This window comes from Phasianus colchicus, chromosome 4, assembly GCF_987193195.1.
Source record: "Phasianus colchicus chromosome 4, bPhaCol1.hap1.1, whole genome shotgun sequence".
Lineage (NCBI taxonomy): Eukaryota > Metazoa > Chordata > Aves > Galliformes > Phasianidae > Phasianus > Phasianus colchicus.
In genome coordinates this window covers 37,688,066-37,825,659 of record NC_143439.1, presented here as the reverse complement: position 1 = coordinate 37,825,659, position 137,594 = coordinate 37,688,066, and the positions used below count along the sequence as shown (strand labels likewise).

At 38.1% G+C, this 137,594-nt stretch overlaps 1 protein-coding gene and 1 long non-coding RNA gene across 3 annotated transcripts; one reads left to right on the top strand and one right to left on the bottom strand.

Annotated features, from left to right (window-relative positions):
• Positions 1-44,440: 44,440 nt before the first annotated feature.
• Positions 44,441-88,083, bottom strand: LOC149918193 (uncharacterized). Of its 2 annotated transcripts, none has more exons than XR_016466092.1 (5): positions 87,997-88,083; positions 86,444-86,585; positions 81,732-81,793; positions 45,545-45,579; positions 44,441-44,605 (listed from the first exon to the last, which is right to left on the bottom strand). It is a non-coding gene; the product is annotated as an uncharacterized LOC149918193 (long non-coding RNA). The 2 variants fall into 2 exon arrangements; XR_016466093.1 differs by having other exon boundaries at positions 44,441-44,602.
• On the top strand, positions 87,762-134,633 carry UGT8 (UDP glycosyltransferase 8). Its single transcript, XM_031596913.2, has 6 exons — positions 87,762-88,202; positions 105,817-106,640; positions 125,979-126,121; positions 128,335-128,411; positions 130,550-130,769; positions 132,335-134,633. The coding sequence occupies exons 1-6, from the start codon at positions 87,977-87,979 to the stop codon at positions 132,684-132,686; spliced, it is 1,842 nt and encodes a 613-aa protein (XP_031452773.1). The 5' UTR covers positions 87,762-87,976; the 3' UTR covers positions 132,687-134,633.
• Positions 134,634-137,594: the final 2,961 nt, after the last annotated feature.

The window sequence follows — 137,594 nt, the reverse complement described above, 5'->3', positions numbered from 1 at the left end:
TTCAGCTGCAATGAATAAGTGCTTGAAAATTCCTGGTCAGTTAAGATTAAGTCAATAATGGTTAGAGGAGAGCAGCCCCTGTGGCATCACCAGAGTTGGTGGTGACGTTCCCACACACATCATTGTCTACACGAATTCCCTGTACAGTACAGGCAAAGATCTGGAGGCACACATCTAGCCATACTAAAACAAGAAGAGATAGATTAATAATTGAAAGTTCAGAACACCTTTGTGAATACTGACTGTTCAGAGGTACACACTGCTTTCTTCACTGTCTGTAAATTTCTAACACAAAGACAAACTCAGTCCTTTCTATATTAGTGATGTTGATTTCTGTTTACTTGGAGATACAATTGTGTGTTCTATTTTCAAAAAGATTTTTTAAATCTTTTCTTATTAGTGAAAAAGAACACAAGCTACACTATCAATAAAGTCAGCTACAGCAATAACCAGTGACAAATGGTAAAGAACTAGCTCCTTACTAATTACATTTTAGCCCTGGAGCTCATTAACATAAAGCTGATAATCATAAAGCTCTTTCTCTTTTTGATTTGCCTTTACCATTAGCTGAACACACTCTAATGTAGATCAAAAATAAAAGTGCTAATAATGTTTTCTAATTAACATAAAGTGGTAATGTACCCAAAGAGTTTTTGATGACGCCTTGAAATAAAACCAAATATATTTGTGATCTCAAATAAGTTGAGCAATGATAGAATGTCAACAGTATTATTTAAATAACTCCATTATTCCATTACTTGTAGTGCTCCATTAGCCTGTCCAGTTCTTTCTTTTAGTTATAAGCTGCTGGAAAGAACCCAATGTTTCTGCAGTTCTAATTAGACAGGCACGTACCTATGAGATAATTGTTGCAGTGCCATCCCTAGATCAAACACTCATCCCTATGTTTCTGCATAGAGATTCTGTAGCAGTGGTTCTCTTGCAGTTAATTTTTTTGATGCATTGGTATGAAGGGTGAAAAAAAAGAGAAAGCATACTCCTGGAGAGTTCCTTCCTCTGTCAGTTTAACAGATCCTTCGCATTATTGCTGTTTCTCTTGCATTCAGTAAGAACTGCCACATGCAAACAGTAGGATAATGACTGAATCACTATTTTACCTGTGAAAAGTGATGGCAGGCATTCAGCTAAGCCTCATAAAACTTAATTGCTTAAGGCAAAGTTAGAAATAACAACTTGGCTTACTGAGTCTTAAAATCTCTAGCAGAGTCTGTGGCCACTTTGAGAGTTCAGGAAATATCAGTGTAAGCAAAACTGGAACACATTACCACTCGTGTCTGAGCAAAATCAGAAATCAAGCAGGGAATAAGAAGGATGTGATTTCCTCAGAAGTTGTCATAATTTGGAAGTTGTATAATCAATGAAAATAATGATGTTATAATTATGAAATAAACCAGAGAGTTTGGCTAAGCAGATTATAATAACAAAAAGAGAACAGACAGAATGCTCACCTGTGTCCTGGGCTCTCTGCAAAACTCCAGAAGAGGGAGCTCCAGAAGAGATCTTTCCCCACTGGTAGTCAGCTCTTAAATGGGTCTAGGAGAGATGCAGCCAGGCTCCACCCCTTCCTGCAGCACAGGTGAATTGCCTTCACCTGCGCTCCCAGGGCTGACTCATTGCTCGACTCAGGTGATCAATCAGAGGTTCAGGCCATGATTCAGCAGTTCCCATACAGAAGTCAAAATACAGATTCTCAGCACAAGTAGAATTCGCATTGGATCAAATTATTTCTTCGGTTTGAATGGAGTTTCATTGATGTGTAACATGAGGTTATTTGTACCATTGATATTAGGCCCTCATAAGTTTCTTAATTACTCATATCTAAGTAATACTCATAACCAAGTCAACCAGTTTGGTTATAACACGTCCATTTTGGAACCTTTCAATGAGACTTATTCTCCTGAAAACAAAACCATACAAGCAGCAACTACATGCAGTGGAATTTTCTTGCAAAGAAATGACACAAGGCTAGAGACGGAGTTTACTGAAAATATACTTTCCAGCTATAAAATCTTGCATTACAGCTGAAAATGAGTGTTTCTCAAAGACATAACTTCAGCATACTCAATAAACAAAAATAGTTGCCATGCTTGTAACGGTACCAAAACATTAACTCTACTAGTATTGCACTGTAACACAAAGGAAAGCACAGCCATGACAGCAGGGCAGAAACGTCCTAGGCTGCAGCAAGTGAGGGTTTGCTCAAACATAGCAACCATGGGCACAGAAATAAAAGAAAGAAGCTGCTTATCTTCAGAAGATATCAGATAGGCAAGGATCTCCAACAAGACATCCTTCCCTCCACTGGCGACTCTTAAATGAGGTCTGGGAAGCGGTGGATCCTGACTCCATCCCTTCTGGTCACTCAGCATGCATGCAGCTGAGTTCCCCTGGGTTGGCCCTGCCTTCCCCCCAACCAGGTGCTCAATCATTGGTTCAGGGCCCTGACTTAGCATTTCTGCTACACACTTATCCTTTCTTACAGACTGGAAGAAAAACATTCTGCATTTAAACTGACAGCATTTAGAATATGTTCAATCCAGAAACATTATAATGCGCATTCAAATCATTATTGAAATTATACACAGATAGGAATACATTTTGTATACATGCAATAATTATGTATGATTCAGCTCCAACTAAAAAGCAAAGGAATACTGTATGTATGATAATATTTCATGCTGAAGCTGAGGCTTGTTGGTATATTTACCCACAGACTACCAGGTTACTGCTGCTTGATTACATCAGCAACTCAGGGTCACACAGAACAAGTTCACTCACGTGTAATTTTTTAAAACTTTTTTTTTTTTTCCCCCCCAGAAAGATACAAGTGAAAAATGTCATCAATGTGAGAATTTTAGATGTAATCATGCCAAGTCAGCATGACTGGACATAGATGAGGGAAAGATATATCTCCACAACAGCACAAGAACTAAACATATGAGTTGGAGATCAGTGTAAAAAATAGATTGGGATTATGTGTTAAAACTAACAAGATTCTAACATACAATTGCTTCAGAGATGTGCTTCTCTATCCAAAAATGTGCCAGAAATTGTTCTTCCATATACTGTGCACTACAGCTGAAAAGTGATTTTTTTTTTTTTTTCAGATAGCAACTGCTGTATATACAGCTGTGCTAAAAAATTACCTAGAGTAATGTTTTCAAAAGCAGATCTCATCCACCTTTTACTGAAGTATTTTCACACGCAGCAGGCTGGGCAGTGACTTTTTGAATTGTGATTTCATAGAAGATTGCTTAACCTTCAATTACTCTAGATAGTTGTCTCTTGAAATAATCTTCATAGACTGGCAAACAAGCCTCACTTAAGCAACAGTGCCACTGATACTATCATCTTTGCTTTGGGAATAGCCTTTGCTAGTGTAACTATTGTTGCAGATCCATAAAATCACTCAGAAAACACACAAATACTGAACAAGACTCATCTTTGAAAACTTAGCAAGTTGGAATGAATCACAGTACATAGTAAGCCATGAAGTGCAGTAACAACACAGGGCTTACTGCAGACTGATTTGGATAGCTTGTTAAAACTGACTGGTAAGTGTGTCAAGTATTTTTTCCAGCATTTGACAGGCAGATAAGGTACACATTTCTTTATACATATATTGAGTTTTTCTCATCAAACAGGACATTCTGCTCTGAGTGTAGGCAATTGCCTTGTGTAAATCATAGATAGTTCTTAAGACCTAATGACAGTGTCTTAAATATGCAGGCTGGAGCTGAAAACACTTTCTCTTAGTTCATCTGCTATGGAGAGATTAAAGGAGCTGACATTTGTGAGCACAAAGATAAAGCTGAAAGTCTTTCAGACAGAAACAGATCAAAACATGCATCAGCAAATCATACAATGATAAATATATTTTCTTCATGCGTACTGCTTTATTCTTTGTCCAGAACTGCAGATTTGTATGAGATATCGGGGTAATTTTTATAGCAAAACTGAGTTGGGAGGAATATGGCACTAGCAATCAGATACTAGTCTGTAAGTGCACAAAACCAAACTTTATCTCCTTAATAAAATCAGCACTGTTATACACCCAACCATTAGGACACAAAGTGCCAAGCTAAATATACAAAAAAAGAAGGTTAGCTAATAAACTATCCATAAATAAACTTGCTGCACCACTGACAGCCAGTGAAAAAGCTCTCCCATAGACAGCCCAGGGAGGTTTGAAGCCAAGCATGAAAACAGAGAGGAGAGCATGTAGTTATCTGAATCTTCCTAAACAATTGGCATTGGCTCACTAAAAATATTTCAAACTATTTTGAAACATATATATATATATAAATATATATATTTAATATGACAAAATGTTCTCTATCTGTTATCATTTCAAAGACTGATTTATTTGCCTTAGTAAAACATTTTTAACTAATAGCATCTTTACTTTGAAATGGATTTTTGCAGTCTGCTTTGGTGGCTGATAGGCTCTTAGGTGTGTCTATTTGTTTTCTGTTTGCTTCCTACTTGCTCACACTAAAAGTTTCCCTTCCATTTATATACTTTTTATTAAACCAGCAGTTTCAAAGCACTGAGAGGTTAAGGATTACAAAAGAGAGGCAAAACGTGTGTGTTGTGGAAAGGGTTCTGGTCAAATACAAAAATGTTCCATTTCAGGACATTTTCTTCCATTTCAGCTGTGTTTCTCTTACAAATTTGTATGCTACAGAATGCTGAATTACTTTAAAAAACTGTAGGTTTCAAGATGCTGTCCATATTCTTAGTCAAAGAAGTTCAACAGAACTGTGTTGATCTGTTATTTCCTTATTTTCCTTGCTTCTAAGGTACCAGCTTTATTTCTCTTTGCATAACTACTGACATTATTTTCTGACTCGTGGAGTTTAATGCTAATTTTTGTGGGAGGTCCTGTGGTTTTGTACTCAGCTGAGAACTCTTTAAAGAAAAGCAGATCTTTGGTTTTCATGTCGTCAGTCAGGAGACATGCTTTGCAATCATCTGCTTTTAGAAAATGCTAAGCTTATAACAAGCAAGCATTATGGGGACATGATCAAATGCAAGTGGTTTAATGATGATTAAACGTAGTGAGGAGAGGTAGGCACAAAAAAAAAAAAAAAGAGAGAAACTAACTGAAGTGTGGTATTTATTTGAATAAAGTCAATGTATGGAAACAGTTTAACATTTAATACCGTTCTAATCCTAGTTTTACCACAGACTTGCCATGAATTCTGGACACATCACAGTTTTGGGCGGTGGAATATCCATCTTTGAAAAGTATTCAGAAGTCTCTGGAAAGTAGTTAAGAAACTGTTATAATAATTTATGGACAGGCTAAATATTTTATCACCTATGAAACACATGATAAACAAAACCAAGAGACTGCACAAGCCAGCTACTAAAATGTCACTTGAGACACTAATGCAGAAAGTGACTGTAGAGATGGATGAAGCCTCATGAAATCTGCATTCCACCTATAAACTCATAGAAGGAAGACCTCTACCAAATCCTAAACATTTTTTGTATTTGGAGTTGGGACTGACAACTGTAAGTAGCCTGTAACAATAACCATCAATTAACAGAAAAGATTGAAGTCCAAGTTTAGAAGGAAATGCAAATGTTGTTTCTACCTTGAATATATTTTGAAGTGTTTCCACTTGTTAATGAAAACTAGCGTAAAGTGGAATGCTTTCTGGTGAATAAAACACAGAAGTCATGATCTCTGATATTGAGTGTACAACTTAAAAGCCAGATCTTTAAGCAGAATCCAAGTATTTTTATGTAGGCTAAATATAAAACTGGTCTTGAGTTCAGTTATGCTGTTCACATGTACAGAGCTGGCATGCTATAAATGCTTTTAGAATGAAAACCCACTGAAGGCAGCATCAATATTACCACTGAATGCAGTGAGGTTAGGTTAAAATTTCCCTGAAAAATACACATCTGCTTTTCTTTTGCCATCTTGTAGTACTCTGATTAAATATTACTGCACTTAACAGAACACAGCAGAATTTTAAGTTGGTATCCTTGAGTGGTAAAATTTATGTTTATAAAATTGCTGAACTGACAGATGTTCTAAAAACGTGATAAATAATAAATTAGTTCTATCTTGTTAACAGATTAGATGAATTAATTAAAATGCCCTAGGCTTTTAGAAATTCATATATATTTTGCATAATCTCTTTGGATGTGTTTTAGCAAATTAATAAATGAATGTTCACGGTGTCTTTTCTCCTGTGTCTCAAAAATTACTTGCTTATCTGTAAGACACAGTAGTGGGAGAGAAAAGTATTATTATCCTCAATAGTATTATATGGAGAACAAGATGTATAGAGAAGTTAAATGTCTGCTTAAAAGCTCTACTGCAGATGAATTTGAGTTCACTCTTTTTAAGCTACAAACCAACCAGCCAGAAACCACTTGTAACTGAAATCTATATAGCTCTCCAGAATTCTAGAGATCACTAGAGAGTATGTAGTATCTTGACCAGAACATTAGGTTAATAAGACACTTATGGTAGTTACAGCACGGCCCAAAGTCCTGAAGTGAGTAAACACAGCTTCAGCAGAAGATCACAGAAATGTACCCTAGGCTTACAGCAAGTCTGAGCAAACAGCAGGTCTGGGTCTCACAGATCCTACACTCATCACAGAATTCCTACATCAGCCTAACTGACCTATTTATTTCTTAGAGAATTTAAAGACTTGCATCTCATTTAATTTTGAGTAAATACGGATGGTACTTAATTGCACTTGGAACTTTCATTTAGTGCCACTTACGAAAGTGCCATTGTAGCCATGCAATTAAAAACCATGATTCAACAGGGAATACTTTGATCTTGATATATGTCCTTAAAATGTCATTTATTTTTAATTGATGGCATTTAAACTTTACAACAACCCATTAAAAATACCTTTCATATTTTAATACACTTCATAAAAACATAAACTACTGCAGCTGTATCTCAAAATTTCTTGAGAAATCTGACCTTGTGCACAGAGCAGTTAAGAACAAATTATCTGGCTTAATGAGATCTCTACTGAGGAATAAGCTGAGAAGCTCCCAGTGTACCATTTTAATAAATGTGTTTTTTTAATACTGCAAGAAAAAAACAATTCATTTCCCTATTTCCTCTGGGAAGCTTTGAGTATTTACTCTTTCATCATTTTCTTCTTGAACTCTTTCTAACTCTCTTTTGCTGTTGTGTAATGAAAACCTTTTACAGTCCCAGAACTGTACAGTATCAGACATCATATAATTCATACCACCAGAAAAAGAATCTAGTAAGTACTGCAGTGCCATGTAAGAAGTAAAAGAGTGTCCATTCTTTTGTACAGCATTGCAAAAAAGATTCTGAAAAGGCGTAATTCCAACTTGTGAAACGTATCTCCACATTCATTTTTCTCTTACATGGCTTTCTCATATAGCCATTTGCACTAGATGCATATATTTCTCCTCATTTTCTAACTTTCTCTGTAACAATTTCTACAGAAAAATTTCATATTGATTGTGAAGCCTATTTTTGGACTCTGGCAATAACAATCTGTGGTTTAAGGAGAAAAAAGACACGTATACACTGTGTTGAGATATATGTCAAGACCATACATTTATCTGCACACCTCCTGGGCAATATCATGTCACTAGATTTCTATGGCTCCTAAATATGATATCCAGAGGTTAGCTAAAACTCTCCTATCTGACTGTTCTAATTCTGCTTGCATTGTCATTCTTGCTTAAGATGGAGAAAATCCTTGCTATCTAAAGAAGGATTTCAGTACAGGAATTGTGATTTTAACTTTAAATATATAAATACAAATAAAAGCTGAGTAATATGGGATTTGACTGAGGTCTTCTTTTTAATAGAAATTTTATTCTAGACATAGGCAGTTCACAAATAAAGGGATAAATCCCTTAAAACAGTATTAATAATCTGTCCATTAAAATAGGTCCTTCTCTACTTTTCAAACTTAATTATCAGACATTCCCTACTAGTTAAATGACATTCTCATAGATGATAAATCTCCCCATTACCTGATATACTGGCTAAGCAGATATATGTTACTTTCTCATTTCAGACTTCAAACTAACTGTTTTCTACTAGATAGGTCATCCAAAATCTGTTCAGAGCTCCTCACAGTTCAGTATGTCAATAACATAATGCATCTAACATAAACTGTTCCTTCATTTTGTCTAACATACTTAGAATTTGATCTGTGAAATGCATGCATGTGCTGCTTTCTTCTCTATGGCAGAGAATTCAACTGGATGAAACCAGTAGGACATGCAGCCATTTCAGCCAGAACTCTGATTCAGTCTTCAATTTTTTCTCTTTGCAAAATAGATGTCTAAACTCCATGGAGAAAAGATATATTATGCATATTTTTCCTGTTATAAAATGAATTTAAAAATCCAAACTCTCTGTGCATGTGCACAATCTGAGTGAGATGAATCTCCTGTTAGGTTAAAACTCCACAGTTCTTCATGCTTTTTAAATACAGCAAAAAGAAACTGACTTGAGGTTTAAATAATTCTAATCTTCAGTTAGTAACAGAAATCAGTGATTAGGTTCAGGAGATGAATATTTTGGGGAACTCAGAAAGCCCAGAAAGCTCTAAACTATTGTTTGTGAAATATCATATCTACACAGGCAGACAAATTTCCAATGGTGATATTAGAAGGTGAATTTCAGACATAGATTGAAATATTACATATTCTGAGTGCACTTATTCTAAGAATTTAATAGGAAAATTTCTACATTATGAATCTAGTCACTTTCCTCTTTAATTAGAATAATTAAGATTGTGAGCTAGTGGGCGTGGTGAGGATGGGCTGACAGTTGAACTAGGTGATCTTTGATGTCTTTTCTGACCTTACTGATTCTATGACCACTACTCCAAATACCGATTATTATTGTTCCTGATGAGGCTCTGAAAAGTTGAAACACTACAAGCTTATCTGTGAAAAGAATCTGATGCTCAGAATGGCTATTTTCTAACATCAGATCTAGTGGCTTACCATTTTCTTAGTAAAAGCCATTAACATTTGTGCATGTCTTTGTATATGCATAGGGTTATTGTGACCATTTCTGTTGTTTAACTGGAACATCCTCTACAATTTGCTGTAAAATGTTACACCTTAGGCATGAAAAGTTCTGCAGCACTTCACACATTATCAGAAACCACTTTAAAGCATGAATGTTCAGTTCATTTCATGAGGCACAAATTTAGTTCAGTCAGTACCAGCACAGAATTTATCTCACACAGATGTTTTATATCGTCTAGTATTGAAAAATACATCCAGGACTACAGCTTGATGTTTGTGAAAACTGCTTGATGTAATGTCAGCAGAGTCTTGGCAGTGACCAGTACCCCTGCCCATAAGTAGTATGAACTAACACTTCCATAGCCAAAGAAAATATAAACTGTTTAGAAAGGTGTAATCCACCCCTCCCCCCCAAAAAAAAGGCATCACACACTCCCACGAAAATCCAATAATAAAAAAATTAAGAAATCATAAGGTTTGACTTTATTTATTTATTTTTAACAGTGAAAACACAATGATTTGTTAAAGCACTTTACCTGTGACTGACAGATCACAGCATTACCATCAGACAACAGCAGCTCGCTGATGCCAAGAAATCCCATAGGAATCACTGTCATTCTCCAGAGAATGACAGCATTAATAGCTCGAAAAGAGATTAGGCAAAAGAGCTGACACAAAGAATTGAAGATCCAACAATTAATTGAAAACTATCTATTTCTTGTAAGTCTGACAGAGGTTGAATTTGTTCCACTTTATCTTGCGGCTACCATACTAATTTGGAGAGTTTAAGAGGCAAAGCTGAAAAATACTTTGCTTGCAGAATAATGGTATAAAAAGTCATAGACTGGGAAAACCAAACTCTAGAGAAATGCAACAAAGCATGTTGTCAGCACACTCCCACAAAAAAAGAAAGAACAAGTCAAGCTTTAATTTTTTGTTTTTAAATTAGATTTTAAAGAAGCATCAATATTTTATGGGAATTTAGTTTTTGGAAACAGTCTAGAAAACTGCAAATATTGGATTGATCCCATTTGTTCAGAGTGGAAGAGAAGGCATTTTTCTTCGTAACTCACTTCCTAGGATGTGCTTTTCCTTCTTTCCCACTATCTCCCTGCCACACTCTCCCTCCCATCATCTCCTCCTCCTATTTTTTTTTTTTTTTTGGCACTGCACTGTCTTAGCAAAACCGATGAGGACATTAAAATCTCTTTTATGGCTTTATATCTCAGCAGCATAGCATGTATAACTTTGTGGCTATAATTTAAAAGATGATAGAAAAGATTGTGTTTCAAGATTATGTAAGATAAAAGATTGCTAGAAATGCAGATCATAGAATCATAGAATGGCTTGGGTTGGAAGGGAACCCAAGGATCATCAAGCTCCAAACTGCCTGCCTCAGGCAGAGCTGCCAACTTTCACATTTAATACTAGACCAGGCTGCCCAAGGCCCCATCCAACCTGGCCTTGAACACACACAGATGGGGCATCCAAAACCTCTCTGGGCAGCCTGTTCCAGCACCTCACCACTCTCTCTGTAAAGAACTTCCCCCTGACATCCAACCTAAATCTTCCCACCTTCAACTTAAAACCATTTCCCCTTGTCCTGCAGTTATCTACCCTTACAAAGAGTTGATTCTCCTCCTGTTTGTAGGCTCCCTTAAGGTACTGAAGGCTGCAGTGAGGTCACCCCACAGCCTTCTTTTCTCCAGGCTGAACAAGCCCAGCTCCCTCAGCCTGTCTTCACAGAGGAGGCGCTCCAGTCCCCTGATCATCTTTGTGACCCTCCTCTGGACCCTCTCCAACAGCTCCCTGTCTTTCTTGTACTGGGGGCTCCACACTTGGACGCAGTACTCCAGATGGGGCCTCACAAGAGCAGAGTAGAGGGGGACAATCACCTCCCTGTCCCTGCTGGCCACCCCTCTTTTAATGAGCCCAGGAGCCCAGATATACAAGAAGAGCAGTGAGAAGGTGCATAGCAGTCCCAACAACCTTTTTCCTATGTGCAGCAGGAAACATGACCATTACTGGCACCATAATTTTGGAAACTTGCAGTGCATTCAAGAATCCTGCAAGCCCTTTCTTTAGCTGTCTATATGTGCACATAAACAAAACCAATTATGCTAACTACTACGAGAGGTACTGGTGACACAGTAACATCTAAAGTTTCTTCATTTTCATTAATGAATTCTGAAAACTATCAGTATTTAATTTTAGCACTATGACATCTTAAATATATTCTTGTTATCACCTTTCTGCATTTCTTTTTCTTCCTCTTTCAAATTTTGATCATGGGTGCAATTCATAAATTTGTTGTGAATATCATTTATATATTGCTCCTGTGATTTACAATTGCTGCCATTTACTGTATTTATTGATGACAAACTCATAAATCAACATGGATCAAATTGTTCTATTTCACTTAGGTGCCAATGTTCTCTATGCTAATTCCATATAGTGGGTCCAAGTTGTTACACAAAAAGCTTTGAACGTATTTCTGTTTTTAAATGTGTCATAGTTTGCAGTGTGAGACTAATAAAAAATAGAAAAGGATGACTCTGGGTTTTAAGGGTGAGATAACTGGCAACGTTGTCTATTGCCTGGATATGAACTAGTTGGTAAATACTTCCTAACAGCAAATTTTATTTATTAGCATGATAACACCTTTAAGGATTTATTCTAATTATATACTACCCACAGCTAAGCTGGGATGTTCCTGAAGTCTGAACTTCATTATCCTTCCAAAACTTCCAAATATTCATTTATATTCCTCAGGCTTCAACTAATTCTATAATTATTGATATGAATCACTGAAGCTGTTGCTGTCTGTTATACTTTAAAAAACTCATCATTATCATGTGCAGCAGAAACATATTTTTTAGCTTAGTTAGTTTAGATACTAAAGTTTAAAATCTTTTAATATCCTCTAAATTTAATATTATACCTATTAGTAGTTATCAAGGAGCCATTCAAAACAGGCTTCAAAGGAGATAGCATGGGAAGAAGTTCTAGTTTTTTCTTCTTCAGTACCATAAGCCTTGGCAAGAGGGAAGACAGACTTTTCAGAAAATAGAAACAACCAGATCTTTTGGTTAAGTACAAAAGCTTCTGTTCTCTTGCACACCTTTAGGCTGCAGAAACAAAATCACAAATTACTTTGAAAACACTTGTACTTTTATATGAGGAGATGCTGATGAGATGAAAATAAATGTGCTTCTTCACTGTCAGACATGCCAACCCTTCAAAAATTAGAACCTATGATTAACCTCAATTATTAACCTTTCATATTTGAATAATGTAAGTAGTGATTCAGTCAATGCAACCTGTGATCACAAGGAGGGAATAGCCTACTCTAGTTCCCCAAAGCTCTCATAAATTTACCATTACCATCCCTGGTGATACAACTTTCTCATCACACTTTTCTGATCGCCCAACAAAATCATTTTCCCACTGACATTTATAAAATGACTAAAAACAAAAAACAAAACAAAACAAAAAACATGAATAAAGCTTAATTTCTAACATATCAAATCCTATCTTATGTGCTTTTTTTTCCCTCAGTTTCTCGGTGTTATTAAACCTAATATTTATCCTTTCTTGTATTTCATCTTGTACAGCAAATGCAAGAAAAGATTGCTAATAATTACCCAGAAGAGACATATTGCTCAACTGAAATTGTTACACCAAAATGAACAAAAAATACATTATTTGTTTAATATTCAGCACAGATTTCAAGACTCCTATTTCAGAACACATGAAAATACAGTTATTAGAGATAAAACTGGATTTAGTTGATAAATGTTAGCTGGTATCTGGCCTTTGATTAATTAAAGAAATAAGGCAGAATTTGCTAATGTTAATTTGCATAGAAATATAAGCATTTTAGAATATAAATAGGCACTTATAAAGTGGCCTGAAGACACATTGATGCATTCAAAATAATGTTAGTTTTAATTATGACACACAAGGGAATGCAAAAGAATTGGAAATAGACAGAAAAATGTTTTAGTTGCTACATCTCCTACACAGACAGAAAGGAAGGACTCGCAGTAAAGGATTTAGTCAGAATTGTTCTCTAAAGGAAACACATAAAGACAACAAGTTAGCTCAGACAGAGCTGCTTCTCCAGGTCCTTGCATTATTATTTTTTCTTTCTTTTATGTAATCTCATCTCAATAATCTTATTATGTACACAGGCCTGACAGCTTTAGATTTATCTGACAGCTCTTTTTTTCTAATTTCTACGGATTGCTCTGGAATGTTCTAAGTGTTGCAAGATTTATTGAAGTAAATGCAAACAGCACAGACAGATCTGCAGCCAACTGCTTCAAAACTGTTGCATGAGAATTGCCTAGATTAAGACAAATTAAAAAGAAACATCCTTTCCATAATTTTTTCAATAAAAAAATGGGAGAAAGAGCTTGTAACACCATTCTGTGTTTCTAAAAAGACCAAGTTCTGGAATAGTTTTTTCTGGATACTTAAAATAATTTTGTGATTTTTTTATTTTTATTTTTATTTTTTAATAATGCTGCTGTGACTTGAAAGAAGCATGAAGCAATATTGTAGTCAGACAAACTATAGTAAGTTTCCCATTTTGGAGGGTGATGGGTGGATTCCTACCTTTGAATCCAGAGGGACACAAACAATACATCATTCTTTGCCAAACAGCTGGAAAAGTCATTAAATCCTAACAAAGCCTTGGCTAAATAATCATCTATTCCTCTGACTGTCCAATCACATACTCCCTGTTAGGCCCTAAGCTCTCTGGGACAGTAATCTTTTTGGATATGAAGTGGTTAGGACATGCTCCATAGCAGCAGAGCAGGAACCCCACAAACCAAGCAGGGACCACGCAATGTTTGATGGGCTCAGCTGCCAGCTCAGTGGTTTCACTGCAAGAAAGAGCATTCAGTGCTGCAGTCACTGCAGTATGCCCAGCCTGCTCAGAGCTGAGCAGCAGCTCTGTCAGTCATCACAAGGTAGAGGAGGACCACAGAGCAAGGGAATCTTTGCTATAAATACAGGATTTGCAGACCTGACCATCTCTGCTGCTTGCTTAGCCTTTTAGGTAAATGATAAAGTCATATTGTTCAAGGGTTGGCTGAGGTTTGGAATGAATTTATCTCCAGAATGTTGCTGAAGCAGTAGCTGAAGATAGCTCTGATGTGACATGTTCACAGACTTCTGGATGAAATTACTACCATATACATATAACACTGCTGCAGACCAAAGCTGGCTGAAGAGCTCGGCTTCAAAACACCTCCCCACTTCGTTGGTTTTGCAAGTTTTGTTGGATTAAAATGACAACCGAAATTTCTGAGGTTTATCATCTGTTACATATTAACATTCTAATTAACTTTTAATTTTTAAATATTTATATCATACTTAAATCACTAAGAATTGTGAAGAACATTTCAACAATTACACTAACACTTCATTTGTAATCTTTTTCTTCTGAGTAGTAGATAGTTTCAGTTTGCTTTTGAAAAAAATGTACAATTTTATAAGTCTCACAAGTCAATACTATATCAAAATTGATTTTTATTTTTATTTTTTTGTGTGTATGTTCTCTTTCAAACTGCTGTTCCTGAGTAGAACAAGATATAATTTTCTACTTTTACTGTGGAAGAAGCCCGCTGGAGCAAGACTATTAAAAATCCTGTTTTTTTTTTTAATTGATATATTTTGATGGAATTTTTGAAGTGCAAAAGTCCATGGAGATTGTCATCAAAGTAACATAACTGTCTGGGAAGACTAAGAGAAAGTGTTTCTAAACACTCCAATTGCAAAGCTTTTTTTTAATTACAGTTTATAATTTTAACCATCCTCAGATGAGGGGATGCCTAGAGAAGAAACAGAAGCCTAATAGATCCTTATAATTTCTTGCCAAATTAATGGTGTTAACAGCCACTCATAAAACTTGAGTGTATTTTTGTTATGAATACTCTGCAAAAATGTTACTTTGTCTAGATTCTTTCTATTTCACTCAGTAAAATCATTTCCTTGATGGATTTTCAAATAAAGGGAGATGGGAGATATTGGAATCAAAAGTGAAAGAATTGGTAATATTGCAGAAATTTACATTATTGGCTTTATACAAAGTATAATAACTGCAGTTTAATAGCAAAATTCTGCCTGTGGAAGTATGTAAAGGTGGTATCTATACTCATTCAAAAGACAAATTTGAAGCTTGTTTATCTTCTGTGAGGGATAGGACATCATCTCTTCTCACCATATATTTTATAATCATATTTACATAGTATAACATATGCCCATGGTGATTTATGAACAAAAGATAACTAAAAACCACAGGTAATCAGTAGCCAACAGTTACATCATGACTTCAGCAGTTACCTGGAAACCTCCCATGAAAACATCTGTGCAGAAGTACAATGAGGAAGACATGTAAAAATTATATTACAATCTTCTCTAATTAGACTCTATCAGAGTCTCATCTCTTTTGCAGAATATAATAAAGCGTCACCAGCAGAAGTGTTATTCTGTTTGACAGAACCTGTTGGTTTGCTTTTTTTTCAGTGCATTTGGAAAAAGGCTGAGCCAAAAAAAGGCTTAGATCAGATCAAGTAACTGCAGTTCTTGTGAGGTTGAATGAGAACAGAGAAGTGTGCTCGTGCTGCATGCCCTTCCCTGGGGGTACTGACCATTCCTGCAGAACCTGGGCTTCCCAGGAACAGAAGGAAAACAGGTGATGCAAAGCCACACCAACTGCATGGATATCAACGTCAACCTGTTGTCCTAGGTCTAGCTTTCTGATTACTTCTCCAACACTCAGTCAGCTAAGTAGTGCCAAACACTTTTTCAGACGTGGAGATCCTAGACAGATAGTTTAAGAAAACATTTCTGCCTGTGGATTGTTCTGCCACTATATCCTGTTTGTTGCCATAATAATCCTTCTTCCAAATCCAGAGATTTCAGCACATTTTTTAAAAGCTACTGACCATTCCAATAAATTTCAGTGGCTCAAAGTTCTTTGTTTTGTCAGCAATTCAAGTTACTAAAGCCCAGGCTTCACTGAAGCACAGATCAAATGCGGCTGCAAGCAGAGATGTCTGCAACAGTGAACGTCAGCAGGGCAGGTTCTCCTTTTATGTACTCTGTACCAGTAAGAGTAGGGAGGCTAGGCCACAAGGAAATGGTGGAAATAAGGTAATAACATCCGACTTTACACATATAAACCTCAGGCTGTATTTATGACAAATTATTTCTCCTGAAGTAAATATATTAGAAATCATACTGGGCACAAAATAGCCTGCGTCTACTCCACAAACATAGTCTTCATACCATGAAGAGTAGGGTGGCGAGGGAAAGAGAAGCTCTTTTAGCACACCATGAAAGGCTCAAATGCAGCCCTCCAAATGCAAGCTAAGTGCATAACCCTGATTAAAGCAGAACAAAATTCAGAGTGTCATTATGCACTTTATACACCCTTTTCTTAGTTTGTTTTACAGCAGCAAGTCAGTACTCTGGCTTGTGGCAGTATCTGCCATTGGGAAGAATAACTGCAGTACTGCACTGCTCCCATCTGACACAGGAGATGTGACTGCAGGTTGTTATCCTACGGAGGGCTGACGCTATGAAAAAGTTGAATCTGAAGAATTTTGTATTTTCTTCTGAAATTCAGAAGGGATTTATTTGCTTAATAGGAATTCAGCAGCAGTGTTGTATTGTAGGTATGAGTGCTGAATTAAGACAGGAAGTACAAAACCTGTAACATTAATTTAATTTATAAACTGCTTATTAAAGAATGATATAAAATTACAACCAGGGTGAGAGAGACTTCTATAGGATTTGTAAGACACAGACTTGAATAAGTTTTGAAGCTATTATTCCCAGGTGAATAAAATATGTAAGAATTGCTGTGGAATGAAGAGTCTAAGTTGTATGTTGTTCCTCTGTCTTCACACAGTCTTTCAAATCAACCACCTTATAAAACCAGCCAGAGAACTGCAAGGACACTTATTTTCCAAACTGCTAATGTTGCTACATTTCCAAATGTTTCAATTTTAAGGCAGTTCAGTGCCCTTCCATCCAGAAACAGATATTTAACAAAGGCTAAGATTTTAAAGCTCCAAATCCTAAGTTCTAAAAATTGAATTCCCAGTTGACTTATGATATTGGTGGCATATGTGAAAATAACATTCTGAGACAAGAGGGAGGCAAACATCTAGGATTTCCCTTGTGGTCTTTGAGAGGTGATGATTTGAAAATATATTTAATTTATGCTGCTCTCTGCTGCCCTTGAGGAATACAGGACCTACTGTCTGCATTTTTACTGCTTTCTTTACTACTCCCATAAGCTTTTGTGCTGCTTTTAGATTGTTCTTGATGTAGAAGATAAGTATGCGTAGCAGAGAATGATGGCCTATGCTTGTTTGCCTTCTATATGTCTGCCTCGGGTAAAATTGTTATTACTTATCCACAATACAGAATTTACCATGTAAATTTTGTCAAGACGACAGAAGAATCTTATTATAAAACAAACAAACAACAAAACTGTTACATATTCATGTTTTACTTGCTGCATATGGTCTTACCTCTCTCCTCCCTCCCATCTATAGGTTTTCAGGGTGTTTTGTTTTGTTTTTGTTTATTTTTTGTTTTGTTTTGTTTTTCCCCTGATCCAGGCCTTTCCTTTCCCATTATTACATACACTGGACTCAAATTGGGATGTACAAAATAAGAAACTAAAATGATTAGTCAGTTGTGAACTGCCTTGAAAAGTATTATCTATCTGCCTATCTACATGCCTCCCTCAAACTGTTGAGGATGCCATTTTCATTGCATGCTCCAATTTATTTTCCTCTTTAGATGGAACAGCAAGCAAATGTGATGTGTTCAGAGCAATGATTATTGTGGCGCCTGCATTCTCATCAATAAAGACCACTGGGTTGTGTTACGTGGCTTGGTTATTCTAGATATACCAGAGGCTTATTGGGTCTGAATGCTGAATAATAACTGCCTCTCTCCTGCAACTATTACAGCACAAAAGCACCTCAGCAGCTTTTCTTTTTCTGGAGGCAGATCCCTTTCATTTCTACAGAAAATGAAAGTACCTCTCAATTTTGTATAATCGCTCTTGTACCCCACATGAACAGATACAACCCTTTTTCTTTTTTGGCCTACCATTACCACAGTATTACATCTCTGAAATCAGACTAATCAAGCTAATAAGGATTTTGCAGCAAGTACATATATTTTTAAGAATCGTTCTCTGGCTTCATGGCTAAGCAAACTAACTAGATTGCAGTCTGCACAGAATTCACTCACAGCATAAACACTAAGGCTGTGAAAATGGCTGATGTAGCACAGCAGAACAGGATCTCTAAGGATTTTAGTAGCAATTTCAGTATAATGCCAAACAGCATAAAATACAATGTGATTCAGAGTGTTCCTTCGATAGTGGAAGTGATAATTAATGAAAGCAGTTATTACGGAGGAGCACAGCCAGCTTCATTTGCATCAACGCTACTCTGCCAAACTCTTTATATTTGCTATAATTCGTAATTTCCAGAATATTTTGGAGTCCCTTTGCACAACCACTGTGAAGGACATAAAAATAAATAAAAAATTAAGATTTACGATATTTGTCACACCCTGAAAAATGAAGTAAAACCAATCTGAACCAAGTTTGAATAGAAAAGAATGAATACTTTCTTAGGCACACTAAGTTTCACATTGAAAAAGAAACAGTGAAAGACCCCCTGAAATTTTGTTCTGGTGTGATTATTACGTTCTATTTCACACAAAAGGACTCAAACTAGTTGATGCTAAAGCTACTGAAGATACATCCAAAACATTTCATCAACTTTAACTTTCTTGGAATTGCATGATCAAAGTTAGTTAAATCATTAATCCTTCTTTTGCAAGAAAATGTGTGAAACATCTGCCGGCAGCACATTAAAACCTACAGCTTTCTTTTTATTTTATTCACTAATATAAAAAAAAAGATACTGAAGTCTGGTTCAAAATCAAGTAAGATTAGTAGTCAGTCCTATTAGCATCAGTGGATTTCTTTTTTCCAACAGATTCCTAACATGTAAAAGATTCAAAAAACAATGAGCACGCTTAAGTCTTTTACATGCATTTTCTTTTCTTTTCTTTCTCCATCTTCAGTGGGATGTACCAGATGCCCTCCTTTCTCTGAAGTGATCAAATGCAAAATGAAGATCTACAGTGCTGCCAGAACAAGATGAACAATTTTTCAAAAGACATAAACTTCGAAAATATTTTCTAAATATATATGGTAAATCTTCTATTTTGCAATGCACGGAAGATGCACATTTAGTCAAGGTGTACTGACAGAAGTGCCCCGTACAGAACACTTAAAAACACATTTTTAAGCATTGCCTAACAGTCTCAAATTCTGGTGCTTTTTAAAGTTTATTTTGTTCTAAGACTCAGCAACCATTAGAATGGAAAGTAGACCTGATTTGTTGCTGTTGCAGAAGGAAATTCAGCTTGAGATAACAGATTTGTCAACTTATATCTACTCTCCACATACATGGTGAGATGGAGTGATATTGCTATTTATGCATAGAAGTGGGGTAATCAAAGCACTCAACTCTTTCTTCAAATTTCAGCTTTCTGGATTGCTAATATGAAATTAATTACCATCTGTACAAGAAAGAGTGAAAGGTTTAAGAAATTATTTCAAAACCACATCAAATTAAATATCCTGTGTACATTCTGTTGAATGATACTCTATGAGGGTTCAACTGAGAGGAATACAACACCTTGAACTGGGTATAGAAATTTATCAGCAAGCATGAGGAAATGGTCACTTAAATGATTATCTTAAATCTGAATATGTTACTGTTACTGCCAGGTAACAAGTACACACTGAGAACTGTTATTCTGACAGCAAGCAGAAGACAGACAGCAACTAGTATGCATCCACCTAAAATTATTTGCCAGAACGTTTCATCTAGAAACAATTTGTCTTATGGTTTCTCATTCTTTTTCCTTGCAGAATCATAGCATCTTAGGGGCTCTAAGGGACCTCTGGAGATCATCTAGTCCAATCCCCCTGTCTAAAGCAGGCTCCTGGAGTGGGCTGTATCCCTAAGAAAATGTTTGGGGTATATCTTCTCCTTATTAACACTAGAACAATTTAAATGTGCTAAGGCTGAGATGCTGAAGCAGACATAAGTGTTCTTGAAAGGCATAGTAAGGTCATCTGTGCCAACATCAAACACACAGTGTTTTCTCACCAGTTGCAAGTCATTTCTTTTCAGATCAAGCATCACAACCAGTTTCTGTTTACTGTAGAAATCTGAGGAGATTTATTTCAAAAATGAATAAAAAGTGATACAATTACAAGTACTATGGAAACACGTGCTTGGGAAGTGACCTTTCACTAGTAGCTGCTATTTTTCCACATGGTTTTTTCTACAGAGGTACATTTACAATCAAAATCCCTTCAGCAGAAGCAGATGAGATCAAGTGCTGACAGCTCAAGATATTATAATAATAATTAATGTCCATGAAGGAAAATTGGAAATCTAATTTCCCTCTATAACCATATGTTTCTATATTGAGTTGCTATCTAGCTCACAATTCTAAATAATTTGTAGGGTGTCTGCAGCTATTTTTAAAACTAAAGGATTTAAACTTTTTACATTGAAGAGAAATACACAATTCCTCCTGACCACCTACAAAGTCACTACAAATTGCCAGTCCTCAACAAGCATCCAAGGACAAATTAAAAATCTTAGAGTCAGGGGCACAAAAACCACGACAAACTTCAGTCCTTTCATTGGCATTGGTATAGAAAAGATTTTTAGTCTTATTGTTAAATGCTGAGTCAAGTGTCTAAGGATAGGGTGAACAGTAGCCTTGAATGATACACCGTGGAATAAAAACTAGTAAAGAGTCTGAGGAAGGAAAATACCACCTAATATAGGTGAGGCGTATAGTCCTAGCAGCAATTACAAAACCTTAATTTTTTAGTTGACTTCACTTTACTACGCAATTTGGAATCCCCGTATTTTCTCTTTTTGTTTGGAAAATTAACTGGCTTCACTAGACTGCTTTAAAGACTAGCAAAGATGCATAAAAATTTAGACAACCCTCAAGACTAAATGCATACATAGCAGACGGATCCAAAAATCACTAGCATCAGTAATACACATAGATGACCTTGGATGAAGACAGAAAGCACAAATGGTCAAGGACCTCTCTTTTACAGACAGCAAATTTGCTATAACACATGCACTTCCCTCCCCCCCGCTCATAAACATCACGTTCTTCATATAGATATTCTATCAGTTGGCAACCCTGTCTGTGTCAGGGAGGTTGGAACATAATGATCCAAGTCATTCTATGATTCAATACTTTCTTTTCTGGAAAAATAAAAAAGAATTCTGGAAACTACTAGGGAAAAATGTTACTTTTCAATCACTCATACATGATTTTAGAAAACAGGGTCAAATATTGGTCAGGAATTAGAGATGTAAAAACAGCAACCACCACCAAACAAACCCAAGATTGTTATCCGAATTCTTTTATAACTGCCTGACCTGCATGGATTGAGAATAAGAAAGACTACATACAAAACATCAGACTCAGTATGACTGGGTTATCTGGCTGCCTGTGTTTCATTCCCAGCCCTAGCTCTACCTGGTTGAACTACCTGAGTCTCATGTTGAACTCTCAGACTCTTCTAGGATGCCATTTCAGGTGTGCACACAAACCAGTGTGCCAGTGGCAGTAAGGAAGATTCAACCCTCACCATCTTATGTTTCATGGTCACTAGCTACAGAAACAAAGCTTTATATTCATTATTACATTTAATATATTTGTAATGTAATTATTATATACATTACAAGAAAGCATTTTTTCATGGGCATTGTGTACATGAACAATTTTGGATCACATTTACTTCATGTCAGTGAGCAGAGTACAGTCATCAAAAAACTACAGTTGTGTTAAAGGGTTCAAAGCTACTGCAGAAAATCAAACTATTCCAGAATCTCAAGTACACATATTTCAAACTCTATTCCCCTTATAAAATGTTATTTAAAATTACCAGATTTATCTCATCTACTATTTCATACTGTGAACATGCTATGTTATTGTTAACCTGCCTTTCTAGTTCTTCTCTGGTATGGCTGCAACAAATCTCAGCCAGAATCAATGGGCACAACAGGGTCTGACTGCAACAGGCTCACTTCTACTGAAGTCAGGTAAGTTTTAGTAAAAGAAGAGGCAAGTCTGCATGTTGTAAACCTGACTGCACACATCCTTTGTCAGATAAACACATCTTTCTATGTTTATATTACTTCTATTTGTAGTGAGTATTTCAAAAGACCTCCTCGATTTCATATATTAAAAAGAAGAAATAACACATACAATCTGAAAGGGAATTTCAAATGACTTTGCAGTACAGGAAAAAAAAAAAAAAAAAAAAAAGCAGTAGACTGCTCCCTCTGCTCCCTAGACCAACTTTGCTTTGACAGTAAGTTGGTGAATTCTGCAAGCTGCTGCTTTACTTTAGCACCAGAAATAATGACAAGAATGTTTAAGAGTCCTTAACTCTTCACAATCTTATTCCTGTCTGCAAACAGGCTTAAAAACTTAATACACGAAAATACTGCTTCTGTCTTCTTGCAAATAGGAATCTAAAAGCAATGAAGCAATATGTCCAGATGTTCCAATCAGTGCTTTCAATTTACTTCTGTTCATAAACCAAGTGCAAGTTGGAGATGACTCATACATTGCTGTATATGACCTTTTCTTACTTTTACATATGACCTATTCTATGCAGATTTGCATCACATAAAGAATACTTTGCCAAGAGGGTTACTCAGAACATCAAAATTTCAAAATCAGTAATTTGGGCCTTTTTTTTTTTTTTTTTTTTTTTTTTACATACAGTGAGTACTGAGAAAGCAATGTAACCAGTCAATTGATCATATTTTTATTCTAGCAAATTGTCTTTTTTTTCTCCACTGAGAATTTTGCCTAATTCTGTTTCCTGCCTTTGGACTTGGGGCAAAGAAAGCTTTCCAGATGAATGAGTAGACTTCTCCATCTCAGCCTATGATTAGGCATAACCTATTTTACATAGGTTTGCTCCCTATGTAAAATCAGCATGTGCAGATTTTAAGTATGTGAAACTTCCTATGAGGTATTATAGAAATAATATATATCTATTGATTATATTAGAAATAATATAATAATATAATATATTGTGTGAGAATGAGGGCATGTCACCTGAGGAGAAAACAGGGATGCTGTCCAGACTCGAAGGGAGGGGAATAGGAAAGCCAAGGCACTAATGGAACTGAACTTGGTGAGAGATGTTTAAAACAGCAAAAATGGATTCTATAGGTATGTTGGCCAGAAGAGGCAGGGCAAAAAAAGTGTATCTCCTTCGGTAAATGAGAAAGGAGAACTGGCTATGACAGATATGGAGAAGGCTGAGGTACTAAATGAGTTCTGTGCCTTGGTCTGCACTGGCAGCTGGGATTCTTGCATTTCTCACAATGCTGAAGATCACATCCCCGAGCCTCTAAGTGGGACCTGGGGAGTAAATCCCCCGCCCCACTGTAAGAGCAGAGCATGTCCGAGACCACCTCATGAGACTGAATGTCTATGGGGTCAGATGATATACATCCCATCTGCATTTTGCTGTCTGCAAATATGTTGCTTCTTTGGTGGGCACTGATGTAGCAGGGAAAGGGAATGAGGGGAAGAACAGAGTCTGCAGTATGTACCGCTGGCATTTAAAAGCAACTCCCAAAGCAGAAAAACAAAGGGGATGGAACTGCATCCAGGACATCTGGGGATCAGAGAGAAAACAAATTCATTGTGTGAGAAAAAATAATTTTCAGAAGCAGTTCTGTGTGTTAGAATCAAAGGGACTGGTAAACTAAAGCCATTCCATAGTGATTAAATATATTTGCAGTTATATATAATGCAATTACATTTCCAAGTTTTGATTGTGCCAGCAGATCTCTCTGCATCACAGAGAATTCTGATAGAAAATATACATGGCTTTGTTTAAATATTAATGATGTTTCTTTACAGATACTTCTATGCATAGGTAATATTCTGTGAATATATATCAATATATCAATATATCAATAACTGTAATTTAATCCATACAGTCACAGACCCCTTGTTTACTGAGATGCATGTGACATGGTTTTGGGCACTAGATAAAATATAAAACTTCCTATGTTACCTCACAGTTTGCAGTAGCCTTAGAGAATGTCCACAGTCTTCTCTGATAACAATTTTGAACTTTCCATGCCTGAGATAAAGGCACCTTTATTTGTATGGTCAGCCCCTCTGATATTTGCCTAGACTTCAAAACAGTCACAGTTCTTGAGGATGAGAAGCTATAGGAAGCCTACAAAGGCTCTTTTTCTTTTAGGAATAGATGGAACATTCCCCTGATGTGAATTCAGAAGTAAACTATCTTTCTAAATCCCCTGCTTCTCACTTTTATTGAGGCTGTCACTTGGATATTGAAGTAATTGAACAAAGTGGGGGGTGAAACTTCAGTCTATACAATTAATGTGTCAGATTCTTTCTTACTAAAACAGTGCAACTACAGTTAGCAAAACATATTGCTTGGTGGCAAACACACCATAGAAAAACATTTTAAAAGTTCAAAGATACACTGAGTATATTTTTACTGTTGATTACAGATACCTGGGTTGAAAGGTACCAGGTAGCTTGCACAAATGGGGTTTGGCTCACTAAAGAAATTTCAAGGAACCACAATGAGGTAAACCTCTACACTTATGAAGTACATATCATGAGTCTTTTTCTTCATCGCTGTTGTCTGTTTCTTATAATGTTTGGCACAATAAAAGCCAAGATTTTATGCCTGGAACAAGACTTACAAGAAAAAACAATACAACACCAAACAATCTTAATTAAAGTGACTGGCGTATTCTACACTAGGACATGAACCTTCCTGCCACAATACATAGCCCTGCAAGGCTGAATCTGAACAGCTCAATGAGCTGCTGAGAATCCCAAGGATTTCATATAGTGAAACAAAACACTGTGAGGGATTTCAGTACAACAAAAATATTATACTTTCTGGCTTTTCAATTTGATTTGGGATTTTCTTGTTCAAAATGTGGCAGTACTATAACAGGCAGTCAGGTTTTCCAGTCAACTCTATACGCAGAACTTCACATGGACCTAATTATCACAAAGAGGTAAAATAATCAAAACCCTAACTAAACCCAGGAAGCAGCTGCCACATCTTTTAGCTGCCACCCAGGTCCTTTTTCCTTTCCTAAACGTGTTTTCTTCTCACAGACCACTGTCTGGAAAAATAACCTACATGAAGCACTCAAAAACGAATAATGAGGGATACAAGCACTGACCAAGGAAAAGAGAATAATGTCATAAAACACTAAGCCAAATCTCATGTTTTATGAGACTCAACTTCATTGGCACTAGTCCAGAATTTTCCTCTCAAAAGATGAATCTTATTCACAGCATTACAGTTGCTTCATGTATACTGAAGAAAAATAAAGGATGCTGAACAAAAAGCTCATTCCATTAGACTTTGTACCAAACAGGAAGAATCACATTTACTTTAACATACTTGAATCAGAGTTTATATCAAGGCACACATATATTAGTAAATTGATTTTATTCCTATACACTCCAACAACAGCAGATATGTAGTGCCTGGTCAACTCTGTTCAATATTTTATTGGTGTAAATCTAGAGTAATTCCACAAACATTCAAGCACTAGCAGAGTCGGGTCTCTGAGGTCAGAACAGTAAAGAGTTATGAAGAGCTTTTCTCCCGCATACTAAAAGAGCAGCTAAGTCTCCTTACTCTCATAGTTCCATCCATATAAGATTTGATAGCAAAACACTAAGTAGAAAATTAAATAGGTTTTATTCCTGACACAGATGACCGTTTGACCATGGCATGTGCAAGATTAAAGCAACTCTGTCTTTGTAAGCACAGCATAGCTGGGATTTTCTTGGAAAACTCCAGTTAAATAATAGGATCAAAACTTCAGCACATGGAAGGTACTTAAGAAACAGGATACTGTCCTTTTCTATCACAGATACAAGCCAGATCCAAAATGGATTTGAATAGCAGATGTTCTATTTTCTCGCACTTTCAATCTTGCACTTATATTCCTTCTACGAAGCTGCAACTCTTTATTTCTTGTACCTGATAGAGAGCATTCTGGGTTGACTGATTCATTAATTCTAGTTCTGCAAACACTTCCCATAGCAAACCATGAATCAACTATGCTTTTTTTTTTTTTTTTTTTGGCTTTGTGGGTTTTTTTTTAGTTTTTTTTTTGTTTGTTTGTTGTTGTTGTATTTTTTTTTTTTTTTTTTAATTCTGCATAGGAAAACTAAAAGCAAGGGAAATCTCTACAGTTGGTTTTGATTTCCAAAACAAAGCTGAGAAGAAACATGACCGCTTTCTGTGAATAACTCACTATGGAAACCACATGAAGAAGCTTGGAGAGCAAAACCAAGCAGACACAAGGAGAAATAATTTTAAAATGGCCATTATTACATTGAGGCTAGAAATGAGAAAAGTTTACCTCATTTAATCTGCGACACTCTGTATTAAGATGTCACAGTGATTCGCTGGAGCTTGGGGAACAAAGAAGTCAGCCCATTAGGTATGAATCTTGACAAATCAACTCATGATGCACGCTGTGAGATGAATTTAACCTTATAATTCATAATATCTCTGTTGATTCTCTATCTTACATTTCTCATTTGGGATTTTCCCCATGATTGATTCAGCTATCTAATGAATCTCTGTTTTAAAAACTGTACTAAAAACTGTTTACAGTAATAAACTTTGATAGCTGTTTTCTTCTTGTATGCATTGTATCACATTTTTTCTTGATCTGAGTTAGTTTTAAAGAATACACTGCTGCAAATGTGATCTTCAGGAAATAAACTGCATGACATAATAATTAAAAAAAAGGCTGTTCTTCAATTCTTAAGGAAAATAAATCAAAGCTCAACTCCTAAACCAGTAATATCCTCCCTTGATTTTCAGTTTTCACAGTGATAAGATGAAGAAAATTCACTTCACTGTTTGATTTCCTTATGAAAATGTTGCAATGATCGCATAAGTGGACAGAAAAAAAAGAAAGAAAAAAAAAGGAAAAAAAAAAAAAGCAAAAGCAAAAAAAAAAAAGAAAAAAAAAAGGAAAAGAAAAAAGAAAGAAAGAAAAATAAAAAGATGACATGCCTGGTAACAACATATTGATACGATTGGCACTGTTGTAAAAACAGAGCATGTGGACACAGAATCAAATAACTGAAATTTTCCTTCTGGGCTGATGTAGGACTTAACCATGGTTATTCTACTTTTTTCACTACTGTGAACTTGTATGCCCATAATGTCTATGTACAACATCACATTACAATGATTTCTCTGTGTTTTAAAAGACAGGCTATCCAGGAATCGAAATTACATTCTATGTATTATATGTTTCATAAATAGAAAGAATAATAGATTGCTGAATGAAAATAAGTTTTCTTTGAAATAAGCCTTAAATAGAAGAAATCAAGATTGTCTTTGCTCTCCAGTTTCTACATCAATGTACCTGCTTACTTTTACCAAGTGACATCTCAGCAAGGGAAGAAGTTATTTGGCAGCTGACAACCTTCTGGAATCTGACAGCTTTCATAAAATACTTGATAGCAGCCTTCTAAATTTGCTTCTCCTTTTCCAGCTTGTTTAGCTTTTATGTATTTTTCAGACTATCAAAGGTATTTAGCAGGTACTAAAGAATCCTGAATTGCTATTTTTAAAGCTGAAGCTTATGCTAAAGTATGTTGGATATCAAAAACATAATCCTACAGCAAATTATTTAATCAACAATATTGAAAAAAAATATAGGAAATACAGTCAGCTCATTTTAAATGGCAGCAGATTGCTCATGAGAACAAATTAAAATTATAAATCATTAGGCCTTCATTTTACAAGAATATTTTTTAGATTATTCTTTTACACATTTATTTCACTGGGGTTTACTTCAACAACTGTAAAATACTGACATCTTCAGGTGGAAGAGCTACTGAAGTATGTAAATAACTGAATGAACTGAATATAAAACAGAAATTAGCAAGAATTCTTTAAATAGGAAAATTTCTTGCATACTTTTAAAAATCTAAATCTTTTCCACTTTGAATGAGTACATCTATTTAGATACACGCTTAAACATTAGTGTTATAAAAATGCCTTTAGCCTTTTCAATATGTGTTTTGAATAATGTTGTAATTGATGCAAAAAAGGGTGTGAAAAAAAAAAAACATAAAATATCCTAGAAATTTTTTTTAAAATCAAAGAGTTATTTCTGATAATTTTTCAGAGGAGTTACTTTTTTTATGGAAAAAATCCCCAACAAGCCAAGTATAGTTTTCTTTTAATTTCTTATTCGGTTTCTATTGGACATTTTTAATCTTGTGCTCTCTGACTATTTGGATGAGTTTGAAATCAAGTATGTAGACTAATTCTGGATATACACTGGTGATAAATAAAATAAAATCTGGCACCGAGGTACTGTTGTTTTCCTCAGTTTTGTGGTGTTTGTGGAGTTCAATGCCAGAAGGGATAGCTTCATACATTCTCTAAACTACTGTTAATTTTTCATAAACCTGACTGACTGCAATCTCATTCTGGCTCCTCATCACTTAGATTGACTGCTGAAAGATATCTAACTCCTCTAGCAAAAAATCCACATGGTCTAATGTAACCTTAAGAAGAACTATAGCAAAATCATAGAAAAAATCATGGTTTGGGTTGGAAGGGACTTCTAAGATCATCTAGTTCCAGCTCCCCTGCTGCAGACAGGAACACCTGTGAGTCGTCCATCCATCAAACCCATTTTTCTCCAATTTAGCAATCAGGATGTCCTATGGGACAGCATCAAACACTTTGCACAAGTCCAAGTAGATGATGTCAGTTGTTCTTCCTTTATGTACTGCAAGCAATCTCTAAAGTCTCAGCCTACTTGGAAAAAAAATGTGTTTCATTCCAAAATTCCTATCTGTCCAGCAGCACAGATTTCAGTACATCCACGCAACCGTTAATATTTTTGACAGATCTTTGTGTAGATGTGGCACTTAGGGACATGGCTGGTGGGCGTGATGGTGGTGAATAGATGGTTGGACTATTTGATCTTAGAGGTCTTTTCCAACCTTAACGATTCTATGACAGTGACAGTACACAGGTGCTTATCTGATGCTTCTGGAAGACATTATTGATAGGAAAAAATAGATTTTTCATAATAAGGATTTTGAGTGAATTTCATTCTGGATTTGATGGCATTAATTATATAAGAAAGCACATAAGAAATGGCTCTCATATAAGTAAGAGATGATTAAAGAAAACCTGTTCAAGATCAGGAAAAGCTAACTTATGACTTCCTGGTAGTTACGGCCCAACAGATTAAACAAATTCTGGTATACCTTCTACTTTTTTCCTTTTGCAAAAATTAAAGTTTGGAATTTCTTTCTTATTTTTTCAGATATTTTTACTTTATAATATTAAGATGAAAAATAATACATAGTATCAGAAACAAGACTACACAGATTATGGACTATTCCCATCAGAGAGTTCAGCATCCACCAGAGGGTGGTAGTTAGCAGAGCACGGCAGTCTGTAAGGGGATACCTGAGACAAGAAGACACCACGAAAGAAAGGCCATTCCTGTGCCACAGCAGTTAACGGGATATGGTGGGGCTTGCTTGAACAAACACTGCTCAAATGAATAAACCTCTTTAAAACTTATAACAGCTGTTGCTTTCTCCCTGTCGAGGAATCAAGAGACCCATTGGCTTTCTTGTTTAGATGATGTGATTCCTCATAATGAGGTCAATGACCCACAGATTCAGGTCACACTTTATGGACTAACCAGTCCAACCACATCAAATGCTCATAGCTGACCACTGCCTCCAATTTATAGTAGACAACAGGACAAAACACTGGTTTGTTCACACAGCATACCAGCTTCAGAGTTTCAGGAAGGTTCTGAATTCACACAACAAAAATGAATGACCATGAAGACAGCATGTGAAGATTAGTCTGCTTATTTTTCAAAAGTTGACTATATAATAATCACTGACTATATAAAAAAATTCTGCTCATTCATACTTCTCTGAATGTTTTACTTCCAATTTTAAATGTGCCAGATGGAAGAAGAAAAAAAACAATACAAATATTTTCACATCTGGAGTCAGTTCCAGACAAACATTTCAGAGCTCGGTTGTATGCTAGGACAACATGTTGCAAGAGTACTAGTGTTATTTAGGGCTTAGAAGAAGGTCAGAAAAAAAGTCAAGTGCAAACTGTGACTGCTTGCAAAATTTATATGTAAACAGGCTTGAGCATATAAGCGTATATGCAACACAGTAAATCACATTGCTGAAGATTCAGCAGAGATGCATCCTTCCTAATCCCCAGTGTTGTAACAACAATGAAAACAACAATGGACGGATACGTTATTAAACGCCAATTACAATTAGATGATAATGGTTACTGTGAGTTGTAATTTATCTTATGAGACCTTACGGTTTAGCAATACATGAAGGATAAGATTTAAGTACCAATGCAGGAAGGGTAGCATCCAAAATATTGGGCAATATCAGTATAAATCAAGGGGAAAAGGTAACTTTTCTGCTCAGACAGACATTCTTTATAATTTCAAAATGATTTATAAATGTTCATGAATGCACAACCTATAAAAATCAGTTTTGGACGAAGCTCAACTACCACGTGACTACAAAAAAGCTCTTCAAGGCCTGCAAATTTATTTTCATAGTAGTATTCTGCATCCTGACTCACTATTCTGTGTACCACACAAACACAGAACAAGACAGTATCACTCACTTCTTCTTGCTAGAGGGATGATAACACACCATTGCCCTCCAGAGGTCTTCCACAAGTTGCAACTGCCTCAACAGCAAGGCCCTGTAAGGACTTATGCTGACAAATGGTATATCAAGTGACCTGCAACTATGTGCCTCAACATCCATAACTTAAGATACCATCTCTCTTTCTGCACTTATATGAACAGTTGTTCATCATGCTTGCATTTTAACAAGGGACAATTTGTAAGAATATAGTGGCAATGACTACAATGAGTCATCACAGGTACACCCCAAATTACCATTTATCACTAATACAGAAGACAATTTATTGAACTCTGTTTCAACAGTGGTGTTCCTTCTCAGGAATGGCAGCATAAAGCAGCCCCTGCTTGAATTAGCCTGAAAGCATGTTCTACCACTGCTTAGAGTCTGTGATCCTATGTTACAGTTGCTGATGAAAAAAGTCAGTTAAAAAAAGAGATTTTTCTGAATGAAATTCAACAGAAGTACTCAAGGCTAGATATTGACAAGAGGGGAACAAGAGGGGAAATGGCCTCAAGTTGCACCAGGGTAACTTTAGGTTGGATATGAAGAAAAGCTTTGTCACAGAAAGGGTGGTTAAGCACTGGAATAGGCTCTCCTGGGAGGTGGTTGAGTCACCATCCCTGGATATGTTTAAAAACCCGTTGGATGTGGTGCTCAGGGACATGATTAGCAGAGGGTTGGTTAGAATTAGGTAGTATGGTTAGATTGTGGTTGGACTTGATGATCTTCAGGTCTTTTCCAACCTGAGCAATTCTACGATTCAAATTCATGGGTAATGCTACAAAAATATCAGTCTCCAGGGCTTATTGTTTGATACCCAAGGTTATCATTTGGCCATCAAGAGCTGATGAGCACTGTTGAATCCCTCTTTTACCATAACAGCCTTCTGTATTTTTTAAAATGTTTTCCTCCCATATGCTATCTTTAATGTTAAGATTTCATTTATTTTATCAGAGTCAGTTTTTCTTCTGGTACACATATGGGATGTAACTACCAAGCCTTATTGTGCCTACACTGTCTCTAAAAACACCAAATCCAATACCATAGGAACTGATAATGAACCAGCTATTTTGGTAGGACGTTTTCCACTAAAGCACAAGGATGTAGAAAAACATCATGGGCACTATAACATCCCTCTGTCAAACAGTCAATTATACTTTTCAGACTTTTTGTAAACATTCTCTTCTACATCATCACTAATAATGAAGTAGAAACAAGTGAAATGCAATAGTCATTTTAAAAGAGATGCACAGCCCCATTAACTTAAATCTGCTCATTTAAAGTTCATATATACAACAAGATTGGGAGAAAAAAGATTAGCATGAGAAAGTAAGGTTTAATTCATGTGGATGTTCCTGAGCTGTGAAAGTGCAATAATGATTTCAAATAACATTTTTTACTCTGTCTGGAGTTTGAAATTTTTATCTCAATCTCTACACTATTTGTTCCCCACTGAGAAGTTTGCTTCATTCATAACTACATAGCTGGAGTCCTACTTTAGATTGTGTAGTGCCAGTTCTGGCTAGACACTAGAGTTACTACTCAGCGGTATGACATTTCTACTCTGCAGTACTAGAATGCAATCTCTACTTGAGAAACAGGAATCTTGAATGAGTAATAAATTCTGCTTTGGTCAGCTGGCAGACTTTCAGCATACTGGCAGGTTCCCTGCTTGTTGGGTGGAGGGTTTGACATTCTTCTAGCCTGTGTTTGCTAATAGCTGTGATAATTACAGCTTTTTGCTCTGTATGCAAGGGTAACCTAACTTGATCACACTGACAATTGCTCTTATCCTAAATCTCATCATTCCCATCTATAATGTGTCATAGTTATACATCACTTTTAATTAGAAGGAGGGTACTTTAAGGGAGAGACCACATTTCTCCATATACAAGAACATGCATGCTAGAGCCTCAGTTCCAATTTTTGGGTGTCACTGCAATACAAATGATAATCTATGCTCCTAAGTAATATACAAAATTTAATCTTTTTTTAAAAGAGATTAATTAAATGTTTTGCTATATACTACATTAGCAGAAACAGGTTTTTTTGCTTTTTTTTTTTTTTTAAGCAAATAACTATCTGCTTCTCATGACTTTTTTTTATATTTTATTTTCAAGGGATACATAAAATATTTAATTAATCACTGACAAACTGATAAAAGATCATTCAAATTATGCAAACTATATCCAAACTGTGTTTCTTTCTCATTTACTACATAAACTTCAACTGTTAGACTAGCAGATTCTGGTCATAAAAATGACTATAAGAAATTTAAGTATAAAGGACAGGTTTTGTACCAAAAGTTTTAGAAACCTCAATGTAAGAATTTAATTCTGCATTACACCTAACTATAAACCTTCCTTAAAGGCTATTAGTAAAGTTTAGCTTTACTGGAAGTGCTATTCTTCCTGTTAACATATATCACCTAAAGAAAAAAAAAAATAAATAAATCAAAGCAATTCCACAAATAAAGATCTTTTTTAAATCATCAGGATTTCTGATTTAAAAATAACTCACTTCATTGAAACTCCAAATATTTAATTTGGATGGAAGTAGGAACAGAGGGAAAATGAGCCATTTTACTTCAACAAAATGCCATGGGAAAAAAATTACACTGTCATCACCTTGTATTCATTCATGTATGAACAATTCAGTGTGATGTAGCTCCACACTGCTGCTCATATTCTTGCATATGGAGGCATTCATGTTCTCCTTCTGATGTTCATCAAGCCATGGCCCCTCAGCTGAAAAGTGTCTACCTTTATTTTCCATCTGGTTAGCTTTCAGAAGGATAAGGGAAATTACCTGATCTAGCTTTTCCTGTAGCTGTACGTGTGACGTTGATAAGAGCACCAATATTTATTCTTATGGGATTCAAGTATTGACTAAGGCCTGTGGAAACTTGTTCTAACCATTCAGTGTTAATGATTGCATTATTAGGTTGAAACACTAGCCCCTGCAAACACTGCAGTCAGGGGCGGCTGTGTTCAGTCTTCAAAAGGGTTTAATCAAACTGCTCAAAGTCATTATTTAGAATGTGGCTTGCCAGTTGAGCGAAGGCATAACAGACGATGCAGTAGAGAAAGTGAAAATGTAGCTAGAGTGCTGGACTAGCTGTCACTTCTAGAAATGAACTGATACTAAAAGAAAAAAAATTAACTCTGAATAAATCTGTGCGCACTTATCTGATTATCTCCCCACAGATGCTGCAATTTTTAAAAGAGCCTCAGAAATGAACACAGAACAACCTACTATGATAGGCAGTGATTCTAGGATAGGTAATGATTCTTGGCTTGTATTTCCTCCTCTGTTCTTTCCAACAATGACTCAGACAAACAAAATAACACAGGGAGCTGGCAGATCTCTAAAGCGAATTTGAGAAAAAAAGTATTTTTTCATCTCTTACTGCCTCACATGACCAGAGTTACATGAAGCTTCTTTGTGAGATGAGAAGGATTTTGATGCATCTCTTTTCAGGAGCTGGCCCGCACTGCTACATGTTGCAGTGTTCTGTAACAAGAACTCACTGATAGATAGGACAATAAATACTCTTGTGTATCTGAACGTACATGGCACAAATTTAAATACTGTAAAACCTGTTGAAACACCTATCTGACACATGTGGGAAACTACCTACAAGCAACCACAGTAATGAATTCTAAGTAATTTTTTGTCATGTACTCTCAAGAGAAGCAGCTTCGGAGTCACTCAAAATAGATCTAAAAGTTATCTTACATAATCAGCATACAACAGAGCCAAAACCTCACTCCATAAAAGTTAATTATCCTTATTTCTATCAGAACAGAAGTTTACTGGAAGACTTCTGATATCCCCAAGTGTTTTAACTTGCTAATACAGAACATCTAAAACATTCCAAGAAATAGACTGTAAAATGGATCCACTTATTCTCACAAACAATTCTTCTCTTATGTTCTGCGGAGGTGTAGAATACTTGTAATGTTGACATTTGTAAAATCCCAAATATATACTTTGTACCATATTAGCCTAATCTGCAAGAGTTCTCTGTATGTCCTCGGCTATTTTCAAGAAGACACAAAAGGAGTAATCAGTTATCAGAATTTAAAGAGGATAGGGCTGCTAAATCTGTATCTTCTACAGTACCCCGAGTAACGTGATTGTATAAGAAAACTGTAGAAATAATAGTTCACACAGACTGATTTGAAGTGGTTTTCAACTAAATGCAATTGAACACTAGATTAAAGTTTTATTATAAGTTTTAATAAGACTTCTTTTTATAATCCTGCAAAAAGCAGGACAATGCCCTAATGAAAAGAGTCAATATGGTTGAAAAATAACACAGTGCTCTGAAACACTGGCCCACAGTCACTCCGGCATGCCAGGGACAGAAATCTGGCTTTGTATTCCTGTGCAAACCTCAACTGTGCCTAGCGTAAGGGCAGTGGAGGCAAATGCAATGAAATAATGTCTATGTATGAAACTGACGAGAAGTTCTATTTCTGTTCAACATTTAAGGGGTTAAAGGAAAAAAGAAACAAAAAAAAACAATAAAGCTTTGATGACAGGATACAACCCATCATTTCTTTGAGCTTCAATGACAAAATTTACTAAAGATCCCCTTCTATTTTTTTCCTCCACAAAAAAGAAAATGGAACAGAATAACACTTATTGCACCATGCTATTTTAAGGAGAATGGATAGGTCCAGACTGTGAGTCCAATTATATTTTGTTCATACAGGCACAAGTTAGGATGTACCAAACCTCTTTTTGCCATCCCGATTTACAGATTCGTTCTTTGATTAATGGGAAAATCCTACATGAAAAGTAGTGCAGACAAATCCCATTTTGAATCTAGTTTTACAGATCAGTGGAAATCAACAGTTACCGTAAAATAGGTAACTAAAAACACCAAACTTCTTAGACATCCATATCATAGCCATAATAATAATAATAATAAAAGACAGGTTGATTCAGATTTTATAACAAGTATGCATTTTAATTGCAAGTTATATAATTTTATTTATTTATTTTCTTCCTCCTCCTGTACTCTAAAATCACAGTCAAATTTGTAAAATATTTTCTACATTATATTCTACAATTGGACAACATATAGCATTCCTGTCTCTAATTCATACTACCATTATATATGTCTATAAATATATATATAAATGTTCAAATAAATCAAGCCTATTATCTTCTTTAGAAGCAGGGTCGAATATTCTACCGTAATTACAGAATCATAGAATATCCCAAGTTGGAAGGGATGCATAAGGATCATTGAGTCCAACCCTGGCTCCACAAAGGACCACCCAAACAAACAAACCCTATGTCTGAGAGCACTGTCCAAAGGCTCCTTGAACTCCAGCAACTTGGGGCCATGCCCACCACCCTCTAAGCACAGAACTTTACCCCAGCCTCCATTTGCCCCTCCCCGACACAGCTCCGTGCCATTCCCTTGGGCCCTGTCACTGCCCTCAGAGAACAGAGCTCCCTGTGAGGAGCTGCAGCTGCCATGAGGCTTCTCCTCAGCCCTCTCTACTCTGGACAGAGCAAACCCAGGGGCCTCAGCACTCCTCATATGTCTTGCCCTCTAGATCCCTCGCCGTCTTCATATCCCTCTTTTAAACACTGCCTAATAGCTTTACATCCTTCTCACACTGTGGTACCCCAAACTGCTGACAGTGCTCGAGGTGAGGCTGCACAGAACAGACCATTACAATCCCTCCTCTCGCCTGGTGGCAGTGCTGTGCCTGATGCACGCTGGGGTACACTGACCCCTTTGGCTGCCCGGGCACACTGCTGACTTATATTCAACTTGCCATTAATCGGAACCTCCGGATATTTTTCCATAGGGCTGCTCTACAGCCTCTCATGCACCAGTCTGTACGTACATTCAGGGTTGCCCCAGTCCATGTGCATTTACTCTTGTTAAATTTCACATGATCAGTCTCCATGCCTCTCTTCTGCTGGGTTCCCCAGACCTGGATGCATATGATGATGAAGGCGTAAAAAACACATTTTCAACTCTAGTATACATCCTTTCTATTTTAAGCAAGATTATAGTAAAAAAAAAAATGTAGTTCTGATGAGGAAGAAGTCGCACATGGTTTTCATTCACTATAAAATCAGCTTTTCATCTTGGACTAAACATTGCTTGATTATATTTGAATGTTCTAGAAAGGAGATTCTATGGATTTCCTGTAGACACCAGAAATGTTTTCAACAACTCATTACCGCCACAGTCTGAGATACTTTTCACAGCATTCAATATTGCATTCAATATTTTCCTATAATCTACAATCCATGCTCCAGTACACCTATGTGAACTGACAGTGCATAAAATACATCTGAGTTTACTCGTAACAAGTCAATAACTTACTGTTATAAAGAACATGCCAAGTGAAAGGAACTTGGGGAAAAAAAAAGCTATTCGTATGTCAATTTCTTATTTCTTCTATTAAAACAAATGAGAGACAATAATTTTAATGTTGTCGAATTTTTTAAATAGTGGGTTCACTAAGCGGGTGAAGTAAGTGTCACTAAGGCAGGGTGAAATGGAAGGAAATGAAGGAAAGGACTCAGCTGCAGTACTGCATGACAAACACAACTTTGATCACTGAAGCTTCAAGTGGTTAAACTGCTCCTCAGCAGGTGTACCTCCTGAGTAAATATTTAACGCTATGAAGGATTCTGTTACTGATAGCAGATGCAATTTACAACAAAACAAATTTCATACCCAAAATTCACTGAGATACAATTATAGCTGCATAGCACTAACATCTACAATACTGAGTTTATCTTTTGTTTTTTTTCCCTAATCCAAATAGTTATATTATATTCTCCAGAACCATTAAAGAGTTGGCTTTGACCTCTACACTCTGGAACAGAAGTTTTGCTTCATAAAGCATTAATTCAGGACAATGAAAGAATAGCTCCCAGTTGGCACCGACATCAGAACTCCTGGATAAGGATTACCGATTACCTATGTGCAGAATGTTTTCCAAGATTCAGCTTGAATAGGGGCAAGAAGAAGATAAATAATTGAACACTGTTTTTTATGTAGAGAGCTGCTTGGTTAACAGAAACTCAGCAAGTTCAAAGCTGTTATCTATTGTAACTATAGCAGATCTCTACTTGGACAGTGCTCAGTCTCTTCCCCCAAAATGATTTTTTTTAAATTTTTATTTTTTAACTATTACAACTTTTGTACAAATTGAACTCTTTCCTAAATACTGCTTTCAAATGTCTTGCATCTACCTTTTTAATAACAAGTCCTCTCTTAAATCAAAATGACAGTATCAGTATGATTCATTCCTTTCCATTCACAATAGACATCCCAACTAAAAGAATACAAAAGTGCTGACTAAAAAGTACACAATACACATAAGGCCACAAAAACACACATATTCAATCAGTCAGACATAATTAGCACAATGTTTAAATACTCTGCATTTTGCATGCCCCTTCCCAGCACAGGAAAGCTTGTAATCAGATCTGATAAGCTCACAGAACTGCACCTTATATGATTAAAGATTGTGCACAAAAAATAGCATAAAAAATCCTAAAATTTGTAAGAAAATAGATTTTCTGTTTTGCCTGCAGGGTAGCAAACCCATCACACATACAGAATGTGTAATTACATCTTCCCTCCCAAGTCATCTAGGAGATAGCACACTTACATATTGAAGGAACTTTACAAGAAAGACTTTTAAATTTGTTTCTTCCCTGAGAAGGCGATACATGGAGAAAGTAGAGAATATGATGAACATGATTTTAGCTATAATATCAAAAGATATTTCTGAAGCTCTCAGAGATCTCAAAGCCATTTTTGAATAACGTAAGCATCTGGGTTGACATGAAACTGCTCTTTTATATCTATCTGCTGGAACGTACTTCCATAGTTTAAAAATCTTATGTGCAAATATTCGAGGCTTCTGTACAAACCTGTTCTTAAGTACTGTATAAACCGGCACACATTCAACAGTATTACCAGAGATTAATACCATCGTTACAATGCCTTCACCAGTGATAGCTTCAGGAATAATGAATTACTCTTTCCTGGGGTGTAGCTGCAGGTCAATTTTGTTTTGTCGTACACAATAGCGCTTTTCAAATTTTAGGATAGCTTATAACACATTTTGTAACACTATCAGATGATCATGTCACCTTTTAGCTCTTCTTGTTCTTGATACATTCATAAACCAATCTTTACTCTTGGGTGTCTTCTTCCCATTCTCATGACAGTCTAGGACATGCTGCCTTCTGACATTTGCATGTGTTGACAACCTTTCCGATAATCTACCCATTACTTGTTTGTCCACATCCCAGTCTGGTACACAGACTAGCACACCCACAGAGTACATGCAAGTTCCTGGCACTTCCAGTAGCTTTTTCCAAAGGAAGAAAAAAACATCCTGGTTAAATTCTCACTGGGAGATCTTAGTCAATAACACAAGCAGAATTAAATATATGGTAATTTGTTTTCTTGAGTTGCAACATGTTTGACGTGTGCCATTCCTTTCTTATGACATCACCTAGATTAGGGTATTGGGTAGTGCTTGCAGATTCTGTTACTGGATGCACACCCTGGCTGCATCCCTGTTGTGTTACAATATGACTTTGCAATATATTCTTTGCTGTGACCTTGGTGCAGGTTGCAGCCAGGGGGGTTGGGGCACCAATGCTTTTACATGATTGTTTTAATTCTTCCTTGGATGTTCATCCTGGGTGACAGGCTGTTATTCTGAAACCGCTTAAATCTGAAGTTATTATTTGGCATCTTCACTTAGGATGATAGCACGCTAAACTGCAAAGTGTTTTGCGTAATGACTACAGTGTTTGACTGCATGCTTCAAGGCACGTTTGCTCTAGTATATATTTCCTTAATATCTACTTTAAAAAGGGATTTGCTATCAGAAATCGAATTGTTTGTAACAACGCAGCAGAAACAGTAGCTGATCTTACTGTCTGGTCAGCAAGGTGGGTCAAAACAAAATATCAGAAAGAATATCTTATTTAAATCTTATATTTACCCCTTTCAAAACTTGCTTAATAACAGAGCTACCTGAGGCCAAATCAAGTCACTGCTAGTTAAGCTGCAGCCCTTGTCTGGAGATGCAGCGGTGCATCAGAATGTGAGCAGTTCAATAGAAGCCACAAGTTAGTATGACACTGCTGGGTCACTGAGCCACTGTCTAGGGTCCACAAACAGTGCACCGGAGAACATCACCAAGGTCTGCTTTATTTCTTTCTACCCCTCCTAATTGTATTTTTAAAGAAACATACAGTTTCAGTCAAAGGACATCAATGTTATCATACACTTATCATGACATTCCCCCAACCCCATGAGATGACGCTAGGGTGACAGCAAAGGGTATTTCCAGCCATACAGTAACTACACAGCTCCAGAAACTGCAGCAATATATGTAGATAGGCAAATGTCCTAGAGGAATTTTCAACTTCTTTTAGACTTCTATGTATACAGACCGCTAAAGTAAGGTTTTTCCAGGTGAACATGCTAGAATGCCTCTCTTTTCCTTGATTTTATCCAGTTAGCCTCTTGCTGTGCTTAGCACTGCAAAATTTCTTAAATTGGTCTTCAAGAAGCAAACAGAACCTATTAAATGATGATTAAATCAGCTCTTCAGAAAATGCAATCCTGCTAACAGAAGAACAATTTATCCCATGATACAGACAAGAAAGCAACATAAAAGGATGAAGAAAATTTAAAACAAATCCCAGATAAACATGTGGCCTACTCACATTTTTTTGAGTTCATTTGCTCCAGCCTGGACACTGGCACAGAGTTATTTTCCAGGACACCTACTCATTTTTTTGTATGGTGGAACTAAAGAATTAGCTCAAACTCCACTATACATAACATCTGTTTTATTCAACAGAAGAAATCTTTCATAAACAGTTATTACTGAATAGCTTACAGCTTTACTCCTACAACTACAGTCCATACTATTCTTGTTTTGTTTTCTTTAAAGTTAGGTTAAAAAAAATAAAAATCCTTCAGCCTACTTGCTTCAGTAGGCAGCCATTTCTGGCAACTAATGTCACTGAAAGGCATTTTAAACTGCTTCAAAGAATATAACACAAACAGTTGCTAAGGGTCCATACTCTAAATCTGTCAAAATATCAAACAATATTTGTTCATGGTATTAAAAAAAATTATAGATATTGAAAATACAATCACTCTTTCTCTAAAGTCCTGATTATGAGAGTTATCTCCAATACAGACATTGTGTACTCTGGAAGACAAAGTGGAGGAGGAGGAGGTCTGCACACATTCCTATTAAAGCCCACTGTCTCAGTGGGAATGCATGCTGCTAGGACATTCTTTTGGCTTCTGAGAGTCAGCATCATCTACAGCCTACTGCAGTAAACTGCAGAAGAATGACAAGAATCTAAGCAAAAGCCTCTGTGTGTGCATGCATGCACACACGGGCGCATGTTCATAGAAATGTGAAGACAATCAGTCTGAAACTATTTGATATCTCGGCCTGAGTTCTTCACATATTCAAGACCAATCTGTTTTTCCTAGGGGTAAAATCTGCACAGAATTAGAAAGATAGCAGTGAAGATAGCACCTTTACATCCATAGCGTGGTGGCTATGGCCTCAGGATACAGGAGACCTAAATTCAGAGACTTGCTTTCCAAGGGGATATCAATCCAGTCCTCAGGGCAAGAATGATTTTTTACTAACTTTCTCTAAACATATTTGGTTTGACGCAAATGCTATGTAGACAACCAGAGAACTTTAGAACATTAGAATTGCGCTCCATTGTTTTGATCCTGCAACAACCCAGCAGGCCCTGCGTAACAGAATGTGTCATGGGACCTTGGAGTTGTTCATAACATACACTCAGCACAGACACTTTGTGTCATTTTACATTAAATGCAAGCACTGGTTTGCACTCAAGGACACAGCTTTTGCAGAATGAGGACAGGGATGTAATGTGAATGCTGAAGAGTTCTGTCCTTTCTCTCAGGCATACTACCTCACTGCAAAATGAAATTCTGAAGCCAAAGTAAACTTTCCCTGATACATATGGAAAAATATAAGACAAACAGAAAGAAAATCAACTCTTCCTCACAAGCACTTAATTTACATCCTGATAAGATTTGCATATTCTTGTGAAGTTTTGCTTACCCCTCAGCTACATTACAGATAACCACAAAAAATAGAAATCTTCAGAGCATTAAGGGTCTCCTTTGTGCTCAGTGAAACAAGAAGATGGAGCCCACTAAGGAAAGAACATGGGAAACTGATCCAGCAAACATTTGTCAAAGGACAAGGAAATCTCTTGGCACAGTAGACTTGATGACTGCTGTGAGCAATGGTATCTGACACACATAGGGCATCAAGTTTATGATACCTTTCCCCTATTTTTAGCTACCCACTTAGGAAGGCGTGAATCACCAAATTTGCTGTAATTGTTGAAAGCAGTTAATGAAGTTAATGAAGTGGGGGAAGAATAGAATTTGCAATGAATTTGTTTGACTCACAATGTTTGTTCATGACCTGAGACATCTCTGAAGGATTCTGACTAAAAAAAAATTATAGGATATTAAGAATTGTCCTACATTTTGCTTGGTGTATAAATTGATCTAATTGCATACGAGTATGACCTAACTGCAGCTTTGCCTAGATTTGTGTTTGTCCCTTTTCAACACTGTCACCTCCATGCCTGCTTTGAGATGCAATTTAGTTTCCAGTACTGAACTGTATGTTTTGCAAAACCTCAGAAAACAAGACATGCTGTCCTGGAAAAGGCGAGAAAGACTTCAAGCTGAATGGTAAGCAAGTTCATAATGAAGTACACCTCCCTATATTTCTTAAGAATATATCCCATTCCAGCCATACAAACACTAGACTTTAATTCTGTTAAAAAAGTTCAAGAAGTTAATAAATCAAAGATTATTACTTTTTAACCATTGCTAGTTAGGACCTAGAGTCCCACCATAAATAAGCTAACAAGACATACAGTGCCTGAGTATACATCCAAATCATTTTCAGTATGATACACCTGGGGCACTCTGTCATCTTTTCAGTATAGATGGTAGCTAAGAAATCACCCCAAATACATCAGCAAGAATCTCAAGTTATTTTTTTTTTTTTCCAAATCCTGAATTAATTCAGAAACTTTATCACCACGTGAGAGAACTTCTTTTGAGATTTGGTCTGTGCAGCTTCAGTAAGCCCATAGAGAACAGTACTGTCAGTAGCTTTCAGAATGCAGGTTTGACTAAGACTCTGCTCAGCCTGGGAAGAAGAGTTAGACCCTAGCAGTGATTAACCTCTTTCTTTCAGCTACAGGACTGCTTTGTTCTACACTCAGTAATAGTTCTACAATTTATCAGCATTTTTGCCACACATAAACAATTCTGCCATTTTATTCTTTCTTATCTGCAGATGCATGGAGTGTGAGGACAGGTTGCACAAGGGATAGAAAGAAGGTAGAGACTGTGTGATTTCACACCTAATGTTCTAGGCACAGCTCTACATGGAGGCATATGATAAAGAACAATCTTGCTCCTTTGGAAATTATCTTACCATGACATTAAGGAGGGCAGGAACTACAAGACTGAAACTGTTTGAATGCAACCAAATCTAAACACTATGATGTGCTACAGCAACCAGTGTTCTATTTCTCCTGGGTAGATGACAAAATTCAGACACTACATTGATTCAGCAACACCTGAAATACATCCAATATTATGTAAATAATATACCATAGGTCAATATGTTCATGGCTGAACTCAGAAATGTGTTCTACTGAAATCAGTAAAGCTGTGGCTTGTAACAGCACCCAGATATAACAATCCTAACTACATGTTCTCAAACCTGCAACATCAAGCATGTCAGCTTGGGTGAAGAATTTTAAAGCTGAGTAAGTGTGATCTGTCTACCTGTAAATGAAAACTGTGGATTAATTTTCCCCCCACCATCACTCCTGCCCCCCTCCTCCCCACCTCTACTGGCAGCCACCACAAACAGCTCAGAATGAGTTTCAGGTAAGCTCAGCTGTGCACGTATTCTAAGTCCTGTCTTCTTCCTTGAGGCACTGTTCAGCTGAAATGAAGTAGACCAATGCTAACCAACAATTATTTCAGCCTTAGTGCATTACACAGCCCTTGCTTTGCCTCTCCCCTAATTCTTAAGGCAACTCTCTCTCCTTTGCTGCATTTCCAGGGAGGTTTGCCATCTCTCCTCTGAGTCTTGCAGTCCCATTAGTCTTTGCCTAATGGCACCCATTCTCACTATTTGACCTCGTCCAGTGGCAGGAAACAGAACACAAGATCAAACTAGTATGGTAAGGATTTTTGTACTTTTCTAACACACTACTGCTTTCCCAGAAGTCTCTGCTGGTCCCTGTCACACTCCAATAGTTGTTTTCCTCCCTCCTCAACACTGTTATGTATTTATTATGATATCCTCTGAAGCATTCCTACTCTCAGACAGCATTACTTAATTTAGTCACTGGAAACTGCTGATAGTTTATTCAAATCAGCAAATTTTAATTGTTCTTCATTGGTAAGGGTAAGTTTGGTGTTAAGGCTCCATATTATCCACAGCAGCTCTTCCTCTCACAAAGGGTGGACTGTAGTGTTTGACTGCATCTGACTTTAATCAGCAACTCTGCAGTAGTGCTTACGTTTCCGAGATCTCTCCTGCTGATACACAAGAAGCAGGCACAGATTTACATAATGTATTCCATCAAGTTCAACTGGATACAATAGTGTAACAGAACACAATGTAGGGTAATACGGGGATACAAAAGAGAGCCACACATCACTCAGAGGAACAATTCCAATTATTTTGGTAGTTAAAGAAAAATAATGACCATGCATATATGTTTTCAGGTGATGATTGTATAAAGCTAACAATATGAATAACAATTATGTAGTAAACAGGAAATATGCATGGAGAATCTCAATAAAATCTGTGGCTCCCAAATGCTTTTGAAGGTCAAGTCAACACAAATGGTATACTTTCTCAGAGTAACAAAACCAGACAAGTTTATGGATGAGGGCAATCTTTCAACACTGTAAATGTATTAGATACTTAAATAGGGGAGGAAGGAAGTACAAATATCTTCAGTATTTAATACACAAAAACCTCCATTTGGCTGTGCAATACAGTTCTACCCTAACATGGGTCCTATCTAGCTGTGTGGTTAATTGAGGAACACAGAGGTTTCTGCATCCACTCTTACCTTGTGACACAGCAAGGAAGTAGCCTGAGATAGCAAAGATGTTCTTTTCCCTGTGTAATCATCCACTAAGGGCAGCATAGGATACAATTTATGGAGTCCAGTTTCAAATTACGATGGCAACTAGTATGCAAAACAAGCTTTTGATCCTCTGCAGCTGCTGTAGACATTCATTATTCACACCAGAGGTTGTTTTTTTATTAATAAAATTGTATAAGTAAATGACTGTAAATGATACAGTCCCCATATTCTGTAATATCTTACTAGATAAATACATTCATACACTTGTAAACTCCAATTTCCATGCAATCTGCACACCTAGGTTTTGAATTTGGCTGAATTCCTAATGCTCCATATGAACTCTCTTAGCATGTCAGAGTTAACGGAACATAATTCTTACCTTAATTTTTATTGCCCTCACTCTTATTCATGGATCTGGAAAAGAAAAAGCTGTGTAGCTACTGAATCATGCAGGAGGGACACCAAACTATGTTTGAAGTTCAAGCAGTTTAAAGATCGACATTATCTGCAAATTCTGAAGGTATAGCAGAAAATCTATCCATACATTGGTGTTGTAAAATTCAAGTGCAGTAAGAAAATACAACAACATGAGCATTTCATTTGTATCTGGAAAAATTAACATTATGAATGGATCACTCCTACCAGCTTATCTTCTGTTCTGTCTATAGAAACCACACTGGGATACCTCTTTTGTATATACTTTCATCTCAAATGTTTGGAAGATGCTCCAACAGAAAGTCTCAATTCAAGTCCCCACCGTAAAAAGGATAGTTAATATCTTTAGACATACTTTTCAACTTTATAATTTTACTTATAACTGGAATTGTTGGGATTTGTAACATCATACTGCATGCAAGCCTGTAGGGAACAGTACTGGAAACTATGGCTTAGCAGAGAGATCACTGTAACCCATTATGTTAGGGCACACCCTATAATTAAATTTTCCTTAGAAAGATCTCATGAGAGATAATCTTACCACAAAAAAATGATGACAAATCACACTTGACATGCCTACTTAATTTCCTTTTTGTTTCTCCATTATTAAAGAGAACTTTTGGCAATAACATCTTGACATTGTGCTACAAAGTATTGGCAAGAAACTGACTGATATCCATAGTATCAGGGAAAGATTCCAGAATATTTTGTTAAGAACATCAGTTTTTCCTCTATTTTCAAACACATGTTGTTTTTCATGAACTTCCTCATTTTCTCTCCATCACTTCCCTAAGTGTACTAATGGTAGAGTAGAACAGGTACACACTAGAGAATAAAGATGCATTACTACAAAAGAACTCTAAAGTTGCAAAGACAAAGATGAATCGCAGAGCACTAAATTTTACTCTTTTACCCTACAGCATAGCCTCCAGTTACAAGTAGGTTCCTGGGGTTCTCTGTTTCAAGAACAACCAGTTTCACCATCTCCTCCACCTATTAGGAGATTAAACTGCAAGAAAGAGCTTATTGAAGATTGCTATCCTGGGCTATGGTATACACAGCACATACACATTCTTAACAAAATTTAACTTCCAAAACCTAACAAGTCTCTTCTAAGCACGTACAGACCTCTCACGTTTCTGATTTTTTTTTTTTCCAATATGCTACTCCTCTATCAAATACCAAATTCTTGCTTTTCAGGATAGAAACAGTAAAGTTTAACTGTATTCCTCAAAAGTCTCCTTTCAAACTTCCTTGATACTGCAGCCAAACCTATAATATCATTAGCCACAGACAGGTAAAGATTCATGGAAAAATTCAGAGCAAGTTGTTAAGAAGAAAAGCCATTATGCACTACAAAGAACGTTATGATGCAAAGCACCATGCAATTATAACAATAGGTAGCACCATCTTGTTTTTCTGTAACTGATATTTATGATCCATGTATATTTATTATAATCTATGCAGGACGCAGATCTAGATTTTTTTTTTATATGCTTAGCATTTTTCTCTTGTTACACTGAACACCACCTTCAACAAACGACTGCACAGAGCTTACTTAAATTTAGCTTAAATGAAGAAAGGAATGTAAAGCCCATTTAATTGAATAGAAGTCTTTGTTTCTGGAAACAAATTGGTATTGAACAGCACAAAACCAAGAACTGGACAGAAGATAATAAGATTGTGAAAACATTGAATATTTGATTAATATTAATCTGATGAGGAGTCTGTCTTAAATTCTCAGTATTCGCCTACAGTGATTAAGCAATCTTTTCAGCACAAAAACAATGAAATGAAGGAAGAAAAACCAGACATGAAGTTGGGAGGTTGTGCCTCTTCTAATTCAAGACTCACATTTCCTGTTCTACTGAAAGCAGCACCCCAAAGTACATTCTTCTGTACTGAAATTACAAAATAGCAGTGCTTTGGTGTATTCACCTAAAAATATAAAACCAGCAAACACACTGAAGTATGAAAGAACTGCAAGTTGCAGAAGCTTTCAGGAAATAAAATGCTATGCTCCAGGGAGTACTTCACAACAGTAACACAGAATGGCACAGTACATTCAATTTTTGCAATAGATTTGCAGCATGTGCTATGATGGCAGTGCCATTAGTCAAAAAAGTATGCTCACGACATTTGATTTCAGATCAAATTCAAAAATTTGAAATCAAGATTTCCCAAATACCCTAAAATCCACTTAATTTTCTCCCAGTTCTTTATTAGAAAATAAGTGCACGCTCCTCAGTCATTGGAAGATCACCACTTGATTGCTCTCAGTTTTCCTTTATGCTGTTTCATAGGATAATTTCTTGTATCCTTCCTGCTCATGCATTTTTAACAGTACCTGATACATCTGTCACTGTTCTGTTGCTTTGAGTCTTTGGAAAAAAAAACAAAACCACAAAAAATTCCACAGATATCTACATGAAATAAAATTAGCTAAGGAGTTAAGTCTTCATTCAAGCACTTATTTCTGAATTTTAAAACGTATTATTTCTATAGTTCTATCATTTTATTAAGTAGTTAGCTAGTCTTAAAGTAAATCATATGCCCAGAACAAACTCTAAAACACACACACACACAAATAATGACATACTACAAAATGAAGGAATGCTCATTACAGAAGGAGAAATACTTTGTTTTTGGGTTCAGAGGACAGTTCCTGTAACTACCTGATCAACTTTTGTGTATTTCTGATCTCCGCTACTTCACTATACATCATGTCTCCTGTGAGAGGATGCAACACCCACTTCACCTACCCACTGAACCAATTCCTCTTCACCTCTTCAGTATTTTTAAGGCAGTATTCAGCAGATGAAAAGGAGGTACCCCTAAACTGCTTCTAATGACAGGGCAATGAAAGGAACCTGAACAGTAAGACCAGAGATCAAGGCATGGAGAAGGCTCCCTGTGATACCATCACAGAAACTGCTTTCAAAAGGGCTTCAATTGCTGTTTTGGTAGTTCCAAAAGCTGCTCTGACAAAGGTCAGCAGTCAACTGGAAAATGCTGCTGCAGAGACATATGTCAATTAGTGCTATTTACATTTACAGGAAGGAAGGAGTTAGAAGTATGCTTTCTCCTCTTGTGACTGACACCAGACTATGTGGACCAAAAAACCTCTCACCCCTTAACACTTCAATCCCTTCCTTCTCAACGCCATGCTCAGAACAGATTCTAGAGACCTACAGTGTAGATGTTGTTTTCTTGATCTATCAAATCAATGGCCTTAAGTGACCTGTAACATCTCTAGCCACTTTGCTTTTCTAAGCTGAATTTCACTTACTCTACTGCAGTCTGCTTCGTTGAGTCCCTTCTCAATATTGGCATTGTGAAGACAGCAAAAAACAAGTATGTTACATCATGCACATGTCTATTGCATTGTCCAGGAAGTACTAGGAAATCTACTCTGGCTTACAGTTCCATCTTCAACTAAATGTCAGCACCATTAATGAAAAACTTACCCAATAAAAACAAAAGAACCATGAAAAACAGTTGAATAAATCTTCATATCTTAATTACATCAGTTTGCATTAATCCATTTTCTATGTTGCTAATTTACATCAGCGCATACCTGAAATCTACTACCACAAAAATACAGTCTTTCTTGAAAAATTACTCTGCACATGGAACTAGAAAGTTACCACCACGTTGTTCCTGTTGCATATTATCAGGTATCAGAAGCTCTGTGAAATGGCAGTACCATGCCTGCTTGTTGCAGCTTCAAATGCATCAAAGTTCTCTCCAAATTAACAGCAAGGCACAAGCATCAGTAACGCATCTTCCCCATATCATATATTTGAGAGCAGACAAGACAATATACAAGACAAGGTGTCATGGGAGCTTAGTAGTTTATCTACCAGATCTAAATTCTTACTGTGACTCACTGCAGAAGAAAAAAGATCAGACAATCACGTAGGACAACATTGCTCCCTGTGATAGTGGCTTAGAATCCTGAAAATTTAGGAAATCCACAGAAATTCATGGATACTCAACTTAAGAAACTTCAATTTACTACAAGGATAGCAGAGAAACTTGAATAGCACTATAGAAAAAAGGAAAATAAACAATTATGTCTTATTCTGTCCTGGCTATAGCCTGAGGTAAACTACTTTCCACTTTTTAAGAAAGCAAAGTGTAGTTATTGTCTAGAAAATTCAGGATGCACGTTCTTGTAAGAGACAGGAGAACAGCACAATATATCACAGCATTTCATTTTTTCCAGTGGATAAGTTAATGATCAAAACAGGACTTCATTCAAGGCAACCATACAAACTGCAGTTACAATTCAAAACCCATTAGCAATATCATACAGCATATGTGTAAACAATCACAGCTTAAGTAACTCATAACCCATGCCACTGATGCCTAGAGTAAGGAACACAACTCTCATTCTTGCACCTATGCTACTGTTCAACTCTGATTTCTAGGCTGAATCCTGTAAAAAGAATAGCAAGTAAGAGATGCGTGTTGTCAAAAAAAAATTACTCAAGTGCTAAACTGCTTTTTGAAACTGTGCCACAGTACTCACACTGGAAGGGGTGTATGAAGTTTGCTAGAGATATGCTGATGGCACCACAGAATGGGAAATGTCAAGTTACTTCTAACTGTTTATGTAGTGCTATCACTACGCAAGAGATGCTTTGATAGCTGATAATTGTATTCCACAATTTTTAGTATATAATCCCAAAGCAAGGAGCTATAGGACGAGTCAACTCTTTTTTGAAATGACTTAAAACTAAATAACTAAAATGCTTAATGTAAGGAGTCAGCATGAAAACAATTTATTCTGCAGTTTCTACACTATTCTACAATTCAGGGACATACACTAAGTGCATTCACCACTCCACACTTTTGACCTCAATAGCGCTTTTTCTTATGCATATAAGAAATGTTAAACAAGTAAATCTCATTTTAAACCACATCAAGTGTCAGTGTTGAAGTGTTCCTTAGGACACTGAGTACTGTTATGATATATACATACATATAGATTACACATTCATATAAGAATGCCATTGTAACTTCTCATTCAGCAATACCCACTCTGGGCAACCTGTTATCACACTGGATAACTATTAACAGATAGATGATAATTACTTTCAAAGGAAGCTGCACCCAATTTTGAACAGTGTACAAAACAGTCATTGTCAGTCATTTAGGAATTTTGCAAAACAACTATTTACTTGTAAAACTAGCATTCCTTGTTTCTAGAGAAGACACCACATAGCAGCATTCTCTCTCATAAGACTGCAAAACATTAACCTTAGTATTGCCTTTCATCTAAAAAAAGTTGTATTCATGAAAAAGTCTTAGTTTCTGCCTTTTCTTTCTATGCTTAAGTTAGCATTTATAGTTTGGGATTTACATTTAGCTGTAAACAAACAACCAAACTCAGATGAAAAATAGTTGTACATGACAACTCAGTTAATGGGTTTGAATACAAATTTGCTATCAGAATTAGTTAGAACCATAAACAATTATTTGGTTTGTGGATCTATATTTTTTCCTTACGCATCATTTAAATGAATAATGGCTCAAAGATACTGAACAGAACAAGATTCCTGTGTATTTATTTCACTACTTAAATTCTTGTGCACTTGAACCGGGCAGAGATATTACAGGATCAACTTCTGAGATACAAGCTTTCATGTTTTCATCTATAATAGCTGACGACATTTGAACTGGACTGTTTCTATGTTGTGCCAATTTGATTTTACATGCCAAACACAAACTGAGCGTAAGAAATTAAAATGGTTAGCCAGAGAAGGGACAGACTTAATGATTAAAATCACATACGCACAAAAGCAAGTTGGAAATGAAAGAGGAAAGGGAGGAAAGAAGAAATCAACAACACTGTCCCACCAGTATCACTTTATGTTAAATCTGTTTTCTCGCTCTTCTGGAGGGCTTCGATGCTTTGTACTGTTTTAATGCTCAGGCTATCATTTTCTAAAGCACTTGAATGAACACTGAAGGACAAAGGTATCATTCTGTTTGCAGCGAGGTATCCCTGAGATCTTCATTCTGTTGATTCAGTGTCTCTTCAGATCAGATGAATGACAGAAGGTACATCTGTGAGCAACTTTGCAACTTCCTCTTTATTGCATACTCCCATGCCAGTGCTAGCAGGTCTTAGCAGAACCCCTTTAAAACCCATGTCCTCACACCAAGGCTGCAATCGGAATAGGTTATACTATTTAATGAACAACTCATTCAGATCCTAGACATACATGCTGAAGTCTATTTTCTTCAATTTTGTCTTTGAAAGAAAACTGTAAGGAAATTTACTTCCTGACATTCAGCTGCTTTATTGTTTAGATGACCCAGATTGCATTTTTAAACACATTTGTTCAGTTGAGCTATGAACTAGCTTCTTTAGGGAAAAAGAATTATGCAGAGCACTAAGGCCGATTAGAAGACGCCTCCTTTTATTTCTGAATTCAGACAAGACCTGCAATGTTCTAAGACAAACTGGTTGGAAAGATCAAAGGAGAAGGAAAGGCAATTAGCAGATTGGCACTTACTCCTCTTCAAAAGAAACAGTTTGCAGCTTTTGTTGATAAGAACAAACTACTACCACTACCATATTTTAAGGGGCTCTTATCTTAAATCCCAGGGACATCAGTGTAAGGTTTGTGAAAGATGTCTGCTTATTTTATAATGTAAGTTGGTGAGAAATATCTGATGAGAGAAAAGCCTCAATAATCTCATTAACAGAGATAAAGGAAAATCAACATAGAAGGACAACACAGACTGTACCGAGCAAGGAGTTTGAAACACTGAAAGAGAAAAAAAGGATATACCATGTATTAACTGCTACTTTTCAGTGAAATCCAAGGGAATAATGGTACAATCCCCTTTACAGAGAGTCTGTTACAAACTGAGCATAAAAAGAAGCCTCATACTGAAGGTCTCACTCCTTACTAGCTAAAAATGGCTACAGGTCACACAAGAAGAGCTTACCTGATTTTATGAATTTTTTAAAGTAGCAAAAGCTCCCCAGTCATACTTCAGATAGGAAAGAGGCTACAAAGACAATGCATTGACTAAGCACAGGGTTTACAAGATGACAAACCAGGCACAGTGAAAAATCTTGGTTGGGCTACCAAGCACCAGATTGTGGACAATGCTTACTGTACTATCCAGCCAACAGACACTGTTGCATACTGTATGAATGCAGCCTTACGTGGATGAACGAGCCATCAGTCACTGGTTGTGTCCCTGTTGAATGAACACACCACAGCCAGGAAAAGGTCTTGGGTGAGTTTGGTTACTTTCTCCATTACTTGGGCAGATTTACTATTTGTAAGAAGACCATTAATTTAAGGATTATTTTGGTTCACCACAGCTTTCAAAACTGTCAGGCTAAGAAACAACAGGCTTTTGAAGAGAAACACTGAAAAGTCTGGGTGGACATAAAATAAGTTTTTGTATTGAGCTATCCATGAGGAAGTATGTTTGACATAGGAAGTCCAGCAATAAATGTGCAAATGGACAATTAATTGGTCAGTATGCAGTCACTTTTGAATTCAAGTGTTATCTTCTAGTTACTGGCAAAATTAAAACAACATTGGGTTCAAAGGCCCATGCTAGAACTGTCTAGATATGAAAGCTCATATGGGCAATAAAAAATTCAGTATCCCCCTTACATTGTAGGGCCTATACACCTACAGGATCCATATAATTTGCACCTGTTGCTGATAGTAGTCTTTTCAGTTTAGGTATCTAGTTTAAGGATCGGTAGACAATTAACAATTGATAACCAGCTCAAATAGCTCACTCGATATCTGTCTCTGCAGCACACTCCTGCACTGTCAGTGTCTCAGTTCACTCTCTCAGCTACTCTGAACAATAAATCAAAACAGTGGCAGCTGCACTAACAACATCAATAAGAAAAAGCCTTCACTGCTGCCTTAAAAGAAAGAAATCGGCATTTATTGGCCTGATTTCTTTTAATATTGAGATCTTATAACATGTTCTTAGAAACAAATTATTAAAAGTAGATAATGTTCCATAATGGTTGTGAATTACTGCCTAAGTGGATTTTAATAATTGAAAAGGGAAAACTTTTATCACTGCACACCAGAACACCGTCAGGAAGAAATGCTGGGGAACTGAAATTTCTTTTAGTTTGGCTTTTTATTTTCATTTCAGTAGCATTAGAGGGAATTGTGGCTTTTTTTTTTCCTTCTAAATAAATTGTTTACACTACATATTGGATTTAAAAAAAAAAAAATCACAAAATACAAGGTAAGAAGCAACTTGGTTAAAGAATGGTGAAAAATGAAAAAAAGAAAGAGCACGCAGGCAGTCCAAGACAGGCTGCTTGAGAAGAATCATGAAGAAATCAAAAGGCAACAAGAGCAGCACTCCAGGAAGTGGCAGATTGCACTGAGCGCAGTGGCTTGGAGGCCAAGGCATATGTGTGCATGGCTTCCTCCCTACTTGATGGAATCAACATTCCTCAGTCATTAGAACAGTTTAGCTTTAACTTTAGTGTCATATGTCCAGAGAAAACTTTTAAGAACCAACTTTCCCAATTGTTAATGGGAAAACATATGAATTGTCCCCAGCAATATGATTTTTTTCTTCTTCACCCACCAATATTGTAACATTTGTCAACATGTATTTACAGCCTTTCAGGTTCTTTACATCCTTTTGGAATTTGCCAGCTCCTGCACCAGAACCCTTATCTGAAAGAGTCAAATTACAGGTTATTGCCACTGGACCAATCCCACCAGGTCCAAAACAAAAGACTTGTGTCTAAACAACTTGGTAGAATCACAGGCCAGTTAAAACGCAGATATGAGAATTTAAATACAAGCAATATTGGTGTCATTGTTCATGAAGAAAATAAACATAACTGAAAGAATACAACTTGGTCTGATTTAAAATTCCTCTGAAGGCATGCCTCACTTTGTATCTCTCATCTGTTTTCTCTCTGCAAGCCACTCATTTTCTCATGAATCTGTTTCACAAAGTAAGAATCATCCCTTTTAGAAAATAATTTTTTTAAAAAAAACTTGGATTAGCCAGGCTTTACTGACCTTCCTTCATGAATAAACAATGAGCTTTTCCAGAACTGCGAAAGAAATTCATTATACACAATGAATGTGTTGCTTTGTTGTCAGACAAAAAACCTAGTGCTATATCAAAGCACTTTGTTCTATGCTGCTTTTACCTAGCACACTTTTTAAATCTTGAAATTATGGAGGGAGAAATTACCCCCCCCCGCCTCCAGGCAAATGACTGAAAAACTCACCACATAGCTCTGTCAAAAATTACACTGAAATGGACTACACATAGCACATTTGCCTTGCTGAAGCTCTTGACACTGGTGTGGATTTGATCAAAATAGGAATGTGCTTGCTTGTTGTTTTAGCTTTGGATCTACAAAAGAGATGTTCTCAGATTCTTCACGACCTTTTCTTAGCTGACTAAAAAGGGTGAGACTTAAAAATGTCAGTACTTCCAGTCAATCAAATGCTTTAAAAAAAAGCAGCCATACTTCATTCTGAATGTTAATATCTGTCATTAAAATGTTCTTTTTCTGCTTTCAAACTATTGCTTAGCCAATAATAGGTTTCCACTTGATTGCCTCTTTGAATGTCTGTAGAAATGTCAAATCTAATACAACCAAAATCTCACATGTCATTTCCAAAAAATTCTTCAGAAATCTGGAATGGGGAAAGAACAGAAAAATATAGCCATACTGTTTTATCAGAACTCCATATTGCTGTTTTCCCACCCTACAATATCTGAGGAGCAGAAGCCATAATCCTAATTTATGCCCTAGAGCTTGAAATACAAATGTTAAATTCAATGACTAGATAGTAGTTCAAGTGTATTGGTGAGACTTGAGACTTCTCAAAGAATTGATCTCCTATTTCATACATTGTATTCAGTGCTCAAGATGTCTTTCCTACTGATACATTAGTACTACTAACTCGCCATGCTTCACAAAAACTCTTCTTATCGTAACCATATGCTTATGACAAAGGCAATGGAGAAAAAGCTAACAGACTTAGTACTGGTGAATCACTTGCAATATAACCAAAGCTATAATAAAATGTGATTCTCCAAATCACAGGGGCAAAGCACACTCATAGTGATTCTTCAGTTAATAAGCTATTTTTGGGCTATGCAGATCAGACAGTAGGGTTAAAGGAGGACTGAAATAAGATTGATTAGAAATCGATCAAATCAGATTAGAGTTACTGATAGCACAAATTCTACCAGAAAAGCCACATCAGAAAACCTGTTTTTCCTCTGTTATGCTTCTATAGAGAAAAACCATATAGCTTTTCTTTATTATACTTTTACACTTCCTATTTTATAGATCCATTTAGTCCTGTCCAATATCTGTACCTCTTCCTTCTTTCTCCTTTTGTCCTTACATAAATATTTGAAATTTGTGAGTACTGACTCCTTTCAGGTCAGTTACTTGTGTTTCTTAGTATACCTCCATAATGAAAGCAAGCAGCTACCAGTTCTTTTGTTTGGTTGGTTTTTAATATGGCACTAAGCCTCTTCTAAAGTAGTATGTGTACATACTACTATAGATATATGCTAGAGATGTATGTGGTTTTCCTATCGATTTTTTTTGATTTAAAGTGGTTTGCATGAGTATTACTAGAGCTCTTCAAATCACATTTACGCCAATGTCACAAATCATTTCCAAACACAATTCTTTACGATGTTACAATATAGCCAAACATCTTCCATTGAATATGCCATTAAAAGTTCAAGCTGATCACTTTTATTGAAAGAACACAATCACCAGCTAAAGACAGAGTGAGTTGATTACTACTCCTTTCTGTGTATCAGCTGGCATGGTCAGCTTTCCTATTCAGTATATCAATTCTGAGTTTCAGAAGCCTCACCATTGATTTGCTGACAATGGTCCTTGAAGAAGAAATCTAGAGTTTTGTCTACCATCTGGTTTTTCTGAACTAATAAAAACCAATATTGGCAAATCTTCTTTAACTACAGATACAGCTGAGAACGATTCAACTCCCCATTACACAGCTGAAGCTATACCAAACATAGGCTGAGTAATAGTAAAGATTAGGGACAAGAATTCTTCACTGATGTGATGCTAAGCACACCTCAGCAGGATTTGGCTAATATTTATATTCTTGCAGTCTTGTTGCTAGAAAATGGTTTTTAAATGTCATTATGGACTCAGACTCTATGTGATCAGTAAAGAATACGAATTAGACTGCATTGACTACAAGTCAGAGGAATACAAATAAGTCTGAGTTGCAGTTCCGGTAATTTAATAATTGAAGATAATAGAAGACAATCCTGACTTAAACAGCTACAACAAGATGCAACACAAACTAGACCCACCTCAGGCTTATGTGCAAATTTATTACCAAAGCACATCCATCCCCCAGTACCTGATCAAATGCTAGAGCAAGAAAAATGTCCCAAATAAAAGAAATAAAATAAATAAATATACATCTACAATGTATTTCAGGTGGCAGATGAAATACTGTGAGACTGTCTTTGCATCAAAAATACAGAATACAGAATGATTTTCTTTACTGAACTGTGATTTCCAAAAATAGAACTCTAATTATGGCTGGGTTGTTTTTAGATTGGACTTTAGAAATGCAGCTACTGCTTAGAAGCTCTAATTCATATTTTCTTGTGGAGTGCAGACACCACAGCTAGCATTTAAATTGGTTTTGGCATTTTGCTTCCTTCATTTACTGTAAAGACAATATGTGCATAATATAAGGACAGAATTATCTGTTTAATAGAAATAAAATCTGAGAGAACGCTCATGGTTTCCACCTGCACAAACTATTTAGCTTTCAGCAGCATGCTGTCTATAAGGATTGAAAGGTTTGGAAATATAGCATTGCCATAAGATTGTATAGCAATGCTATCATTGCAATAAAAGCATTTTTTTTTTTTTTAAAGGAGCAGAAAGAGCTGTATCTGGTATTCCTAAAAATATGCAAGTCTAAAATGCGTGCTATGAATGAAAATTAATACTTCTAAAAGTATTAAAAAACATCAAAAATTGATAAGCATTAGAAGAAAAGTTGATACTTGTAATGTATTCTGCATACCTGCACCATGGTTGTACTTCTTCAGTTCTCTCTCTCCTGTAAATGTACACTAAATCAACTCAGTATTATTACTCAAATAATGTTTCCTTTATTTAAAGTCAAAGTAAAAAGACAGCAATCAGATCTTGTTTTTTTTTTCTATGACTAAGTAATTATGCTGTAATTTCCCACCATTTGCATTCTCAGACACCTTCCAGAACCAAAATAATTATAATGTTTTGTATAAGTGCAGTAAGCTTCTTTTAGGGTTCAAATTTTAATAATTAAAAAAATATTGCCCATTTAATTACATAGAAAACAATTTCCTTTTAATTGTTGCCTTGCGACTTCACACATCCTTAATACCATATAATTGGGATCCCTGCTGATATAGATAATTTATGCATTAATCACTGATGTAGTTTCATTTAATTAATTCTACATTTTGACCACTCATGTATCTGATGCTGGACTATGACAAAAATCTGTAATTTAAAACAGAGAGAATCCTATTTCAAAAAAAAAAAAAAACAGCCTGAAGATTGGATGCAGGCTAAGAGATATTTAATACTGATATTATGTTTTAGACTCTATCTTTTTATATTTCACAGCGCTTCTCACAGACTTATCCCACTGCAACCCCCATCCCCACTACCAGCCTCTATGCACAAGTGTTGATATACACTTCCCAGTATCAAAGAATGAAGGAAGCATCTCATCTGTATGCAAACCTGACTTTATGTACTGTAAAACTTTTCTGTAAATTAACAAGTGTAACTATAGCTGCCAAAAACCTTTACGAACTCTCTACTCCTCTTTCATCAGTCACTGTCTACTTTGAGCCTAGTGTCACTATCTTCAGCATTTGTTATATAGATACTACATGTTACACTGTCTAGTGTAGAAAGTGGACTATAGTCTTGGTCTATGCAGAAATATTGTTGCTGGATAGAAATACTGCAATCAGAAGTGATTTAGCTGAATGTAGATTGAATAATTATAATGAATTCTTGCACTTCATTATTTTCAAAATGTCTTCTTCCTCTGAGCATTGGGAAAATTTGTTTCACAATTGTTGTAGTTTTTGAAAGGACTCTAAGCTGACAGGTATTTTAAAATCAGTTTAAGTGTTCTGAATACTATTAATTCAGACAACATAGAAAAACTAGACTACATTTCATAATTCCCTGGAAGAAAGAAATGAAATGCCTTTGTGAGACCTTGAGAAGACTGACCTGAGAAGTCTGCTGCAATGCTGAGAGCAATCATGCTACTCAGGCATTCAGATTAGGCTCTTTCTGCTGTGACAGCACTTCCAGAGTGCATGCACGACTGAACCTTCAGAATGGATTTTTAATTTTTTCTTTTAATGTGGACCATTTTGAAATGACTAGGATTTGACTTAAGAATTCACTATGCAACATTTTTATTACTGTCATAAACACTAGTACTTGTGCTTGGAACAGAAGTGAAACTACATCTATAATTTCATATTAACTTGATCAACAGTGCTTTTAAGCAACTGATCAGAAATAAGGAAGCTTTCTGGATCTTAAATTGAGGTGAATAGCTCCTCACACTGGAGGAAAATAAAGTACCTTTAAATATTCCTATCTGAGATTGTATAGCAGTTTCACAACTGATATGTAATATACTCCACCTAAGTCCATTTTCCTTTACTTCCCCTAGCTAACTAGTGATTAAACACATACCCTTGATAGGGCCCAAGCTTATTCCCATGGGAGCAAACTGTGGAATGGTAACATTTATACAAAGGACTCAATGATCCTTACAGGTCCCTTCCAACTTGTGATATTCCATGATTGTTTTGCAGGACCATAATGTCATACGTTGTAGATAAGCACAGAGCTGGAACAAAATTCTGGAAGCGTGACCAAGAAAAGCACACAGCCAGAACTGAAGCCTAGCTCCCCAAATGTTTGAATACCAACCTCTCACTGAAACCAGATGGTATTATGGCTGTGAACCAATCAGAGATCTTAAAGCTATTTTTAGGACTTCCCATCTGGTTTTCTAGATTTCACTGTAGAAAAGCACACTCCTCTTCTAGAACTTGTATCATCTCCCAGCTTCAGAGAATCATACAAGCACTCATGTTGGAAAAGACCTTAAAGATCATTGAGTCCAGCCATGACTTAACCATAGTATCTTAACTCTAACAGTGACTTCAAGTGAAACTAGATGTTCTAGATGGATATAATTGCAGAAATAAGGCAAATATAATTTTGCATAAGCATTTTTCAAATGAGAAACACTTGTCTTTTGGTTAAATACAAGGAAACTTCTACACTGATTAAAGAAGTTTACAAGTCTGTTATCACATCAGAGACACATGATTTTATATATAAAATAAGTTGTCCTTTGGATTTTCACCGATAGGTTAATTGCTGATGTGATTGTCACATGTACAATAAGTTACTCATTGAAATGTGATCTTATATCTCACTTTGTATGTACTTATTAATTTCTGTGCACTGACACAAGCAGAAATACAAATAATCCAGATTTAACTATTACAGAAAGTAGTATCAAAAAAAACAGTTAAGTTAAAACTGTTTTAGTTTTGCTATGATTAATCATCTTTAGAATCCCCTTAATTTCTCCTCTTCCTTAAGAAGTAAAAATAATTTTAAAAAATACAGTGAAAAATCTAAGTTTGCTAATGAAGTTCATCATAAAAAAAAATGCCTTGCCTTATACAACTCACCTGACTCCAGTATTGTATTATGAAAACCTGTACCTTTAACCAAAGGGTACAATTTCTTTATTTATTTATTCTTCTGTGCTAAAATAACTTAGCTCTTATTGATGCTAAATAAGTGGCTTCCCTGATGGAAGAAAACTGCAGACATACAATGCCTCCCCACTGGGAAGATACCTGGAGTGCAGCAGCACTGTTTTATACTAGTTCATCACCTGTAAGAAACTACTATTGTAGTCTTACTCCCCTTGCTCTACTAGATCTGAAATGCCAATGAGCTTGAAATAAAAAAAAAATACACATAGGTAGACCTTACATACATAGCCCTGGGCTAGGAGCATGCTCCAAGTCTGTTCTGGCAGCTTAATTTTGTACAGAATTGAATCTCTTCCTTTTTTAATGTTCTCCCCTCCCCCCTCTCAGCTTAATTCTTATAAAGGGTATTTTGTAGTATCTGGGGACTCACAGAAGCACATTAGCACCTTCACAGCCACTGTGGGCCTTCAGTACAGTGTACATCCCTTGACAGGGATTTGTTCTTATCTTCTGATAGTAGTAGGAGGCTTTGAAATAAGTTGTACAACCTAAACAGTGTTTCCATGGGAACAAAACAGAAAATGAAAGGTATATTATTCAAACACCAAACCTTTAAGTACAGCTTAATCTACTAGACATGCCCATCTAGCTCATGAGATCAATGTAACAATTTGTTTTGAGTTTTTAGGGCCACAGAAAAAAAATAAAAAAAACCTTGGCAATTACAGGGATAACAGCAAAACAGCACAAGCTAAAAGCACGTTCACCTTTTCAGCCAAATTGCATTAAAGTGAAATGCAATTGGTATTTCATTAATTGTCTCTGACTTGCTAAAATGTAAACTGAAGTGCTCGACTCCATCGTCTGTATTACACCTTAACCATGCTGGTCACAACACAGTCCATACAGCTGTCAATGCAGTTCTCAACACTTGACCAACGCTCTGGAGAGTTTATGCTGCTTCACTGAACTCCACCAAAAAAACACCTTTCTACAGGAACAATCCTACTAAAGCAAACTTTTGGCTTTGTAAAACTCAGGTCAGATTCCTGCAGGAATCTTTGTAAAATCTCCCATAAAATCTTAGCAAGTGTAAAACTTCACAGTTCTTCCATGCTTGCTCTGGCTACAACATGTCCCACATGTTAATACAAAGGACTACAGATGAAGGATGCAACCTTTGGCCAAATCTAGAATTCTTAGTCTCTTGAAAAAGCTCATGTGACATGACATGATAGGATTTGCAAGGTAAGCAGGCCAGGCTGTTGATTACTTGGTAGAGAAGAAAAAAAGTAGCAGAAGAGTTGCAATGTTCTGGATTACTGACTTCAAAGAAATGCTGAAGATTTTAAAAAATGCAGGTTAAAGTAACATAAGTGGTTTATTACTGATATCTCCTTGTTAATCTTCAAAGCTGATTTCCAAATTGTTGCATCCTAAGCAATTCCAAAACAAGGCTAGACAGAAAGCGTTGTAACATTTATAAAGGTGATTAGAAGTCTCGTTGAGTGAAACAGATTGCTTTTCCTTACTCTTTCATCCTCTGTTTACCTACCTATTTTTGGATTTAAGGATTCATAATCACAGAATTGCAGGGGACGGAACGGACCTCAAGAGATCACTGAGTTCAAGCCCTCTGCTAGAGCAGGTATTCTAAAACAGGTTTCACGGGTAGGCTCTTTTCTTCCAAAGACACAAAACACCATCTTGTATATAGTAATAGTCAAAGATAATAGCTTGCATTTATCCCAGCAATCACAGCAAAATACATCTGTGCTAATGCAGGAAGGTGAACTTCCACCACAGATGCTACATTCCTGTCAATAATGCATCAGCTAGGAAGGCAGACAACTTGAACTCCCCTCATTTCCACATCATGGGGAGTTATGATCTGTCTTTGAGCAGCTTAACTCACATTTCCTTTCTGACCATCTCTCCCTTCCTTCATCTCACTTATAGACAGTTATATAAGACATATTAACGTGGCAGAATTATTCGATGCTTTTCCCTACTCACAACAAGAAGCAATGGGTACAAGGTAAATTGCACTGAGAGAGATTTCATCTTTGTATGCACGTGTATATTTATATATTAATTTCTTCTTACAGCACAAACAATCAAGCACTGTAATAATCTCCCCAGTAGAGTCTGGAATCCACATTACTGGAGGTTTTCAAGATGCAACTGGACTGGGTATTAAAGAATCTCATCTAGGTTTCCATTTCCATAAAAGGCTGGAGATGATTTTCACCTGGGCTTTTCCATGATGACTACAGAAATGGAAATTTTAAAGACAACTTAATGTCTCCTCCTTTCTAATTCTTTGCTGGTATAACTGACTCCTTCTGCATTCCTGGGAGCAAATGTACTTCTGTGGGTTCAGCACCACTAGAATAAACCCAAGTAGATTAAGTATTCTTCAAGGAAAGGAATTTGTTTTAATAAAAAAGACTGAAAGCATCAGGACACAAATTTTGCTGTCAAAAATACTCTTCATAAACAAGAAAAAAAGTAGTTAAGCCATCAGAAGCAAAACAGCTGGTGGTTTAAATTGATTCCCTCTATCAATTATTTAATTTAGTTTACACTGGTGACTGTGGCAAGCTCTGAGAAACAGAATTTGCAAGACTTTGAAGCATCCAGTCTCACTATTTTGATTGTTCATCTTCTCACTTTCTCAGTGCACCTTTAAAACTGAATTAAATTTCTGAGGAAGTTGTTAACTATCTTGTCTGCATTCACACTCATTTGGAAGTCTTCCCATAGAAACAAGTTTATTAGATTAGAACGGTCTCTGATTACTACAGTTCAACAGTGAAAGAAAACACCTTTACTGCCTTTACTACCTTAATATTGTAGTTACTGCTATGTTACTATAAACTGTGTCTTTCTGAGAAGAGACAGAAGTGCGAGCAGCTTTGGATGAGTGGCATCACAGGTACTTTCTTTAACAATTGTGCAAAATTAGTGCTGTGAAATCTCCCAGATTTGTAGTATGTAACAGATAAATCTACTACATCAGAAGCAGCGTGAGCACAAAACCAGGCACGCAGGGCAGCAGCAGCACAATAGTCTTTATACAAACAATTGCACTAATGAAACCAAAACAATAGTCTTAGTTATCTACAAAATGCCTGGCTAAATAGTGCCTTCAGGGGGTTTTCTTATCATAACAATAATATTATTTCCTATGGCTGTGAATGAAATTTCAGCTTTCCTTTACTAACGCATTTAAACAGAATGTTTTTACCTGTATTTATTACCATTGCAATCTCCATAAAATAGATTCGGACGAACCAAATACAATCGTATTTTTATAAATTGGCAAAGACAGCACAAAAAAACTACTGCAATTCTTTTTTTCATGGCAACTATATAACCTAAAAAATGCAATTGAAGAATAAGAAATCTGAATAAACTTTAGAAAAGTTGACAACATTCTTTTGAGAGGTAAGAAACTAGCATAGACTTGAAAAGAAATGCTGAGAGTCCTTGGATCACATATTTGTAATTTGCATTAAAAAACAGTACATTGTCTATTATGTTGTTAGGTGTGCTACCTGGATGTTGTTATAAGTCACAGCAGCAAATACATTACATAAAATACGTAAAAAAAAATAATTCCCAAAGGATAAAAGTTTTATATAATGTATTGTCATTATATCATAGTATTATTACTTACCATTCTTAAAGTTATATCTTTAAAACCTCAGTGATATAAATGTCAATATTTGGTTTATGTTAATGAATATACTTAAGAGTTGTGTTCTTTACTTAATAGCCTTTCATTTAACAGATATAAACAACACATACTTATTCTATACAGCCATAGCTAGGGTAAAGTCAAGAGTTCTCAAAGCCATGCTTGGGAGGAGCAGTATTGTGTAAATAGAAAGTGGGCTTTTAACAGCTCATGTGACTGGTTAATGAATGACATTACAATAAGTCTACTGTTTGGAAAACCTTGAAAAGTGCAACTTCCTGGTATCTAATATGAAGCTCTCCACATTTAATGACAGTGAAGTCAGGAACAAGGAAGGGGTATAACAAAGGGTTTTCAAGATAATTTAAGAAAACAAACCCACAATCAAACCAACAATCCAAGCCCCCCAACATGTTAAAATAAATAATAGAAAAATATATTAAAATAGAATCATAGAATCACTGAATCACAGAATGGCTCAAGTTCAAAGACAGGATCACTAAGTTTCAACCTGCTGCCACCAACCTCCAGATCTGGTACTAGACAAGGTGGCCCAGGGCCCCATCCAGCCTGCTCTTGAACACCTCCAGGGATGGAGCATCCACAGCCTCACCATTCTCTCTGTAAAGAACTTCCCCCTGACATCCTGTCTAAACCTTCCCTCCTTGAGCTTAAAACCATTCCCACTTGCCCTATCACTGTCTACCCTTGTAAAAAGTTGACTCCCCTTCTGTATATAAGCCCCTTTTAAATGCTGGAAGGCAGTAATGAGGTCTCCTCACAGTCTTCTCTTCCCCAGGTTGAAGAAGCCCAGCTCTCTCAGCCTGTCTTCGTAGAGGAGGTGTTCCAGTCCTCTGACCATCTTTGTGGCCCTCCTCTGGACCATCTCCAACAGCTCCACATCATTCCTATATCAAGGGCCCCAGACCTGGATGAAGTACATGTCTTAGATTTGGTTCTTAGATTCCAATTCTGAATTCCAGAGGAAGCAAGTTGGATCGATACATCCTTATGTTTATTCATTAAAGAGCCCTGCACGTGATTTATATTAACGGGAAGAAAAGTTAGAATTGTCACTCTAAGCCTACTGAACTCCACAGCTAACAGAAACTAAGTTGTTACTGGCATTGTACTGACACCAGACTTCTTCAGAGGAAGAATTTGATTTACTCATATACTCATCACAGAAAAAAAAAAAAAGAAAAATTTGTTTCTTTTTATAAATATACAAAGACAGCTGGAAAAGACTTTGTAATGATTAAAACATAAAATTTACTTAAAAAAAAAAGTCAAACAAAGCTGTATCTAGATTTTAAACTAGATATTCCATGAAGCTTAGCTGCACTTTAAAGCTTTCATGCAGTCAACAACGTGACCAGGTTTTCCATGTGTACCATCTGTCTTTGGTATCTCTAAAATGTCAAGCAGGTTAATCACTGCTCTCACCAACCATTGCAGTGCTGCTCTCCTCATTGTTCAGCCATGTGCTCTGGAACTGCCTCCCCATTCTGAATTTTGCTCAGCAGCGAGTGGGGTGGTATATACCAATGGTGCGCCCAGCAGGCTTGCCCTGATGCTTTATGGGCATGGCTGGAGCGTGCCCCTGCAGTCACAGAGCTGGAATTCAGCTTCAGGTTTCCTGCTGAAATGTCTGCTCAGAAATTTGGGATTCTTCCCTTTAGACATAAAAAGGACAAACCACAGACTTACACAGAGATTCAGAAAGGTTAGATAACTTAACTGGAAGCTCCTAGTCCCAGTACAATTTTAACTAAGCATAATGGATTTGTAAGTCATGCCTCTTTACGCTAATGCATTAATTTAGTTCAGCTATGTCAGAATGGCAGATATGTGAGCAAGCCTGGTATGGAACCAAAGTACCCTCCAAAGGCATTAAAGTGTAACTAATTAGAATCTGCAACGTTACAGTTCTTGAATCATTAACCCATTGGAGAAAGCTACTACAAGGTCAGACAGGCTTATTTCTGTAGAACCGTGCAAAAAACAGTACCAACTTTTCTTAAAGCATTCTGGCAGTGAGAAGATTTCCTAATATCACAGAAGATTACCATTTTCTGCTTTGGTTTAAAAGATCATTAATCATACTCCTGACCTAGACCTCATTTTAAATACGATAAAAACAAATTACTCCTTAGACTTCCACAGCTGAACTATGTAGTTAAGATATTACATGAAGTTTCTTCCTAGAAAAAAAGTATATATGGAACTCTGGATTTTTAGTTTTGATCATCTTATAATTTGAACAAACAAATGCCATTTAGCATAATAACCAGAATATGAAACAGTTCCATAGCTAGAACCATTTTCTAATGTTAAAGGTAGATGTTGAAAAGGAAATTCATGGAAGGTTACATAGGTTTGATTATCTAGGAAACTTGATGTTACACACTAAGTAGAAACAGTATTCAACATGAAGACCACAAGACAATCTCTATTTTCAAAGCAAATTTTTGTCTTTTTCTCCCCAGTAATTTTTTTCAATGATGCTGCAAAATGATGGCATTTCTTCTCAACCTTGCTATGCAGAACATTTAAAATCAGCTACCTTTTATGCCTCAAATACATGTGGATAAAGCTTGGGGAAGAAATAAATGTTTCTGTGTTAATTTCAGAGCAGTTCATTTGAGGCAACCAAAAAAAAAAAAAAAATCAAGTGACATCAACTGAGGTCACAAAAATTTGATAAATGAAGAAAGAACTGAGGTCTCACCCTACTTTATGAATTCGTTGATTTTACTTACCATTTAAATACACAAAAGACAATATACACAGAGGAACATGGAGTTAGCAGTACAAGATATGTAGCTTCAACAGATACATTAAGAATTTCCTACTTCAACATTCCATTGCAGTAAAACTCCTCTTTTTTAATAGTTAGGTACAATTCAAATGTGAAATACTTTCAAATACATACTCCAAAACAGCTTGTAAAGTTATTTCATAAGCTACTGTTTTGTAGAGCAGAGAACCAAAAAGTCAATATAAAACCAGTAATTCTAGTTCAGTGTTGTGAACAATGTATTTACGACATAGAATTTCAGTTTCAGTTGAAAAACATCCATGATACGGATCATGGACTTCTCTTACATGACAATGCAATGACTAAGCAAATGGCAACATGCTGGGAAAATAGTCTCTGCTACAGTTAGGCTGATTTATCACATTGCTTGTCTTACTCATTGTTAAGATCGCTTTTCAATTGTGGAAATTTCAGGCAGCCTCAAGCTTGGCAGACTTTAATAAGTATGTACTATCTCAATACAAAATCAAACTTCAAAGGACGACGTATTTTAAAAACATTCACAGAAATGCACAACATCAAAGGATATGCACTAGGAGTACGTAATACTAAAGTTTCCCATTTATATTATACTATTAATAAATATTAATTTCTAATGAACCAAGCCACTTCATTTTCAGAAGTTACATAGTAGTTTCCAAGAAATCTGTTTTCACATTTCTCCTAAGTCACCAAGAGTTAAAAAAAAAAAAAATTAAAATTAAAAATTGCAGATGGAATTCCACAATAACCCCAGTAATTAAAATTTTTATTTATTCCTTTGTAGACTAATAATCAGAGATGCCATCCATGCTTGAGAGGTGGGCCCATGAAGTTCAACAAAGCCAAGTGCAAGGGTTTTGAGTTGGGACAATCTCAAGTACAAATACAGGTTGGGTGGAGAATAGCTTAAGAGAAGCCCTGAAGAGAAGGATTTGGGAGTGCTGATTGGTGAGAGATTCAATATGAGCTAGCAGCATGCATTTGCAGCCCAGAAGGCCAACTGTATCCTGGGTTGCATCAAAAGAAGTGTGACCAGCAGGTTGAGAGAGTTGATTCTGTCCCTCTCCTCCGCTCTCATGAGACCCCACCTGAAGTACTGCATCCAGATCTGGAGCCTCCAACATAAGAAGGACATGGAGCTGCTGGAGCAAGTCCAGAGGAGGGCCATGAAGATGATCAGAGGGGTGGAGCACCTCTCCTTTGGGGACAGACTGAGAGAGCTAGGGCTTTTCAGCCTGCAGAAGTCTCCAGAGTGGCCTTATATCAGCTTTCCAGTACCTGAAGAGGGCTACAGGAAAGCTGGGGGTAACCTTTTACAAGGGCAGGTAGTGAAAGGATAAGGGGAAATAGTTTTAAACTGGAAGAAGATAGATTTAGACTAAATATCAGGAATAAATTCTTTACTGTGAGGGTGGTGAGACATGGGAACAGGCTGCCTGGTGAGGTTATGGATGCCCCCTCCCTGGAAGCATTCAAGGCCAGACTGGATGGGGATTTGAGAAAACTGGTCTAGAGGGCAGTATCCCTGCCTGCAACAGGGGGGTTGGAACTAGATGATCTTAAAGGTCCCTTCCAACCCAAATGATTCTACAATTCACGCAGATGATTTATACTCTTATGGTAGCAACTTTTTTAACCTGATTTATCCACTTGGCTAAGATGAACTTGTAATGAGTTTGTTTTATGAGAGTGAAAGAAGGTAGAGACAGAGACTGGGTTGATTTGGCCTATTCTTACCACACGTACAATCAATGAATATAGAGACGTTATAGCATAGCAGAGAGCTTGGCTACATAGCTGTTACACCAAAGCAGAAAACAGAAAAGATAGGGGCACTCACCCATATCCTGGGATTGCTTAGGAAAATCCAGTAGAGTGGATCTCCAGAAGAGATCCTTCCCCCCTGCTAGTCAGCTCTTAAATGGGTCTAGGAGAGGTGGAGCCAGACTCCACCTCTTCCGGCAGCACAGGTGAATTGCCTTCACCTGTGCTCCCATGGAGGACTCATTGCTTGCCTCAGGTAATCAATCAGAGGTTCGGGCTGTGATTCAGTAGTTCCCACACACCACATTTAACTACCAGTTACCCTTCTGATTCTTTTTTGATGTAAAAAGCTGTTGAGAATACCCTCTTTTCTGATATGATTTAAATTGACCCCACAATATTTCACTCCACAATGTTTTTATTATGCACATATCTTCAAAACAGCATTTTTTGAGATGCATTGGTATTAACAGCTGAGATGTTCTTTAATGATGATTCATATTCTACATAATGAGTTTTAGTACGCATCTGAGTTTGGTTTAGCACTCACAAAAATTCAACAAGTAGGAAGATCTGTAGCTAGTCTATCAGTGGAATGGCACAGATTTAACAGAGATCTAGCGCGTGTGCTGAAATAAAATCCAGTAGTAATATAACGTGACCCAAAGTGAAGTTCAATAATAAGAAAACAGTGTACTTATATTGACTTCAAATTCAGATAATGCTCAAATATCCCATTTTGAAAACACTACTTCATCTGTTACTGGGCTTCCTTTTTCCTAAGCAGTCACACAAAGTATAAGCAATGAATCTTTGGCTTCTTCTGTTTTACAAGTCCTCACCGATGTTCCACACAAGAACGATTTACAAAATACACTCATGAATCCAGTGGTCCACATACAGGCAAAAACTAATGCCTGTATGACTGATGATGCTTCAGCTGAATGTTCATCTAACATAGATGTACACTGGGACTGACACCTACCTAGCACTGACATCTACGGGAGCACCTGGGGTAGAATACAGCCCAGCAATTGTAAACAGATTAAGATGGTATTGATTATTAAGGTAAATTTCAGGCTATGACATGATCCAGTGATTTTTGCCTTATGAGTCAAACATAAACATTAAGAAGGGAATTGTCTTTACCAAGCATTTGTTCTTATACCCATTAAGAAGAATTGAAATATTTCTATAGATTTTCCATGGGCTTCAAAGGCAGTTTCTCTATACTGGCAGACTAGATAAAATGGAAGGTTACTTGAAAGCCAGAGAATGCTGTATAGTACTCAGTATCTGATGTACTTTGAAGATTGCATATGAAAAATGAATCCTCAGCACAGATAATTTCATATAAGCTTGTTTCTGTAAGATAGCTTACACAGCATCATGTACCTACAGCCTTTTCCTTCCCTTGCAAAGTCTAAGAGGTAATGTCTAAAACTATGGATTACAAGCAGGAAGCTTACACCTGTGAAGAGAAAGTAAGCCGTAACCACAAAGTGAAACCCATATTTAAGCCACACTGAAGTCCTCTTGGTATCTCATGAAGAGTAAGTCATTATCAGTTTCACTTTGCCATGGTTAAAATCTCAAGAGATTGAAGAAAAAAAAAAAAAAAAAAAGAAGAAGAAAAAAGAAAGCATGTTTACAACTATGACTGGGAAATTAGGTAACTCATCAACAACCACACTGTGGCACAAGCATCAGTCCAGTATTGCCAAGTCTACCACAATAAGAGATGAAAGTCAGCAAAATAAGAAATAGCACAAAATGAATTGACTGACTTAGCAAACATTAAGAACTGATGATATTAACGGTTATTATTCCATCCTTACCTTCTTAGCACAGAAGTGGTATTTAACTTATTAAAGTGCCCTATTAGATGATAAACCACAAATATCTTAAACTTTAAAAGAATTATTTGCTTTTTATTTGGTCTTTAGCCTTAAAAATATCTGCAAATGTATGAAATGCTAGCTAATACAAATAATTCTATATTGTAAAGCTAGGCTTTAAAAATGTATTTTAAGTTCTAGTTTTTTACATGGCTTCTGTGGTGCATGAGGAGAAGAATACTAGTACAGCTCCTTGATTTTCAGTGCTAGCCTGCACTGCTGCAAGCCTAAAATTTGACCAGGTAAATATAACTGCTAAAATCTGTGTGTGCGCGTGCTGGGGGGGAGGGGAGAGGGTGGAGTCAGAACCTGAACTGTAGCTTTCTGTTGCATGTAGCTGGCATAAAAATTACTTACTTCTAACAATATTTGACATTCCAGCATGACATAAATCTGGCTTTCAGATGCAACTGTTAAAAACTGTACCCCAACTTCAAATCTAAGCAGTCATTTTTCTAATAGTTATGGAATATAGATTTTTTTTTTGTAAGTTTTGTATATATTATATCTAGAACATTACTTGCGTCATTACTGTTTCAGTGTTGTTCTAGGTATAATGCATTTCCACGATGGGCTTTTGTGTACTGTGTGTCTTCCCTATTTCCTTAGAGTTTCATCCTGTTTCCTTTCACAACATATACTGCCATGGCATCATGCAGTGGGATATAATTTATGTTGCCATTGTCATCAGTCAGTGGTGGTGCTATGCATCGCATACATAAAATAGATAAAGACAGGCTGTTTCATCTTTATTATCAGTGCTACTCTCTCTCTCTCTCTCTCTCTCTCTCCCCCCCCCTCTCTCAACAGTCCCCTCCTGCTTAATTAAGTATGCCTTTAAAAAAAACTTACCTGTTTAAAATCATCTTGGCTTTGTTGTGCAGAATGTTTTTCTGATGAGTAAAATCACATCACATACAGCATCAAGAAACAGAATCTGTTGTAATCTGAGGCAAAGCAAATCTCCAGGATAGCTATCTTTCTGGCTAAGGTGCACTGATGATCAAGAACCATACTCTGGAGGTTCTTCAAGGACACATGCTTGGCCAACCACTACTGAAAAGACATGAGAGCTAGCATAAATATAGTCAGGCAGAATTTTGTTGCCTGAGTTTGGTGGGAGAAAAAATATACCACATTGCACAGTTTCTCTGTACAATAAGCACAATAAATACACCACACAAACTCACCCGTATCTCAACAAACCTACATGGTCACTTCTTACATCAGAGTCACACCAGAAGTGAAAAGCTTTAATGCCCTCCTTGGAAAACAGTTGTGATGCCACTGTTAGCCAATAGCTGGAAGTGATACATATTCTGTACTCCACAAAGCTCACATGACCAGTTAACCAGCTGGATTAGATAGAACCCAAACTGCAACAGCTCTCTCTGTATCTTCTTGTTTGTTACTGTAGTTGCAAAACCTGCTCAGAAGCATAGTGAAACTACATGGCAGTATTGAAGTGAACAGAAACCAATAACAGAAGGTAACATTAAGGCCTATATAAGAGAAAACCTTCTGAGGATGTTCAGAGGTGTTCAGAAATTCTTAGCATTGGAAAAAAAAATAACTCACTTCAAGCAAATCAAAGTATTTTGTGACACCAAATTAATTTTTTTTCTTTTTTTCTTCTTTTTTTTTAATCTAAAATGAATGAAAAATTGACTTTCAAATGGCAAACTAAGCAAAGATTTTCATTCACGCTTCTACTGAATGTCTACTCAATGAAAGCAGAGGGTTTCCAGTTTTTGCTTCTGGGATAAGATGCTTTAAAAGACCAAGAGCTGTTGTCTGTTCTCCTACACACAGTCCTTCCTTTAAATCTCCCATCAGGCAAGTAATATTAATGATCAAAAAAGTAAATTAAAATTCCATTTGCTGAACTCACAAAATTTAGTGTCATAGCAAAATTCATAATATTCTTTTAAAGTGGAGTCAATTATTACCAAGTAGAGCACCCCAAACAGTGACCATATCTACTTGCACTAGGCACCATACCCACTCACTCAGCATACAAGATACAGGAGTATCTGTAAATGTTTCCAGTGAAGCAGTCATGGGATACACACTTTGTGAGAACTCATCAACAAATCTTAAATAGATCGCAGTGCTTTCTTGCTACTTGCTCAACTCCTCATAAGCATAGTTTGACCCATGTAAGGTGTAGCTATGCACTGTGCATCAGAAGTCACTGGTACGGTATGCTTAATTTCATATGTTTATTATGCAACTTAAAAGCACTTCAGCAACTCCTGTCCGTAGTTCTCAATTGCAATTTACTACACAATCACCACATTAATACCACTTACACACTATTTCATAGACGTCTCGAGGTTTATATGATTATTTCACATCTAATTACAGTTTAAAGTTTTTGAGGGTTATTTCTAATCAGCATCTGCAGTGCAGCATGGGTTGCAAAATAATTCCTGAGTCACTATCAGCATCATGTCCTTACTCGTCCCGTAATGAAACCACAACTTTACAATTGTCTGACTGCTCTGCTGACTTGACCTGGTTTATTCCAGCACCTTTTGCCTCTGTGCCATCTGTTCGAGCAGAAAAGAAGTGAATGAACACCATTAGATACCTTCTGGTGGGTAAGGCATGAATCAAGATCTTGTGATAGCTCAAAGTATCATGCTTTGAAAATACACTGTCTTTTATAACTTATGAAAATATTCACAAGATTCTTATCACACAGTAAATAGAAACCAGCCTCTTAATAATGTTTCTCTTTTCCTGTACTTTAAAGACAACTAACTGTGCTGCACCTTACTCAAACAGAAGGAGATACATACAGCTGTCTTACATACTTTTTCCACATTTGTGCCTGGAAGCCTATATAGCAATATACAGTATTACTGCAGAACTTAGTGAATTCTTTATGCTACTTCAAGCTACTAAGTCCTGTGTCTAAATTAACACAAGCTTGAAGCCCAGAAGGCCAACTGTATACTGGGTTACATCAAAAGAAGTGTGACCAGGAGGTTAAGGAAGGTGATTCTGTTCCTCTCCTCTGCTCTCATGAGACCCCACCTGGAGTACTGCATCTAGATCTGGAGCCCCCAACACAAGAAGGACATGAAGCTGTGGGAGCAGGTCCAGAGGAGGGCCACGGAGATGATCAGAGTGCTGAAGCACCTCTCCTATGAAGAAAAGTTGAGGGAACTGGGATTGTTTAGCTTGGAGAAGAGAAGGCTCCAGGAAGACCTCATTGCAGCCTTCCAATATTTGAAAGGAGTGTATAAACAGGAGGGGCTACATCTGTTTACAAGGATTGATAATGATAGGACAAAGTGGGATGGTTTCAAACTAAGACAGGGGAGGTTTAGGTTAGATATTAGGAGGAAGTTTTTCACACAGAAGGTAGTGATGTGCTAAAACAGGTTGCCCAAGGAGGTTGTGGATGCCCCATCCCTGGAGGCATTCAAGGACAGGTTGAATGTAACTCAGGGCAGCCTGGTCTGGTGGTTGGCGGCCTTGCATGTAGCAGGGGGGTTGAAACTCGATTGTCTTTGAGGTCCTTTTCAACCCAGGCCACTCTATGATTCTGTATTTTCGTCTTTAAATATTATAATAAGCAGATGATAGCATACTGTAGCACAAGTTTTTAATGCTTTATCTGCTAAGATGCTGCAGTTATATACATTCATTCCCAGTGATCATCAGAAAACAGTTTTTTCCTCAATATTTTAAATGAAATTAAAAGACAACACTAGTATTCTAAAACATGGTGATGACAAGAAGGGAAGATAGAGGTAACCGACGAGGAAAAGAGAGATTTTTAAAAACCTGTTAGTCAGAGATAGGATTTAATCCAAGACAGAGTGCAAGGTGTGACACCATCTGATCACCCCTGTGATTGCCAATGGTTATGAAATTTAGCTGTTTATATGCATTTTTTTTTCATTTTGCTGAAAAATATACATATATATTTTAGTTTCAATTATATTATTAAAAATATAGCAATATTTTTAATTTCAGTGAAATACTGTTCATTTCATTGGGCTGACATTTATCTGTTTTGTTCCATGGCCAGAAAACGTCAATTACTTGTGCAGATTTAATGATGCTCATACCATTGAGCCAAGGCTGTCATATGAATACAACTACTGCCAGTCTTGACACAAACAAGTGCAAATCACTGCACAAATTCTTTGATGACTTGTCCTGACTTCTGTCACAGAGATGCCTAAGTCCTGTAGCTTCTCCTAATTCTCTGCCATCACATTTAAATTCTCCATGATTTATTATTCAATGCTTCCTGATTGTTGATCATATCTATCTCTTGATCCTATGGCAATCATTGCTTTTACAACAGGTGACATAAGCTGTCTCTGTCTCACCTGCCATCTTTGCTTCTCAATAATACACACATTGCCCCATGAAAGTCAGCCTTCTGATATGCACCTTTTAGCTGTGGAGATCACAATACCCTTGCATCTCGGTTACTATTTTGTTAGAACTCTGTTGTATCACAACTATTTGTAAATTACTGTACTGGAGAGAAATAAATAAATAAATAAACACAATCAAGTCGCTGACAGAACAAAAGCTCTGTCCCATATTGCCTTGCCGAAGACTAAGCTGCCCCTAAAACAGCAATATGTGGTTCCATTGGTAGAATATCACTTCTATCTATAATACAGCAGTCATCTTGTATATTTCTTGGTAAAATGTAAGAATTAAGCAAAAATAGGCAGCACAGTGGTGGAATGTAGCCAGCTAGTTTCCAAATGTGAAAGAGGCTGGAATCTGGGGAAATGTTCTTGAGCTTCATAGTTAGGTTAGCAAAGAGAAAATGAAAGAAGAATTTAGAGCAGAAAAAGTGCCAAAGCAGAAACAGAACTCTACTTTGAAAGCTCTACCCCTCCCCTTTCTTTTTTTCATTCCAACCACTAGGTGGCGCTTTCAAAAAGAATCAAATAACAAAAAATACCAGTCAAAGTCAATATGCCGGTACAGAGAGAAAGTGCAGCAAACAAACCTAGAAGCGTATCCTGTATGCCTTAGGCTACCAATCACAAGTTTCTGCTTTGACAAGGCCACACCGTGGTTCTGTGACAGAGAAAGGAAGTCTTAATACTCTTTGATATCAAAACAGTAATTGATATGACAACAGAGACTTGATGAAAAAAATGCATTAATAAAGATTCCTTGTTCTTATTTGCTCCCAATAAACAATACGGAGAGAAGAAAAACTGTTGCAGCCTCTGGGTAAGCAGATGTCCTCTTGAGAACATAGATGTATTACACTGAAAGTGACCCAAAGCCATCTCAGTTACCACCTGTCATATTCCCTCCAAGCATAACAGAAGATAACTGGGCTCAGTGGTCTGGGAAAAGACAAAATGCTGGTGTTTGTCCTTTTGAATAGATAAAAATAAAAAGAGCTTTACCATTCATTTCCATCATTTAGAACGTAATCAAATAAACAGATTGAAAAGTGGCCTTCTGAAAAATGTTGCATTTTGCTTAAAGCAACCACCCAAAAAAACCCTCCAACCAACCTTCAAAATTGTGGTATAGAACTCATCTGATTGAAAGATTCAAGCTATACTGCTTTGGTTCATGCTTTAATCAGGTAATGAATAGAGCATGGCACAGAAATAATAATAATAATTGCAGTCTTTGCACTGTCTTATTGTTTGTGTAAGCCTGTCCAACTGAGACTTCTTGCACTATACGCCCCTGGTTGCATTCCATTTGAAACAAAGGCATATTTCAGGGAAGTACCTCTCACAAAGACGTACTGATGAACCAGAAATCAGAATCCGGACAAATGACCATTTTACTTTAAACACAGCTCTATTGTTTCACTTTTTCTTCTGCTTGGGAATAAATGTTTCATTATTTAAAATAGAGGCTGAAAAGCAAATGGACTCCTCCCCTTTCTACAAGCAATCTCCCCCACTGCACTACAGAAATGCAATGGTTTCCATGACTCCCCTCTCACAGCATTACTATTATTTTTTTTTACTCTTGCCCTGAAATAAATTACTGTAGAGCTAAAAGAATAAGCAGCAACTTCATGCACCTGAGTGACTTAGACCCACACAACCCTTTACGTCTTGATATGCATACAGTGATTTCTGTGATCATTTGTTCATCATGCAGTAGTTTCAGTTTGACCTTCTACACCACCTAGATTTATCTCTTGGTCACATTTGCTGTTACCAGTGCCTTCATTTCCACCAACATCATCTTTGCTTTTGTTTGTTTGTTTGTTTTTATTCCACCTCTCAAATTGCCTCTACTGGAACAAGTTTCTTCAAAAATGCTTTTTTCACAGACATGAAATAAATCAAAGGGAGGAACCACTACTGTCTTCTCTCCAGCTTTTGCAGATTTCAAGATCTGATCTGAGTGATGAACATATTAATTTGGTCTTGAAGTACTGTCTTCCTGGGAACCATTCTGTTTATGTTCAGTGTAAAACCCTCTGCACCCGAGTTTACAGAATAGGCCCAAAACTTTGGTAGACGTGGAGGAATATTTGTGTGGTACATCCCAAAATCTACACTCAAACAAAGATGGAAAATATATAGATTAATAGCTACTCTAATGTTCTGTATTTTTTGAATCCAAAAAGATTCCTTCTACTAGTACAAAACGCAGCGGCAAGGAACATTATAGATAGATCATTATATCATTATAAACAACTGCCTCTTCGGTTCATCCTCCTAGAAGCAGAGTCCAGTTTACAGGTCTGTGTTCATACGACACAGGAGAACTGAACTTCTTCCACTTTGAAGAGAGAAAGCTTGGGACAGATCTTAAGCTATATAATGGAATGCCTTAAAGATTACTCTTTCTGGAGTATGGTGACAGTATGAGAGGCAATGGAGACAAAGATCAACACAGGAAAATCTGATTTGATATCTGGGGAAAAAAAATAAATGTGAAGTTGTTGTGATGAAAGAAGTCTAAAACTGGAAAAACTTTCCAGACAGACTGTGGAATCACCATCCTCAGAAGTGTCCAAAATTGAGGTGGACAGGCTCTCAGGTCCAACTCTAGTTTGAGCTGATTTGAGTGGGAGCTGGACTAGATCAACTCCTGGTGTTTCTTCCAACCTAAATTATTTTATCAAGGATCACTGTGTTAGTGGTCACAGCTACTCTAGATAACACAATCTCTAGAACTTTATTCTAAAACTTCTTCTGAGGCAACATTAAGCAGCAGACCTCTCTTCTGCAGGAAAAAAAAAAAAAAAAAAAAAAAAAAATTATGATCTCCAAGTATTAAGACCTAGATGTAAAATACTTCTATAATGGATTTCACTACACTTCTCCATTCATATGAATATAAAGCACACAAAGCAAAATATCTCAGAAGAGAATCCCCTAAGTTTCTCTCATTCTTAATATATTAATGGGATAACAGGAGAAACTAAAGTGTAACAAGTCGCTGTTACAAATATCACGTGCACTTTACACAGCCTTGGAATGAAACTATGAAGAATCAATTCCTCTTTGCAAAATCTTCAATATATTAATTCAAAGTTCTCAGAGAGTTTTAATATAAATGCGCCCAGTCACAGACAATAGCTTCAATTAAATCACTAAAGTTGCAGTCAAAGCCAGTGTCTTGCAGAAGAGCATTCATATGAGTAAGGCAACACATCGAATGCATGGTTATAAGACAGCATCAACACGACTGCAGAGGAGTTGGAGGATTTCTGCTGAGAAATGCTCCAACTGCTCTTTCTCCATCACAAGTTATGGTCCGTATCACTGTCAGCAGTCTTCTACTCATTCTGCTGTTCCTGCCCAATTTTAGTTTGCTTGGTAGTTCAGAAACAAAGAAGAGGTTGCATAGTAATAGACTATTTCTAAGCAGAGATAACAGTGCTGGGTAGAACATAATTTATTCCCTTGTTTTGCTCAAAGAGGAACAACGTAGAGGTCAGAGTTCCAGGTTCGAGACCTTAAGTACTTCAGATGTATAAACTAAGTTTTCACTGCATTCAAATCAAGGAAAAGAACAGCTACATCCATGACTTTAGAGAAAAGGGACAAAAAACAAAAACAAAAAACAAAAAAACCACAATTGATTTAGTAGGTTTATCAACAAGAAAACTGAGGTAACAGAGCCACCAAGATTTTTGATAATGTGATTTCAGCAATGCACAACTATGAAGATACAGGAAAGCAGCTGTAGTTTCACAAAAATCTTAAGTAGTAATCAGTGTAGAAAATGTAGACTCATGCTTGTCAGAAGTGATTAATGATTTTCTCCATAGGTCACAGATGCAAAGAAAATATAAACTAAGTACTTCCATACACTGACAACTATGTTTGACAATTTATTTGTGGAAGACAAGGAAGAAAAAATAAGCTGCAAAGTTTAATAGAAGACAAACTTTCCCCTGCAGGAGGAGGAGAACAGGAAGAAAGATATCTGGAAAACAAAAGCACAAAATATTTATTCAAAAAGGAATGTTCAGGTGGGGTTTTGAATGTTTCCAGAGAATTAGACCCCCAACCTTCCTGGGCAGCCTGTTTCAGGGTTCTTTTACCCTTGCTGTGAATAAACTTTTTTCTCATATTTACATGGAATCTCTTATGTTCCAGCTTGCACTCACTGCCCCTTGTCCTATCATTGGATGCCACTGAGAAGACAACGTAATTTAAATTGCATAGCGTGTGTTCCAAAATAGCTAGTTATAAAAACAAGATATAATCTTACTTGCACATAATTGGCACCTCTAAAACAGATTTTGATTGTGGAATTTTACACTATGGTTGCATTACTTACATGAACACAGAAGAAAACACACTATGATGCTTGCAGCCTGTAGACATTCCAAAGGAAGGGAGACTGATCACTGGTATAATAATGCAAAAAGGCTTTCACAGCACTCAGAATAGAGTCTGACAGAAAGATTTTTTTACCAGAGCTGCATAAAGTTAAGGAAGATGGCAAGTAGCTCATAGCAAGGACTACAACATGTAAAGATGAAATAGTGACAAGGAAATTGTCTAAAGATGCGTATTGCTTGAGAACCTGAAGAACAAAAAGGAATGACTTTCTGGAAAGTCTGCTTCTCTAGGCATAATACAAAACTGACTTCTGCTGAACTTAAAATGGTGCATGGCGGTGACTTCAGTAAAACATTCTGGAAGTTTATAATAGCATTCACAGGATGAAACACAAGTATACTAGTGAAGTATTTGGAATATGTAGCATGAAGATACAGCAGTGGCTACTCAAACATTGGGTAATTTCTTTTTAGTTTGTCATTGGTACACAGAGTGATTTTGGCACGTCTCCCACTAGACTCAGTGAAGGAGTTATAACAAGATTAACAGGCATTGCTAGTGAAGGCACGCAGCTGTCACAAGGAATTTAACACTAGAAGTGACTGACTTAAAACACTACAAAGCTGCTAAGATATACTTACGGCATTTGAAATACCACATATATTCTTCATGCTTTGTGGACTTCTTTATCAGTGACTGTATTTTATTACCTTAGCAGTTTTGATTCATCATATTGTTGAACTGTTTTATTTTGTATATCAGTTGCTGGAAATCACTGCCCTCTACCTTTCCTGGCTTCGTGTGCTAACAAGACACCGTATTTATATTAAATAATCACCTGGTGCTGGAGCTTGAACTCAGGATCTTTGCCCCGTACCCCCTACAAATGTCCTGACAAGAAGGTTGAAGAGCTCTATCGTGTTTATTTTCTCTCTCAAGTCTCTAATCAACACTCCAGGACTGAAATGGACCTCCTGAGTTAAGACTACTATCCTACTATTGCAGGAACTCAGTACTACAAATTATTCCAAAGACTTACGAAACTCATCTTAAAAACAGTATTTTTATAACAAATGGAAAAGGTAAAAAAAAAAAAAAAATTAGGGTCTTTACTAGTTTATCTAGTAAAACCTATAAGCATTCAGTTAGAGCACTGTCCTAGCAGATGGAAGATGTGTTCAGCCATTCATAGAAGTAGGACCTGAATTCTTCTCTAGAGGCTGTAAAATTGTTTAGCAAATTTTTCAGACAACTGCCGAGTGTCACCTTTAAAGACAAAGACGTAAGATCACTGAGCCCAATTCGGTTTTATTTATCTTATTACTCAAAACTGAACCAAAAAAAAAACCAAAAAAACCCAAACTACTCACCTTCATGACTCAAAGAGGAAATGTGGAACCCCATTTGAAGAAGATGAATAAGTATTTGTTTTGTCAGGCTTTTGCCATTCTATAATTAAGGCTATGAAAATCCATTTATAAAACAAATCTGAACACACACATGAACTGTATCACACACCCCTGACGATTATCCCCTTATCAAATGACCAACTATATCTCAACTCAATTTACGACTTCCCTGAGTCGTTACTGAGACATGTTAGCTCTATTCATTACTCTTGTCTTTCAGGTGCGGTAATAAGAGCAAACAAGATGCAAACAAGTTTTTGGGTCTAGTGTTTTCTTTAGAAGGTGTGGTAAGACAACGCTCTTTTTAGTGAGAAGCGTTGCAAGAACCAAAAAAAACTACTGCTGGACTAACATACTGGTTTGCTCTGATACCCTCCCCCCCCCACCACCAACAGAAAGACATTTTAGTAAAGCATATGAGAGCTATTAATTATTTTATTTATGGTCATAAGCTAGTAGTCTTTTCTATTTATAAGAGAAAATGACAGAAGCCACAGCTTATCATCATGTAAGATTATGTTATAACTCTATCAGCAAGCCTAATCAGTACTGAAGTCATATATCAAGGAAGTATAAATATAAAGCATATTCAGGTATCCTGTTGCATTGATTTACTCTGTCAGCATTCCGATTTGGAACTCAATATTACAATATGCAGTTAGCGTTAACCAAATTAATTTGGGTTCTGAAAAAGCAGGTTAGGAATAAAATTAGTACCAGCACCGTACTTTGCTGTGTATTTAGATAGCTTTTTCCCTATTTTTAAATCATATTTGCATCTTGTAGCCACTCCTTCATTTTTAACAAACTTATCAGATTAAGCCAGTCTCATCACGTAACGAGACTTCAAATGCAGAGTTTTGTAACATCTTTTGATATTTAAAATGGCAAAAGGTTATACTAACAGTATCTGTTATTTGTTCTCTTGCTAAAGCTTAAAAATAAAAATATAGCTCCTACCTTATTTTAAGGAGGGTAAGAATGGCTTCAGATGCTATTATTTGCACACACAGTTTGGAAACCTGAAAAATAACAAGTTACATTTGTAAACACTAACACATTTTAACAGCAATTAAAAACACACACTTTCAATCCATACAGATTGTTTGTAAGTTTACATGAATTAGATTGGTAAGTGATACAACAATCATTTGTCATTTCAAACTGCAGCTGAAGGATACTAATAGCTTTTTAGTTTTGGGCTCTAATTTCAATTCCCAAAGAATGAAAGAAGGAATCACAACTTGACTTAGAAGTTTATGGAAAGAAACGATAAATAAAAATGTGTATTATTTTTGATATACAGATTTTTTTAATGCATACTTAATTTCAATTTTAGAAAAGTCAGTAGAGCAAAAAAAAAAATGGACACAAAATTTGAACACCAACACCAATCTTGCTATTCTGTATTTTTTAAAATAGTGTTATTGCACTATTCAAGAGGAACCTGAGTACAATGACCTAGGAATAGTATTAAAAGACAAGAACGATATACAGAATTACGTATGTTTTGAACTGACTTCAGCAAGTAATGGCTGAACATAAAACAAACAAAGGAACAAAAACCTACTCACAATCAAGAAACATTTGCACAACACCCAGCCTCTCTACCTACAATTAGATTTCAGAATTAAATCCATTCTAACTAAATACTTCAAAGTTCTTAGAGATAAGCATGCAACTTAATTTTCTAAAGCTTACGTTCTGTAAAACTACATCTCCACTTACTAGAAGTACGAAAAACAAGTCATTAGATTTTGCAAGTACAATTTCATACACAGAACTTCATCAATACAAAGCTAACACAAAATAATTTTATTTGTGAATGCATATACTTTTAAGCTACTTCTCAGTATGCGTGAGCCAAGCTCCTCTAAGTCACTGCTCAGTTTCTGACAGTAAGGAGAAACCATTTCCTGTAATAAATTTCCTTATCTCACCCCTAGAATAAATGCTTACTGCACCTCAACAGTTGTAGTACAACCTGTGATGGTAGTTCATAGACACGTAGCTAGAAATATCCTTACCCCTCCCTTCCAAATGATATTGAAGCCATCTACCTCTACAATTTCCTTTGTTAAAAAGTAAGTTCAGCTGCTTGTTCAGAAGAACCTCCTTTCGTACCTTTAATCTATTTCAACACTTGTTACAGCAAGCATCACCTGGTTTTTGGATTATAGGATCTATTGAATAACAGCTGTGTATCTATCTACTTCCTTCAAAGTTTCATAAATCTTGACCATATGGTGCTCAGCTTTTTCCTTTCTAAAGAGTTTCAGCTTCCTTACTCTCTACTCATAAGGGGGCTGCTCTATCTCCTTAAACACTTAAAGTGCTCTTCCCTGTAACTTCGCTAGCCAAGTTGTGTCCTTTGTAACAAAGAACATAAAAATGATATTAATAGTTTTAAAAGGATTTTCTATGAAATTGTTCTTGTGTTATTGCCAAAAAGTAAATACTCAGAACAAAATCTCCTCAGAAAAGCTGAGAGCTTACTTAACTTTGTTTACAAATGATTCTTTCTTCCTCTAGTAAAGTTACTATTTAAGGAATAAAAACATATGTTTTGTAAACATACAGGCTGCGCAGAGAGAAACTACAACTGAATCACTGAAATTTCCACCAAATGAAACAATGCTGGATTTGTAGCAGTTAACTAGAAATTATTATTTCAACCACTATTCAGAAATGCACACAATTGCAGTAGTCACCTATAACAGTAGAATAAGCATCACTTTTGTGATAGTATCAATTATTTAGGACAATAAGGCCAACTGTTGCCTACAAAATTGCCTACAGTAAAGGCACTCTTCCACACACTTTTATTGTATTAATGTGCATCTCTGAAGAACGTCACAAGATGTGGCAAGTACATATGGAAGAGATGGTTGTCTGGAAACACTGCAATTAAATTAGATAATATGCATTTAAGATAATTAGATCCATCTGCCAAACTAGTAAAGGCAATAAAACTAAAAACCTTATTTAAATATATTGGTTGCTTATGATCTCATACCAATTAACAAGCAAAATTAGCTAAAGCTATCTTAGATGAGTTACATGGAAGGCTACACTTCTATTTTGCTTGCAGAAATCCTTAAAATGTGCACATATATAAGCAAAACAATCAAGGTACTAGGAAGAAATACCTAAAGAATTGCTTGGGAATCATCACAGTCTGCGAATCTAGGAAATTACTTTTACCAACAGACATGTGCAATTCAGGATAAAAGCAGCAGGGACATAACCTTTGATTTAAGGTGTATCTATCATCCAGTCTAATCAACTAGATGTGAAGATAAACAAATCTGCAATTAACAATTTTCATATTCTTATGAGAAAAATTCTAGTAGAAAGAAAACATAGTCTTGCAAACAGAGATCAGTGTTCTCCAACAGCTGCACTCTTATTTTCATCCAACAGAACCAAATTCTAAACCCCTCAGAGAAACACTTCATGTCAAGATTCATTCCTTGCTTCTTATTTATTAAAAACAACTTGAATTATGTAAATGTCCAACTTGTAAGCAAATTAAATATATTCCTTTCTTGAAAAGAGTATAAATGTGTCCCTTTGGGTAACAATGGAAGGTTATTCAGAAACAAAGTAATGTAAAACTTAATGAAAATTTTAAAAACTCCATAGTTTTTTGTGAATGTTCATTGTTTTAATATATATTTATTTAATTTTCCTAATAAGGAATTCTGAGATTCCAAAATGTTTCTAATAGAATTTCTGTGTTACATTCTAAAATTTACCGAATAACAAAAATTCCAGGTTTCAATATTGGGCTGTACCTTCTATTTATTTCCACTATATATTGCTATAAATATGCAGCACATGACAAATACACACATAAAACTGCATTAGACACACTTTCTATTCCCCAAACAATCTGAAACTCACATCTCTTTAGTGATAAAGCAAGTATATGGACATCACTAAAACGTTCATCCCAAAAAAAGTCAGGGAATAAGATTGGAGCTGTCATGTACAAGACATCAATATTCCAGATTGAAATACTACTTCATCTGCTAAGATCCCATAATTTGAGTTTCCAGGAGTGCCCAATATTTCTAAAAGAGATTAAATTGTGACAGATGAAACTTGTTTTCACATATTAATAATTATATTACAACTTATTTATTCTAGATTCAATTACTTTGTAAAATGATTGTTATGTGGAAATGAAGGTTTCATCTCAAACTGAACTGTATTGTTGTACTTAAAATTTTAATAGAAGGCAAGACAGTCTATGTTTAGTACTTCTTAGTCTTCTCTACCAGGAAAACCAATTACAGTCATTATTTGAGGTTGCTTTCCCTGGACAAGTCAAAGAAAAAAATTCAGAATAGGATTAGCTGCATGCAAAATACAGTAAATTGAAGATTCTGCTAACAGAACATTCAAACTTGAAGATAGTCTTCCAAGCCAGAAGTCAGCTGCTCTGAATGTAAGTACTATTGTAATATTATGTACTGAGCATTTCAGTACTTCCCTTAAACAAAAAAGATTGACTTTGAAATACAAAACTGTTCAACAGAACTTATGCACACAACTGGAGTCTAAGCAAAAGCAAATTTGCAGTAGTATGTAACTATAACAGGCAAAAACCAAACAGCGTCATGTTCTTTGATTTGAAATGCTTGGTAATGAGAGCTGGAATTCATGGGCACTATCGAACTTACAAAAACATTTCCATCTGAGAAACATCACTGCATAATAAATAACAAAATAGTTTTGCAATGCTGTGAAGAAACCATTAACTGTGAACACATTAATTTTCAACAAAATGTTTTAACTGCCCTATGGTGGTCTCTGGTCTGTTGAAGATGGGGAACTGGGAAATCAGAACCTAATAAAATTAAGGAACTCTGCCTTGCCTAAACAAAAACTTTCAGTATAATAGTGGTTCTGTGTGCTTGATTAAGGGACCTCTAACTTCAGATCCTGATTTGTAGAAGCTTGCACATACTTAACCTGAAAGCCAAGTGACACCATCATCTTGTAGCTAACATGCACTGAAACTTAATACCTCATTTAATCTCAATTAGATATCATATGGGACAAGAGATTTGAGAAAATTTGATTATTTGTTTTATACTTGGAAACTTCAAGATGTCTTAAAAGACTGTGATGAACATCATACGAAGGTGTAAGTGCCAAACAGACTGGACTAATAAACTAACCCTGCATTTTCTTTTGCAAGCCATCTTTACAAGAAAGGAGACCAATTTAAAGCTTATGTAGTTTTTTTTTTCTTTCTTTTTTTATCATGGCATTCTTTTAGCTTACCTAAAAAAGGATTATAAATATATAAATATAGCTTTCTTGCTTTGACTGATGAGACTTACAACTTCACTTTTATCAAAGAAGTAAATTGAACTCCTGTCAAACCACGAGGAGTTTCTGAACCGCTTTTTCCCTTAAAGTTCTTTATGAGAACTTCAATTGGAAGAAGATACTTAGATGTGATAAGTCTATAAAACATTTTTGGACTTAGAACTTGATCAGGACAAAAGTTTTGGTGTTGAAAGGTACATGGCAGATGGGGAAGTCCCGTTCTCTTAAATAATACTGTTCCTCCTTTCAGCTGCAAAACTACCCTTTTGAAAAGAGTTTAAAAAAAAAAATCAACACAAAAAACACAGCAATAATCACTGCAGAATTACCATTGGTATTTAAGCTTCGCCAGGTAATCACTCGGACGCCTCCTGGTAGTTTTTTCCCCAGGATGACAGACAACAAGAGATCAGACGGCACTACGTCACTTCAGTCAGCTTTCCCTCAGCAGGGATCACGAGCAGTCGAAAGCTGAACGCGCGGAGAAGAAAGGTATCACTCAAGTAGCTGGGATCAATTAGGCAACTGAGCTTAGCTCTAATGAACCGGGAAGTCAGGCTTGGGGAGCTCTGGAGCACTTGTGCGTTTTGATTTTAAACAAAGCCTGCTGGCAACGAAAAGGCAAGCAGGCATTAGGGCAGAGCACAGCCCTCGCAGTCACGACGTGCGGAGATGAGGCGTTCTGTTTCGCGCCTCGCCGATCCTCCACGCTTGGCAGCGCGCTCCCGCGCGCCAACGCCACGCCGCTCACCGCACCTCTCGCCCCTCAGCGCGCGGCTCCGCGCCCACCTCGCGCGGCCGCGGCCTCCCCCGCCTCCCGGCGGTGCCACCTCGGCGGCCTCCCCGCCGCGCCCGGACTGATTGGCGGAGCGCGGCCGGGTCCCACCCGCCAGAGGCGGGCACAGGGCACCTGCCCCGCCGGCGGCTCGTCGCCGTGCCGGGAGCCGGGCGGTGCATGGGGCGGGAGGGCGCTCGGGGAGCGGGACAGCGGTTCTCCGTACCGGCGAGGGGCAGGGCCGAGGGGCGGCCGCTCCCTGCGCGCCCGAGGGCATCTCCGGAGGGTCGACGGCGGCGCCGGTGCATGCGTCCGGCGGGCGGGCGGGCGCCGGGTCGGCAGCGCGGTGGGGCCGAGCGGGGGCGGAGGAAAGTGATGAGAAGTTGAGGGAGGACGGAGCGAGGGTGCCCTCTCCTCTCCTCGGCTCGCGCCGCAGGGGCAGCGCGGCAGGTGCAGCAGAGCCGGGGCTGAGGGGACAGGCGGGCCCGGCGCTCCCGGCGCCGCAGCGGAGGGGCTCCGGCGGGAGCAGGGCCTCACCTCAGGCCGGGCCGGACGGAGCCGCGCACCCCGCTCGGCTGAAGGGGAAGAGCTGCGGCGGAGCCCCGAGCGGCGGCTCGCCCCGGTCCTCGGCTTACTACCGGAGGCAGCGACGCGGAGAAACGGCCCCCGAGGAGAGAGCGGTGAGGGAGCTCGGGAACTGCCCGCGGGCAGCGGGAGGGGCCCGGCTCCGGCGGCCCCGAGGCGGAGGGCTCGCCGCCTGGGCGGGAGGGAGGAGCGCGGCTCTCGTGTCACCTTGCCGCTCGCCGGTTCTCCCATCTCTCCGTCCTCGCCTCGCACCGCCGCGCTGCGGGGGGGGGGGGGGGGGGTCGGAGGGAGGGAAGGCGGGCGGCGGGGAGAGCCGCGGGCTGGAGGAGAGAGCGGAGCCGCAGGGGACGCGGCCGTGGGACGCGGCGTCCCGCAGCGGCGGGAGCGGCCGGGAAGGGACGCCGTGCCCTTGCGGGGTGCCGAGAGGGTTTGAGGGCGAAAAGGAACTTCTGGCCCCCCTCCGCCCCGAGGCGCTGCCCTGAGCGGGGCTCGAAGGGAGGAGATGCGATTCGGGCACCACACCTGCGAGGCACGGCCGCGTGACGCACGGCCGCGAGGCGGGAGCGGTCCCTCGCCACAGCGGGCAGCGCGGGCCGAGGCCAACCAACGGCCGCCGCGCCCGGCAGGTGTCCGCCCCGCCCGGAGCCGGAACGGGCCGCCAACGCCTGCTGCCGTCCGCGCTGTTCCGAGGCCGAGGGGACGCGCTGGGGAAAAGTTTGGAGAGCGAAGTAAGCGGCGGCGAGGCGGGCTGCGAGGGAAACGCCGCGGCTCGGCGTTACCTGGGAGCGGGGCGGGGTGTGGGGCTGCTCCCTTCGGGCCAGTGCCGCCGCTTACACGTTAACTAGATGGCGTGGTTTCCTGGCCTCTGGTATTGCAATGAGGGACCGTCGCGGACGGACGCCCTGAAGTTGTGTGTTATGTAAGCCTGGGGACGCCCAGCGTTTCCTTCCCTTCGCGTTACGGACCTGTGCGCGGGCGCTGGGCCTGGGACCTGTCCCGTCTGGGACCTGTGCCTCCTGCGCTGAGTTGGCCGTGAATGCGCTCAGGTTCGGAACGAGCCGCCCGGCCTGGGAGGAACAACGCTGCGAGTGCTGCAGAACTGCCCCTTGCCTTTGCGAAGGAAGAGAAGAGCTTAGCCTGAACTGCGCACCGAACGGGTCAGCCAAGTGACGGTATTTAGGCAGACGCTAAATGGTATCTTGTCTTTATGACTTGCTTACGTCTCATTTTAGTATGACTACAGAACAGTAGGAAAGGGTGAAGAAAATAAGTAATACGTGGGCTATTTTGTGTGCTCGTTGGAGTTGCCTCGGGAAGAGGAGCAGTGGATGAGTTTGGTGGAAGAGGTTCTTAAAGGATTTTCTCCCTCAGCAAACTCTTTCAGAGCCATATTTTTGTTCTTTGTACGTACACTAGGGGACTTGATCTGGGAAATAATTCATGTAATGTTGGTTGTTTCTATATTTTACAAATGGCCAGGATTACGCTTCCTATTTGGAATGGCCTGCCTGCTTTTCCAAGCAATTATCACACAAGGTCACTTATGTATTTTAGCTGAGCTAGTTTTATAGCACTGACACAATGCTGTCTGCTCTTAACCTTTACTTCTCATTTCCTTGTTTTTGTTCTTCTATTTCAGCCATTGATCCAGACTGGATACTGCAGTGATTTTTTTTTTTTTTTTGTAAGCTACTATTCATGCTAGAGTTCTTTCAGATGGCTTTCATGCAGTTGTGATCTACTCTCCTTGGAAGAGTTACCTGTGAAATGCTAGGCAGTGAATGCCTGGCCTGAAACACTTGCTTTGTGACCTTTGTGCAGTGTTTTGCCACTAACAGAAGCTATTTGCATGAAACAAGAAAATGATATCACTTTGTGTGTGTTAAGTCCAAGGAGGAACTTTATAAATATCCCTTATGTTTCATGTTCTTTAAACACTGAGCAGTTGCATTGTTTTGAAATATGGTTTGGATGGGGAGACCTATGGGACTAACGAAGGGTGGAAGGAAGATTCAGGGATGGTGTTGTCTCCTGATTCTGCCTAGGGCTGAGCTTTGCAGGAGTCTCCTCCTCCCCTGTGCAAGCAGGGTGGAGGGCAGCTGCTGTACCAGGGCACTGATGACTTAGCAGTGGATCAGGTCTGTGCACTGGTGGCACCTCTGCTATGGTGACAGCTGCTGGCTCTTGTAGTTCACCAGGTTTGGGATTAAGGCAGGGCTCAACTTGGGATTGGCGCCCTATGATAAACAGATAATTCAGTTACTGCTTAGAGAAACTGGAGGGAGTAGGGACTACCATGTCAATGAGATGCCATATCTACCACATCTAGAACACTTGATGGCTTATGCTGTAAGTCTCATCGACTCTTTGGAATAATAATAGTCATAATAGATCTACTCAGAGGAGTTGTACTGACATAGTAAATGAATACCAGAGAGTATCAATCATGACAACATAGTCAAAGTTTGTAGTGAACTTAGCCATAATTTTCTGCCATGTATAATTTGCTGCAGATGGATTTTATTGATTTCTAGCAATTTATTTAATTTCCAGGGCTAAGAAAAAAGAATTATCAGTCTTCTTCCTGTGGTAGGTGTGTTACTACATATGCAGACATTGGGTAATAAAGTATTGTGGTAAGCCTCATCTGCAAAATGGTGTCGCTGAGCATGGTTCTGTGTGGGGCCTTTTCTGTACTTGTTGGGTGTTGCGCAGAAAATGTGTTTAAGGGAATACTCCTAGCAATTCAAATATGTTTGACAATTATATTAATAACTGTAATAAAAATCATATTCTGACTTCATTATTTTCTAATTGACCTCCCTGAATGAAGTACATCGCTCCTGGCTTCAGTGGCTAAACATTTTATTGCCCTATCTTGAATCTTCTTGTTTTCCATTTTGGGCTCATTAAGTCCCTTCTTTTCATGTTGACATGTTAGTCATCTTCCTTCCTTTAGAACTGTATCAGGGACTTGCATCAGCTTACTTCATCTTGAATGAGCTCCTTATCGTTTATTTACCAGAAAAATCCAACTACAGTTTTAAAAGCTACTGAGATGTTTCTTGTAAGATCGTATTGAAGATGTGCTTACTAAATTAAATATCTCTCCTCTGCAGATCTTAACGGAAATGCTTTTATTGCTGTTTCAGTATTATGGAGTGGTATTTAAGAAGGGAATTGTTTCAGGAATTAGACATTAGAACATTAGAAACATTAGAAACATTTGAAATCATTTGTTCTGTCTTGGACTTTTTCTTTTAAGAGTTTTTAGTGTGGATTTATTTTATTTTTTCTTAAACATACAGATCAAAGTGTTGTTTATGAATAGGTATTACCAGAAGTCTGTGTTTTTTTCCCAAGGTTGGCTGTATTTGCACTGAATTTTCAGGGCTTGTGACGTGCAAGGGTTCATGAACCCTTCACAAAATATTTCTGGTCTTTCATGGTTTGTAACATCTAGGATGTTAAAAGATCAGCATGTGAGATGATGCAATTGCTACTTATTGGGAAAAAGTCTAAAATGTGTTGTAACTTTCTAAATAAAATCTTGGGAATTGATTGCTGTTTTTTGCACCAGTTCGTTAAAAATTGTTGTTGTTATTTTTTCTGTATAATATTTTGCCATCTAACAGAAGAAAGACTTTTAGTTGCTAAAAGTCCCAGTCAGCTTTTCTTTTTGCTCTGTTATACACTGACACCATTATACTTCTTATTATATTTATTTTGCTAGTTATATGACAGATTTTTGCAGCAATTCTATATTTGGAGCCAGTATATTGGAGAAGTCTTCTTGGAAGCTTTTAAAATTTTTGTTTGTTTTAATGTACAATCTTGTGTGTTCTTAATCCCTAGATGTGGGAGCAGGTGACATTAAACCTATGGCTTTATGAAATTATGTAGTCACATACCAGGGACTAAGGGACATGCATACCATCCTTACTGATTTTTGTACTATTGGAAACAGTATATACTAGATCTGTTAAAAAAAAAAAAAATTACCCTCAAACTTAAAAACAGACAAACAAAAAAAGCCCTGTACATGCAACAATTGTGATTTAAGGAGCTAAAGAGGAGTTGAAAGACAATGTAGGTACTTGTTTTCTAAATAGACTTGTAACAAGTCAGGTTATCTCTAGTTATTGAAATTTCTCTTCAGTAGCACAGTTGTCACGCTCATAATTTTGTGTAGTGGAACAAGTACAGCTTTTTTCTTTGCTCTGTGCTGTTCTTTCCTCCTATGAATGGATTGCTCATCTTTATGAGAATTGAGTGACTTTTTTCCTTCCTACTCAGAGACCGAAGGGAGAATTTAATGAGGTGCTGGGCCAACTTCAGGTTCTGAACTGAGTTTAGAAATGAGCCCTGATGCCCTGGGGAAACAACATGCTTTTTAGAAGAAGAAAACAATTTGATGGATTCTTTAAGTGTATTTAAGAGGAAATTGTGATGTGAATGTGGATGGTGGAGTTCCTTAATTTAAAACACTAATGTGATAAGGAAATCATTTTCAACCATAAATCAACCATAAGTCTGTCGCAAGTTGGTATTTCATATGTTTGTTACACGTGAGAATTGAGTGTATTGTTCCAACAACTTTCAAATATTAGATCTGTAATTCAGGGACTGGGAGACGAGTGCGTTTTAATCAGTCCTAACATCCAAATTTGGTGATTTCTTTTTTTAATTTCCCAACTTGGAAGTCATTTGACTTTCACTGAAGTCAAATGAATAAGGCTTTATAAATTAGCGCCAATAAAATCAATTTATAAAATGCAGGTTATTAAACAGGGGACTGTAACAATTTTCAACAAAAGCATGGCTAGTACTTGTGTTGCTTCTTATTTCCTTAACTTCCTTCTTGGGACATCTTTGTTATCTCCCTGATTTAATGTTTAAAATTAGAGATTTTCAAATTAGGAGGAAAATCAGTTATTTCTGAGCTTACACTATGAGATGCATCAAAGAAGTGTGTCTGTCTGAATGAAATGTGAGTTAAAACCAGGAATTTTGGATGGAACAGTACTGTAGATAATCCTAAAATTTACACAGGGTGTAGATGAACAGCTTGCATTTAAGGTTGTAATCGGAAGTACAGCTGAGAAGTCTGTGTACTGTACCTGACAAACTCAGTGTAGCTAGTTGTTTTCTGGAGCATGTAGTACCTGGGATCTACTCTTTTGTATGCAGTTGCACATTTTGCCTGTTGGCAACACTGTTCTGGACTCATTGAGATTGTAGGTAGCAATTCATTTGGATCTCATTTGTTTCATGAGAAGAAATATTCCTTCTTCCACCCACCACAGTTTGACTAAAATGGTATTGTCTAAGATGAAACGTGGTAAAGAAATGCAAGAAAAAACAGTACAGACATAATAGATGTGCCAAGTGCATTAATGTTTCATATTCTGAAAGAATATTTCATTATAGTTTCCAAGAAGAGTAATTCTTTGGTTTCTCCCTTCCTATTCTTAGTAGTCATTACTGAGCTGCAGTAATAGTTTGTTGTGTCATTTTCAGATTAGTAAGCATCACAACTTTTTGGGATAGCTGTTAGAGGATACAGATGCTATATGCAGGTACTAAAGGTTTATTTTGTATATTTGTTTGCAAAGTCATCAGTTTTGCTTCAACTCATAAGTGCTGGAAAAAACTTTTTTTTTTACTAGCTTGAGTACTGAAACATTGAACTTGGACTTCAGTAGTGGTATCTTTTAAAGTGCATTCTCAACTTGAAGGTTGCTACTACTGAAAATCTCATAAGTGGCAGCACTTGAGGTAGAGCTGCAGATAGCAACACCTCTGCAGCAATTTCACTTGAGAGAATCAAGGACTCGAACAATTGTGGTGCTTACAGAGTCAGCAGGTGCACAGAATTACAGAACTGTTGACTAGAAGGGTCACTGGATGTTCTTACACAAATTTCCACTCAATGCAGAATTGTTGGCAATGAATGAGAGGGTCAACTGTGGCTTTTTCATCCAAGATATGAATACATCTGAAGATGGAAATTTCACAACCTCTCTCATAACCTTTTATAGTATCGTACTACTTTTCTAAGGGGAAAATTTCTCTAGTGCCTGTCTCAACTTGTTAAGCTGTAGTTTGTGTCCTCTGTTCCCTCCAGTAAAAACTGACAGCAAAAGAGTTTGGCTGTGAAGCTAAGGGGGAACATCTGACAAGGTGGATTGGATGAGCTAGGAAAAAAAAAAAAAAACCACCATTGTACCTATCTGTTTGCCACCTGATTGTGAAGTGGCATTTGGATCTGCTCCCAGTGGTCCCAAGGGCATCTATTGAAATTGCATTTTTTTTGCCTGTGGACTATAGGCTGCACCGATACTCTGTGAAGTGAGCTACAGGCCATGTAAATCTTGCTGCTACTCTATACCTTGCTGTAAAATGAGATCTGAATCTCTTCAATTTTCTTCTAGGGTTCTCTTCTACTAAGCTTCTTATGCCTGAGGGACATTGGAGAACTCATTATTTAGACCACTGTCTGAATAAAAGGTGTATATTAATGTGTTATAAATACAGATAAAGACTTATTGTGGAATTAGATCCTTGATTAAGTCTTGCCGGTCACTTGAAGAATGTTTTTTGCCTGTACTGGGATGTTTCAGTGAGATCAAGGAAACTGAATCTTCGGAAGTGTGTTTGTATGTATGGTGTTTGATAGTTGGGCACAGAAATATCTCAAAAAACTGAGCAAAGTGCTTGTGGAAGGTTCTCCTTGTAGACATTTTTTCCTAGCAATCAGTGGTAGGAAATTGGAGTTGATATTGGTTTCTTGACTGGTTTGGCCAACGTGGTGTTTGGGAAGCTGTTGCTTGTGGAGTCTGAAAGTCTGTAAGTGAGCTAGATGATAGTATAAATATTGGGAGAACTTGCATGGAAACTCAACAAAGCACATTTATATGGCAGCTCTAAGTTACGCTCTTTAACCATTCATAGCAATATATTTTTAATTACTCTACCTTGTGGTACTTTAGCAAGTGTGTAGTTTGTCAGTTAGCTTTATTTTCATGAAAGCACACTCAACTGGGAAGACTCCAAATAAATTATTGTAATCTCACTTGTTGTTGAACAGCCATTGCATTGTTACCATAACTTTTAACCTATCTGCCATTGAAATAACTTGATAACTACAGCCCTACTGTACGCTAAGAGAACATGGTTGTTGTAAACCACTATCAATGTTTGTTATTACACAGTGATAGTATTCAAAAAGTCGCAAGTGCTTTCCAGAAGTGGGGGAAGACAATCCCATCTTCTTCAAAGCTCAGCAGCAGTGGTAAGAGAGAGGTGCACCTATGCCCATCTTGATGGTTTGTTGCTTATTTGTTTTACACCTTTTACACCTCCGAATCTTGGTCTTTGAAACTGCAAGTCATCACTGTCTCAAATCTCTGCAACTGTCAGATTTGTCTCATTTTTTTCTTTAATGTTTGCAAATTAACCAATAGTACTTAATTCTTAGATCATCTTTCAGGATCTTTCCACTTTATAAAACAAAACAAAAACAAGAAAAACCCCAAACCTTATCTTCAGTCATTTTCCTTTCTGAAGGTACAATACAGTTTTAGTCCACTACTGATATTAGAAATTGGCAGGAAGCTTTTGTGTATTTAAAAGTGTGTTTATACAGCTACTGCAAAATAAAAAAACCTTGAGTCTTGTTTTTTAACTCTTGTGGAAGTGCAGTCTGCACCTCTTAGGAAGGTTTCTGAGTAGTTTTTTGTCTTCTCTCATTCCAGTAGGATTATAAGATTAGAGACTATGAGCCTTAAATTAGAGAGAAAAGCAGTACAGTACTTTCATCTTTATTCTTACTACTGAGTTGTACTAGGAGATAGTTTGGAGCAGGCCCCATAAAGCACACACACATCTGAAAGCAAGAAGCATGTGAAAGCCAGAAGGAGTTTAAAACACAAAGCAGAGAAACACCTGCCTGTAAATGCAAATTCCAAAACAGCCTCATAGCATCCACTCCGGATGTTGTTGGAATACAAGTTGTTGCTGCAAGTGATCTTAAGCAGTACAATTAATTGAGCTGAATAAAAAGGAAAACATTTTTAATAAAGTGTTTTAACTTTGAATGTTTCCCTCTGCAGTAACAAGTGTTCTGTAGTTTCCCTTGTGAATCTGTTTGTGTGGCTTATTAAAATGTAATTACTTGCTATAGGATGAAGTCACAAACAGAACAAAGAAATAATTCACTACTTCTGTATGTCATGTGATGGCGTGACCAGGGAGAGCTTGTACCAAGCTGAAGCTAGCTGTAGTGAAAGATGAAGCATCCACCCAAAGGATTATCAAAGTTGGAACAAATTCCCAATAAGATGCTCCTTTCCAAGGATTACGTTGTTTCATACCCTGAATCTTGTTTGAGGCAAACTTTATGCTTGCATGATTGCAGCCTGTATAGCCATAGGCTTTGTTGCATCAAGTTTACTGCAAATGTCTCTCTGCCAGCTGATGTGATGCATCCCTCTTTCTTTCCCTGTGTATGTAAGAGGATTTCTTCATTTTTCTCCAACTTAATTTCTGTACTTCTTGATCGTGCAGCATGAAGCATGTTGTGATAAGCTGTGCTATTACCAGGGCTGTTCTTGGCACACAGTGTCATAGCAGGAGCAGGGCCTTTGTTTTCGAGCCAGCGAACAGCATCTTAACCAGCACCGAGTCCTTGGGAAACACAGTGTGACCTGCTGACTTCTGTGTTAATATCCTTCCCCTCGTGTCCCGACATCATTTCTGCTTGTCTTTCTTGCGCAAAGCAGCTGAGGAAGGTTGAGAAACACTGCTTTTAGATTTCAGTACGTTAGAAGAAAGGTCTTCAGAATTTGAGGCGGCTCTGCCAGGGTACTCATCTTTTGGTGCCAAAATACTGCATTTTCAGGGAGCTCTAAACATTTGGAAGGAAGGTAGGTAGTTTGAGAGAAAACAAAAGAACGTTTTTCTGTCAGATGTATCTACGAGGAATATATGTGTTGTACTTTAGAAGAGGTGACTTTGTTTTGCTGAATGTAGTCAGCAGTTAATCTTCCTGGATGTTGGGGGTGAAGTAAAGATAGGAAAAGACTGTCTAACATGGAGAGCACATGCAGAAGAAATTGAACCGTCTGCACCCTGATACAATTTGCATTTGTTTGAAGGTACATGAGATTTGGAACACACTTTCTATTTCTCAGGTTTCTGCTCTGTGCTTCCTCTTAGTCCTGAGGATACTGGAGGACGCAGTGGTTTAAATAAAACGTGTACTGATGTGCTGTACTAATGTCCCATCAGTCCTACTGCCACACATCTGTACATGCTCAGCTTTGCTCTGTCCAAACTGATGCACCTAATCTGATACAAGCTGGTCTACTGCTCTCTCTGCTGTTTGCAGTTCTGGGGCTGCATGCTGGCAGCCATGAGGCAGGAGCCTGCTCTGCTCTGGGCCGGTCCTGCTGTGGGGCATTTGGTACAGGTTTGGACCTAGGCCACCGCAAGACAGGCTGGGATTTTTGTACTTGCAGCCCATGTAGGCCTGACTAAGCCTTACAAAAGAATTTGCAGTCACATTGAATTTTAGTTAAAGAAGTTTATATCCAAATCAGTATTTGCAAATACTTCAGTTACTCTGTAAGTAATGCCTTCTATTTATTTCTGTGGAAGCTACAACAGGTACAAAGAGTGCAATAACTCTATTGATAGAGGAAATTCTCAGCTACAAAGCACTGTTTTTCAGCATAGTCACCATCAGTAGCTATGCATTTTTGCAAGTGATGAACAAGAGTGTGCATGCTGTGCTTTTGAAAATGGGCATGGCCATTTGGAACATAGCTTATCTTTCATGTCACTGTCACCACTGCTGAAAAGCACCACCTACTGCCTCACTGTGCTAACAGCCACTGCTTGGACTCCATAAATGTTCAGTAAGCATCAGTGAATATCAGTGGGTGCCATTTTTTCAGCATGAAGGAATTCAGTGCCACACCTTTGCATCATACACACTTCCATGTCAGGTGCCGTTCTGTCAGACTGCCACTCTATTATAATCCTTTTTTTCCCAAGCTCTCTCAGGTGAAATCGGGTATTTAATTAAAAAAAACCTAATAGACAAAGTCATTACTGAAAAGAGCTTCATAAATTGCAGAGCCTGTGGAAAAACCTCTTTATAACTGCTTTGCTGCTTTCATAACTGATGCAGTGAGTCTGTGGTGGATGCTTACAACAGAATGTCTATAAATCTTCCTCTCATATGTAGCTGTGACATTCTTGCAGTCATTGAAATGCTTAAGTCATTGGGTAGGAATGTAGGAGTTCAAGAAACGGTTCAAAGCAAATGCAAAACCCCATCCCCGTTTATGTGCGCACAATTGCTTTCTAATCATTTGCACTGATTTCTTAATTTATTCATTTGGTTGAAATGGGCGCTTGTAGTTACAAGCCAAATCTTACTACTTATCTAAAACCTTGCAACACAAAGTAAGTCATAGTATGCACTTACCTCAGTAATTTGTTACAAGATCTTTGATATGAAAAACTTCAGAATACAAATGCAGAGGTTCTGCAATACTGCTTATCAGAATCTCTTCCCAGACAATGTAGTTTGCTGTTTCAAGACTCTGTACATCCACAGATTTCTGATACTTTCATCTCGCATCAAGTGGGTTGTTGATTAGTGGTTACTTTCTAATCTTAATCTGCAATTTGCTGCCTGAAGTCAGTGTATGAGCCTGCTTTTCTTTAGCTCTTAAAGGTTTATGGTATAATGCTTCCTATTAGGAAAGTTGCTTTGTAGCGGAGTTACAGGCAAAGAATAAATCTACAGTTGCCAGCTTTAGAGGTTTAAGAATCAAGTTATACATTTAGACTGGAGAAACAGTTTTGTCTTAATCTCATCTACTGTCTCTCTGTAATTAATAATCTTCCAGTGTCTGTAATAATTTGCTCATTTTCTGAAATTTACTATTATAATTTGGTCAGTAAACTTGTTCATGTTATAGCCTTTCTGTATAGCAAGGCTTGGCAACAAATTTTGATTTGCACTGGTGTTCAATCTTGAAGAAAACTGAGAGACTGGAGTTTATTTTTATTTTTCTTCAGAAGAGTTCTTGGAGGAAATCGCAAGTAGAAAGTGATACTTATTCTTTTATTCATTCACTCTCTTCCGTAGTTTACAGAACACATTGCAAGTAGTGTTTATGTGTGTGTGTGTACGTTTCTGTATTTTTGTCTTTAATATCAACTGCTTCCTTGTGGTGGGTAGAGCTAAGATTTGGTTTGGCTGTGTGTATTTTATTGCTGAATCATCCTGTAAGCAGCACTAGAGAACCTTTTATTTGTTTTGGAATATTTTCTTCCTCTTTCAGCTTTACACATTAGTGTAAGTGCTTTTTCTAAGCCATTCCGTGTTATCTTGGGCATGATAAAATGCTTTGCTTACAGGGCCTTTGGTCATGCAACCAGCTATGTAGGGCTTGGTTCATTATTTGTTTAAGTGAAATGTTTACAAGCCTGCGATGGTTGGATACAATGTTTTATCTGTAAAACTGTATTTAATAACAGCGAAGGCAAACAGATTTGCACATGGAATAAGTAAACATCAATAGGATTTTGAATAGGCAGTACTGGGCTTCAGTAAATCAGGTAACATAGGTAATGTGTCAGGTAACAACAACCTGCTTTTTGAACTCATGAGCCACTCTGTGAAGTAGATCTGTGATTTTTTTTCTTCTGGTTTCTGAAGATCTCCAGAAGGAGACTCCACAGCCTCTGGGGCCAGTGCTCTAGTGCCTGCACAGCACAGAAGTGTTTCCTGGTGGTCAGAGGGAACTGCTTGTGTTCTAGTTTGTGTCTGTTGCTTCTTATCCTGGCAGTGGGCACTACTTGGAAGATCCTGGCTTTGTCCTCTTTACACCCTCCCTTTAGATATGTATTCACACTAGTGAAATTCATCCCTAGGCCTTTTCCAGGCTGAAGAGTCTGAGCTCTCCCAGACTCTCCTCCTAGAAAAGGTACTCCAGTTCCTGAATCGTCTTGGTGGTCCTTCACCAGACACTCCTAGTATGCCCAGATCTCTCTCGTGCAGGGGAACCCAGAGCTGACCCCAAAAGTCCAGCTATGTTTTCATTGCGCAGAGCGGAGGGGAAAGATCATCTCCTGGCAAAACTTTGCCCAGTGTAGCCCGGGAGAGCAATAGCCTTCACTGTGGCAAGAGCACTTTGCTGGCTTACTTAAGATTCTTAAGATCGCTATGCATTCCTTTTTACTTAGTGAAGATTAGTATGAGGGCTGCTCCAAAAGTAATGCCTCCTATATTATGATATTGACCCACAATGTCAGACATGGATGTTGCTGGTATAGCAGTAGAGATTGACCCTTCCCACCAATTTTCTGTCACTGAACTCTTCCGTGTGGAAAAGATGACATCCATTCATATTCATCAGTGCTTGCTGAACACTTACGAAGACCAAACTGTGAATGTGAGTGCAGTGAGGCAGTGGGTGGTGCGTTTCAGCAATGGTAGAAGGCAACCTCCCCTGTTCTGCATCTCCCAGTCTGGAAATTCCATCAGTTTTGCAACTTAAATATGTTTAGTCACTGATAAAATACACCTCGTTTCTCTGTTCAAAAAAGCTTGCTGTTTTTCTGCCTTTTGTTCTAATTGGGTCTGATGATTTGTTATTTTGAAGAGTTCATGACACTAGAAGTAGGGTTTTTATTCTTTCTAAAATACTGAATTTTATATAACAAACTGATAGTAAAGAGAGAGGATGATACTCTGAGCAAGGCTCAAGGAATAAATCTGTACATTACCTGATCTCTGGTACCAGTGTGCAGTAAGCACTGCTTGCTGAAGTGCATGTAAATCTCAGATTTCCCCCTTTTTGGTAATTGTACTTCTGTGATGTACCTCATTAGCTTACCACTCACACATAGGCATTTCTGTGCTAATCAGCATTTGCTCTTGGGTTTGCAGAGGTGAAAATCTAGTTGGTAAGCTTGCTTTTCTAATGTGTAGTCGTATCTGTTAAATTGTAATTAGTAACTGGAAACCTTCAGGTAAAATGAGAGCAAGCAGTGGCTGGGAGGATTGTTCCTTTGCTGTCAGTGCAGTGCTGCTGCTTCATACGAAGGGCACCTTGCTAGGCACAGGTTAGGCTTTCTGACCTAACTGCCCAGGTGGGCCTTAGCAAATCTAAAGAAAGGCTGAAAGGGTGTGTAAAAAGTTACTACCATCACAGTACTCTGTCTCTGTCAACTTCATTTGCTTCTTTGGAAGTGAGGAGCATTGGGTGGTATCAGTAAATAAGAAATATTACTTTTGTTATTACTTTTGTACAGTGTGTAGTTTTCTATGGTACATGTAAAAGTAACTGGCTCTTATGCACTTTTAAGTGTATTTACCACTTCAGTTTGAATTGAAGTTGTGCTGCGTGCCGAAGTGCTTCAGAGCCTCTTTGGCTTTTAAAACTGATGGTGCCAATAAAGAACCCACTGAAAATTGCATTGCTGCCTTGAAAATGGGGGTTCTGTGAGATTCAGAAATAGCAGGGTATGTAGGTGGATGGTGGAAGGAACAAGAGGAAAAGTCTAAATTTTAATTAAAGGATGGTTGGCATATTATTAAGGATTGGCGGAAAATCTTACCTTCAGTATGTTTGTCAGTGCTGCAACTGATTGCTGCATAAATTATTAATTTGAATGATTTTGAAATCATTTTTAGAATTGAAATACAAGCATAGTATTTGTTCAGTTTTAGTGGTGTGCATTTTAAGACTTTCCTCACATAATTCATATAAACTTAAATGTTCCTTGATTTCTTTGTTTCCATGTCTTCCTGTATCAGGTCCTGAGTAAAATGCTGACTTCTTATCTGCATGGTCACATTTCCTGTTCTCAGTCCTGCTTTGTCCTTCTGCATGAATAGGAAAATGTGCCTTCCAAAGAACTAAGTCAGAATTTAGACCTCCTGGTCAGCTGAAAGCATCCTTCCAGCAGTCATTTCAGGAGGAGCTTGGTTTTCTGTAGTAGCCGTTAAAACTTGTGCTTTTTCTTTCATTTCAAAAACCGCACGTAGGCCATTAATTTTGTGAGAAGCCATTGGAATAGGTTTAATGTTTAACTTCTTGGTATTTTTTTAACTTCTTCCAATAGCCAAACCCTTTACAGTCGGCAGTTGCTTTTACTCCTATAAAGCTGTTCCTTCGAACTCCTTGTTCTCCATACTTGTTCGTGCTATTGGGGCTTTGTGGCTTAAGAGTTTCAATTCAGTAACAATTGTCTCAGTAGTTTTTTAAATGAAAAAAAAAAGGCTTTTTTTCTTTTTCATTCTCATACTTAACACATATCCTTATCCTATAAAAGGATACTGTGTGCTAGCTTAGACACCAAAAGATCTTTAATGAAGGCAAATCCTAGGCGGGAGGTGGAAAATGTTTTTGATTTTTAAATCTTATTAACTATCTTGGAGAAATGTGTCATCTTTGGCTTTTTTTTCTCCTTATTATAAGGATACCTGATGATTCCTTTTAATATAGGATCCAGCAGCAGAATGCAGTTACCTCAAATGTTGATCCTTTTAAATTATTTTGGTAAGTGGTTTGTTCTGGTCAAATGCAGTATAAGATCAATGCCATTATTCCCAGTATAAAAAGGTCTCTTAATAGGTATTTCTCTAAAACTGTTGCATGTTTAGTATCTCTGTGGTTTGGCAGTTCCTGTACATGTGTTTTTCTTTCTCTGTAAAAAGAAGGGTTCCATAATACATTTTGAAATGCGGTTTTTATTGGTTCAGAATAGTGAAGGTACTGTATGTCACAAAATGTAGGGAATTGTGTCATCTGCAATCCTTGGTCCCACAGTATGGGAAAAACTGATGTTTCATAAATTGTCAGTAATTACAGTGACATCATGTTAACTAGCCTAGTGCTTTAGAGGAGCTTCGTGAAGATTAAACCATCCCATATGTTTTCACTTAAAAGCAGAGCTGTTGACTGAGGGTGGGGATGGGAAGAGATGGTGTGATATTCTAATCTTCCCAAGGAAGTGCAGCTGTAATGCCACGTGGCTTTTGGTGGCATGCGCATGACGTAAGCTGTGGAGAACGGGCCTTGGAGCTAGGGATTGTATCTTTCTGTTTGTTAGGACCTGCTGTGCTCCAGCCTGTAGCAGGTCAGGAGATCAAAGTGCACCACGGGGTGCTTGCATCTGGCAGCCTGTTGGATCATGGCTTGCCTTTAGGTGCTGCTACTGTTGATTTGCAATAATCTTAGAAACATAAATTCTTTCTGCATTTCCCAATGTGTTTACTGTTTTGTAATATCCCTCCTGTTGGCAGAAGTGGTCCCTTAATTGATAAATGGTTTCTGTTTCAAACAAAACTTACCCAGTGGATGTTATCCTCCAACACTGTTGATCAGCAGAGCGCAGATGATGATAGTTGAGCGTGGCTTGTTTGTCCGAGATGTGGATGCTGTGCCAGGCCTGTGTTCTTCACTGGTACAGCCCCTGCAGCCTGAAGTCTGTGAACATGTGGGTGGGAGTGAGGCGCGGTGCTGAGTGGAGTGATTAACAGCACCCGGTCTGGGCACATCCTTCCGGTGAGAGCTCCTGAAGTCAGCTGAGCTCTGTGGAGTGCTGCGGTTTTATAGAGCCACCAATGAAAGCAAAGGCCTGAACTGAAAAGTCAATTTATACTTTAATGCTTTAAACACAACCTGATAGGTCAGGAGTTTTTGCTGCAGATCTAACAATGAAAAAACTAAGTAATGCAATACTGGACTTCTGTTTTTCTTGACATTGATGTCATGGTTCATTTTTTTTTGTCAAAGCTTTAATAGTTTTAAGTTTTAATCAAGAGGCAAGCTGTTTCTTATATAGAAAGCGTGCTTTTTTGAAATTGATTGGAGAAAAATACAGAATTGCTGTTTGTTTTTATTTTGATTACTGCTGTTTGCAGGGGAAGAGCAGTTTTGGGGTAACTTGTGACACCCTAATTAAAGCAGTTTAGCAAACAAATCAATCTCATCTGATGTCAGATTAGTGCTGCTGGTAATATTTGCAGCAAGCAATTTTCTTCCTCTCCCACTGACATATTATCTTGTTAAAATTGAGTTTTGTGCATCAAAACAGTGAAGCTTCTTGGAGCACCTGACCGAACACTACTTCAGCCCATGGATGCATTGGCATTCCAGCAATCTTAGTGTGTTTCCTGTGCTTCTGTTTCTTCCTGCCTGCTCACGGGCACCGTAAAATTTCGCATCACCTTGTTGTACAGCAAGCTTTTTCACAGGAAGACAAAACAAAACCAAATTAAGCCAGCTCTCTTTGCCCTCACGGACTTTTTAATTGAATTTGCATGCATGCAAAGACAGCAGCTGGTGATAATTATTTAAAATAGGTAGGATTCTTGTGACGGTCAGTTATGTCCTAGGTAGTGGCTAAGGCTTTTTGAAGATGAGTGTAGAACAGATGTCAAGTGCAGAAAGAGTTTCACGTGACAAACATAATGTAAATAATCCATGTGCCTTGTTGCAATTTTGCAGCTTTACTTGAACTCTGTGCATGCATATAAATGCTTCAAAATCAAGCCACCTGCAGAAGCTGGACTAGGGAAAAAATGTTATCAGAAAGTCCGATATTAGATTGTAGTGATACAGTTAAGATGGTCTTTTGATGAGCTGGTAACTCACATGACATTTAAAATAAATACATTAAATTCTAAGCAGTCTGTTTTAGGAGAGTTACAGGAGTAGAATCATAGAAGCCCAGAATTGTTTGAATTAAAAGGGACCCTTGAAAGTCAGCTAGTCCAACTCCCCCTCAATAAATGGGGATGCCTACAGCTAGAACAGGTTGCTCAGAGCCTGGACCAGCCTAACCTTGCAGTACACTGTAAGGAGATGATAAGGCCTGAGTAGTAGTGTCACTAGCTTCTGTACTGCTTGTTTATAAAGGACACTGTGAGAGACTCATTTCCACATGGGTTAGGTTTGGCACAAGAAAATAGCAGATTGTTTGGTTTGGCTTGTACTCATTTCCCTATCCTAAGAGAGTTAATGTGACTGAGAAGCATGCTGACATTCCCTCTCCATGCTTCTGGTAGGCTTTGCTTTCATCTGATGTACAATGTTTTGTAGGCTTTACTTGCAAGGAAAATTATTTTCTTGTCCCTCAGAAGCCTGCTGCTGTCAAGAACTGCCTTTGTTTAGGATGATATTATTATCAGTATAGGCTTAAGTGTCTGTGTAAGAGCCAATTTAAGTAGGCTTAGAATCTAGCACCTGTAAAACTGCTTCACTGGAAGCTGGTGTGAATATTCATGTGCATGGTTCTAATTCCCTTTTATTTCGCTTGTTCTCAAATGCAAAGTGTAGTTTTTGGAAGATTAAAGTTGCCGCATTGGTTCTTGGTAGCATCTTCCTGGTAGGTTTCAGCTTTCGACTTCAGTGTTGATACTAAACAAGAAAAGTAATGTCCTTGTAGTGGAAGAGTCTTTATATGCTCAATTCTCATTGGTTTATGTGAAAACAAAACAGCAGAAAGTGTCAAGGAAATCAGAACAGAGACCAGCGGTTTTGAAAGAGGACAGCCTGAAAGCTGTGGTTGGTTATCAGTGGCACTTGCAGCAGAATTACTCATGTGTTGACAGAAGGAGGGTGGGGGTTTCAGTACAGTGAACACAAAGTGAACAGTAAGAATTGTTGTTGTGGAAGTTCTAGTTAGGGATGAAAGACTGAAACGTGTCTATGAAATAGTCATATTCTGTGCTGAAAGGAAACAGCCTGTGCATCCTTCAGATGTGAGCAAGTATGGCTTTATAGCCTTTGGGTCTTTCAGTGTGGTGTCCTTAAAGAATATTCAATTCACACAGTTTGTTATGGTGATTACAGTGTGATTGTGATTTTAAATATAATTCCAGATCTTACAGGGTCTAGCTTTCTGACCCTGACTTCAAGATACTGTAGCTGTTAGATAGCATGTATAATTCAGAAGCAGTGCGTGCAGTATCTTTGTGGAGGGCACTAACCTCATTCTCTCTGTCAGTTTTCCTGCCATGTAGTGCCGATGCTGTATTGTTACCCATGCTGGAAGAGATCTCATCTACCCTCTGCGCTAGATGGAAACACAGAGGGAGCAAAGAGTGCAGACCTTTTTGGAAAATGAACGCTACCAAACCTATTCTAAAGCCTTGTGTCGCTGTTCTTCCCATTACAATTGCAAAGACATCTTTGAGATAGGGGATAGCTACCGAGTTAAAACATAACTCTTTTTTTTTTTCTTTTTTAATTTCCAGGTAAAATACCAACCTGTATGCTGTTGATGTCATGCTCTTGTTTCTCATTTCAGCTATGAAGCCGTACACTCCAGTTTTCATCCTCCTGTGGAGCGCTGTTGGGATAGCAAGGGCTGCCAAAATTGTTGTTGTGCCGCCAATTATGTTTGAAAGCCATCTTTATATTTTCAAGACTCTGGCCTCAGCCTTGCATGACCAAGGTCACCAGACAGTGTTTCTCCTCTCTGAGGGCAGAGAGATTCCTCCATCTAATCACTATAGACTTCAGCGCTACCCAGGGATCTTTAACAGCAGTACATCAGATGACTTTCTCCAGTCCAAGATGAGGAGTATCTTCTCTGGTAGACTGACAGCCCTGGAACTGTTTGACATCCTGGACCACTATTCAAAGAACTGTGACATGATTGTTGGCAACCAAAACCTCATGCGTGCCCTGAAACAGGAAAAGTTTGACCTGCTCCTGGTAGATCCCAATGAGATGTGTGGATTTGTTATAGCTCACCTTTTAGGGGTTAAGTATGCCGTCTTTTCCACTGGCCTCTGGTATCCAGCAGAAGTGGGTGCTCCAGCTCCACTCTCTTACGTTCCAGAATTTAACTCACTACTTACAGATCACATGAACCTATTTGAGAGGATGAAAAATACTTTTGTTTATCTTATTTCAAGATTTGGAGTCAGCTTTTTGGTTCTGCCAAAATATGAAAGGATAATGCAGAAGTACAAGGTTCTGCCTGAACGATCTATGTATGACTTGGTTCACGGATCCAGCCTGTGGATGCTTTGTACTGATATAGCACTGGAGTTTCCAAGACCGACGCTACCGAATGTCGTTTATGTGGGAGGAATCCTAACTAAACCGGCCAACCCTCTGCCAGAAGTAAGGTTTGCTGAGCTTTAAGTAATTTCTGTGGTACCTGTTCGACCTTGTATGATGAGTGACGGTTTTTAAGCAGTGAATTTCAAATGGGATCTAGTGTCTTGAAATTTTAAGACTTGATTTGTTGGTGCTCAGTGGAGTATACCCTTGAAGTAACTGGAGTTGGCTTGAGGCAGGGAGAGAAACTGAGATGCAAACTCAGAATGAGACTTTTGAGGTTGCAGGAAGTATTCTTCTTTGGAGTTAAGTGCTTAATGGTATGGTAGAGGAAAAAAGCAGTGCACACTACTTTGCAAATTACATCAGTGACTTTTAACCAAAAAAAAACATGAATGAACAGGTGAATAAGCTTATACTTAACTAAGCCCATTAATAGGTCATGCCATCTTTAATTTCACAGTATTAATGTTTTTATGGAGTTTGCTTCCTTTGGTTTGATAGGTAAAAATGGCTTTAAGATTAGGTGTATGTAAATAAAAATTGTAAAGGTGATCAAATGGAGATTTTTTGAGTTGCCATAATAAACACCAGAGCTGTATTCGGGTACAGATTTTTACAGTGCACTCATTTACCATCAGGCACCAAGTTTCAGGCTGACATAGTAATAGCGTGGTTGGATTGACTCCGGAAATCCTGACTGCATAGATTAATAATTAAGCTTGATTAATTCAGTCCACCATGTGGTCTTGATACCTGATAGCCAAGAATGCCTTTGTTCAGCAGCACAATAGTGAGTGTCAGTGGCAGAACAAAATTTCATAGAAAATCATGTCACTTGCGCTTTTGCTTTTGTGCATGAACAAATTGATCTTGAATTGGAGATGACTAGTAATAGACACTTATCACTCAGTGATAAATAGTTGGGTAGATCTGCACCACTCAACAAAACTTGTCTGCTTGTTTCATTCAGCCTTCACTTCTGTGCTTTTTGCATGAAACCTACCAGGCCAGTTTTTTCATCTTTTTTTTTTTTTTTTCCCTTGACAAATAGTCTTGGAAGGCTGTTTTTTCTTCTTTACACTGTCAGTGTTCTGACCTAATGATATGCTTTTTCATCAACTTGGGAAATATCAGACAGTTCTCTGCTTAATGCTGCAGGTTTGGAATACTGTACCAATTCCTTTATTTTCCCTTGTCTAGCTCAGCTTGAGCTGGATGAGAGCAAGCACTTGCCAGGGCTTTCTGAACACGCTAGAGCTTGTCTGATGATATACTATGTCTGATGTGTCCTCACAAAAACTTGCACATGTCCTGGCTGTCTAATCTCAACACAGATTGGGATGTTTCTGTGGATAGCCTAACTTGCACAGGAAAGATGAACTCTCTAATGAGAATTCAGGAGTAAGGCACTGCTGGAGACAGTAGACAGACCTTGCAAAAAGAATTCTGTTTTAGGATAATATTATGTTTCCATTTAGGGCACTGCCTATATCTCTTTGTAATGTCACAGAGGGATACAAGTGCAGCCTGCCATTGTTTGAGGAGAAAAAGTTTAGATTAAGGAACGTCATATTTTTACATGACTTTTATTTGATGATGGTTCCCATAACAGCTTGCCTGTTACTTTTCTAAGCAAGCAAAACAGCACTCTTTCTGATGTACTCCACCCATGTATAGATGGTTATGTTTAGAAAGTGTCTGACATACAAATGTATCCTAAGAAAACAGACTAAAGGTAATCTTTAGTAAGGTAATCTTTTTGCTGTCTTAACAAAGTTCAGCCGTATTCTTCCCAAGAAGACCTTGCTGGCTGGATTGAATTTCTGTTTGTTCATTTTCTAAACTGATAGTTTATTATTCTGTAAGAATAAAAATATCTTTCTGTTGCATGATGAATTTGGGTACTGTACTAACACTGTCTTTTGTTCTCCATGGATTAGTCTTCAAGCAAATAGCCAAATAGTCACAAAGCAAGTAGATATTTTCTTTTCTATAAAATGAAATGGAAGGAAATGAAAGGAATGGTTTTATTTTCCTCTTTTGCTTGAAGTATATGCATATGTGTGTATGAAAATGTGCTTATACATCTGTATATACACACATAAACAGAAAATAGACCAGTCCAGAAGGCTAAAAAATTTACTCTGGAATAATGAATGGTAATCTGCTGCAGAGCTGCTTCACTTGCGGATGCTGGCCTGAAAAAGATGCTGCCTCAGGAGCTGCCTCTAAGCTGCAGGGCTGGTGCTGCTCAGAAGATGGTGGTCATCAGAAGGGATGTTTGGCTGGTGACAGCTGTCTGTGTGTAGGCCTGGTCCGCTTTGTTAGCTGGAGAAGTTCTAGGGAAAAAACAGTCTGTGTTTCCAAGTTGAAATTCACACAAATACAATACCAAATCTTCTTTATAAAACCACAGCAGGCTCTCGAGCCCTTGGGCTGCAGTGAGGAGGTGGCAAGCCTTTTCTTGGTAGCGCTGGCCTTCAGGTGACAGGCTCCTCCTGAGGCCCAGTGCTTCCTGTGGAACTCCAGGGTCCACTACTTGTAGCTGGGAAAAAGCAAGAAAATATTGTTGCTCTCCTTAGCAACTATCACAATTCCTAAATGAAACTGAAAGCTCTAGTTTTCAGGTAATAAGGCCTTGGGAAGAAAGGGAGCAGAGCGGAGTAGTAATGGAACAGTCCATTAGGAAAACAAAGGTTAGGGCTTTTTGAACAGCCACAGTATTGCTGCTGTTTGATTCTGGTGGGCACTGTATCTGTGTTGTACAGTTGCTCAGACCTTGCACCTGGGCTTTCTCTACAAAATCTTTAAAGGAAAGCTATAAAGCTTTTAAAGTAGTACATAGCAGAGAGTACTGAATATCCATGTCATAGAAGAGGAGGGGACCTAACTCCCTTTTTGCTTTGTTTAATCTATGTTAATATTTTTATTCAGGCCTGTGGAATGGCCATGTAAATCTTGCAGTTGCCCCCATATAGTTCATGCTGGCTTGGTTTGTGAAGTACTTTTGGGTGTACGTGTAAACCAGATGCATTTTGGGGGGTGCTAAACTGGCAGCTCTATTTACCTGAATACTTGAAGTCCAGCAGGGAACATAAGGAATGTAAGAGTCCTTTTGGATGGCTTTACCTTACGTGTTTCTTAGGGACACTGGCAAATGTCCAGAGTGGAGTTAGCCAAGCTTCTGGACTACTCACAGGGCAGGTGCAGAGCCAAATATGCTCCTGCTGTGCTGGTACAGTGCTTGGGTACAGGCAGCTTGGAGTCCCTGTGGGAGCAATCTGTTAACTATGCACATCACACGTCATGGGGAGGAAACTGGACTTACAGGACATGTCTTTGTTGCTGTTCAGAGATCAGAAAGCAGCATCATGCAGTTACCTCATGTAGTGAGCATGAGTTTTAGTGCATGCTGAGCTCTGTAGTAATTGAAGCTGCAGTCTACCACACTGTGGTGTGCAGCCTACAAACTGTGGGTTGATTGCAGTGTGCCCTGACACTTCAGAACATTAGCCTCTGATCCACCTTTTGCTTTCCCCCAAGGAAGTGCCAAAAAAAGAAAGAAAAAAGAAAAGCAAGTCTGTTAATGTGACCGTACCTGTTACCCATAAATGAATAAAAACTTGCCCATGTGCTGCAAAGAGTCCCAGGTTTCTATAGATAACTGTGAAAACAGTGTATTTTGAATTGGTCAGGGGTATACATAGCCTTAAAGGATCGGAAGTTGGAGACAGAATAAATATCAGTCAGTGTCAGAGGGTCATCGCTGACTTCAACTTGTCAGTGCACGGTGTCACCTGAGAGTATTTTCTAGTTAGCTGACAGCGGCAATTAAAAAGTAAAAGGCTCTTTTACTCCTTCGTATCACACTTTTCCAGAGGGATCCTATTAAGCTGGGTGAAACTGGCATTTTCTATAACACCTTTAAGAAACAAGGGGAGACTTCTGCTGTGGTGTTTCTATCTTGTGAGTAGGTTGATACATAGTTAGGCATTAATCAGCCTGATAAGATATGTCCTTGAATAAGGGTAGAAACGAGGTGGTTCTTGGAAGCAGCAGCACTGGGAAACGCCAGCTCTGTTGTGAGGGAGGGGCAAAGGGCACTGAAAACAAGCAGGAGCTTTGCTGTAAGAAAAGACAGCAAATGTTGTTTTGGAAGACTTGTTTAAATCCATTAGTTATACAGGCACACTTGAACATTGATTGAATCCCACAGTTTGGATACAGTTGTACTTGAAGTCATCTGTATTAGCGTTTATGGAAAGAATCACAAACTAAAATCAGGCATGCCCTCTGAAATGCGAGTTGAGCTTTTCTTTCTTCGTATCTGCGCAGCTTTTAAAGTTTCATAACTTCCTCTCTGTAATATCCTGCTTTTCTTCAGTGCTGATCTTGAGGAACTTCTTTTGCACTGAATGCTGTTTACTGTTGCTATGAAAAGAGAAACAAAGGTCAGTTTGTTTTTAATTCTTTTCTACCTGAGTAGACTAAATTTACACTGCAAACGAGAACGCTCACATTTCAGAAGTAAAAGCTAACCTTTCAGCCACAGTTGTCATCAAGTAGTAATTACAGTAACTTATTTGCTCTTCTCTGTAGATCTCTTATCTAATCTTGCTGTTGAATAGATCTAGATCTATGTAACAAATTGGTGCCTTTGAACTGTCTTTGCTAAAAAGTTTCATTTTTTTTCAAGTATTGCAGTCCCTTGTTTCTTTAGGCTGGCATTAGCTGGCGCTGGTATTTACTTTTAAAATTTAATGGGGCAGTAAGGAGACGTTCCTTACATCAGATTTTTATTTCATTCGAATGAAGGACTTTCTGTAAGCTCTTGCAAACTGTAGCAGTAGACTGTTGCATATTGCATAGATCCATCTCTTTTTTTAAGTTCTGAGAGAAAAGTTCTTAGCTCCTTTTGGTAATGAATTTCTGATGATGTGAAGCAATTCTAGAGCTCTTTTAAAATGTATATTATTATTAAGCTAGGGAGATCAGAAGCCTTTTAAGGATGTCAGAGTTTATGGGACACTACATAAATTCTGTACTGTACCATATAATCATATATTTTGGCCTTGAAGTACATTTCCAAGTCTAGCTTTCTTACCATGGACTATTGAACTTCTGCTACACAAGGAAACGTCGTCTGAGGTCCTCAGAAAAGTGCCTTTTTCCTGTCATGATCTCCAGTCTCAGATGCTCCAGTATTGCTAGGTTCATGAATATTGTTCTAGCTATACTGGTGCATTTCAAATTTGGAAAGAAATGTGGCTCAGCATGTACCTGAATAGGAAGAGAAAGGGAAAAGAATGCCGTGCTGATTTTGGAAATCAGTTAAGCATCTCCAATACACTTAAGAAGGAGGTGCTCTGAGTACGTAAGCCGGCATCCAGCACTCAGATGAGCAAACATTGAGTCTCCTTAGGATGCTGGCAACAGAAAACCATGTTTGTGGCCTTCAGTGATTCTGTGTTGTCCAGCAAAAATCAAGTTCACTTGGTTTGTATAACCATATAACCTGGTTATTTCTTTAGGTCAAATGACTGAATGGGCTGGAAGTGGAGAATGCAAGGTCCAGAACTTGGGTGTTGCATAAGTCAGTTTCTGAGAGCTAAAGCATCAGAAAGTGCTTGACTATATCCTTTATTGAAAGAAAAGGTTAGTGTAAGCTATTACAATAAAAAGCTTTTCTGATCTAAAATGTTCTAATTCATTTTTGTACTGAAGTGTACAAATTAATAAAATTTACTCTGGTAATGTGCATGAGTGTCAGGTACAAGTTTGTAAGATTAAGCTGTATGGAAGGCAAATAATGAGCTAGTTGTATTTCTCTGATCGTTTTTGCCAGACTGTTACAGTTCCTAACATCATGTAGAGAAATGACAGGTAAGATCTTGTTATCAAATGCATGTCTTTTCTTTAGTATTTGGAATGCATCAGTTTGAATGGTGTGTTTGAATAGTTACGGGTGTTCAGAGCTGACACTGAAGAGCTGCAAGCCTAATTATTCATGTTATTGATTTAAAAAAATAAACCTTTGTAATCATGCCAGATTTTCTTGTCAGGTGTCTAAGTTGCTTAAAAGTTATTTAGGTAAAACATTAGGATACACTGTGTTCAACTAATAACCTGCTTGGGCATTTATTTGTTCTGTTGCTGGTTAGGTTTATGAGACAGCCATCCTTGAGGACAGTGGAATGTCTGAGTCTGCAGCAGGGTCACTTGTAGGGGTCAGTGACATCTGAGGGTGGAGGAGGGGCACAGTCACCCATGGTTTCATTGCCCCCAGTGTTTTTTTAGCAGCTTAGAGTAGGTGATGCATAACCTCTTCAGCATTATGGTTTCAGACATTTTTATCTGATCTTTTGGAGAGCGCTAGGAAAATTACTGATATGTCTTCAGCTTCTCATAGGCATCCATCTGTCAAATAATGCTGTTCTCTTTAAAAACTTCTCTTCAGGGGATCTTCATGTGTGACTGAGACTTGGTGTACGGGAAGTTTTTTGTTGTCCAACTTCAGCATATTTACGACTGAAATTTACGAGCATATTTTATGTCCTAAAATAATAAAGTATTTCATAGTCTGGCTCAATAGTCCTGACAGTGCACTCTTTTCTTCCTTTCTCCAGGGAGTTGAACAGGGCTGTGAAAAATTCTTTAGACAAAACCACTACTTCTTGGGAAGACTATCTGAATTATCATGCGTAGCCAGTGACAGGATAATCAGTTCCTAGCTCCTTAAGACAGTAAAACACTGATCTGTGTATCACCTATGTGATAGTTTTTTAGGTCATGAAAACATGTAGGTATCTGGCTGATGCTGTCCCAGTTTATGTTCTGTGCTCTGGTGCCTGTGTGCTAAGAGCTGCTGTGCCTTGGGGTGTGTGCTGGCAGCTGTGCTGCGTCCTGCTGGCACTGTGAGGCCCTGAGGGATCGGAGGTCTGGAGAGAGGTGACAAGAGGGAATTGCTCAGCAAAGGCCAATATAATGCTTGATCCCTATTAATGCTGCTTATGCAAAGGTGGTATTGGGGAAGTAGGTGAGGCCTTCTGAAGAGCTTCTACATCACCTCAACCAGCTGTGATTAGGGGGGTTTTATTAAAGGATAGGACATCCTACCACTTTAACACAGACTTGGAAGCCTGCTGATCTTAAGCCTGTTAAAGAAGGGCTGATGACTGACTACCTATATACGCACTGCCCGTATACATATATGCATGCATATATTTTTAAAAAGAGGGAGGAGAGGATAGAGGGAAAAACCATTCAACCTGAATGAGAAGGTAGCCACTGCAGGTTAAACTTAGCTCTCTTGCCATCCACAGAGTACAGATGTTGTACTGGAGCAATGGAGAACAAAATGGCTTGCCTAAATTACTTTATAATGCCAATTTATGGACGGGTTTATAAGACAGTAGTTGTAATGTGAAGGCCTAGATGTAAAATTTAGCTTCTCGTCAATTTTCTTGTCCCTGTAGTTGTTGAAATCTTATCTGACCTAATGTCCTATAGGTGGAGTAAGTGAAAACAGTTATCTGTATTAAAACAGAAAACAACTTTCTTCTTAAACAGCTTTCCTACTACATATGCAATTACTGAAATTATAGGAGGCTTGCCATAACCTTGGTTTGCATGTAGTACTTCTTTCTGTGCACGCTTACATGTTCTAGAGGATGTTGTGCTTAGGAATGTGAGGAGTTTGTTGTTTATTTTTTAAGAGAAAAAAAAATACTGCTTATGTGTTAGTGCCAACAATATTTTTAATTGGAACCCTGGATTTGAGGATGCCATTTTTGTACCTATTGCTCTGTCAGTATGCAGTCATTTTGATAACCTCTCTTGAAGGGCAAGCTTCTTGTTTTCAACTGCCTTTCTTCCATTCATTTGTAAAGCAAGGTTGCTTTCCCAGGGTGTTTGCCAAAGGCCTGGTGAGTAATGGATTTTTGACGAAGAGCGTTGCATCAGGGAAGTACTTGCACAGCAGTTTCTGGTTGACCTCTAGTTTTAGGTAGACTGTGTTCTCAGAGGCTTCATTGGATATGCTGTAACTCTAGAGCAGGCAGACAAAAGACGAAGGCTTGTGGTGCTATGTTTCTTAATGGTGTTTGGAGTCTGAAATTCATTCCTCTTCAAAGTTAAATGCCCTTAAACATTCTTTTGGTACTGGTCGTCAAATGAGAAAAGGCAGTAGAGGTCAAGGATGATAAAAAGCAACATTCTAGACATTGAGAAGTTTCATGAGGTGTTTTAAAACATACTTTTCAGTGTTTTTTTGATTAGGCAAACAGGCAGTGTATATATACCAAATTAGTGAGAAACAGTAGGAAGATACTGAATGTGTTTCTCAGCAGGGCTGAATCTGTGCCTAATACTGTTAAAGAAGCACTTTGTTATCAGCAGAGTTCTTAGATAATGTGTGCCAGTGGAGCACTTAACACTGCTTGGAGACCTTGCAGGAAGCAGATCAGCAGTTATGCTCTATTTTGTGACTGGGAGTGTTAGAGTAGCTTACAGACAGTAGCTCTAGACAGCAAGAAATAGAAGAATCGAGTCTGATGCTATAACCTGAGTATGTTATCTTTTATACCTCAAGTATTGTTTTTGGAATTGTCTTATTCATTCTGAGTTATATCAGCTTCTTATCAGCTTGGTACATGGCGCAGGTCAGCCGACATCAATGTGTCTAGAGAAGACAGATACAAAGCTTATTGAGAATTTGCCAAAAAAAAAAAAATAACCTTTTTATTTTTCAAAGTTTCAGTTTGAATTCAGACAGAAAGAATGAAGGGGGGAAGGGGGGAGCGGAGGAGGGATAGAACTCTGAAAGATTATGCTCAGTTACATGTTCCCAATAGAGAAGTAGGTGATGGACAGCAGCTTGTATCTGAGGAAAGAATCTGCAATGAATTGAGAAGCACAGGAATGATCTTGTTCTGGTTGGGAAGAGCATGGCAGGTGTTAGTTGAACTGAGTCTGGTGTTACAAAACAGTGCAGATCCTGATACAATGGAACCAGCATGCTTTTAAAAGGCAGGAATTTTGCTAGCTGAAAAATAACCTTCAGCGTGTTGTGGAGATGAGCCAAGGGCTGTGGCTTAGCCAGCTGGCAGCTGGATGTGTGGAGTCAGGGCACCGTGACTGTCCCGGTCACTGCAGTCTGGTGCTCGCGGCAGCGCCTCGTGTCCTCTGCTCTGCACAGGAGATACTGCAATGGGTTGTTAAGTGACAGGCAAACTAATGGCAAGTCAAGCTAAACATCAAGCTTTGCCTAAAGTCATGATGCTTCTCTGGGTTTACCCAGACAGACGCATTATTTTGTAGCCTTCAGGTTATGGGACAGGACCCTGTTTGCTGAGTGACAGTAAAGGTCATATAATTTGCACGTAAGAAGGCTGCTCTGAAAGCAGCATCTCGTATTTTATGATGTTGGCCCACAACGTCAGAAGCGGATGTTGGTAGTATGGCAGTAGAGGCTGAACCTTCCCACCAGTATTCCATTCCATGTTGTTGCCATGTGACAGTTTGGCAGCAGAGGGACAGGCTGACCAAATGTTGTCTGACATGGAAGCGTGCATGAAGCAAAGAGTTATTGAATTCCTCCATGCAGAAAAAATGGCACCTATTGACAATGGTGGTTGCTGAAGGTTTCTAGAGACCAGACTGTGGATGTGAGCACAGTGAGGTGGTGGGTGGTGTGTTTCAGCAGCGGCAGTAGAGACAGTGGGTCACCTCCATTGGTACAGACTTTGACGAGTGCAGCATGCAGGCTCTTGTTCATCGTAGGTGGAAATGCACAACTAATGGTGGTGGTGGTATTGAAAAATAGTGTTTTGTATCTAAGAATTTGCTCTATCAATTAGTGTTATTGTGCTCTTTGTATGTATTGCAGTTTTCATGGAAGCAAATAGGAAGCATTACTTCTGATGTGACTTTCATATGTGCCTTTAACTGCCTCTGCTGATGCAATGTTTTGTTTTTTCTTTTAATAAAATCTGAAATGAAGTTAAAATGTATTAGTAGAGTATTTAAATACCACACATGAGAAAAGTACTATTTAGAACATGTCAGAAAAGTTAAGTCACTAAAAAAACTGTGTACCTTTCTGTTTGTTTATCATTATCTTTTTTCTAAAGACTGCTTCATAGAGCTATTTTATTTATTTATTTTGAAATAGATCTGGTTTTGTCTGCCCTGAGCAGCATTCTGCAGCAGAAGTTGCATAGCACGCCTGTGCTCCCCATTGGAGGGTGGTGGTTTGCAACCATCTTCAAAGAACAGACATTTGTGCTATTGCACATTTCAATCGAGCAGCTGAACAGGGAAAGCTTCGATTATTAAACCCGGTTATGTTTGTACTTGTGTACTTTGTTTATCTGAAGTGAAGCTCAGTATTAGGCACCACTGGTTACTGCCAGCTGGGTCCTCACTCTATAGTCACAGCTGTGCATTTAGCATCCAAGCCTGCTAAGAATAGCTAATTAGCAAACCAAACAGAACAAAGCTCACATAGTGGGGTCGGCACAATGGCATTCCTGTCTGAGAATGGTAAAAAGATTATTTGATTTGATTTATTTATTCCCCCATCCCGCCTATAGAAGAGCGTAAATCAATAAGTGCTTATATTTGCCCTATGCAGGCACAAGGGACAACTTAAATAAAAGACCGATCTATATGCAAAATCCCTCACCCTTCATAATGTAGTGTCTTAGAGAAATGATTGTGCACAGCCAGCTGAACTCAGAGAAGAGAACAAGGCAAGGTCGTAACAGCAGCTCCTGTACTAAGCTCTGACTGCAATAAATACTGCTAGCATTGAAAAAGCAGCAGCCTGATCAGGTAGTCTGTGTGTGGCATATGTGAGTAACACAAGGGAGTGCTATAAAAGCAAATGTGTAATGCCTGAAAGGGGAGAATTGGGCACAAGGCCAGTTGGTTACTGCATGAAAGCCTCCTACCTGCAGATGGAGGGGAACAGGAAGGGAATGTTGACCAACTGCCTTTTATTTGGTCTGTGCCAGTGCTGTGCTTTCTTGTGAGACCTGTAAGAGTTTAACTGCCATCTTAAAAGGGTTTAGAAAACACATCTGATGTGGGATATAATAGAAAGTAATTTGGTACCTCATTGAACCTGTGATATCAGGATCAGACAGTCATGAGGAAAACCAGAGACCTGACTCAACTGGTAGGGAACATCAAAAGAAGGCTCACTGTTACAGTCCCTTTTCTGTTTTGCCCAAACTATTATGGTGCCTGACTTTCCTGATTTGCCCAAACAATACGAGTTTTCATGAATGTTAACGTGAAGACAGGCAGACCTGACAGGGTTTGACACGGTGTTGTAATTGGGACACGCTTAAGTGTTTTTGTACTGTAGCATGTGTTGAATTTAATCACTTAAGTAAAGATGGTAATCAATAAATGTATTTATTAGATGATGATCTTTTGTTGAGAATATAAAAGATAGATAAAGCTGTAGTTGGATGAGAACCAACACTCAGTTGGAAAATTTAGCTCAAAATTCAGTTCCAGAGCCGAACACTTGCTAGAGTAGCTGACCTAACAGGCTTCTGGTATTTCATATGGGCTGAGCTCCCCCTCGCTCATGCTGTGCCTGGCAGAGGCACCAGTGGCCCAGGAGGGCGGTATCCAATGAAGCATCCCATCTTGTCCTGGGTGTGAACCTCTCTGCTGCCCACTGAAAAAGCCTGGGGAGAGTGGCCTACCTCACGGAAGTGCTTTCTGTGGATCTCTCTCCAGTCCTGGATTTTTCAGCTGTTTGTATCTTCAGGGAAGTCCCAGTATGCGCCTGTGTGTCTAACTTAATAATTAGCGTCAACTTCTCTTTTTGGTGATCTTACCATTAAAAGCCCCAACATTTCTCTTCAGCTGGAAATTGCATAAGTGCCTGGAGGAAGTTTTTTTGAAATTTCAGTCAGAACTGACTGCCTTATTTTGAGAATTGTGCTCTCAAGTTCTTCATGGTTTTGGAGTTAGAACTGGTTGGGGCTTTGAGTCCTAGTACAGAATGGGTAAAACAAGGTCTGTATCTCAGAACTTCTGGTCAGTTGTTCAGGTTGGCTTAGTGAAGGAAATGTCAGCAATTGTAGACTGGGCTAGGACTGAAATATTTCTTGCGCCTCATTCAGTCTCAAACTGAATTTACAGCAAATCTAAACATCACTTAAACTGGGCAAAATGAAGTGGCTTTCATGCAGCAAGTGAGAAGCTGTAAAATGCTGCCCAATAAAAAAAAAAAAAACATGTTTTTTAACAAAGGCAGGTCTAGTGACTCATTCTAGCTCAATTTTCGTATTGTGCATAATTAAATTAGGAAGGCAGAATGTGCTGGAGGACAGGAGTGTAAGTGGATTTAAAAGAAGAAATAACTAAGTTCACACTGGGTAGGCCTAGTTATCTGTGAAGCTATTTAGCGTACAGAGTGATGATTTCATTTAATTCTAGTGTAGGTCAGTGTTTTTTTTATGTGACTGCCAGTCTTAAGAGCTCAGTAACTGGTGGATAACTCAATGCTTGTGTTCCTTCTCTCCAGATGAATGCAAAGCTGGTTTCTCTGGTTTCTGTCCTTGATTTCTTGACACTGATTGTTGGAGTGCTAGGGCTCATGTGGTCTAAGTCAATACAGAGGCAGAAAGGCAACTCAAGAATGGAGTGGCAAGATACGCTGAAATTTTAAGGGGGAAAAAGAGTTCTACTGCATCAGCATAGTTTCTTCTGTGATTTAGGTTTTGAAAGATTAGAGCTAAACAAAAGTTTTGAGCTACTAATCCTGCATTGCTTATTGCTGTGTGCTTCACAAAATAAATATTAGGAATATATATATGCATGAATTTAGTGCATGGCTATAGTAATAAAGGTGCTAAAGTATTCAGTGTCTTTCATGTGCCAAGATTGTACTCTGCTTTTTTCTTTTTTTTTTTTTTAACTCTATTACCACTATATTTTATAATCTACATAAAGAACAGGGAAGTACAAAATATGGTGAGCCTTGTACCATGATGCAGCTTGTTATAGCAGAACATTCAAAAGATTCTGCAACCAAAGGTTTATTAACGCCGCTCACTTGGATCCAGTTGTGCTAGATCTTTACCTTAGGAAATCTGTACTTTAAAAAAGAAAAAAAAAAAACTCTCGAGAAGTAGTTATAGAAAGTTAAAGGAACCTGAGAGTTTGTAGACTCTTCCAGATCACTAACTCATGTGACTCTGCAAAAAGGAAACATTGGTTCCCTTGTTCTCCATTTCCTCATTTTTACTCTGACTCTTGCATTTTTAGCAATGTTTAATGATCCTATTTAATTATTGCTATGTTATGCCAGCAATTATACAAATATATGCAAGGAGAACCTCTGTTCTGACAAGTCTGCAGTTCGTTTTCTGCAGCTCCTGCACACCGGTGATTTCAGCACCCCTCTGGGGAAGCAGAATGGAAAGGAGTTGCAGATCAGGAGGCAGGCAAGCAATTCCTCTTACTACCAGCATGAAGTAAGGCTTAAGTAAAATGCAGACAAATTTGAATGGAAGAAGAACTTCTGGTTGGTGTCAAAATACGATAAACTGAGTTGAAAATCTGGATCTTTTCTAGTTTGGCTCAGAATGGTTTTGCCTCTGTCAAATTTTGTGTTTTAAAGTAGAACCAAAGGACAAATTCCAAGTTCTTAAGTTTCAGATTTGAATTGGGCAGGCATCATCCACCTCAGGTCTGGAAGCCTCCGATAGCCATGTAGATGGTTTCTCTTGGAGATGGGTCCCCACCTACTACATTTACCTTTATCCAGTTAAATACCTGTAAGATCAGAGCTGGTTTGCACCTCTGCAGCTCAGAGCATGGCAAACCTCACTTCACCTCCTTGCATAAGCCTGGCTGTTAAAGTCAGGTATGCTTCCTCTGAAGTTAATGGAAACTTGAATTACTTGGATCCTGCTGTGAGATCTTACTGATGTGCACGTGTTCCCACTCTTAAGAAGCGCATCAAGAGAGGAAACACTCAAAAAGCTGCTATTTACACAAAAGGAAGGTAGTCGCATTCTGTTAATTTTTATAATCTCACTTAAGATGGCAAACAAGTTCATTCTGTTTGAGTCTGCTGGCAGGATCTTGTCTTGCCTGTCAAAATGTGAAGTTCCCCCATGGAAAGTCTGTATCTTCATAATGTTTGTACGTTTATTATATGTTCTGTTGAACCAAGGACATGTTTCAAAGGGAAGAATTACAAAGGTTTGGCTGTGAAATGAACCGTAATAACATAAAACAGGTTGCCTTGCTATTGCACAATAATAAAATGCAAAAGCCTGCTTTTAGAGTGACTCTATTGCCATGGTACAGGGTAAAGTTCATTTCTTGTTCCCCTCCTACGTAAAATTCTTCATGCTTAATAGTTATTTGTTACACATGGAGATTGTTGAATACTGTTTTGGAAATGTCATTGCGAGGAAATATTACACACCTTCTCCGTGTGTACGTAATGATGTATAGTTTGAGTTATGTGAATACATCACAGAGTTGTGAAGTATCACAGAATTTGTAATGGAGCATGATGGAAGAAGTAGTAGTAGTCTTGGGAGCCATATCTGAGTTACAGCAGGCTAATTTCTAGTAGAAACCACATATCTGACCAAGCCTAAGTCATGGTAGATAGGACTTCGATACTGAGTGAGCAGTGTTTCAGCAGCAGTGCCAGTAATGGTAGTGGTTTTTTTTGTTTTTTTTTTAAAGTAAACATGTTCTCAGCTGGATTTGAGCTTGGAGGAGATGATGCTTTTGAATATCAACCAATGCTCCTGAGCCCTTCCTTTCTCTCCAGGACTGTATAGCACCTGTTTTCCAAGCAGGTCCCTTTAAAGGCCAAAGTCAGCTCTATTGAAGTTCAGGAGACCCACCCTTGTCCTCTCGTTATCCTGTACAACCGCCTCTAATAACTGCAGCCAGGTCTGCCCTTCAGCTTCACATTCATGGCCAGTTCTTCCTTGTTTGCAAGTGTGACGTACAGCAGAATGCTTCCCCTCACTGACTTCTTGAATCTTACATTTGTAATGCCACAAGATAATTCAGCTCAAACGAATGCAGGCAGAGGAGGGAGGAAGCCAGCGTGGCTCGGTAAGGACCTGCTGAGCGTGCTGAGGGCAAAGAAAGGTGCGTACAAGCTCTGGAAACAAGGGCGTGCCACCTGGGAAGAATACAGGGATGTCGTCTGGACTTGCAGATGTGGGATCAGGAAAGCCAAGGCACAGATGGAACTGAATTTGGCGAGGGACGTGAAAAACAATAGGAAGACTTTCTTATAGGTACATTGGCCAGAAGAGACAGGCCAAAGCGAGTGTACCTCCTTTGGTAAATGTAAAAGGAGAACAGGCTTCAACAGACGGAGAGAAGGCTGAGGTACCGAATGAGTTCTTTGCCTCGGTCTTCACTGGCGGCCAGGACTCCAGTACTTCTAGCGTCCCTGAGCCCTGCATCCCTACACCTCTGGGTGGGGACTGGGGTGGTAAATCCCCCCTGCTGTGAGGTCAGAGCAGGTTCGAGACCGCCTCATGAGACTGAATGTGTACAAGTCTATGGGGCCGGATGGCGTGCATCCCAGAGTTCTGAAGGAGCTGGCTGAGGTGGTTGCCGAGCCGCTCTCCATCATATTTGAAAAGTTGTGGCTGTCAGGTGTGGTCCCGGATGACTGGAGGAAGGGTCACGTCACTCCCATTTACAAGAAAGGGAGCAAGGAGGACCCCAGGAACTACAGGCCGGTGAGTCTCACCTCTGTGCCTGGGAAGATCATGGAACAGATCATCCTGGATGACATACTTGATCACATAAGGAAAGGGCGTGTGATCCGTGACAGCCAGCACGGCTTCACGAGAGTCTTTATCAATGACATCGATGACGGAATCGAGTGCACCCTCAGCAAGTTTGCTGACGACACCAAGCTGAGTGGTGCGGTCAACACGATTGAAGGAAGGAATGCCATTCAGAGGGACCTCGAGAGGCTAGAAAGGTGGGCCCGGGTGAACCTGATGAGGTTCAACACGGCAAAGTGCAGAGTTTTGCACTTGGGTTGGAGGAATCCCAGGCATCCCTACAGACTGGAAGGAGGGGTCCTTGAGAGCAGCCCTGTGGAGAAGGACCTGGGGGTCTTGATAGATGAAAAACTTAATATGAACCAGCAGTGTGCCCTTGTGGCTCGAAAGGCAAATGGTATCCTGGGCTCCATCAAAAGAGGGGTGGCCAGCAGGGACAGGGAGGTGATTGTTCCCCTCTACTCTGCTCTTGTGAGGCCCCATCTGGAGTACTGCATCCAAGTGTGGAGCCCCCAGTACAAAAAAGACAGGGAGCTGTTGGAGAGGGTCCAGAGGAGGGCCACAAAGATGATCAGGGGACTGGAGCGCCTCCCCTATGAGGACAGGCTGAGGGAGCTGGGCTTGTTCAGCTTGGAGAAAAGAAGGCTGCGGGGTGACCTCATTGCAGCCTTTCAGTACCTAAAGGGAGCCAACAAACAGGAGGGGAATCAACTCTTTGAAAGGGTTGATAACTGCAGGATGAGGGGAAATGAGGGAGGGGAGATTTAGGTTGGACATCAGGGGGAAATTCTTTACAGAGAGAGTGGTGAAGTACTGGAACAGGCTGCCCAGAGAGGTTGTGGATGCCCTGTCCCTGGAGATGTTCAGGGCCAGGTTGGATGGGGCCCTGGGCAGCCTGGTCTAGCATTAGGTGGGAAGATTGGTGGCCTGCATGTGGCAGGGGGGCTGGAGATTCATGATCCTTGAGGTCCCTTCCAACCCTGGCAATTCCGTGATTCTGTGAATAGTTGTATGGAAGATACATGCTAAGAAATAAATTGCATCCTGCTCATGAAGGGGAGCACATGGAGTTTCATAACAGGTAACTTTAGTTCTTGGAGTATAACATGATCATGTATTGCAGATGGTCTCAGATTCGTCGTTTAGAGCACGGTATGTGATTGATTTTCAGAAAGACTTATCATTGAGCCCACTTTTTTTCTTCTGTTTAACTTTAAAGAACAGATAGGAAGTAGTTCAAGATGTAAGTAGTTGAACCACTAAGTGACTGTAATATAATTATTTTTGGAGCATGCCTCAGGTCTTTAAGTAAAATTCAAGGGCAAACTTGAAATAAATCACAAAACCAGCTGGAAACTTTTCTGCCAAAAGTGTAGGCAATAATAAATGATTCAGTTTTGAGGCAGGTTGCACACACTTCCCTCTCCTTTACCCTTATTCCCCTTCCCTCTGCAGACGTAGGAAAACAATGGAGAAGAAAGAGCACTGGAAAAAAGATAAAGAAAAATGAAGCATGAATTCTAGAGAAAATGGAAATCCTTTTTTCCAGTGCACATCAGGGACTAGTGTCTAATGTATGGTTCTTTGTTATGCCTGCTGGTTTTTGTGATAGCTTTTGTGGTTTTGTGCCCAGATACGATAGCGCAGCATTGCCCCGTTGCTGTCTAGCCTGCTATTTATTGCCAGGACAAGGGGCACATTGTGAACAGGGCACTTAATTTTCCTTTTACTCATTTCCTATTGCTGAGCAGCCTTACATTTTGATTGGTTGATAATGGAGTTAAACCAATCCTGGGAAAAACAAGGTATTGGCATGCTGCCATCTGTAAGGCAGTGGGGTAACTGTAACTGTAAACAGTTGTCTTGGAAATCAGAAATTGAATTTGTTTCCACAAGCAATGGTACGGTGGACCTTTTACATCTTTCTGTGTTTCCTTTTTGAAGACTGATGACATTGCTCTTGTGTTTGAGACTTGTTTAGCTTGCAGCTCTGCTCCATCTAACGTTCTCAGATGTTTTTTCTTCTGACTCTGCAGAGAGCTGCTAGTGTTAGGTAGGTGCATCTGCTGGCTTGCGTTTTTACCAGTTACATAAACCCCACTGCCACAAAGTCAGCCCCGAGGCTCAGATTTTGCTGTCTCCTTTGTAACTTAACTGTTACCTGCCTGCCACGCTAGCTGGGAATGTGGCTGGACCCAGTGCAGGGAGGTTTTTAATACAGTGACACCTTAAGGGTGCCCAGCAGCACTTATTGTGGGTTTGCTTGGAAGCTGGTACCACTGGCACAGGCCTTGCTTTGCTCTCCTCACAGACACAGCTGTTTTCAGATGCGTCCCACAATAGTGTCTGGCTGCTGCTCAGAGATCTGCCTCAGGGCCTGTGTGGCCAACAGCAGCTGGATGGCCAGTGTTTTGGATGCTTGGGTCTGAAGTACAGAGCTGAGACTGAGTTCAGTGCACCAGGCAGTGCTCGCAGACCTTTGTGGTCTTTTGGAGATGTGTGTGGAATGCCTCAGAGCATGCCACAGAGCAGCTGCATTGCTACCACCTTCCTCTACCAGCCAGCTAGGAGGTGGAGGTGACATTGGCACTGTGAAGTGCATCTTCAGGTACTCGTGTATTAGGAGCGGACCTTCAGCAATACACATGTGGGTCTGGATACTAAAACTGTATGGACATTGGTGTGTTTCTTTCCTCTTTTCTTTGCAAGTTACAGCTAGCAGAGCTCAGGCTGTGGGTAAATGCACCAGCTCTGAAGTCTCCTGTGCCAGCTGGGCTCAGGCCATGTCTCTGGCTTGCTGATTTCTTCAGTCCCAATGAAAATTTCCCCCATGATTTCAGCAGTAATCGCAGTTACTGAGGTGCTCGGCTGTGCCTTTTTCTTTACACGTGAAATCTCTGTCATTGTACTGGACAGCCATTTTAGCTCCTGACTGAAAGGAGTGGGTCACAGCACACTCTGGCATGTCATCTCAACACTTGGGAATGATGCTCTTAAGACTGCTGCAGTCCTCCTCGTGCCTGCTTTGCCTCCCTTTGGACTGAGGGCTGCAGCACCCTGGTGCTGGGAGATGTTTTTTGAAGGCTCTGGCTTCTGTCAGGTTGTTTTATTATTTTTATATAAATTAAATAAAAATAACCTTTATTGTGTACTATCGTTTTCTTTAATGCTGGAGATGGCATAATTGAGTCCCTGACTTTCTTCATTTCTTTTTCCTGTATTTTACTTCGGGGCTGATAGTTCAAGACAGATCTACTTATATTTTGCTGTATGAGAATACCAAGTGTTTTTTGTTGTTTTTCTTGTTTGTTTTTTTGCCATGTCAGTGTGCCAACTAGTAGGTTAAGTAATTGCCTTGGGAGGTTAGTTGTTAATGCAGAAGCTACAACAAACCTGGAAGAATTTTGACGTTCATAGTCTATACCATGTATTTTCAAGCCTTGCACTTAGTAATTTCCAAAATGTTTATGACTGCTGAAATTTAACCTGTGAAGTAATGAGGGACTAGAAAATGCCTGTGCTAAGCAATGCTTATCTAATGTGTCTATTGATTACCTGTGCTTCTAAGTGTTCGGCATAAACTTTACTTCAACAGGATCTCCAAACATGGGTGAATGGTGCTAATGAAAATGGCTTTGTCCTCGTGTCGTTTGGAGCTGGAGTGAAATATCTGTCAGAAGATGTTGCAAACAAGTTAGCACATGCTCTGGCAAGACTGCCGCAGCGAGTTATTTGGAGGTAGGTGCAATGACACGTACTTGGGGTAATTGAAAGCACGGTCATTTCCTATTGGGCCATGTTTAGTATTGCATCCCATGCAGAATCTGAAATCAGTCTGGGTGGCATGGAGAACCTCACACTTTTGAAAGATGCTCTTTGAACAGGCATTACAGTCCTCTGGTAATAAGGAAGAGCGATGATTTTGTGGCAGGATAAAGCATAGGTTATATACTCCTCTACTGAATTTATATCCTAGGATTGAGGACAGTGGAAAGAGTGTAAAAGGTTGTAACATTTGTGACTTAGTTGTGTCACTTCTAATCAAGAAGCCACTGTAGGGAGTGAATGTGTCATTCTCCTTATCCCCTTATTAGTCCCATGAAGGATTCAAGGCTTGCTTTCCCCTCACCCACCAGCTTTCCTCTTACATCCTACTTCCTTCCCCCCTGTCTTATGGAAACATGGACTCTGATAATTGTTCCTCTTAATCGTATTTTTCTTCAAGGAATCAGAGGAGAAAAAATCTGCAGAAGAAAGAGTAAGATTTTTTTGTTATAGTAAAAACATTGTGAGCACTCTCTAAACGTAATATAAAAATTGAGGAACAACTGGTGTTATTCTGCTATGCTTTATGTGCTTCATCATGTTCGAGCATAATTTAGAAGTATTAATATGAACCACTGCTCTTTGTTCCTTGTGAAGTCTGCAGCAGTGCTTGGCTTGTAATTCATCTCAGTTGATCTTACTGCCTTTTGTATTGAGCTACACTTTTATCATGTTTTTGCTGGATTTTTACAGTAGGAGGTATCCACTTTCTCTAGTAAATAAGGAATCCATTTAAATATTTTTGGGGGATTTTTTTGAATGCAAAAATAACAATTTCAATCAAAGCTTTCTGTTATTTATTTTTTATTTCACTAGTGCTGTTCTTACCAGTGTTGTTTTTGTTATTGTTTCTTGTTTTGTTCTATTTTTAGTGCTTTATCTAAAAAGTCCCTCAACAGGGACCTAACTCCTATTTCTTTCCATCATAATTCCTGGGAAGGGAAGATATTCAGATATTCAGCTCTGGGAGAGCTGAGCAAGTGGCTTTCAGTCGCATCAATGAGAATTTGAGTTCGTTTTTCTGAGAATGGGAATGATAGTACTGCTTGACAGTCTTATGTCAGAATGCCAAATCAAGGAAATCCCTATAGTTCTTAATTTTCTTCTGGTTATGTGGTACTGTTTAGCACCAAAACCAGTATGAGATTTATGGTTGACTTGCTTTTATATAAGGTCAAGAAATTTGTTTAGTTTATTTTTCAACATATGGAATATGCAGGCTTATTGCTTTACTTAATTGGGAATATCTAGATGGTTCTTTATGTAGTTACAGTTCTAATGTTCTTTAATAACCAGAATACTTCTTTTTTTCTGACAGCTCTTTTCTGGAGCTGTTAGGAAAAGAAAAAAATAAAAAATCTCTAGTCACTGTTACTTTTTTCCCTCTTTTTCAGTTTGGAATATATTTAATTTGCATATAAGCAGTATGTGACACACAAATCAGTTTGTATTTAAAGGTTGTATTCTGTTAATTAAACTTTCCCAACAAACTCACTCAAGTGAGCAAGACATTGTCACTAGATTTTGGGCAGTCGATTAAGTAACCAAATGCAGCTGTTCTACACTTTGATCCCAACCTTTCCATCAGTAGCTTCTTGCCTCGTATTCTGGACTGTCACCCTTTCCCTTCCTTGTACTAGTAATTCCTTTTAAAATGAGATGCTGTCAGTTCTTAAGAGCTGTTGGAAAGTGGCCAAGTGAATGGAAATGCCTTATGTTGGTAGTAGGGTTTACTTTTTATGTGCTGATGCGCTGTTATCAGTGGAGTTACTCGTGTAGTATTAATCAGAGTTTTCAGTAAAGCAGCAAACTCAGAGTCACAGAAGGATTATAAAACTTTCTTCCAGTCACAGTGGTACGACTTAGAATATGCTTTTTAAAGTAGCTGTATTGCCATTATTTAAATAGAAAACACTGCATTTTGAGCCAGATTATAAGGAAATGAATGATGAAAAAAATTGAAATTATACCTGATCACTTTTATAGCATTTGTTTTCTTGTAATGGTGAGTAAACGGTATCCCAGTGTAATTAGAAAGCTAGATCACTGGGTTTAATTCTCTGTTTAGAGTTTGCACATTTTGGAGGTTTTGATAATGTAGCTTCAATTTGATTTTATCGCTTCAGGTTTTCAGGAAACAAACCAAGGAATCTAGGCAACAATACAAAGCTTATAGAATGGTTACCACAAAATGACCTTCTTGGTGAGTATAATTACGATACATTGTTTATTCTCACTGAAATTCAGTTTGCTCTTCCAACAATATTTAATTCAAATAGCAATCATAGTAAAAAAAAGTCATAGAGCAAGAATATAGCATTCTTCACAATGTCTCGATGATGAAATCAAACATTCTTTCTTATGTTAATGCTCTTTATCTGGTGTTAACTCCATTGTTTTCTTCAGTCAGTTGCATGGAAGGCCATAGTCATTCCCAAGTCTGTTTGACTTAATAAATGGAAATGTTTGTTGTGAAAACTCTCGTATGCTATGCAATGTATGCAGTTCAAAATAAAAAAAATAATAATTATGGAAGATGAATGGGAATTTTCTAGAATTTGCTGTTTCACCGAATGTGAACTGTTAACTTCTCAGTAGTGAAGAAGCTGTGGTATGGACTAAAGTAGACTATTCATGGAAGAATCTTCAAGCCATGCATAGAAAATTTGTTCATATTACACAGAGTCTTTAGGCACTGAACATACTGATTACATGTTTATTATTAATATTACTGATATATGTATTTTTTAATTTTGCCAATGAAATCCTTAACAGAAATTAGGGATGTGTTGCAAGTTGATAATAATCTTTCTGTTTAACTATCCTGAGATGCTCTGAGTTCTTGAATGGAGCGATAAGCTTGGTCTTCCTTTATCTTTTGGTAAAGTTTATATATTAGAGTATATGTTTTTGCTTTTTCCTTTCTTTCCTCCTGTGTGGAAGTGTAGCTGAATTCATTGGATCCTAGGGTCTGCAGAATGCTTATGACTGTCTCTGGGACCTAGACATTTGTGCATTTGCACAGTATCTGGTACTATGATGAGCACTGAATAATACATTAAGAATGTGTGTGCGTCAGTGTACATTCATGTCAACTAGAGTAGTTATTGCAGTGTAGTTATTAGGCAAATGACTTCTGAACCAGGTAGTTATTTTTGGTTACTAAATTGCTCTGAGGCACTCTCATTTCTCCATTGCATAGCAATAGGGGAGTATATTGCTGTCATTATTGTCATATCTTGCTAGCCTGAAGTAAGGCATGTCAAGCTTCAGAGAATGCAACATCAGTTGTCCTGTCATTAAATAGCTTGTCTTTCATATGAATAATAAGGAAAAGCATTCTGTCATTCGTTTGTAATATTAAACAGGTAAATACCAGTTCTAGTCACCAACTGCAGTTACTCAGGAGTAGATAGTGTATTAATTACTCCATTAATAAGAGGACTGCTCTGAAAGTAATGCCTCCTGTTCTTTGATGTTGGCCCACAATGTCAGAGGCAGATGTTGTGCTGTGGCAGTAGAGGTTGAACCTTCTGACCAATATTCTGCTGTGTTTTGTTGCCATGCAACAGATGGGAGCAGAGGGGCAATCTTAGCGGACAGTGTCTGATGTGGCAGTGTATATGTAGTAGAGATGCGGAATTCAAGTCCTCCCTGCAGACAAAATGGCACCTATTTATATTCATCGACAGTTGCTGAACATTTTTGGAGGCTGAACAATGGCTGTTAGCAAGTGAGGCTGTGGGAAATGCATTTCAGCAGTGGGAAGCAATGACATGAAAAGACAAGCCATATTCAGTACAGCCATACACAGTTGTCTCATCATGAAATGAAAAGCATCTCAAACAGCTCATTGACACAAATCAGCTAATGGTGGTGACACTATTGAAGAATAGTGTTTTGTAGCTGAGAATTTGCTGTATCAAGTGTTGTTCTGCTCTTTGCATCTGTTGTAGTTTTCATGGAAATAAGGAAGCATTACTTTTGGAATGACGTTTGTAATTTTAGACAACTCAGACACGATAATTTTAATTCATATTGGCTGTTTCATCTCTGTTCATATATAATGAAATAACCCAATGCATTCAAAGTTTCTGCAGAGTGGGTTTAAGTAGGTGGAAACTTCAGAAAAAAATTGCATTCATTCTGCCTTCCCAAACTGGAGTTACAGGAATCCAATTGGCAGTTGGATTAGATAATCTTGTAGGTCCTTTCCAACCTTGTGATTCTATGATTCTATGATTCAATGATAAATGTATTGTAACGAGTTGCTTCAATAATGCTACATCAAGGAGATGTAATTTTTTGTATGTGTGTGTGTTCATACTTTTGTATTTCCAGGTCACCCTAACATTAAAGCTTTTCTTAGTCATGGCGGTTTGAACAGCATTTTTGAAACCATGTATCATGGGGTTCCAGTGGTGGGAATTCCCCTTTTCGGAGACCATTACGATACTATGACCCGAGTGCAGGCCAAAGGCATGGGAATATTGTTGAACTGGAAGACTGTCACTGAGAATGAATTATATGAAGCACTAGAAAAAGTTATTAATGATCCCAGGTATGGAATGAGTGATTATTTCTTGCTTTTATTTAAATTTATTGTTGTGGGTTAGATACAGAGCCTTCGCACAAGGGAAAAAATGTGTGTTGGTGTTTATTTGTGTGCATGGCAGTGGCAAGACTTTGGATAGTTGTTCCCATTTCACAGGATTACTCAACTATGATATTTCTGTATAGATGCCAAGCTTGTTGATCAGCATACCAAAGCTCACATCTCATTTGCTTTTCTGTGGCTGTGACGTTTGCCACGGGTAGAACAAGGTTACAGAAACAAACCTAGACTGACTGACTTTTTGTTTCAGGCCAGCATCTCTTTTTTTGTGTCTTGATTACAGTATAGTAACATATTTAGCAATCTGTCTGTTATACTCCATAAGGAGGCCTGAGAAAACTGTACCTGTACTGTTTCAGGGTGCTGCATTTGGCTTGTAGCTGAAAATATGGCGGTACTCAAAAAGTGACTTATTAAAAAAAAAAAGAAAAATTATTTCTGGACAGAAAGAAGGTATCTCTAACATAGATCTTAGAGTTGGAAAGGATATTCACATTGATTGGAACTTGCAACAAGCAGTATATGAGGCTCTGGCCTCTTCCTATAATTATTTTTTTGTCATTCATATGCAGTACAGTACAAGTTCATGAACTGGGTTTCGTAACTCTTTTTAGTTTCATCAAATGAATTTACTAGAAATACCGAAATGTGAGGAGAGTCAGTTTAAACACTCGGGATGTGCAGACAACCTCTGGGTTAAAAAGAATGACTCAGCTCAGTTCTTTTTGTATGAAGTTAATAGATGTTTTGAAGTACAATGATGACAATATTTCTTGCTTTCATGGAAACAAAGTCTTTAAGTAGCACTTGCCTTGGAAAAGGAGAAATCTGTAAGAAATGAGCTCATTAGCAGCAGAAGCTCGGTAAAGAGGAGTATTGCTAAAGAAATCTCAGTAGCATCAGTTGCCCCAGCTTTCTCTTGTATAATTATCCCTAGTATAAAGGCAAGTTCTGCTCAACCTGTTGACCCTGCAGCTGTGGTATGGGAAGGAGTTTAATGTGATCCTCTGCTCGGGGTAGCCCGTTATGAAAAATCAGTTTTAGGCTGAACTCTGCGCCGAAGAGGAATTATAAAACTGAGTTTCTCAGTTTGTCATGATTCTCTAATAACTTAGTTGCACAATAGTGGCCTGTTGGAGTATGTTGCCACTTTGAGTGGGAAGGGCAAATCCATTCACCTGGGATTAGATAGGATTCCTGCCTGAGAGCAGATGGAATAGACACTAGACACTTTGTCCTTTCTACAGGCCTGCTGTTGAAGGGTGGATTTCAGCCTTCAGTCACCCATGGTTTTGTACTTTTGGTAATTCTTTGTCAATGAGCTGTAATGACAGATGTAAAGAGAGCATGCCTTGTGTATATTTCTTTGTATGAGGTTTAATGGGAGAGTCCTGCAGTAGAAGGACAGCTTTTGATCTCTTATGTGCATTTATATGTTTACAAAGACTTGCATTGCTCAGCACTGGCTATGGTTTTTACCTTATTCCATTTTCTTCATCTCTTTCATACAGCTACAGGCAGCGGGCTCAGAGGCTGTCTGAAATTCACAAAGACCAACCTGGTCATCCTGTTAACCGGACTGTGTACTGGATTAACTACATCCTCCGTCACAATGGAGCGCAACATCTACGTGCCGCTGTTTACAGCATCTCTCTATATCAGTATTTCTTACTGGATATTGCCTTTGTTGTATTAGTGGGTGCTGCCTTATTTTATTATATTTTGGCCAAGCTAACAAAATTTATCCGCAAACAAAGCAAACATATTTGGTCAAATGATGAACATAGCACTGTTAATGGACATTACCAAAATGGGATACCAAATGGCAAGCATAGAAGAAATGGCCACATTAAGCATGAATAAAAGGTGAAATGAGCCAACCCCTCATGTAAAGTAATTGAGTTTTATCGCTGTAACTTAGTCTAACAAGTACTTAAAACATCAATAAGCAGTTCTAACACTCCCCTTCAGTATGTAATAATATGTGACAAAATTCTATGGAACTAAGGAACGTATTTAAAAAAAAAAAAAGAAAAAAAAAAAAGCACAACCTAAAATGGAAATATTTTATTCTTAATACTGATGCAGAAAGGCTATTTTGGCACTGAAGTTTTTAGAAGCCTTAATCCTCTAAAGTTATATTATGATCATATTTATGAATTTTCAGTTTTTTAAAAGCTAAATGTGTGTGTCCCAAATGAGGAAAGGTCTCTTTTTATTTGCAGAGGTTTTTTTCCCTTTTATTTTTTTTATTATTATATCCATCTTTAGATGAGAGAACTTAGTGCTAGCTCTGTGTTTCATATGTTGAAGGCTCAATATGTATAAGAATGCTGTTTAAAAAAAAAAATTCCCGATGCTTGTGCAAGAAGTAGGAAGTTGCAAACTGAGAACACAGACATTAAAAAAAAAAAAAATCTTAAAATAAGCACTGAAGAAAAATGGCAAAAATGTATACTGTGTTTTCTGGTAAGCTGCATGACTCTTCTGCTCACTACCAGTGCTTTAGAGAAAAGAGTACTGAGCAAGTCTACAATAAGTCTTAATTCTTAATTTATACAAAATTGTATTTGTTGCCTTTCTCTACATATGTAATTTATGCCATGAAAATGTTAGGGAATTCTATTTCAGTTTAAATATGGCTTTGTGGGAAGTAGATTTGCATAATTAAAATAAATGAAACAAAGCAAAAAAAAATATCCACCCCTGTGCTTAATGCAGAAGGTTTTGTAGTGGCCCGAAGCGGTGCAGAATCGAACTGCTATTTGGGATTTAGGAAACAAACAAGAAAATGCTAAAAGTTGAATGTCTTTCCTATTAATTCTCATTATTTTTCTGTGGTTTTGGTTATTTTTGTTTTTCTAATTCACAATGTTGTAGACCTTCTCTTTCAATGGTTGTATCTGAGAAACTATTACCTTCTCTTAGTCTGGGCCGCGCAATCCGTATTTCCCATAGTTGCCAATGTCCCTTCTGAGACCAGGGGGCAGGAGGCTGCCTGCTGGGAGGCACCAACCTCCGGCTTAAGGCTCAGCGGGAGGCACGACACGGAGCGCAGCCGGGCCGGTGCAAAATGTGGGGCAGCTGTGCCTCCTGTCCCCAGCTCCGGACCCTCCCCGCAACAATCTCTTTCAATCACTGCAGCTGACATGGGAACCCTGTGGTGGTGCAGTACAAACCCAGGGCAGGGAAGCAGGGCACCCAGCGGCAAAATCAGCGTGGCCCTGCCAAACCAGAGTTGGCAACTATGCATTTATTTCCATGTCATTCTGTTTACTTGGAATTTGCACTACACACGTTGTGAGTGTATGCTTTATTTATTTGTAGTTTGAAATCCCATGCCTGGAAGAGGAAGGAAGGAAATCCATTTTACTTAGTGTTGTTCACTAACATGGGAAGAGTTGTGACGATAACAAAGTGCTGAGATCATCCTCATACACAGTGATGCAATATTTCATTACCATTCCATCAGGAGCCTCTATCCTATAGCAATAAATAACAGTACAGATATCTTTCTAATACGTGGTACAGTTACTTGTACTGCATTCTGAATACTTGAAGAAAATGGTGTTATAAATAAGCCTATTATCTAGACCTTTTTACAATCTTACAGTTTGTGTCAACTAGAGGAACACAAGGAGGCGATGAATGGTGGGATGGTAGTAAGACTTCGAGTGTATGAATGACTTGGTTTAAATGTTTTTTTTTTTGCATTGAAGAAGGTACAAAAGCACTGACCGGACGATTAAGCATAATTTAATCTCCACTGTGATAAAACTTAAGCAATAAACATGAATTTAATAGAGAAAATCTGTTGTTGGAAGTATCTTTTTATTCACATGGATGCTATTTTGAAGTACCCTGTGCATGTATGTGTGTATATGTGAATAACTGTGAAGATACAGTTCTCAGTATATGCAGTGATGCATGACATGTATTTGAAGTCAAACATTATTTCTGTAGAACTTAGATGTATTTCCTTTGGGACTGTTGAATTAATTAGAAGAGAGTAAATGCTTAACCAGAGTTCTTTAGGTCAGTTTTTGTGTGAATTTTCCTGTGTTGTACATGTTATATTTGTTTCTTAGGAAGCAAAACAAAAAAGCAGTGATACAAGAGATGGGATGGTTGTTTCTGAAATACTCTCTCTGAACACAATTCATTTGCATGAGGAAGAATTTCCCGCGCTATCAGTTTTATTACCAAACTTCTAGATAGGTCTGATCCACCCAAACTGTAGAAGTACCTGTTGTGTTCAAATGTACTTTCTTCTAAGCTGCAATATCATCTAGTGCTGTGGTTACGATTTGTAATACAGGAAGCTGTGTTAGAAGAAGTAGATGGCTGATGGCAATTATTTGGGAGGAACACTGCCACAAATGTGTCTGAGAGGAGAGTATAACTGTGCCAAATCATTTCCTAGGGTAAGTGTGTTGAAGTCCCTGTGTGGAATGGCAGAGCTGTGTAATGCATAGCCCTTGCATTGCTTTCTTGGGTTTCTTGCTTTCCCAAATAGGCACTTCATAGCTGTGCAGTAAGGTAATTGGAAGAAAATGAAATAAAATATTATGTGGGCAAAACCAGCAACCAAGAAATAGCCACAATAAGCAGTGTAGCAGACATAGGTCACTTCCATAAAGGTTTTCAGAGGTGCTTGAGTCTTGGACACTTGCCATAGACCTTAATATTCTATTTTTTTACTTCCTCTGAATAGCTCAACTATTAAAAATAAAGGAGCCTTAAAATCAAGACCGTTTATTTACCATCTGTAGAAACAGATTCTGGAGATGGTTATCATATATTCATAGTTTAGGGAAATTAATAAATGTGCCACCATTTTTTTTTCTTACTCCCCAGTTCACATGAAGGTCCGAGTTTTTAATAATATTGTGTTAATCTTTTTGATATTCTTGAAAGGTACTACTTTTCATGTAACCAATTGCTTACTCAGTCTATGGCAAGGTAAGAGCTCAGCATTTGCTATAGGTAGCCTGATCTGTTACAGCAGAGACAGGGTTAAAATACTGTTACATATCTACACGTAAGCAAAATTATAACCCTGTTATCTCCAGGCTGTTATTTTTTCCCCTTTAATTCATGTGGGTCTACAAATGAGTTTATTTGTATATTAATACACATGCACATCTGTATTAGTAAGAAACAGAAGAAGGGCATTTAATTCTATTCTGAATGTGAGCTGTGCTTCATTTTTTCTGGTGGTTTTTGGAAGACTTGAAAACCTTCAATTAATTTTGGGTGTCTTCAGTGTCTTGACAAGTGGCTCCCACCTTCCTTGCTGTACAACACTTGAGGCAGCTAGTGGCCAACAAATATGGGATATGATTCTGCTTTTACATGACAATTTTCAACATGCTGTAATTTTTTCCTGCAATGAAGTTACTTGTTTTTCTTTGAAAGATGTTTATATTCATGGGAGGGGAGATGAAAGACGTAGCTGATGTATACACTAAATCCAGTTCTATATAAGAAATACTGCATTGGTATACAGAGTGCATGTGTGCACACTAGCAAAAAAAAAAAAAAAAAAAAAAAAAAAAAAAGTGGGCTGTAGTTCTTTCAAATACTTCACATTCCTACTCTTTGTGGTTTATGGATGTCATAAAAAGGATGTGAAAACTACCATGCTGCTGCACTTGGGTCTTGAAGAGCAGTACTCTTTTTTAATTCGTAAATAGGATGGAAGGTTTGGGATGAAGATCATCTGAGGGGAAGAAAGGGTAAGAGAAATGAATTTTCCTTAGAAATGTCATGTTGATTTTCTATCAATTGTTCCATTACAAAGCTGTAAAGAAACTCAAGTAATGTTTTTGATTTTCTCCTGCAGCAGTGGTAGGAGAGATTTAGCTATATTCAAGAAGACTGTAACTTGTCTTCCTTTCATTTGGATAATTATTTTACTCAGGAAATACAGAAACTGCATTCCAGCACATTCCTGTGTGAGGGTGAGCTTAATGTTGTCAATGACAACACAAGGTCATCTGAAGGAAGCTGTGTATGCTCCATGGACTGGCTCAGACTTAACAGCAAAAAACTCCACCCTGTATTTTTTGATACATATTCCAAATCTGCACTGTAGACAAATGGGGAGCAAAGGGAAACCACTTTGCCATAGCAAGCAAATATTTCTATATTTTGAGGAAGAGGAAATCCATGAGTGTTTGGCATCAGCTTTCAGTCAGAATTTCAATCAGTCAGTGTTTAAGTAGTGTTAAATGTGCAACTGTGGACTGCACACCAAGTGATGTTACTAAGTCCCAGATTTTGATAGTCTATTTAACCAACATTGTTGGTTAGCATTAAAACAGAGAAAATGGAGGAGGGAAAACCGAAAACCAACAACAATCTTTTGAGATAGCCTTTTGTCAGTTTGATCAGTTTGGCAAACACAAGGGGTGAGTGGAGGGTTATTTTATCCTAATGAAAATTACCCCTGTCAGTTGTATAAAACTGCTACCTCTAGTTCTTTTCCTATTTTAAACAAAACTCCTATACTTGATTTACATCACGTAAAGTAACAAGATTGTGTCATGCATTTCTATCTTGGTCTTCTCCTTTACTCTGTAATGAAACAAATTGGTTACTAAAGCAAAAAAACAAGAAGGGTAGTTAACTTTTTGCAAACGAGCACGCAGGTTTCTGGCAGTCAAAGTATCCAGTACTCTCTCATGAGTATCTTTAAATCAGATGTTTGCATCCTTCCGCTCAAGTGCAGGATGTTTCCATAATGGCAATTTTAGCACTAACAGAACT

What these genes read in the sequence shown, in the direction of transcription:
- UGT8 (XM_031596913.2), top strand. Translation starts at nt 87,977, where the DNA reads ATGCGATTCGGGCACCACACCTGCGAGGCACGGCCGCGTGACGCACGG. An exon ending in ACCACAAAATGACCTTCTTG is followed by an intron (nt 128,412 to 130,549) that starts GTGAGTATAATT and finishes TTGTATTTCCAG; the next exon opens with GTCACCCTAACATTAAAGCT. An exon ending in AAAGTTATTAATGATCCCAG is followed by an intron (nt 130,770 to 132,334) that starts GTATGGAATGAG and finishes TCTTTCATACAG; the next exon opens with CTACAGGCAGCGGGCTCAGA.